Source organism: Pezoporus occidentalis, unplaced genomic scaffold (assembly GCF_034315485.1).
Source record: "Pezoporus occidentalis ecotype Australia unplaced genomic scaffold, CSIRO_AGI_Poc_V1 ctg4, whole genome shotgun sequence".
Classification (NCBI taxonomy): domain Eukaryota; kingdom Metazoa; phylum Chordata; class Aves; order Psittaciformes; family Psittacidae; genus Pezoporus; species Pezoporus occidentalis.
This window is the reverse complement of record NW_026915724.1, coordinates 7284839-7429017: the sequence shown is the minus strand read 5'-3', so window position 1 is coordinate 7429017 and position 144179 is coordinate 7284839. Positions and strand designations below refer to the sequence as shown.

The window sequence follows — 144179 nt, the reverse complement described above, 5'->3', positions numbered from 1 at the left end:
GCTTATTTAAAATCAAAGAGTTTGATGTGTTTATTTATAGGAAGTCTGTGGATTTGGTTTGCTTTATAGTTTTTCTCCCTCTCAATCAATTTACCTGCAAGTTCTGATCAATGGGTTTTGGATCAGTGTCATTTATTGAAATGATAAATAATGTTGGGAAGTAAGGAAAATGGAATACAACATGGTGCCTAAGTGAACAATATAGAAATCAAAGGTTTTCTTGATGTCTGAATCAGTACAGTTCACTTAAATAATAATAATAACAATAATAATTAAAATACTATAATAGTGTTATGGAACAAATCCATGTTACACAAAGCCATTATAAATCACTACCCAATACAGACCATTATTAAGATGATTGGATAAGATGCCCATGTATTGGCTTTCATTATCTTTAACAACAAAGGCCTGGATCAGAATTACCCCTATTACTGTAAGACCTACAACAATGACAGGATGTGTCAGAAGCTGTAAACACATTTCAGAAGACATGACAGTTCCTGAATACAAGAGCCAAAGGCTAAAATAATTATGGGTTTACTCACAACTCACCATCGAATGCAAATGCTACTTTGTACCTGGGGCCAGCCTCCAGCACTGCACTGCCCTGGGCAAACTGCAGGAGATGGCCCTGTCCTCTAAGCCCACTAGTCTTTCTCCTCATATTTCTCTTTCTTTTCTTTTTTTTTACCTTAAAATTTCTTATTTAGCTTAGCATACTGAGATCGTGTCTTCTAAGAAATATTTATATAAAGCTTGCTACTGTACATGACCTTTCTGCTGTATCGTCTTTTTTTTTCCTACAGTACTTTTCCTTCCTGCTAATAGCATATCTGATCATATATTTTTTACCCTGCTTCTCAATATTTCCCTTCAGATTTATTCTGATAAGATGCATAAGAATAAAATGCATCCTCTTTCGGAACTTCATCAGATTTCTCCACCTTCTGACTTTGTCTCCGTTCAGTGCTCTCCACACAGTCCTGCCCCTCCTGCTGTCAGATATCCTTCCGTATTCTCCTTTGCAGATCTGCATGTGAGCACAGACCTGGTGTTTTCCAGCTCTGCCATCTCCATAGCACACAGTCATAATTTTCTGAGCAATTCCAAACTTAGCTACTGCTCCTTTCATCCCATTGCTCATCATGTCTCTTCATTCTCCCTCCTAAGAAAGTCCTAGAGAAATTAATAAAGGGTTGCATCTGAGTCTTGGAAATCTGCAAACTGTTTTTAATATACATATATGTTAAAAGATCTCATTCTTTACTGTAGGATTTTACTGGTGCATTTCTGCAGATTTACACATAGCTCTGTTGATTGGGTACCTCTTAAATACGAAACAATTTATCATACGCCCATACCTAATGGGGTGCTTATTTTATATAGATAAATTCCAGTACCCTACTACACTATAACTTCATTCACAAGCACCCTACATGACATAGTTGTTCCCCACAGATGTCCACCCCCTTGCTCACAGTTTATCTGCACTACCACAGACTGCATTCTCAAGGCTTTCTTGTGTGCCATGAGGTTGCTTGGAGGAAATACTACCCTTCATTCTCCACCAAGTGAACAGTGTTAATCTGACCATCCTAAATGTCGTGGCTTGAATGAGTCCAAATTGATTTGCTGGATAATGCGAATGAGCAAAGAGATACGTATTCTAGACCCCAGGTCCTTTGCCTTAGCACATTAAGCCACTGAGGGCTGGGCTTAATAAATTTCTGAAGGCAAAAGAATGGGAACAAGAGGACAGTGGGATGGAAGAAGGTCTTATTCTAATACAGGGCTATACCATGGAGAAAGTATGTTTTAGGTATAATAGACTTAACAGTGTAACTCTGAAGATCCCTTTAGGACGGACACAAGCTCATAGTCTTTCAGCTGGCTTATAAATTAGATAAATAATGTGTGTTTATTTGAAATCAGATATGAATATTGCAACATTTGTAATAAGATGTTGAAGAGAGTTTTCTTTTAAATGTTCAACTAGCTCTGGTTTATTTTACTTGGCCATATGGTTTATTTTCCCTCTTGCCTTCTTTATTCTGCAGCCACATGGTCTGTCTACAGGGTGGAGTCAGCTCTCTTCATTCCAGATGTTTAGAAAAAGACACAGACTAAGACATTACACATAAAGGAAGGTTAAGATGACTGGTGGTGCATGAGGTTCATGTTTCCTATTTCAAAGCTTCTATCATTCCCTACAGCTGTACATATTTCCAGCAGTTCTTTGGAAACCACGAGTTCTCATACAAGGAAAGACTCCTTTCTATTCCTACCAGCAGTATCCTACCAGCTATCCAGATTAGCTATTTGGACATTCAGTTATGACTTTTAAACTCTCACCATGTTGCAGCATTTATGACTCAGGGATTTAGAGTACATCTTTGATAATAAGCATTGTTAAATTCACAGCCACAGCAATGACTCAAAGTGAAGCTGGAAAAAGAACATTGCAGTAGCTACATATACAGAATGCAATTGAATGGGAAAGATGAGATGTTACTTAGATAATGTCAAACACTGAAACTTTATTTGTTTTGGTTTTGTACACAACAAACTTCAGCATCTTCCAGAATCATGCATCATTTTTATATATATTTTTGAAGTCATAATAATTTTTATAGTATTTTAATTCACAGACACATGCTGTCTTTCTCTAATGTTTCTTGGATTTTACTAAGTGTTGATATTTTTTCCAAACTTAATTGCAGGTATCTAATAAATGTACAGAAATCATTTATGCGTGCATTTAATGGTCATTTATACTCCTTAAGTTAATAAACCCTTCTCATGTTCCACTATGCTGTCTAGCACATTAAAGGCATAGAAACAAACGTCTTTCATGCTGTGTCTTTGCTTAGTCAATGTTGACTTATTTCAACAGAAGGAACTATATACTCACAGGAGCCATTCTGCTCCCTAAAACCCATACAGAGAGTGCAAGAAAATTTCCATACCATCATATTCTTAGCCATACAGAAAAATCACAGCTGCACTTTTTATAAAGCAAATAAACAATATTCAGCTGAATTGGTGCCAGCCACAGTGAAGAAAGAGCACAAATGAATTTGTCCCACTGAATTTTAAAATCAGTGTGTTAAGATAATTCTAAGTAATATAGCATTTTATGATTCCAAGAATTACATTCGCACTTGGATTTGGCTTAAAACATTATGCCAGACATCAGAGCCAAAGGTTTATAAAAGAGATGAAACTGAAGTAAAACTAAACATCATTTTATTATTCTATCTGCTTAGCTTGACCTACAGCAACCATGCAAAGGTTTCTATTAGACAGTTCTTCACTTGCTAAATAAGTTGGACCAAAGACGATTTTCTTGACTGAGAAAATTCTCTAATGTTGACTGAAGAATTTCAGCTCTGCCTATAAATATTAATGTACTTAGTAATAAATTACACACATGAATGGCACTTTATTACTTGAAAATAAACTATTAAAAGCCTTATTTAGATTGCACAGAAAAAAAAAATAATGTAATTAAGGTCAGCTAAGCAAGGCCAACCCTACCCATACTAAGTGTCCTGAGCAAAATCTGGACTTGACCCACGTCTCTCTACTCATAACAAAGTGGTTTTCTAACATCAAACTGCCTCAGTTGTCAACCCAGTATTCCAACTGTGTCTTTTCCTCTTGTAAAGCATTTATTTCTGCTCACTCACCTGGACCTTTCATTCCTGATTCTGATTTACAGTTTGTGAAAGGACTGTAAGAAGGAGTGCTGAAATAAGTGTGCTGAAAAGGATTTTGGGATCCATGTGAAATTCAGAGATATCCACGCTCCTTTGCAGAAAACAATCCCCGAGAACCTCTGTTCAGAAGAACGGAAGAGCTGGAGGACTGATGGAGAGAAATCTTTCAAAATCCTGACAATATAAGTTCAGTGCTGACTTTATTGTAAATAAGGAAAGCATTTCCAGCATCATTTCAGTGCCTGTGTGGAAATGTGGCACCCTAAAATCTACTAGCACAGACAGCTCTTTAAGATCTCTCTCAAAGTAATTATCTGAGAGGAAATGTGTCTTACAGAAAAGAATTACATTGCTTTAAGCAGACATCCCTACTTTTCTCTGTTAAAGTATGTTTCAGAGTAACAGTTACTAAGTAAGCATGTCACCATAGGAATAGATTTGTTCTATTTACTTTTTTAGTTTCATCTGGGCGAACAACACCGAGACCAAACACTACTGGGATCCTCTTATTTCTTGAGCAGCATTGTAAAAGTTTCTCACTCTGTTCCAAAACTAGGCCTAAGGGCATTTCTGAACTTGCAAACCCTGTGTTATTAGTGATGGACGGAAAGGAAGAATCCAAACTCATTCTCAGACATGCAGCTGAATTTGGAAAGGTAAAACAGAAGAAGAAAATGTGCTTTCACTGATCAGAATTTACTTGGAAGTAGCGAAGAGCTAGAGACACAGTGCAGACAGATGCCAAGCTGAGTTTTAAAAAAGAACAAACACTTAAGCATCTCAGCTAGCAGGATCCCAGTCATTTTTTTAAAATGCTATTAAGCGCCGATCTGCATCTCTGAGCATCAAAGCACTTTAAGATGATGGCCCTGAGACTATCTCTATGCAGCACATTCCTTTAGGTCATCTTCATTTCCAATCCTTCAGGCCACAAACCCCTTAGTGTGAACTGGACTTTCAAGTTATGGCTGAAATGAGAGTCTTAAAAAAATATGTTATCTGATGCTATATCTCACAACTGCTACTAATGGCCAAATACTCTGTAAATACTTATTGTTATTTGTGACGGATTATGAAAATCAGCTGTTATAGGTCCCTAAAATAATAAATCCACTCCAGAAAATAGTAAGTTGTGCACAGGTTTAAGAATTTAGTATGAGAATAACCTGTTTGTCTGTATAATGGCATCTAAATTCATTTTAATAAGAACATAACATTTTTTGTCTGTCAAGAAATGTGTATATACCAGGTGATAACTATTTGCATTAAGTTTTTGAATATAGACAAGTCATATAACATTATTGGAAACTGAATATCAGTGGGGCTTACTTGAAATTCAGTGGAAATACCGCGTTTTCATTTGTTACTAAATTTTCACTTTCAAAGTTTCTAGAATTGCTTGAAAATGCAATTAGACTGTAAAAATGTAGCCATTGAAGTATGATAAATAGTTATACTTAAGATGATGGTGTATCTGCCAATATTCAGAAACTGGAATACTTACAGGGCCTGATAGGCAGATCACTGACTCAGCTTCCTTGTAGTACATAAACTGAAACAGAAAAAACAAATAGCATATTTTCTTCCTTGTTTCTGGCAGTCACTTCTGTTGAATAGGTAACTTCATCTTTCCCTAACTCTTGTAATTCTAGGACAATTGCCAATGACACATTTTCACAACTGCTCAAAGGCATCATTCAAGATTTGCTTACATAAAAATTGCCAGAGAAAATATTCACCTGAAATCCAGTTCCCCTTTCTCTGTCATCATCACTACCCATCAGAAGTGTTAGGATTATTTTTCAATTTTTTTTTTTTTTTTGGGTAGCAATTAATAGGAAATTGCCACCATCCATCATTTTTTACACAACTGATATTCATATCCACTAGGGAAATATATGAAAGACAAATACCAGAATTGCTTAAGGTTGATCTCAAGGTCAGTCAAAATGATCCGCAGGAAACATTTACAGGCAGCTGAAATTGCTTATAATTTGTCAGTAATCTTTTGGAGCAGTCTATTGTAGATAAGTTGTGTCTTGATAATTTGGAGTGGCCAACATGAGTTTTGATTCAAAGAGACAGGCTTTGAGTAGGTTAAATGAAAGAGAATGCATTTATGTAATCTTAAGCCTTCCAAGGCAGGGAGATCAGTGGTAGACATCTCCCAGTGGTGCTCTCTTACGCTGTGTGGGTTGATGCACTAGTTTGATTTAATACCAGATTATAGAGCCATAACCTTGTACTTCTCTTTTGTTTACTGAAAAAAAGCAGTGATTTGAAAAGATGTCATTTGTGTGTGTTTATAGAAGACTTGTCAATAGAGCATATTTGAAACAAATGTCTCAGAACCATAGCAAATCTGTAAATTGGATGTTCAACTCTTTTTAATATATATATTGAAAATGTCACTGTTTTCCCCATATGAGAGGATGACCCGCCACTGCAGAAGTTTTGCCTGCAAGAAATAAGATACTGAGTAAAATAGAACCATTGTATCACTATAGCATTGAAAATTCAGGAACATAAACTACTGGCAGAAAAATAAATATGTATTTTTTGTTGGGCTCCAGAAAGAACCGATTTATGGATCACATCACCAAGGGAGTCAAAAGAACAGTCAGAGCAAGTATTAATGTAGTGGAGCAGTCATCCAGTGTTAAGATTAAGGGAAGATAACTAGAGGGCATTTTCATTCTTTTAATGTTAACATTTGTCAGCTATAAAGAAGGGTAATAGCAGATACAGTCAAAAAAGATTCTATGATTTTGGACACTAAACACTCAGCATTTGGAATTAACCTTTCAAAATTCAGTCCTTGGGGATTTTTTTTTCTCCCATGTGCTTTTTTTCACCTTTACCTTTAAGTGAAAACATGGTGCCCAAATATTAGCCTACTGGGCACTTTCAAACAACTGAATATAACTACATAGGGGCAGTTGTAAACTAACAGCTTTTTTATAAAAGTCAGGAGAAATCTCTGAAAAAAACGCTAGAATTCATCCAGATTCTTCTGAGTAAGAGTCGCTGCATGTGTTGAAGGAAATTCATCCCTGTGCAGTTTTCCTATAGACCTTTTGCAGTCTGCGTTTAAGTGAATTTAATCTGAAAAAGAATAAAAGAAAGCACTAAATTGCTCCATTTACTCAATACTTTAATTTTGTTGTCGTTGTTGTTCATCTTGCTTAAAATTCCATATTCTTTCTTCATACAGTTTTTGAAGCATCACAGCCTCCTAGGAAATACCTATGTAGCTCACATCTGAGAAAAAACATCTGTTCCTATCATTGGCCTGGTAGCTGTCCTCTGTACCTCTTCTAGCTCTTACCACCTTTTCTGGGAAATGGAAAATGAAATATATATACTAGATCAGGTGCCATTAGTGTCTTGTACTGCACCATTCACCAATATTTGGTTTTGCTGGAAATGCCTCCAGTACATGTTCCGATTGCATCTATTCTGTTTACTTGATTTGGTTTATGTTACACAATTTTGGTAACTGAGAAGCATTCTAAAGTAATTCATCCAGTCATTCTCTCAGCCATTTCCACATGCTGCCTCCCAGTTCTTAGTGCTTGAACTTTGCAAGTCCACAAACTTCCACTTCATATTAATGAGTTTTATCCCACTGCTGTTATTCAAATACTGAGGATCCACTGATTTCTTTTTAATACATCTTAGCTTTGCCAGCAAATTTCATCAGCCACTTCCTAGTCTTTGTGCCAAAGTTGTTAATGATATCTTATATAACATTGTTCCCAGCACTGACCTGGTGGGGCTGCCCTTGGTAATTTCCCTCCAGTCAATGTTTTCTTTTCACCAGCAGACTGTCATCCTTCCTGTAACTAGCTCCTTAGCTGTCTTATGATCTTTCCACTCTGCCTACTCCAACGTAACTAATAGTTTTCCATATTGTACCACATCAAATATTGTACTACAGTGATACCACTGAGATCTTTCTGCTGGAAAAATGTGCTGTCTAGAAAATGGAAAGATGCCAGTTTACTATGACATAATATATCTTTGGTAAATTTGTATTTCATTATAAACACATCTCTACTTACTGCCATGCCATTAGATGTGCCTGTTCTTCAAAACTTATTTTCATAGCTGGAACAAAGAAAATACTGAGTTAAGAAACATATGGTGAACCAGGTCATTTTCCTTTCACTTTTAAGTACAGAATGTGTGTTTTCTATTTTCCAATCATAGAAAGCATGATATACACGTAAGGATAAATAATGTAATAAAAACACGATGTTTTGTTTTTACTTTTGAAATTAAGTTTGTAAACACTGAGTTGATCATTGTCTCACAAGTATAAGTGAAATTTCACCTCAGTGGAAGGCAGCAACTTTCATAGCTACTCATACACTTCAATGAGAAAGTGCATAGTACTTAAATGCCGTCTCAGCCTTCCCTCAAATGGTATGATTATGTTTATTTATTTATTTTTTTTTTTTGCTGCTGAAGTATTTGAAATTTGCCATGAAGATTAACAGATCTCCCCTAAACCAGATTGCTGAAAGGATGGAGCCGCAGCAATACACAAAAGAAGCCAGAATACCTTAGTAAATCTCACCTTGTAATGTTTTACCATCTCCAAGAAATACCTTTAAGGCTTAGTTTCTGAATTTGAAACAGGAAAACAAAGAAAAGCAAAGTGGAGTTTTGGCCTAAAAATTTTTTGGATTAGACTTCCAAAGTGAGAGATAGTGTACTTCTGGCATCTACCTTTAGCAAGCATCTGAACTTCAACTGTGTGTGATCATCTCTTTCCACTGCCACTGTCACCAAATAACCAAAACCACACGGAAACTCCTGGGTAATTTTGAAGACAGAAAGTACTGTTTCAGTAGTAAAAGAAAAGAGGATAAGGGGCGTCTCTTGAAGATACCTCATGGTTTCACCTTCACTGCCACCTGTAATGTGAAGGCTATGCAGCTACAGACTCGTGAGAGAGCATTCACATGAGCTACAGAGCTCCAAACTCAAAATTAATATCCACAGTTACCTTTATCATTTATTTAAGAGTGATCATCTGTAACCCCAAATAATTCAATAATTTTGGTAGATCAGATAGCTCCTGAGAAATCCTTAAACACAATCATGCTTTCAAATAAAGTAAAAACCTTGCAAGCCATGACATAGGAAAACATCAGGACTGTGTAAAGCTTACATGGTAAAACTTAATTTCCACGGTAAAATTTAACTCCCACACTTTTTCTTTTTTTTTTCCATTTATAAAAAGGTCTTCAAATAAATGCAGCTACTGTGAAATTGTTCATGAGGTACAGAAAAATAATTAGTTTCCTAAAAGCCCACAACTGTTTTATGTCAGCAAAATAGAAGTTGCATGTGTAGAACATGACTACAGTCTTCATAGGATGCTGGTAGAGATAAGGAATTAAATTACTAAATTTAGTTCCCTATTTGCCCTTGGATGAAAAGCCTAAAATAGCAAATATCTGCAGGAAGACTGTCAGATTATACTGAGAAAAAGAGAATCTAAATCACTTTCACCTGCTGATGCTTATTATGCTTGAATAATCTGTTCTTTTTTAAATATCATCTTCTCTCCTGGCCTTCTTTGTATGACTTCTGGATTTTTGCTGTAGGTCTTATACATCTCTTTAGATACCCAAACCTCTTTTTTACCACTAAAAAATTAAGATCACTAGGTGAATAAACTAAACATAGGAGATTAATCCTTGCCTTTTTGACATAAATGCTAAATTGTGCCTTGTGATTCTGAAAGACCCTATAAAAGGGTTATTGAAGACATTTCTTCATGAATGAGAAAGTATACAGACAATTATTCAAGAAAGAAAGAACTACAGCTTGAATTTGGGTATTGGTACATAGTGCAATGAGGTCCAGACCCAAAGCTTCAAACTTTGCAAGCTTTAAACTATTGAATTTGAAACATACATGAAGATGTATTTAAGATGTTCTGAGGCCAGGGTTGGTTCTTGTGGACCTTCACAGTGCTGCCGTCCTGGACTGCTTTTCCCCTGTTAAACATTGTCCTGTCATAATATATCAGCAGCTCTGCATACCAGTTCAAAGACAGAATTACAAGAAAACATGTTCATAACCCGGTAAGTGAAATTATTAGGTGAGATATATTTGATTTCTGTCTGGACTACCAGTATACTTAAGGCTGCATTTCTAACTCATTTAGGTAGAGCTGTCTTGCTCAGGAATACCCTTATTTAAAAATTCAGTTTATGAATTTAGCATGGCAGCATGATAACCAGTCACAGCCATCCATTCCTGGAGCACTTGAAGGGAAATCATGTTTTCCTGGTGATCAGTCCTTAAAATGTGGATCTGACTGTGACTTCAGTGTTGGTATACTTTGTACATTTTTAGATGCTTTTGTAGATTTGGTCCTTTGTGTGGAACCTCAGGCAAGTATCTCAGCATCTCTACGAAGCAGGATTTTGACGTTAAATGAGATTAAGAATGGTTTTCCATATCTCAAGAGGCTTTCAAGGATAGTCACTCAACATATAAAAAGATAAGTAGTATTGGTAAAATGGTTAAAATGAAACACTGAAACAAGAGAAAATGAAGGCAAAGCTTCTCTTCTGTACTTATGTAATGCTATTTTGCTGAATATGGAATATATTAGTGGAATTAAAGTAAATAACGTTGGAAAATTGAGAAGGAGATTGCAGGCGGAATTAGGATTACAAAATTTGCCAATGATACTTTTAGCTTTTCGCCTGTGACTACGAAATGCTTATAATTCCCAGTTAAACCACACCTCACATCTAGCTGCTGCTGTCACTGTCACAAAAAAAAAAAAAATAAATAAAAAAAAATTCTAAGTTATTCTGTTTCAGTTCAGATGAGACTAAAAAGAACAGAATTAGTTTAAAAAATCTTTGTTTTAGGGAATGAAAAATAGAAGGCATACCGTGTCGATAAAAGTGTCCTGATACTCTAGGTATAAAATGACAATCCTCTCCTTTTAATCTTTTCTGAGTCATTGTTGTCAATTACTTTGTGTATATCTATTTTAACAAAACATGATACACCTTAATGTTTTATTCCTTAAATGCTCTCTGTATTTTGAGTTTTAATTGTTGCTGCACTAGCTAACACTTTTTCGTGTTACGAGTTAAAGCATTAATATTTCAAAACATGAAATGACAGGACTCTTTCTATCTTTTGTAACTGGTACAGGGTTATTTTCAAACAGTGACTTTTATATGAAGCATGGTTTCATCCAAACTGAAAATTTGAACACTGTGTTGCTGCATTAGCTTATATTTTGGCAGGATGACAGTGATTGTAACATCAATACATGGTATTTATTTTTATTTTATTCCTAACCCAAGAAAATTGCAGTGCTGTTTTCTTACTGGAAGAACAAATAAGGCATTTTATTGGAAGTATTCCAATACACTAAAATCGATCATTATCCCAAAGCATAAGCGTTGGGCTTAGGAAAATATTTTGCAAAATGGTTAGAATATACCTTTAAAAACTTTATTACAATAATTAGTATAATAGCATTATTTAAATGTAAACCAAGTCAAATCTACTTTTAACTAATTATAGACATTGGTTCCTTAGCTAAAAATCACTAGAGGTAAGGTGCTCATGCAGCTCAATATTTATGCTGTTTTCTTTGCTTTGGTTGAATAGGTTTCTTAGCTGGCACATGTACCAAACTCTCCTATGCTGTTAATTCTGACAATCATATCTGGAGATCTGATTGCCCTTGATTGTACATACATTAAAAACTCTACTATCACTGTCTACTTTGCCAGAATCAATGCAGATCTTCACCTTCAGTCCTTCTGTTGAGTACCTTCCAAGTATTAAGAGAGGCAAAACCCCATATATTTTAGCTTTCCAGAGAAATTGCCTTGCCTTGAAAGAAGAGTTTATAATAAAGATTTCACATGAACCTTACACATAGCTACATAAGATATTGATTTTATGTTGTCTTGAGGGTCTGAGTAGCAATCACAGAATTAGTTTGACCAAGATAAATGTGACTCCACAGTAATTTTGTAGGCTAACACTCTACAATCCTGACAGCACATGACTTCCAATAGTGCCATCAAAACCAGGACAATATTGGAAATCAGGCTACTTGATAGGATGAATAGATGGGACTATATAAGAAAGCAGCTTACAATTTGGGTGACAGCATTCACAATTAATCATGAAACTTTTTAACTACCTGGGCTGACTGAAAAAAATGGAGCTATACTTCCCAGCTCGTGCCATCAAAACTTTATCAACTATGGCTCAATAAATGGGAAAACTCTCCACTTTTCTCTGATGCATTGACCATTCACTGATAGAGAACAGGTTTGAATTTCAAAAATGACCCCTGAGACTTTTTCAATACTTACTATTCAGAGAATCATAGAATTGTGGAATGATCTGGGTTGGAAGCAACCTTAAAGATCGGCTGGTTCCAACCTCCCTGCCATGGTCAGAGACACCTTCCACTAAAACAGGTTTCTCAAAACCCCTCCAACATGGTCTTGGACACTTCCAAGGGATGGGGGCATCCGCAGCTTCTCTGGGCAGCTGTTCCAGTGCCTCGCCACCCTCACAGTAAAGATCTTCTTCCTAATATCTAAGTTAAATCTACCCTCTTTCACTTCACAGCCATTCCCCCTTGTCATATCGCTTCATGCCCTTGGAAAAAGTCCCTCTCCGCTTTTCTTGTTGACCCCCTTTAGGTGCCAGAAGGCTATTGTAAATCTTGCACAGTTCCATAATTATTTTCCCTTGTTTTTATGAGAGGAATAATATGCTGAGACAGCATCAAGCTTCAAAAATCTGTACAAAACACAGCCATTGTTTAGTTCCTCCAAAAGGTGCATGGCTTTTCTGCATATGCTGAGACAGAAAATGAGGTCCCCCTTGTGCTGTGGCTTGCTTTCAATCATCTAACACTCAAATTCTCTAAAAAGAGATGCAAACGCTCTAGTCCCACCGAGTGTTATGCTCTCTAATAGCAGGTGCTGACAAAAAAGGCTCCACTTAAACACTGCAGTGGATTACACCACCCATCTCTTCATGAAAAACTGTTGGAAAATATGCCTCAAACCCTAATAATTGTTCATTAAGCTGTCAGCTACTCCTCCTATGTAGCTATCAATTTTGTCTCTGCAGAAGAATTGAGAATAGAAAAAAGGAAACAATGTTAAAGGTAACAACAGCAGGAAAAAGTGAAACTGTATTATTGCTTTACAATAAATTATTCGCCTAACCCACTTAACCTCATCTTCTGCTTGAGCATTATCTGTAACCAAACAAAAAGGTTTTTCTCAATCAATCAACTACATTTGTTGCTCAAAATTAACCAACACTTTTGGCCGCATTTTACGTAACTGCAGATCAAACACGGGAAGTCTTTTGCAATTATTCTCTGTTTAATAATCTCCATTTGTTCAATGTTAGTCATCACTTCTTAAATGCAATTGTCTGTTTCCTTATTACACATCACTGTATCTGGTGCAAATATTTGCATGTAGAAATTTCAGATTTATTTTTTTTTTAATTACATTTGCAGCAGTGTTTTCTCATTAGTAAGAAAGCTAATGGAAAATCAACTCAGAAGAGATTCAAGCACGGGTGAAGCAAATCCCATTTAAATTGTTAAGGAAAACTTGTGAAGCAGAGGTAGCAGTTTAGTTCCACCTTCTATATTATCCTGGCTGAATTTCTGAAAAACATAATACCAAAACTGTAAGCACCTGTAATTTGGTGTACAATATATTTTAGACAAGCAGCAGCAAATACCAGTCCATTCTATGTTCATGAAGAAAGGGATAATTATGAACCTCATCTGTCCATGGAGGGTTATCAAGGAAGTTAAGAAATCTGAGCATGATGGGAAAAACTCTTGGGGGAGGACTCCCTGCCTAGACAATATGGTACAACCAGACTCCATTTATGCTATGGAAACTCAGCCTTAAGAAACTGTTTCTGGTTTGGAGCACAATATGTTGTATACAGCTCAAACCTGCAAAACTGATGTGTTAACAGAACTGGAATACAGGCTGGAAGCTGTGGCTGGATGAAGTAAGAGACGAAGTTCTTCCACCAGTGGCAAGCAGAAACGAGAAAGATCTTAAAAGGAATTAAAAAAGATGCAACATCAAAGCACAACACAGAAACAGTGGAAAACTTAGTAAGACAGACAGATGGCAGAATAACACAAGTCTCGTAAAGGTTGGCACTGACAGAGAGGTGATAGGTATCATATGCAGGAAAACAGAAAAAGATCTCTGATTTCACACAAAACATATATATATATACTCAAAATTATGGCCATCCTGTTAAGGACTTGTCTACTGCATAGTGTGCATTATTTATTAGGAACGATTTGTCTCTCTTTAGTAATTATTAAAAACCCAACATTTGCTACCAGAGGCTATACATTTGTCATATTTATACTTATTCATTCTTTACAAGCAAAATGCAATATCTTACACAATGTTTTAGTCTTTATTGCCAATGATTATCACACAATTATTGAGATTTCCAAAGAATCTGAAAAGAACAAGTCAAATCAAAGATTCTGTGTCATCCTTAAAAAAAAAAAGCAAACAAAAAAAAAAACCCACAAAGCACACAAAACACTATGGTTAAAATATATCATATTGAATTTCTGTGGAACAATAAAAGCAAAATGTGCATAAGTCTGACTGACATGGAGACAGAATTTTCCTAGATATGTTGGCATGAATATGCCTGTGTGAAAAGGAGCAACGTCTTAGTTTCTGCAGTATTACACACAGATTTGAGGCATCCTACTTAAAAGATTTGCAAAATATATTGCCTAAGGATACTCAAAGGGTTGGAGATGCTTAAGACGCCAAATCCCAAGAAAGGACTTTTATGGAAAAATCATTCTAGGTGATATGCAATGACCTCATCTCACACAGACACTGCATTTTCCATTCTGCTGAGAACTGACCATCAATCCACACTAACTGCAAATATTAACAGAGTTGAATATTATACCAGTCCTGCTGATGCCTTCCACAGATCAGCTCAAAACAAAGGCAAGCCATGCAACCACAAGCATTTATTCTAAAGGTTCAGCCAAGCCACAGATGATTTTCCATGGATGATCATATAAAGTATCCTATTTTATTTCCTTAGAACTTCATTACACTTGACACATTCTAGCTGATTGTCTTGCACAGAACATAAATTGAACTTTCTGCAACAGGAGAAGAAAACTCAAGGCAAGAAAAGCATGTGGAAATGTGGTACAATTCACCCAATAGAGCGTCTGGAGTAGCTGAAGTTGTATATTGTGCTGAAGAGCAGGTATAACGTAGACAAGGTGGATGCTGTCCTCAGTTCCTATCACTGAAGTGCTGCTGCCTCAGTTTGTTTCCCTCCTTCATCTCTCCCACACACAGTTTATGTAATGATTACTCAGCATTACAACTCAACCTGTCCAATGGCTAGTGGGAATATGCATACTGTGTGAGTGCTGTGAAGGTTAGATTTACAGAGCTTGGTGAGTCAGCTGGCCCTCAGCTAGAGTCGCTGTTGGTTTAACATTATTTAGATGTATGCTTAGCAGCTTCTCCTAATGTTTCTCATAATGTATGTTTTAGCAGTTTCTCATCTGTTTCTCATAATGTGAAATAATGTGTCTGACTAAACTAATAAGGGAATGTGGAGGATGTTGAACACAATCTGCCAGCCCTGACTCTCCTCCCACATGTCACCATCCTTTCATTCAGCTTCCTTTTAAGTGAGTAAGAAAAAAAATTTATGAGAATATTAAAAAAGCAATTAAGAAAATAGATTAAAACATTAGAATGAATGAGTGTGCTCCCCTGTTCTCCAGCAACCTTGCATATGTCCGATACCTGGTTACATATTTACTTGAATTCACCATCTTATGAAATTACTACATTTACTGACATCCGTCCGCTACATCTTTCATTTTCAGTTTGTATTCTCTGTCTCATATGTTGAAATCAAATGTCTGTGCTCTGTAGAGAGCACAGCTGGCACCACGACACTCTGCATGGCTACAGAGTTTTCCTCAGCTCTAATCACACAAGTGGTCTGCAGATTGTACATCCTTTGGTTCATGTAGTTTCTCCCGTCTACCTGTCAAACACCATGCACACCTACTTTCCCAGATTAGTAAACCACTACATTGAAAGAAAAGGCTAAACACTGGATTACGACACCTTCCTTTTAGTTTCCTATTTTCTACTCAAACATGTCAGTGGTGGAGACTTGGAAATAACACTCCATCTTTGTCTTAAAGAGATATGGTCTGAGAACAACAGCCTCTACACACTGTGCTTAAGTATTCTGGCTTCAGTTGCTCGTGTTCCCCGTTCTTTCAACTTGTAAGGTGGTTAAATTGTATGTGATTGGAGGTTGTTCAGGTGTGCAATTTTTCTGAGCCTTCAGAGAACTCCTCCACTGGTTGACCAGCAGCAGGATACCACCAAACCAACAGATGGGCTGAGCAAGATTGCTTAAGTCCAAATGTGATTGAACACAGTGAGTTTGAAACAACCTCATCCTTTATAGAGCTCACAATCTGCTGAAAAACAGATAGGAAAATCAAAATGAGAGAAAGGGAAAAATGTCAAAGAAATAATTGGAAATGGGATAAAACAAAATCTGAATGCTGTAGGAAGGAAAAGAGCAAAGAAAGGAAAGAAGAAAACTTTGAACAGGAATAAACATAATGAAACCTGCACTTAGATCATTTAAGCCTTTTGGTGGGTGACCCATGCTTAATAAATAATAAAAACATCCCTTTAGTTAAAAATAAAAAAAAAAAATAAAAATATGTTTAATGTTTTCCTTTTACAAATTCAATCCCCTGTGTTATAATTAAAAGAGAAAAAGAAAAATAGTAAGCGCGAACCACACAGAAACCTGTCTCAAGCAGCAGAACGAGATGCTGACAAAACTGGCTGTTTACACAGATCTCTACCCAGCAGCGATACCATGTGTCTCTAGAAATGTTTCCACTAACTTCAGAGGACTTTGGATCACCACCTTCCAATATTCCCAAAAAGACCAAGCGCCACTCTTACACAAACTCTATCAAATGGTCAGGTGTTCACATGCTTAACCATACTTGCCATATGACAGCTAACAGCTTATTTATGTAGATTAAGAATCATTTAATGTCATGAGGTAGTGTGGGAAAAGTTTGTCTAGAGGTTGCTGCTGTAGGCACAGGACTATTAGCATCAGCTTAGTGGGTGCTTGCCCAAACCCCCACAGTCTGGGCCAGCAATGATGTGAATGTATCGCCAGGGACAGGATGTCTATACCCAGGTGTCCTGGGTTCAGCAGTAGCAGTCATTTTTCTCCTTCTTGGTAGCTGGTGCAGTGCAGTGTTTTGACTTTCCGCCTGGGAACAGAACTGATAGCAATGTTTTGGTTTGGCCAAGGACTTTGTGAGCCTCATGCTCTGCCAGGGAGGACGGGAAGCCAGGAGGAAGCAGAGACAGGACACCTGACCCAAACTGACCAAAGAGGTATTTCATACCACAGCACGTCATGCCCAGGATGTAACTGGGAGTTAGCCGGAAGGGCTGGGAGACTGCAGGGTTGGAGGAGGTATCGGTCAGAGCTTGGTCGGGCTGAAGGGGGTGAGTTATCGGTCGGCTGGTGGTGAGATGTTGTATTCTCTTCCCTTGTTATTTCCTTTATCATTGTTATTATTGGTGGTAGCAGTAGTGATTTGTGTTATACCTTAGTTACTAAAACTGTTTTTATCTGAACCCGTGGGAGTTGCATTCTTTTCGATTCTCCTCTCCGTCCCTCTGGGAGTAGGGGGAGGGAAAGAAGGGGGGAAGTGAGTGAACGAGTTACCTGACTGGGTTTAAACCACAACACCAGGCTAGTTTAGAGTTATGTCAGCTGTGGTCAAAAGCTGCAGTCATCTCTCTGGTCAAGGCAAAACCTCAGAGAACCTGGAAACCAGGGGTATGACCAGGTGGATAGGTGACTGGGGATGCAGTTTCCCGACTTTCATACTTTAAACACCAAAACAGTCTTTCCTGAGTGGGTGAGGGGTTTAGAACTTTCTATAGTCACATTTGCTGTTCACAGTTGGGTAGATAAAAGACTATGAAGTTTTCTCACGTTTATCAGTGAACATAAGATGGCTATCAAAGTTGTTTTTATGAGTATTTCTTGGTATCTACATTGGTTTACATCAGCTGTGAGCTTCATTACTCTGGATCTGCTGGTTAATCTTGATCAGATTCAAAGGACATACAGTTTGTTTCCTGATGGGTTCATAGTAGATGTTTGTATAGCTAAAATTACTCATTCATGCAGCATTCTGAAATATTTCCTTTTTTCTGAACAGAATAAAAGCGTAGAAATTCAGGGAAAGAAGCTGGTTTGCAGTACTTACAGCTGGAAAAAGAAGTACCTCAAATCTCAACAGAAAGCATGCTCTTGTATTACTTCCAGCTCAGTTTTGCAGAATCAAGAATTGGATAAGGTTATCTGAATCAAAACAGAACTCTGAACCTTTTGAAGACTGCCCATCACTAATTCAGGACAGACTTGTTTTTCAATGACCACAACTTCAAGCAATCCCAACAGCTGTTTGACCAGGTAAAGGTAGTGATATAAACAAGCATTGGCTTAAATTTTTTCACCTGTCAGAGGAGGTGCCAGAAGATATGGTCGTAAGCATTAATATTAAAGATACATCTTCCTTGTAGTAGTGTGATTATATGCTGTAGAGTTTTACAGTGTTACCTCTATTCCTCTGGCCTTTTGTAAGTCTCAAATAGATGCACAAAATCTCCAGAGGTTTTAAGGACCATTAGGTAGGAAACAACCCTAACTCTGGAATCAACCTAAACTTGTGTAAAAATGCCTGAACTGCTGTGTAATATGTGATTTGCCAAGTTTGAAACCCAGCAGGAGCCAATGTTCTCTCTCTAAAGAACAGTGTTAACATTCAAGGTGGTACATAAGCCAAAGCACCCACCGTCAGTCACAGCCGCCACTGCCATCATCATTATCAAATGCACTTGAGGTTTCTGAAGTCAGAAAGGTGACACATAAAACTAAATTCTGTTCTATTTCTATGTCATTAGTATTATCATTTAAAAGAGTTTTTCAAATGACCTGCTGGGGAAGTGGCATGCATTTCCTGTAAGGTTAAAAATTATTTATAAATTGATAAAATATGATGCAGGGTTAGAATCTTGCAATTCAAATACAACGATGAGTCTCATTCATTGAAGTATGTCCTAAATATCTATAAAGAGTGACACACTATCATTGTGAACACAAACTAAAAAAAACTTAAATAAAAATAATAGAAATGGTAGGAAAAAGTAAGCTTTCTCTTCCTGCATTAATTCACCCCTACCACCAGCAGCAAATTTGCCTTAATTTCTGGAGCACAAGAGATACACAGTCACTGATGTATGCTGGCAAAGGTGAGTACATCTTTGAATCAGAATGCTATAGCCTTCATAGTTAGTACCATACAAGAATTTGTACCCCTATTCCTGCAGAGGTGTCCTTACCTCAGTGCTTGTGGAGCAAAGCTGGAGCCCAGGAAGATTACTGTGCCTGTAAGACAGGAAAAGAGACAAGGGAGAAAGTCAACGTCAATCATTCTTTGAAATACGTGTGCTGAAAAGATGTTTCCCTGGGTTACATACAGCCAACAAACAAATTCTTGTTGGGTAAGATACGAAAAGGCACTAGGGTTTTTGTTGGGGTTTTTTTACTTCTAAAGGGTTTGGGGTTTTTGTTACAATAGGACTGAAAATTTTCCCTTGCGAAAGGTAAGAATGACTTCCTCACTTTATATAACAAAAATTTTACAGCTGAACAATAGAATGACGTTAGTCTACAGTGGAAGTAATATGCTATGGGCCCACAAAGTATTATAATGCTGTGGCAACATCAAAACAGATTTCTACCTTGTTAAAGGAAATATTTTGACTTTTCAAAACGTAATTTCTGTTTTCAGAATGACTTTCAACTGAGACATTTTAAATTTCCACAGTCCATCACAATTTGAATTTAAATAAAGTTCTGAAATGATGATCTTCTGGTGGGAGGAAAGTCTTTTTGTCATTTCTGTGAATCCACCAAGCAGCAGCTGCTTAGCTTCACTTAACAGCTCAAAAAAAACATCTTCAGTCCCACTTCTTTCTTACACCAAAGAGTGAGCTGTGAAAGATCTTCATAATGATGAATTTCCTGATCTGATACTTATCCTACCTCTGTCACTGACCCTCCCCCATGTCAGCTAACCCCAGCACTTCACCGTGCACTTAAAAGAGCTGTACTCCTACAGCAAGAAGTCTGTCAAGGACTAGTAAGTGACAATTTGGTGCATATTTTGTATTAGCTACCCTTGTAGTCAAATAGACCTTGTGTGTGCAATTATGTTTGCAGTCTTGCATAATATAGTTTTCTTTGTAATTGTCAGGTTATTAGCACAGTGTTTTAATTTTGCTTTCTCACAATTATTTGCATGTTTCTTAATTGCAAGTCATTAGCATATGTAAATACTCTATTTCCATGGCGTTTTGCAGCATGAGCTCATTGTGTTGAATTAATTTGTTAGATAAATAACCCTAAATGTTAAAGGAAAATCAGTGTGTATGTACAGTGCATTAATATATATTTAAACATACAGGAAAATTTTATACAATGTCTTTTGTGCATTGTTTAAAATGAGTTAAGTGAAGCCTGTCTATCTTCAATAGTTTCTCAATATATTTACTTTGTTACATAATTGAATATTGGAATCCTGTTCACACATACAGAGAATAATATCTGAATTGCTTGCTTTTCAACAGAATTAAATTACTTTCATATTGTAACATCAATTATTGTTTGGCAGCTGAAGAAGATACTTAACAAGTCAACATTTGCCAGAGGTTAACACAGTTATTACAGATGCCTCCTATTCAGAACTAAGTGGAAAGCTACTGTAAATATATTAATATTTAATGGAAATTTAACTTTCTAAAGGAAACCACAGCAGAAGGGTGTAGCCAATGCCTCTTGAAGCTGACAGGTTTATATCCTTTTAAAAGAACGTGTGACTCACACTGGCAATTCAGAGTAAAGAAAAACCAGATACAATAGCCTGGTGGTTTTAGTTAGACTTTTTGCTTATCCTTACCATTGCATGCAGGAGACTTTCTGTTTACAGGCACTTTACATTGACAGGCTGTTGTTTCACAGTCCAGAGAAGTTAGGACTCGGAGTGCTCTGCTGCTGCATGAGCTTAGCTTGTGATACCAGAATGCAGCACTGAACTGATCTGCAGTATGGGCATGAAAATATTAACTGAGATGCTTAAGAAAGCTTTAAGAGCTGTATTTGAAAAGTGTTCTGTAAATGCAAAAGATTAAGCTCTTACCAGCTTCCAGACATCTGTATATACAATACTCTGGTAGATCAAAGGTCTTTGATATAAAGCAGTTTTCCATCAGATTCAATAAAAAAAATAATGTTACAATTTAACAATTTGCCTTTATGAAAAATTCTGCTTTCTGAGTGTCCTTTCCTCCAATCCTACCTTCAGGGATTGCTTAGCTGTTAACAGTACCAGTGATCTCGAGGTAGTCTTTCTGTAATTTCTATACTCTGATGAAAGCTAACTGTTCTTGGTTAAGGTTTTTATCCATCTAAATTTGCTTAGCTAGAATAGAAACTGACCACATCATTTTTCTCTTGTAAAACAGTGGTGGTATGGTTGCATTTACAGCTCATCCAGCTCACCACATACTTCTTGAGGAGAGCAAGAGAAAATATTGGGTCCTGCAACATGGTTTTATACATGATTCTTTTTTTTATTATATGCTTGCTGTAGGAGATATTCCTATGCCATAACTGTTTAAAGAGCAATGGTATTTAAAAGGTCTAGCTCATAAAATTTCTGCACATATTTTGCATTAACCTTGAAGATTTCCTTCTACCCACCTCAGTTTTTTATCCTTGCTTGATTTGCCATGCAGCCCAGCTGTTTGTCAGATCTAGTCAGACAAAACTATCGCGCAACCTTACTAATAGAGTCTAAGAAAAATAATACAATTGATATGGAAAAGAAAAGTATCTTTTTGGATTATTTCCTAGCAAAACTATCCAGCATCAGGATGGTGCTGGCATGTGCCAGAAAATTCACAATAATTTTTTTGTTGTTGCTTTTGTAATAAAAAACACAAGAAATTTACCATAATAGTTAAAGGTACAAGAACCTATTTGACAACTTTCTAGCTCTAAGTCATGGGAGAAAATATTTATTCATTTATTTATTCATTTATTCATTTAATTTTAGACAGGTAAATAGCACATTGTTCTATTTATTCTCGGGAAAGGGAATGAATCATTTCTACAGTATTTTTTTTTCTTTTGCTTCTTAACCAGGCTACTTTTTAGGTTTTATGCTGATTAACTTGCACATTTCCCTCTCTTACATTTGAATGTCTAAATTTAGAGAAGATCAGGTTTTCCAAGCTTCTTCAATGCTTTTTACTCTTGGCCTTCTCTCTCTCCTCTCTCTCTCGTAATGCCCCTTTCTAACCCAACCAGTAATAAGACTTGACTACCAGTTCTGTAGTCCTCTGCTGACGAATTACTGCTTTATTTCTCTGTGCCAGTTCACGTCTCTGAGTCAAGTCTTCCACCTGAGCCTCTTTGGCTGTTTCCCCAGGTTTTCAACCTGAATATCCCTACGTCAAATAGACCATATTCAAATGAAATTCCTTGCCTTACTTCACCAAAATACAGCTTATCCTTTCCCTTTTCTCTTATTTCAAATACATTTATGATCTTGCTGCTCATCCTGCTTCATAAATACTTTTACGCTTGATATTTCTTCTTTCATGCTTAGTTTCAAATCTCACTTCTTCTATCCAGTATCTCAAAAATCTTTCTTTTCTCTTTGCCTGGATGTAGAGATGGAGTCCTTGTCCAGAATTTGCATTAATCAAGATAAGAAACCACTGATCTCTTCTTCTATGACTTGTACTCTACATTCTGCATTAAAAAAAGGTGAGGAAAGGCTTCTAAAGGCATCCTTACCACAGGACAGCTTCTCCCACTTGCCTCTGGATGTCTGAGCCCTGCAATGACCCCTCTATCTCATAAATCTTTCTCCTTTTCACTTGCCCAGTGAAACGCACTCCACTCATTCACATTAACTTTTCACCTTTTCATTTTTGACATGTCCTTAAAATATCTATTTGTGCACAGGTTGAGTAGCTTCACTTCTCTCTTTTCACTCCTGTTTCAAGTTTTCCAAAGCAGAGACAAAGACATTCTTATTTCAGCTTTCAGGATGGGCCTGATTTGCACTCTTCAACTTATATTGAAAGTTTTTTGAAAGACTCTTTAAAAGCACTTAAGACATTGTTTGACAATCAATTAATTGTATTTATCTTTTCTTCCAGGAGCATATAAATAGCATGATATAGTTTAAACTGATAACATAGTTTAAACTGGTGGATATAGTACTGCACACATACTAATAATATCTTTGAAATTAGAAGACAAATAAGGCTTTTTATTATCATCTAGGTAAGCCTCAAAACAGTAATGACACTTTAACATAGCTGGTCTATAGGAAAGAAAAAGATTAATTTTTAATTGTTATCAATACCAGCTTTCATTTCATCAATGCATTTCAGAACCACCTTCACTTTTAAGGGGAGTTTTCTTTTTATCCCTGGATATAGTTTCATTTTGTAGATGATTTTTCTTGCATCTGCTAGCCATCTTTCTTTTGATCATTGCAAAAGTGTGACCTTGTTCAAACTGTGGAGATTGGGCAATTGTTCTAGGAATGTGTAGCTTGAACAGTTAATATTATATTCATCTCTGTAAAAGATCCCAAATCTTTCACACAAATGAGGTTGCATAAGCCAAGAAATACATATCCCACTACTTTCACTTTTATGATTTTGGAAACCATTAAATAGCATATAAAAAAAAAAAAAAAAAGAAAAGAACATTTGAAATGCAGCCAACTAGTCAAGAAAAAAGGACTCTGTGTCTTTAGGCTGGGGAGAAAAATAAAACCCAATCATTCCAAATGTATTGCTTTAGTCATCTGGTTTCATTCTATTAATGACCTTTAACATCTGCAAAAATATTGTGAGAAGCTAATTTTGTTTGTACTGAGGTGGTGCAGAACAGTTTCTGGCTGTCAGTCTAGGATGTGCTATAAAATAAAATTGTCTTTCTGGGAGTCTGACAAAAACATACTGTACAGATTCAGTTTATTTACAACAGCATGAAATGAAAAGAAAACAGAATTTTACAACATGCCAACATTCAAAAATGAATAGTACTTACACATTTATATATATTTTAGTAATAAGTTTTCAAGATAGCCACTGAGATTAAGGGATATATTTTGTGTTTTGTGGTATTCCACAAAAATTTTAACCAGGTCAAAATATTTCTCTGCAAAACTCCTTCCCTAGAATTGTAAGAACCCATTACCATGATATTAACCAGAGCCCTCCTTAAAAAACAGAGAGTTAACTTTAATTAAACAGAAAGCCTTGCAGAGAAAAAATGTCTGTCTCCTGTCTTTGGATCGTGGTCATAAAAAAAAAGTGCAGACTAGTAGAAGAGGAGTGACACAAAGCTGTTGCAGCAGACAGAAAGCGTTTACCTCTTCTACCTCCTCCCAGTTCAGATAAAACTCAGAGAGAAGGTAGAGAAAGAGTTGAGAAAAAATCAAAAATATCTTTGCCCAAAGCGGGCAAATTGCAATGGGTACCAATGCAGATGGAGAGATGTAGATTTGTTGTTGCCTATGCTTGCTATAAAAGCGAGATACACTACCCATTCCATGGTGCTGCCTTGTTCCTCCACTCATTAAGGGCTCCCAGGTAGGGCCCAAAAAGCCTGCTGAAAGACAAGTGTAAACAATTTGCTAAGAGCAAAAAACTACATTTCAGCTGGCCTGGAAGTTAAACACACAGACACCCAGAGGGGAACTCCTTCTATTAACTGTAAAAACGTTAAAACTTGGGCTGGTGACTTCAAGGTGAAAAGCATTGTCTCCCATTAGAAGTCTCCAGATCTACCCCACTGCAAGCATTTTATCTGAGGTAAAATGATAAAACCACTATTTCTGTTTGTTAAGTGAAGGAAGATCATTAAGAAAGACACTTGGATGACTATAGAAACCTTTTTTCTTACTGTTCAATGACCATAGAAGGACATTTGAGCCATTATTTTCTGTAGGTTTGACTATCATCTGAGGATGTCTATGTACAATTATATCCCCTTTGTCTCTGGGTCAACCCAGTCCTATTTGTATTCCTTAAGTTATCCAGAAGTAAACAATAAATTTTCTTCTGTGTTCAGAGATTGACCACAATATTAAAAACTAATAGAGGCAAACAGGCATAATAAATTGCATTGCTTGATAAACTGCAATGACTAAGACTGCAGTACAGCCAGAAACTGTGCAAGGTCTCTTTATCAGCTAAATTATTTTAATCATCTGAATCTCACGTGAAATATGAAGGCAAGAACAAGTCATGCGTTTCTCAGTGCATAATCTGGGGACTCAAGCCTAGGCTGGTGGAGACACTTCCTCTCTACACAACTTTAGTGAAACATACTGAAATCCTGAGTAGAGCTGTGTTGTCTGTAAGTTTAAAAGAACACTGAAAAACTTGGAGAAGAAGCAGAAAATAACTATAAAAAAAAATTTGATACCTAGAGAAACTGTTTTCAATATTTTTAAAAGCCTGATTTAAAAAGAAAAATAGGAAAAATGTTTCAGTGGCCTAATTATGGTATGGTATGATTTTTCTGGGGAAGGAAGCAGTGAGAATTAACTTCTTGATACAGAGATAAAGGATTAGCGAAAACTAGTGGCTAAAATTTCCTGACAAAGATGTTCATATTGGAAGTTTTGTCAAAATGTACTGCATATAGGTGCCTGGAACAAGAGAAATGGTAGCTTCTCCATTTTTATGTCATCTACTCATTATCACAGACCTGTAAGAATGATATTTTTTAACTATTCTTGTAAATAAGCTCACAAAAAAACCTCTCCTATATGAATTATTTCTTTATGACTTATATTCTGCAGCTTTACATGATCTGTGCATGACATTATTGAGAAATAACTATGTTGTATTGTTTACTTTGTAAAGCATAAAGGGAAGCTTCAATGCAATACTGCTTGAGGCATCTTAATTTTGAACTTCCTAGATCAAAATGTCACTACTCTTTGGTGAATCAAAATATTTGGACACAACACTTTGAATAAAAATGGAAGATAAGCCCCTTGTCTACTAATTAGAGAAGCAGATGCTTTCAGTATCCTTGTGCTAGCCTGGCATCATTTTTCTAGGATATTGAAAATAGCAGCTCCTATAATTAGTGCACAGAGCTGATTATGTAAATAAAATGCACCCCATCTTGTTGAAAATAAGTTGTATGGACACATATAATCAACAGCATCAGGGAAGATCATGCTGATTCAAAAGAAGAGATGCCTAGCACGTAGAATCTAACACATACTTTTGCTATCCAAAGCAACAAAAGCACAAAACACTGTTGCATAAAAATGTTTATAAAAATCATCAGAAGTTAAAGATGGAAACATAGAGTTAGAGTAAACAGATTTGTTCCTGATGCAGTCTAAGGACTGTACTAAAATGATATATGGTAAACAAAAGAGCCTACGAGTGAAAATTTATGGACCAAAATTGTTATATCAGAAATTAAGCATAATTAGTGGGGAAAATAAAGAGAGAATAGCATATTCTATTCATTGCCTTTTGGGGATTCCTTGATTTGACAAAAATGCTTAGAGAACAGGTAAAGAAACGAAGTATACCATCCTTCTTTCTCACAGATGTTAAACTCCTCTATGACATCTTCAGGCCCCCATCATACTATTTTACACAGGAGGCCTGTCCATACTGATCTACAGAGAGCAATTCAGACAGCATCAGCACCTCTCTCACTATGTTCAGTCCTGAAGAACCTCTAAAACTTGGAACTGGGTTCTCAGGTTTTTTCCTTTTGATTACTGTTTAGTGTGATTCTGACTTAGCCAGCTATTACCTGTTGGCAGCATGCATAGATCTATGAATAAAAACACACAATAATAATAATGTTTTTTAATAGCCCAATATTGGTATGGATTTTGAAAGGTATAAGACCAGTTAGCAAGAACCTATGCTATTCTGAATACATTTTCAGGGGGTACTGAAAAGTTAAACTGTAAACCAGAAGCAGATGTTTTCTTTATATTATTGGTTATTATTTTCTACCCGTTCTGCATTTGTTGTTCTCACTTTGCCTTCAGGACTCTTAACATCAATAAAGCAGACAAACCTTAAATGCATTTCTTTTTTCCATAAACCATCTGAAATACTGTCAATCAAAGGATTTTCCTTCAAAAGTTCTCTGCTGTTGAAGAGAATGGGAATACGGAATGTTATTAAAGTAAAAGATGAAATTACTATGCTATATTACAATTCTTTGTGTCTTGTTCTTTTAAATATTGTATAATATTATACAATATTGCACAATATCTATTAAATATTGTATTTAAATATTGTATAATATTTAACTTTGTCTAAAATACTTGTATGTCATGGAACTAAACAGATCAAGTCCTCTGTAATTAAAATTTTAACTTTACTTGTTTATTTAGTGTTGGTCCTGTTAGTATCTTTGAAGTTTATTTATTCCATCAAAATCAGAGCAACAAAACATGGTAAGTATGATACAGAAATCGCATTTGCTTTCTGTATGTTTCAAAGCTTGGTCTTTGCTCTTCCCATCTTGCTTTAGCATGGCAGATGTTCTTACGTTTATGAAACGTTTCATGGCTGCCATTTTTTTTTCTTCCCAGAAATTATTTTCCAGTTGAAAAGTATGCTTTTAAAATAAAAAGCATATATATAGCATTCTAGTCCAGTGTAGTTTCTTGAATTGTATTATGTTATCTGAGCAATTAGTAGGAAACCCTTCTATAGTTTCTGCCAGCCTGAAAATATATACTTGCTTTGCACATTTTCTCAGGGGTTATCTCCAGTAGTTTTCTTTTTGAAGATTCCTTCACAAACTTCTTGACAGAGCTCCCATGACTTCAAAAAACCTGTTAATGACTCAGTGTGTAGCCTGAGGAAGACAGTACAACTATCCATTCTTCATGTACTCTTACTGGTGGTTTGGCAGCTCAGATCCATCTAGTTTCAGACAATCATACTGAAACACTATATGCAGGGAGAGAGCTGGCTGCAAAAGGTAACCCAGAGGCAAAGATCAGTGGGGTTGTCTTTTTAGTCATTTCCTTTGCTTTGGAAGCAACGCACCTAATGTAGACTGCTTAATGCACAGATGCTGGTTGTGTGCCTATCAGAAACCAAAGCTTGTGATTGCATTGAAATTTCTCACTTCTCTAAGTGCTAAATGAAGATCGTTCTTTACATAAATCATTCATCATCTGCTTCAGTAATATTAGATATTAGTTAAAAAAATAAACATCTAAAAAAGAATGAGGGAAGGCATTCTAAATAAAAAGAAAAAACAAATGGGATCAGATATCACATCATCTGAATGCTCATGTCCTTTGCAAACACAATTTTTTGTCCTCAAAGTAGTGGTCTCAATCCATGCTCATAGCTATTAATTTAACTTCATTGGCTTGGCTAATTATTCATTTCATCCCCAGTATTTTGTATAACTACTAGTGAATGTGAACACATTTTTTAATAAAGAGGTAGGCTGAATAATGAGGCAGAAATTCAAACTGTCCTTTGGGACCTGTCAGCTCCATCTTTCTAGACATGTCTCCAGAGAAGCAGCACAAAACACATAAATACCTATTATCAATCAAAAATGCTTGCCATATGGCCTGTAATGTTATGTCCTTAGCACTGTCACTTAGTATGAAACCAAGCTTTGTGGCTGTTCAACCAGGCTACTCTGTAGGCAGAGATATTTTGCCCCTTGTGCCAGTCATCTCCACCAATTGCCTCTGGGAAGATTCCACAGTGGTAGAAGTCATGGAGCTGCTGGCTGCCAGCCTGGCTAAGACAGGGCTTCCCTCCCTTTTGAGTCTTGGTTTTGTAGAATATCGTTCTTTCTGAGAAGCCATTGCCACCATGAACCATTCCAAAGTGTACCCATTGTGGAGACAAACACAACATAAAAAGGAAAACCTTCAGAATATCCATATCATCTTCTGCCCCAGCTTTCATTTCACTTGCTTTGGGCACAAAGAGAAATTCTCCGTTGCTCTCAAAAAAAAAAAAAAAAAGAGGATAGTTCAAGGGACTGACTGAGAAAAGTAGATGATTTTTTTAATAAATAAGAAAGCTTACTAGCTTCTTTGGTGAAAAGGGGAGCATGAGGTTTTACAGAGGGTTAGGACAAAGATAAACATGCATTAGGGTTAAATAAACTCACTTGTGATGTGCACTGACACTTAGGCTCCCATGTTTAGAGACATACTTTTGTTAAAACTATAGTCTGCAGCATGGCTAAAGCCATAGCACCTGGTGTTTATGGAGGGGGGGGGGGAATGGACGATGGTAGGTCCTTACCCATCATTAATGGGGATTAAAAGGAGACCTAGTCATCATTTGTACATATACTTTTTTATTAGTCCAGGAATTACAGTTTTATGCATGGCTCTAATTAAAAAGTATTTTTTTCTCCTTTTATTCTATAATCCGCTGCATTGTTGGGGTTTATAACCTTGTCCTGGGTTCAGCAGTAGCAGTCCTTGATTTTTATGCCCTTTAACAGCTGTCAAAGGGGAGGGGTGAGAAAGGGATGAATATTTTCCTCAAGAGTCTGAGGACAGCTAAGGTTGACTACAGGACCTCTACAGCCCTCTGTAACCTTTCACAGATGAGCTATTTCTTCCAGTCCCACCTCCAGCCTGTAGAGAATATCACTACAAATCCACTTAGCTCAGTACAAGCCTCATACACTTTCAGCTACAATTCACTTAAAACTCCAAATAAGCAAATGGAGAGATTTCATTTGTAGCTATGTGATCTTACGTGACTTTCTGTGATCTTTCAAAGTGATATGATGCTAGAACCATGATGCAAGACGATAATCCTACCCATCTAGGCCAAGAAATTGTGGCCACTGTTACAACACTCCAATAACCCACTGTACTCATTTATTTACTATTGGAAAAGAACTTGAAACTTAGAAGGGCAAATGTATAACGAATGTTGAGACTCATCAGAGAATTTCTTGTTCCTCTTCATTTTCAAATTATCCAAAAGTTATGAAAAAAAAAAAAAGCTGGGGTCTATAATTAGTCAAAGCACCTGTCATGGAAGACAAAATGGATGAGTGAAAGCATCTTACTGCTGAATGGCATTGAAAAAGTCAAAACTAATAGTTTTTAGGTAAAGGGATATGTGAGGAGCAGGAGAGGGTGTTGAGACTGTTCATGTCTGTTGATAATGTATGCCATAGGAAGGATTTCAACATAGATTCATTTAAATCTGTATCTACTTTGCCTATCATTATGGTTCCTGATGGTCCAATACAAAATGTTTATAAATCAATGGAAAAGCCGCTCCAGGCTTTAAGATAAGATGTCCGACTCTGAGGGCCATAAAGCAACCCATAGTAACTTTCATATGATTAAAAAGAGGAGAAGCTTGTGTACATTGGTAATTGCTAGTACTTAGCTCAAAAAAAAAAAGAAGTAGAGGCTGACTTAAGCAATACTTTGATCATGGATCCTAAGGATGAAACTCTTGTGAGGTTAGTCACTGCTGTTTCCCAGGAACTGAGCTCTCTTTTGTTTGAATAAAGTGTAACATCATAATTTTTTCATAAAGCCTCTTCCCACTCTTCCTGCCTACCTTTTTTAAAGAAAGTTTCTTCTTCAATTTTTCACACACCAAAAGGAAAAAAAAAAGTCACTTATTGTGATTTTCACCTTTTCACTTGTGCATTGTTTTCAACATGCAAGGAAGTGTTCAACATTGCGACGTTTAGCGTTTCTGAATTCTTAATTGCCTATAATGTTAATTTTAATTGCAGTGTTTTGATGATGATTATTTATTATATAAGAAATCGTGCTGTTTCTTGAGGGAAAGAGTCATCTTATAAAAATCTAGCTGTTAACACACTTTTATAGAAACTTTGTTCAATTCTCAGCAGCAAATCAGTGAAAGGAGGGATTTGAGGGATGTATATTGGACATTTCTTTCTTCTGTGTGTTCTTCAAAGGTAAAGACACCTTTCCTGTCATCAGCATGATGATCATAGCTCTGAGTGACAGAAATGTAGTGGATTTTATGGTCAGGAATATTGGTGCCTATGGAATTGAGGCAGCTCCTGAAGGCTTCTGGGGATCTAAGTTTAGACTTATTGGTAGTTAGATATCTAAGCACCTTGATGGATTTAGCCCTTAGTCATGGAGATAATGTTTGCCTGGCACAATGCAGTGTCACGCAAGGTTACCAAAATGAACTCTAAGGTAGATAAGGAGCCAGAAGCAGAACAGTATCACTAACACGGCACTCCTGTATCTCCTCCAGGTATGAGTCTACACATAGTAGTGTTAGTCTAGTGACCCTAGTTAAGCTGTACAAAGACATCCTAAATCTACAGCTCATTCAGCCTTGAAACTGAATTTAGGGTATGCAGAAAAGGTACAACTGGTTCAGAATCAGTTCTCTGTGAATCAGAATAAATTCTGTGCCACTGTAAGCAGACATACCCCCAGGGAAAGGATGTGGGAAATGCTTTTTTTTTGGTATGAAAAAACATTTTTGTGTCCATGTAGTTTCATCATTTTAAATGGTGACTGCTTATTTGGTGGGTTGCAATGTTAGAAAAAAGCTGGACACACAAGTCACTGCGTACGGAGCAACCAAGGTACTGATATAACCATAGGCATGTTTAAGTTCTTCAAAATCCAACTCCCCGCTAACTGTGGAATACAGTACTTGGAAATATGTGGCCCTAATTTATTAAAATGTTATGCTTATAAAGTGGAAGCTGCTTCCAAGTCCACTAAAATTCCTGGGACTGTACCCTGGGTGGACTCCAACAAGACATGGGCTCAGACTCTGAGACAGATACAAGTTCTTCCTAGCACTGCCTCTTTTGCACCACCTTGCTTTTCTCAAAGGTTGATACATCCTGGTTTGGTTGATGTCAGAGTAAGGCCAAAGGTTCTGTAAATGATGAAATTAGTGGATTTCTTGCTTTTATTTCACAAATATCTGTTTCTCCAGCTCTGGTTCCATTGTCCAGTATAGAATTTAAATGATCTTTCAGGATTTTTCCAGAGAAGTACTAGATGAAGGTGGGCATATTGTAAATTTTAGTTATTATGCAGTTCTTTTCCACCTTCTCTAATTTTTAATATTCAAAAAGTAGTCTGATAGTCTAGAGCTAAAGAAATTAATATCTTGCACTTCTGTAATGCTGCCTCTGAGGCTATACCAGAATCATTATTAAATCAACACGTACAACTTAATATTAGAAACAAAATGCTGCTTTTCTATGAGTTTGGAAGTCAACAGTAAAAAAAAAGAGTAGGCAAGTTTGATCCTAATTTAGATGTTACAAATATGAAAAACATATTGACTAACTAATTAATCTAGCTTATTCACCTTAAACTGATGATGAAACTCTTACGTAGAAAAGAATTAATCAAGTATCTTGTTGTTGAAGACCTACATCAGGGCATGGAATAAATCCCAGCCTACCCAACCGTTAGTTATGTAGTTCAGATTAGAAGACATTGCATGTGCAATGCGCACAAACATACTTCAGTGTTTTGACGTTCATGCCTATAGTTTAACCCAAACATGAGTTTCCAGTAAATGTAACAGGCCAAGAAATTTCACATCCAGCACTCCGTTTGACCTATCTTTGATGGAAGGCAAAACTGATAGTTGTAAAAGGACCTGCATGATAGAAATTCACGGTGCTATTCAAATTTCCCATAGATAAATATCTTCTTCAGTTATGACAGGTGGTGTTGGTAGTCTTGACAGATGCATCAAAGATTTAATGATACAGAAGTTGCACCATTGTGTTGCTCTGATGCGCTGGCTAATGAGAAATCTCTGTTGGAGCTTAAAACTAAGTGAGATTTTAGCAGGCAAAGCGATAGATAGAGACCTTGAAAGGTGGAGTGAAAGAAAAGGTTTGTTCTTCTTTTTCACTAATAAAAGCTCTTACTGGGAAAATGGTTCTAACAATGCACTGCACAGGACTGTCACATCTACACAGAAACCCCTGAAATCTCCTTAGAGTTAATTTCTTCTCTAGAGTAGTGGCATGATGAATTTTAGGTAGTCCTTCGTTATTTTGTGCTGTGAACAAGCTCACTCTAGACATTTTCAAATGCTGGTTTGGTTCATCCTAATAGAATTGCTTTGTTAGAAATTCCCTATTGATGTAGCCATGAAAATGAAGACATTTTACATATATGAAAGTGGAAAACCACTATTTGAGGATTCCCAGAATATTCTTTCTTAAATAATTTATATTTGCCTTTATAAACAATTTAAAAACAAATATTTAAGTTAGCACTTTTCAAAAATGCTTAATTTTCTTGAAAAAATAACTGCAGCATAGTATTACACAAATAAATTTTATCAATTAATGACCAAGCTGGTACCACCCTAAGAGTACAATCTTGAATTCCTTTTTTGTTTTGTGTGTTTGGTTTGGAGCAAAAAGAGAAAAAGTGATTCCCAGAAAAGAAGCTGAAACATTCTATGCTATAAACACAGGAAGATGAACTAATGACTTAAAATCTTTGGTCTCTGTTCATTTCATGAGTGAAATCTAAAACTTAATAGGCACAAAGTTAGGTCTGACCACATTTACTCAAATGATTTCTCTGGAATGTACATGTATCGTGGGGGAAAGGTGTAAGGACAAAACACAAGTAGCCTAGGCTTTGTATATATAGTGGCAAAGAGTATTGTTTCAGATTTTTTCCTTATTTTTTTATGTCTTCTTCTTTTTACCTATAAAATACTGTTACTTACAGTCCTCTGGCTAATCCAGTGAAGCTTAATAGCAAGTGATAACCTTTTTATGGTCCTTAATTTATTTTATATATATATATATCTCACAATTTATATATATATATAATTCTTTAGAAATCTCACATGTTATAAGTCCTAAAGGAGTCTAAAGAATTAGCTGAGTAACCTCTGAAATTTTTATAGAAGATTACTGATACAGGTCCATATACAGTAAAGGATGCCTCAGCTCAAAATTATGATCTGAAAAACCTCATTAATCTACCACCTGACACTGGAGGTGCTTAATCTTTCTCTTTCATTTAAATTCCCCCAGGAACTGTGCCATCAGACCTGTCTTACGTTGAATAGCTCTGTATCTAGCACAATCTTGGTTTAGAAACTGGGGATTTCTGTAAGCCTCCTGAAAGTCTTCACCCAAGGTGGTATTTTTAGAAAAGGACAGAGAAGCCCAGCACATGATTTTCTGATCAGTTACACTTTCAGTACTTTCCAGAGCACACAACCCACATAACTTCCAGCCTGTCTTCAAGCAGCATGATTTCCATTTGAGTTGTCTCCTTAGAGCACACTCTCAGTACACAAATACCTACCCCAGCAGACTGCCCAAGGAGAAACTGTGCCCTTGTGCCGTGGCCCGGTACCCCAACAGATGTCCCAGTTGTGGAAAGATGCTTTTTTAGGTGTGTAGGTGCATGCTGCAGGATTTGGAAGAGAGCATTTCCTCTGAGGCAGACCCTTACAGGAAAAGCCCTGTGATGTAACACAGGGCTACAGATACATCTTCCTCAAGAATAGGGTTCCCCTGCAATTAGAAGTCCAGAACATTCAGACACCATGGATAATACTCCAGCTAAAAACACTGCCATAATGTGCCCAAAGCCATGATGCTGTTTAAGCTAAAATGGGCCTACATGTAAAAAATGTTGGATTATTGAGAATAGGCTTCTTTGTCACTTATTCTTGCACAGCATAAACTCTTAAATACTCAATTTGCCTGATAAATGCAACTGTGAAGAATCTTTCTGCTGATACGTTGCAATTTTTAGGTACTATTATTAGCTTAGTGAAATTAAACTGCTGTTAATATGAAAAGCTTACATATGAAACCAGAATGGGGTGGCCTAAAATGAGGGTAACTTCATTGTCTTGCCAGAAATCATTTTGCATTATGGCCTGTCATGTGTTGGCTATGGGCATGAAGAAGATAGAAAGGATTTAATATAGACGAATTGTAGTGCTAGTGTTATAAAAGACAGTAGCACTGCTTTAAGGAAAGAGAAAAGATTATTAAATTAATAAGATCCCACCTCTTTCACTGAAGAGAACAGCACCCATGAAGAACCCAAAAGCTGACAAGCCCAAATATAAAATTACAGATCTCTTATATGACTCCCTTGCCTTTAGCATCAACAAGACCAAGTCATATATCCAGGTCACCTTATGTATCGGCCTTAAAAAGATATAGGTAGAAAGATACATAGATGATAGATAGATAGATAGATAGATAGATAGATAGATAGATAGATAGATAGATAGATAGATAGATAGATGATAGATAGATAGATGATAGATAGATAAGTCAAAGAGAGATCCAAAACCAAAAGCTGATCCTGAAATAAAAAGCAACAAGGAAAAGCAAAGAAGAAAACCAGAGGAAAAAGCTGACAGACCTTTGGAGAAGTTTACTTCATAAAGTTAGAATATTTTAAAAATAATGATTTTAAATCTTTTATATTTTGAGGAAAGACAGTACAAAATCTAGTCCCTGGCAAGAGCAGAAGCTGCAAAGAACATTTCATCTCTGCTAAGAATTAAGAATCAGATCACGATAATGGTTCTGCACTGGAGATATATTTGCTGAGCACTAAACTCCGTATCTGCAGGTGTACTGGGACTTCTTTGAAACTTTGTATCTGAGGCTTGGGTGAGAGTTATTCCTAGCAGATTAATGTAAAACTAACTTGTTTTCTGCATTAAGATTATTTTTTCTGATCATTTTACTTGAATTTGACTTTGCCATTAATTTCAATAATATTAAAAATGCAAGATTTACCCTCTCTCCCACAGTCATTGTCTTACCGCTTTTTACCCACAAGCCCACCTGTATCCTGACCCAAAGTTCTACCTTTGTTCAGAAATCATTGCAAATCTTTATGCTGGCTGGAGTTAACAGAATGTTTTCAACACTATGACTCAACAGAAACTGTCTTATTCATACATATTTTATGCTCTGGAAAGGAGGATAACACAACAAAGCAGCTCAGCTTCTACAAAAAGAGTTTGAGGACCTAATTTGCCTAGTTTTTAGCCCAGTTTTATGCCAATAGAATTTCAATAGTGTACAACATGAATAACACCATGGTGAATCAGTCTCTGAAATTATACCCCCTGTGTGCAGATACATTCATTAGCTAGGACCTATTCTGTTTTCAAATCTTTTTATTATCAGGTTGCCTAAGACTGCAACACACAAGATTTGTAGTATTTCTAATAGCCTACAAACACACAGAAATAGAGAGAACAAAATCTATAAAGCACTGAGAGCACTGATGCACTGCCTTAACCTTCTGAATACATGTTGTTTTGTTTAATGGTTATGTTTTCCATAGGGTCTTAAACTATATAAAAGAAGTAAGCATCCAGTAAAATCAGAGAACTAGATTTTCAATTAATGGGAATTACGTGTAAAAGGCAAAGCAGATATTACTCATCCTTTTTCAGCTGAAGCATAGCTTAAGTATTTAGTAAAAAAAAAAGTTAATAGATTGTCTTTCAACCCAATCCTGATGGTAATGGGGCAGAATAGTGTAGATAACATGCTTAGCTTTGTAACCAGAAATAACAGTCCACTTTCTTTCATCAATTCCATTCTTCCATTTATTAATTATTGTTATTATATCTATTATTACAATTACAAATATTCTATAGTGAAAATACTTACCGTTATGCAAGCATTAGGAGGATTAAATGTATATACTATGATCAAAAATTAATTTGTAAGAAAGACATCTCTGCCTGCAAGCAGGCACTGATAGAATCAATGGCTTACTCTTACGTACAACTTTCAGCTGACACCAGCACAGTAAGAGCTAGCCTAAATATTAAATGCTTGTCTCTTGCTTCTGTTTTCCTTCATTCAACTTGCTTATTTGCCTTATTGCATGGAAGTCAATGTGTATAGAAGTGGGATTTTTTTTTGTTTATTTGGTTTAATTTGCAGTATTTTCACTTTTTGAATGTCTGTCAGGCATAAGTGCCTTACAGACCAAAGACTGAAAAACGGAGAACTAGAGAAGATGAAGAAGCTAAAGGGAATCAAGTTCAGTTCTTTTTTGAAATGCATAAGGAGTGCTGAAATTCTGATATCTCATTCTTGTGAAAGATTGCAATAGTCACCAGAAATGGTATATATATGGTAGAGCAATCAAGTGGAGCCAGAAAGTGACAACCTTCTTCCCTGGAGTGAATCAAGGATAACAACTAGAAATTATAACAGGTTTCTGATGCCAGTTGTAAAATTTCTAGACATCACCTGAAAAGAAAGCTTGACACAAAAAAGGAGACAGGAGGACAGAAGGAAGGCAGGCATAGCCTAAGCTCTTGTTAAGCTCTTTGTAGAGGCTTGCAGTCTATCCATCAGCCAAACACTCAGTCATGCATCTGAATAAGGCAAAATTCTGTAGCCAAACATTTCACTGAAATGCCAAAACCAGCACTTAGCTGAAATGTATATACAGTTTTTTTGTTTTTCTGGTTGCATTCCATAGTTGCAGTCCAGCTGTTCCTGAGTATACTGGATGTAATGCCACATAGAAGTGGTTATAAGGTAATATTTTTTGAGGCAATCAGAATGGTACCTCTATGAAATTTCAAATGTGAAATTTAAGATACAACAATCTTTAGCTGGCCTGAAAATGACAAGAAATGGAAATTCTTTCATTAATCAGGCTTAAATGCATGTAAAAATTATTTATGATATGCTTACCAACAGATAAATTATCCTGTGGTGAAACGTAGAATTAGTTTAATAGGTAAACCTTGCTTTGGCATCAGAGTGGAAATATATTTTGGGCTACATCTGGTCCTTGAATTGATTCAGTCATGGAAAAAAGAAATAACTGGTTTGGAAAAGCAATCAATTATCTGTTCTGTGGGAGAAAAAAAATATTGCCACTGTATTTAACATGATCTTGCATTAAGAAGCCTTTAATTGTAACACAGTGAAATAATTGCCATTAAATACAGGAGTTTATGTCACTGTCTAAACCATTCTGCCGTAACTTGTAAAAACACATGCATTTGGGAAACACAGGGTCAAAAAACCTTCTCTGCCTGAATTCTCATTACAGCCCATTGCTCCCCCTTACTGCTATTAGCCTTTCATAATGTAAAACATTTCTTCATTTCCAACAGATAATACTTTCAGTCGAAAGGTAATTTTTGAAGTCTATTACTTGCATTCTTAGTGCAGAGCACAATGTAGCATTTTGTTCTAATATGCCATTGAAATTGTTTGAGTAGACACACCATGGAATCAAATACAAAATGTCAAAATGGTTTCCATTAACTATGCACATTTGCACTGCTTCACTTAATGGGTATGTTTTTGTTCTTCTCCTTCATCTTTGCATCTATAAGACAAAATGATTCAGTTAATGTAACCGAAAAGTACATTGAAAAGGTAGAGCAAATTACAAAAGCATCAAACCACAATTCCACCCACGTACTTTATTTTCTAATGAAGTTTAATAATGACTAAAATTGTCTTCAGATTTAAACATCAGTCATTTCTGCAATTGTGGTTAATGTGAAAAATCTCACCCACAGTAATGTTTTAGGAAAACATGGTAGAATTTATACATTATATTTTATACTGAGATGTCATAATGAAATCTTAACTAGATATCATTGAAATATATAGTATGTTGAAAGTAATTTGCCACTACAGGCAGGACTGAAACAGGGACTATGTCCCCATCAGCATGATAACAGGTAGGGAAAGTTTTTCTATATTGTAAAACCTCTTTTGTGCTTCACCACCATTAATATGAGAGAGTCTTTGAAACTAGGTATCATCTAAAATACTGCTATAATATCTAAATTACTTGGTTTGTACTGATGCTATCATAAAATGGAGAGTGTTTCATGAGAATGAACATCAATGAGAATATTATTTTCTCAGAAGGACTCAGAATGGATCCATCTTAATTTTGAACACAGGAGTGTCTTACAGCAATAAGGTTTTCTGGGAGGTATCTTTCCTACCCTTCTTTTGTAAGGCTGTGATGTGCCATCGAAACCTTAGCCCTTGAATGGGCCATATTTAGGAACAGGATCCCTGGTAAAGTCACCAGGCTGCTTCTTGCACTCACGCAAGCATTCTAGCATCATCAGCTAGCTTCATTATTATATAGTTTCCTGCTGCAAAGAGCAATATGGGAGAGAAAATGTTCTCACACAGCTCTGTGCCTGCTTCAGAGGGGGCTAAACATTGTCCTTCTCTGGCTGAATGGATTTTTAGATGTTGAAATTTAATTTGGGTCAAAGTTGGATTAACTGCCATGGAAACTGTATTTAAGCCACTCTTAAAAGAAGAAAAAAAAAAGAAAAATTAGAAAGAAACTCAATGTTCTGCGTACTCAGGTTCTCTTAGTGCCTGAATGAATGAACTCTCCCAACAATTAAATTTACAGCCAGCCCTGCTCAGCACCTCTCTCTAAGGACCTGTGTGGTGAGGAAAGGAGGAAAGCACAGGCGTAGAGCTGGGCAGGAGACGTGGCTGCTGGTGGTGCTCCTGCCCTGGCAGCCGCTTGCGCCTTCCCCACGTACTAATTAAATACTACATTGGCTAGTCTTGGGGGAGATTAGATTTTCTTTCAGTGGTCACCAGATGGCAGTATTATATCATCGACCCATTTCCATCAAGGACCCCTTAAATCACAGAGCAAAAAATTGGGTTCAAATGGCCCATGGCTAGTGCCACTCAGCAGTGGTTCAGCCTGCTGCCAAATCACAGTGCATGTGGCTTGCTAGGACCAGGCTTGGAAAAAGGATCCCGCGTCCTTCTGTCCTCATAAGGATGAAAAAAAAAAAAAAATGTCTTAAAAGAGATGCTACATGGCCTAGCCTGCAATTCCTAAACTCAGGACTTTCCACTGAAGATGCTTTTGACATATAGTGAAGGCTATTTCTCTGGGGGGTGTGGGGAAGCTGTATGTTTGTGGTGTTATATATATACATTCAGATATAGTTAGTCTCACAGCTGAGCTAGTGAAGAGTCAGGTTTTTTCCAAGGCTGAGCAATTGCCACTTCCACTAAATCTGATGGGCAGTGTGCCACTAAATATCAGAAGGAGACTAAATAATTTATTCTAGCTTGATTTATTTACAGTATATATTACTTCTGCAGAACATAACTTTCTATAGGCCCCTGCACACCTGAATTGTGGATGACCTAAGGAGCCAAACACTTGATTATCTTGCCAGCTCTCTGCTCAGACTCAGTCCCAATGCTCTTCAAATCCAGGTTCTTATAATGGACTTTTTCTTTTTCCAGTAGGCTGTATGGTTAACTTCCTCAATAAATTTAAATGTGCGGAGTTTAGATGTCCATAAACACTGGGTGAGTCACACACAGTCTCTGGGATGCTGCTGCACTATCCTCTGGGGCCATGTTGCAACACAAAATACGTGCTCTCCACTGTTAGACATGTGGCCACAACCTGCAGATAGTAAATCCTCCCTTTCTTCCTCTGCTCCAGTGCAGTTGCAAAAGTCTATAAGCAGAAATAACACCAAAGTTCTTTCTGTATGTGACAAATACACATCAGACTTACAGTCCTCTGTTCTTTCACTTGAATGTCAGTTTCAATGGGAGTGTCTAAGGCTGCAAAAGCAAAGTGAAAAGACAAGCATTCTGTGATTCCTGCAACACCATTGTGATGCAGATATAAGAAGATCTTTTGCTGCCAACAATACTGGACCATAGCATGGTATCATCAGTACTGACATTGATGTTTCCTTTTTGTGCCATCTTCAGACAATGATCAAAAAAATGACAGGGCCATCATTCCCAACACGTCATGTATCATATGCTTCCCAAACCTGGTGGACATAAGTGGCAAAGATGGCCAGGCATTACCTAAATTATCTGCAATACTTTGGCATGTGAATCCTGCTCTCACAGGTAATCCCCTAAAATATCATGGAAAATCACCATGGTCTGTAATATCGTGGAAATCACCATGGTCTGTAATCATTTGGATTAATTCTCAAAGCTATGTGTTAAATCACACCCACAAGGTCTTATGTGGGCCCATAGGCACAGCATATAAGACACTGCTAGTTACCCAGTTTTCTCTGAAACCTGGAAAAATTCTTTTCAACTGCAGTATATGGGTCACAGGTATTGTACTCGGGTCATTGATTTTGTACACTGCTATAATAACTGAAGATACTCTATTCAAGGCTCAGCACCACATGATAAAAACTATCACGGGTTCCTATTAGCTCCTCCTGTTTCTTCCAAGGGAGTTTGTGTCAGTTAGAAAGGTGTTATTCCATAAAATAAGTGGAAGCAATTTGTTTTTCTAAGAACTTCAAAGATCAGGAGGAAAAATCAAATGCAAAACCTCTTATCATCATCTCCTCACTAGATGCAAACTACTGCTTGGTACAGGTGAGAGAAAAATAATAATGAATGCAAGTAGCCCCCTTTGGGAGGATAGTTACTGAGCTACAGAGCAGACCAAGACTCAGATATGCCATACCCCCTACACAAAAATATCCCTAGGTGGTCTTTCTTTGGGGGCAAAGTCTAAACTATCAGATTCCAACATTTGCCCGCATCTAACCTGGTATCACAGCATAGCTGATATCATTGCATTAAAAGTAGGGTAGCATTGATTGCCATTAATGACCCTAGGTCAAACCATTTATTGTTTACTTATTAAGCAGATCTATACAGAACAAGAAACTTGTCTTTGCCCCAAGGAGCTTACTATACATTCCACTGGAAAAGCAAGTAGTAGATCTAGATATTATTAAGACCTATTTGCTGCTACAACGTGAAACAATTTAAAAAGTTGGATTTAAGCTGAAGGTACTGCTGGGTTACTAATGCAGTGATGTTTAGAAACATTTGTGGGGTTTTTTTCTGGCATACTTATTGGAGCTTCACCTTTTTGTCTTCAAAGTAGAATAAGAAAGACACAGAAAAACAATGATGAGTGTAGTGGGATTTCTGTCCTTCATGATGACCAAGAGCAGAAGCTGAAAGCTGTGCCATTGCACCTTTCTATTGGAACTACCCATTTTGTTTTAATGGGTGGATGTCAGCTCTGCTAGATAGTGCATAAGTGCATAGATTTAAGAGAGATATGAGCAAAGAAGAGGTAATATTTCATGCATAAGGATGAGAAGGGATGTCTTTATTAGTGATATGGATAAAAGAGACAGGGGTAAAAATGTGTAGACAGCTAAATGTGAAGATGAAGACTGGGAGAAGCAGAGAAATTGGTGGCATAGGGACACAGCATTGCAACAATGGAAAACAGATCAACACTTTCTGCAATGAACAGGAGCCAGTGGGAAGACTTGAAGAAGAGAGTGGCTTCATGGTGGAGGATGAGAAATTGGAATAAAAAAAAACAAACCCTCTTTGGCTTTTATTAAATCTATTTGTCTCAGTAAAATTTTTGTGTCTTTTGCTGTGCTATTGGATAGTCTATGGAACTTCTCCACCCTTCCTAAGGCTTATTGAAGATCCAGAGAGCTTATATTTACATTTTCAGAAGCTACCTGCCAACATAAGTTTTTGCAGTGGTTTGTAAATACAGTTCAGTATAGGGAACAAGGATCCTTCTGTGTCTAAGGGTAGTCTATTGCAAAGGTGTGTAGGAAATTCTCATCTAACACATCATACATGCAGGCACAATCCTCCTTTTGGAGCCCAGGCAGACATTACACTCATGGCTGCTTCTTAGACTTCAAAGCTTAGGCATGGAAATCAGTTGCAGTGCAGAGAGGGATCTATTTTAAACAAATGTCAATCAATCCCATTTGCTGTTTGGTGTCTGTACATGGATTCTCATGTTATTTCTTGGCTGTTAAAGCTGGAGCCAGAGTGAAGGCATTTGTTTTTCAAACACAATGTTCTATATGCAGCAAAGAGGACTTCAAAAGTGGAACAAAGTTCCTGTTGTCAAAACAAAATCATAACTTTGCTGAGGACATAGCTGAGGATGACAGACATCAGTTGCAAAAGGAGTGTTACTCATCTATATCAAATGCAAATCAAATATGGAGAGTTGAAAGGCTTTAAAAATCACATTAAGGTATTTTTAAATGGGAAATAGGTGGCATCCACAAAGGTAAGTGGCTTTTGTCTGGGTTTTTCCCTGACCCTTTCACTGAAAGTGAAGCACATGCAGACACACACACACAGACAAACAATAATAACTCTACAGTGTGGAAAGTGATTCTCCATTTTTGCTTAGATGGTTCGAATTAGGACATACCCAACACCTGATGACATGCAATATGCTAAGCAAATATTTTTCTTCTGGGTTGTGGTGGTGGTGACTGTCAAAATAATATTTGAACAGTGAAAAATGTGGCAGGATGTGTAATGTGCCAAATGAACGTTAAAGAAAGATTAATAAGCCAGGAAACAGGGTTGCAGTCTTTTTTAATGCAACCTAATTACATTGCTATAATATCCTATATGACATTTAGCAGAACTGTAAATCCAAAGGATGCTGATACTTTATTTTTCTTTCTCCTTTTTTGCTTTTCCTGATCTCTTTCAAACTTGTATATTATTCTCCACAATTTGACTTTGCTTCTAATGTCTCTGGAGCAATCTTCTTATCAGACTAGCTTTCCTCATGATCGTAAGGAGAAGTTTTTTCTCAAGTTACTTTAAAGTGCCACTGATGACATAGTAGAGAAAGATTCCTCCCAGGTAAGAAATAAAACTGAAGGTCATAAGAGATCTCATTGTCAATGATTACAGCTGCATTCATATCCAGTCCTGGGCAGGCTTGGTAGGTGTTTAATGGAGAGTATCCATCTCTTAAGAGTACCCCTATAGCACCTTCATAAGACCATGAAAAATATATACAGAGCATTTCAAATGACTCAGGCTTTTAGGGGGGTGGAGGAGGGTGTGTCTATAAGTGACTATTGAAATAACTGTTATGTTTCTTGCTGTACTGCTGTTAACCATCCAATGCATGCACCTGGGTGGATATAAACATGAACTAGAGAGAAAGCCTTGAAGTAATGGAGGAGGTGGGAGGGACAAAAAACAAATTATACCAGTGTAGTGTAGTGCAGTCAAAAAGAAACACAAATGGGCATCCTTCTTACACTACAGATTTGTATTGTGAAATGGTGGAAATACTCCAATCATTTATGATTTCCTGAAGAGTGGACACCTATTTATAAATGAATGGCTCTGTAATAACTCAGTGACACCTTCATAAATCTCACCAATGTAAAGCAGTGTGTGACAGATCTGATGAGAAATGTGTTTACTCCTTTTGGAGTAAAAATAGAAAAACACAATAGAACAAGTTCATTGGCAGGTTCAGGTGGCCACTTAATGTATAATAGAATCAGGAAATGAAAGTGCCCTGTGGCATGCAGAGAAACACCACTAGCACCACTTTTTAGAAAGCATGAGCAAGTGCGTTACCTTGGGTTGTGTGGCTTTTATTTTCAGCATGTAAATACCAGCAACCGTACCTCATTACAATCAACTAAATATTTATTCATTTCTTCATTAACAAGGTTTTTCCTGCTGTGCGATGGAATATGTGAGTAACTTTGCAAATGTCGGAAGCACTCAATTTGGATCAACTGGAGGAAGTGATAACAAGACTTATAATCAAGTGGAAGTATAATAGTGGCACATTTCAAGCTGCAAAATTATAGATTGATTCAGAAGACTCTTTCTCATGGGATAATACCTCCACTTGTTTTTGTTTTGAGATTTGTTTTCATTCACGATCTCAGTGGAATTATGTATTTTATTTCAATGTCCTATTTGGAGGCAGCAATTTAAATTATATCATACCACTAATTGTTGTTTTATAAAAGAAATGTTATATTTTTAATAAGGATAAAATCAAGCTAATATAAAGTGGTTTTAAAAAGCTTTGGAATAATTTCTAAGGGTCTCAGACTTCTTACATGTCTGTGTTCTAATGGCACGAAGTTTTAACAGTATAGTGAAAAGTATTGAGTGTCCTGTTTGATAAGAGCAATGCTGAATTGGTCCAAAGGACCAATCCTGGCAGCAAAGAAGGACAACAAGCTAAACAGGGCTTTTAAGAAAATTGGGGTTTAAAATTTGAAATGACACAGTTTTTACCTTACACTATAATCTATAAAAGTGTTGCAACTGTATAATTTAGTAAGGAAAAGAATATTTTCCTTTTGTCTGCTGAATCTCTGGATTTCTGGTCTGTGATAACAATAATATGTCATTAGATTAATTTCATTGATACCGCTTACTGTTCTCTCTAGATCCTTTTGCAGTGCAATGACTGGTTAATATTAAAGTCTAGTTCCATTATTTTCAAAGAGATTAACTGTAGAATATTGTCTCAAAATTACAACTCAGAGGTCTTTCTCCATTTCCTGTTTGCTAATCAGTCTGTGGCTTCTGAGTCATCCTTTCATTTCAAAACTGAAATGAATTAAATGTGTCCTATTGTTCTTTCTCAATGGAAAAAAAAGTATGTATCAAATTTATTAAACATGATGGTCTTTATTCAGGAGGCCATTCTGCAGGACCCTGTAGGGTTCAGCATGATTATTCATGTGATTAGAGACCGTAAAATGGATGATTTTTTAGATTATTTTGTATTTTTATCCTCCTTGACCAAAAAGATGCTCAAACATAATTTCCAGTCAAAAACCTTCTTTATGGGGTAAATCAACCCACTCAGCTTTAGGTACCTACTGTATCCACACAGGTGACAGGTGTCACAGGATTCCCTGACACCCGACAAAGAGATGAGGACATTCTCCTTAGGCAGCAGTTTGGCAGAGAAAGGCCAAGTTCAGACTTACAGTGACCCTGTAAGAGGAAGAGTTTCCCTTGTTGAGTTTTGTAGCTGATTTAGACACCTGAGTGGTGGAATAAAAAAGTAAGAACTCACTTCATTTCAGTATATCACTAGATACTGAATCCTCATCCAATGTAAATTGACATAGTTTTTTTTAAGGCATTGATGCCATGCTGATTTAAACCAGTGAAGATCTGACTTTACAAAGTTTTAGCTTTCACCTACACCACTGTATGGTTGAGCTTTCCAAACTGACCTTCCTTTTTAGAGTAAAGGCTATTCAGGATGTCCTTTCATGTGATGGTACTGAGTTGCAGGGAAGTTGGTTTACTTGTCTGAAATTGATCCATGTAGGGCAAAATATCTGTCTATTGATAAGTCTTAGACATCTAGCTGTATCAAAATCTCTTTCCATGTGCCACCCTAGCACAGGCGCATTCCCAAACAAGACAAGGAGAGGAGCTGGACCTTTTAACGCCTTCCTGTCTCAGTTGCCTGGTCCCTGAGGTCATTCTCTCACCATCAGGGATTCACATCCTAATCTGCAATAAGCTTCCCTTGGCTCTTTCCGTGCTAGGGAAATCACTGAGACCAGTGATTTAGTAGGATTTGAAGAGGATCATACATTTATACTGGCAGTAAGTGTGCTTTAAATTCAGTTAAACAGTATTTGTTGTAAGTTAGAAAGGGATATAAACCTTACTTCTTCCGAGATCAGCAAATCTGTAACTGCTGGAGCTAGAAAGTGTTGTTTTCCTCTGGACAGGGACACTGCGCTGCTACCATATGGGGAGCCGTATGCCTTCCTACTGGTGCTTCTATGTTCTGAAGACAATACTAGAGACTTGATTCTGATTTGGCCTCAAAGAAGGACAGCTGTATGGCAAAGAGTACATCACATCAGATTTGGGCAGTAATCCCTATGATTCAGAAGAGCCAAGAATCCTGTGACCAAGTCTCTGTGCCCATCCTGCACAGCTGAAGCACTTCACCACACAAAAATTTCAAGGAAAATTGCACATATCAGTTCCTGACCTGTAAGTAGTTCCTTCTGATTGCTTCCCTGATCCTATCTACAGATTATTTTGCTAACATTAACCTGGATGTATGATCTGCGGCATGGGTAGGGGATGAAGGTAATATTTTCTGCTCTGAACATTTATCTTCCAGGTGCTTGTGATACAAAATAGCTAGCAACCACATAAAAGGTAGCTAGAGAAAGAAAGGATAAATTGCACTTATTAATTTAAGGAAAAAAAAACCTACACAATACATAAAAATTTGTGTTCACTGCCTCTCCATCAAGTTCATGAACAATCTCCTACAGGCATAAGCCAGTTTCCTCCAGTACTGCTGTCTGAAGGACAGAAGAATATGGATATTTATTTTTCTCTATACTACCTGAGAAACTTTAGAAGTGTTAAGAACCCAAGTTCCATCAGATCAGCATGACATGAAAACAGTAAATCTGTCAAATCAGATGAACACTTTTCTCATTGCATTTTGGAGGTGAAAATTTTTTTTCAATCTTCCTGTCCTAATCTGTTCTTGAAACTTTGTGCCAGATTTCTTGTGGGAAATGGTGAATTATAAGTAAATTTTGTGGTTTCTGCTCTGGGCTGTTGTGATTGTTTAAGTACCTGTTGTTTGCTTTTTTTAAATTGCAAATAATATTATTCAGACTTTAACTGTTGAGTATGTGCCCTTGTTGCCCAATAGTCTAGAAATATTAAAAATCCCTAGACAACATTATTCTTACCACTTTGGCATAATAGAAAGTAAACTATTTTTAAGATAAGTAGCCTGGTTGTAAAGCCTTGTTTTTATCATTTTTTCGTATAGTGTGATGGCATGTTCACACTCTGATAAATATCGACCTTATATCAACAGGAAAACCAATCTTTCTGTTTTCACTGATCTGCAATATCCCATCCACCAACAAACTCTATATTTCCTTTGAATGTGATGACATTATTATGCAGAAATCTAGCACTACTCTGGACTGCCTAAAAGGTGAAATGTGAATATTTCTAAAATTGCCTTAGAATATGTTTATTTTCAAATTATATAAAAAGGTTACAGTAGAAATGTGGGATTGAGACATATATATATAAAATTTCTAGCAATCAATGTTGATATAAACCTCATGGTTTATATTGCACACACATCATGTTCAAAAAGCAAGCTTTCAAAGCAAGTCGTTAGGAAGTGTTAGAATTAAGGTTGCCATTGTAGGGTTGTGTGCACATTCTTCTATTGTCTGTAATTATAAAATTACGAAATAATTCCTCACACACCACCTAACTCATTCAGCATGCAAAATGGTTTTAAGAATAATCTAATCGATATTTTGGTTTTTCCTTCTCAGCCTGCAACCTCGGGCCATATTTTTTGCTAAAATGTAAAGAACGAAAAATATCTTTTTCTTCTCAGTGACACTCATCACTTGTTTAACTGACACATAAATAGTAATTAATTTTCACAACATCTTTGTAAGCCGAAGAGTAGCATGAATATTTTTTATAGCTAGAGTGCCTGAACACATAGGTTGAAACAAGTATTTCTACTGATTAGCAGGCAGAATTTGCGACACAGGAAAATTAGACTCCTCAAAGCACTTAATGTCATATAGGGGCTTACATAATCTTATTGATTTGAGTTGAAGTTACAAGTTCTAGTATTTATCTAAATCAGTTTCTCTGGCACTGCAGTAAAAATTAGTGATGAGCTGTGAAAACTCCAATTTGATGTAACATCTTGCCATTTTATGACTATATGTCATCTTGGTTGGGGCTCTAAATTTGTCCAAAGGGTCTGGAGTTTGGTACCTCTAAGAAAAGGAGTTAAGCCCACTAACAAGGAGCAGAAAAGGAGACACTAAAGGTGAGCCTAGCCCTATGTCTCCATTGGACAGTGTGCACAGGGTGATCCAACGTCCAGGAATAGCTGACCTTATTCTAGACAATACAGCTCGTCATGTGTATTAGCCAGCAGTGGAGCTAGCCTATATGAATTTTTCTGATCCCTCTTCTAAACTTGTTTAGAAAAGTATACCTTTTGTGCATGAAAAGTATAGCTTTTGTGTCTTTCGAAGCCTACAGTGACAATTTCATTTGGTGGCATTACTTGCACTGTGAGAAGAGCTGTTTGCTATTCAGCTACAAATCTCTCTTCTTGTCACCTTTTTTTTTCAAATTCTGATTTTATTTTATTTTAAAATTTGTTCTATAGATGTATGAAAGACAATCCACAACTCTGTTTCTTTTTGTTGTCTTTGCCTTGATCCTTGGTCTTTCTATTAGACCTTTTTCTTTTGCTACTACATACCCAGGACCACAAACTTCATTTCTTAGATTTAGAATAATGAAGTCTTGAAATATTAATAGATGATTAATATACACTGGGACGTAATTCTGCATTCTTTTTAGGCTGCTCATTATTTTCCTACTTATTCTTCAAATTCTAGTTACATTTATAGACGTTGCTGAGCTCTAAACTGTTGTTCTGAAGAACAGTTTTCAGTAGCTTCAAGATCTCTTTCCTGGATGGTGGTAACTAAACTGTTGGCCATCATATATTAATACTTGTGGGTTACTTCTTTACCTAGGCTTTATATTTGAATTATTAACATTTAATTTCTTCTACCCTTTTGTCACCTACTTATAAATTTGAGTTCCTTGACAATTTCTCACAATCAGCTTTAGATTATCCCAAATAATTCTGTATAATTTTCAGATTTTGTCTCCTTATCATTCAAGCAATATCCATTAATGAACGTGTTGGATGGTACATTTTACATATGTTTGAGCTCCCTTCTTTCTGAAAATCAGCTACCCACTCTTACCATCTGTTTCTTATGCTTTCACCTGAACCATATGCTCAGTGAGTGTCTCCTCTCAGGATGGCTGACTGATACATGAGTCGTGACTTCTCTGTGCAAAGGCTACATTGGCTTTTCCTTAATATACCATATTTTTCTTTTATTACTCAGTCTGTTCTTACAGAATGGAATCTTCCTATGAATTTGTTCTTATATAAATATAATTTATCAGTTTGTAATCATCTGAGTTACTTTAGAAAATCTTATAAAATGGTGTCATGTTTGTTCTGGGTTTTGACTCATTTAGAGTTAATTTTCTCCCACAGCAGCTAGTATGAGGCTATGTTATGAATTTGTGCTGAAAACTGTGTTGATAACACATGGATATTTTTGTTATTGCTGAGCAGTGCTTGCACAGAGTCAAGATGTTTTCTGCTCCTCACGCCACCCTATCAGTGAGTAGGCACAAGAATTTGGGAGGGGACAGACCTGGGACTGCTGACACCAACTGTCCCAAGGGATATCCCACACCATATGGCATCATGCTCAGCATATAAAACTGGGTAGGAAGGAGGAAGAGGGGACATCCAGAGTGATGGTGTTTGTCTTTCCAAGTAACCGTTACATGTGATGGAGCCCTAGAAATTTTCCTAGAAATAGCTGAACACCTGCCTGCCAATGGGAAGCAGTGAAAGAATTCCTTGTTTTGCTTTGCTTGTATGCACGGCTTTTGCTTTACCTGTTAAACTGTCTTTATTTCTCACTTTCACTCTTCCAATTCTCTCCCTCATACAGCTGGGGTAGAGTGAGAGAGGGTAGAGTGAGAGAGTGGCTGTGTGGGGCTTAGTTGCCAGCTGGAGTTAAAGCACACCACCACTTACCATTCTTCAGGTAGCACAACTCATTTAAATTACAGATTATTATTCACAGTTAATATTCAAGCAGTTGCTTATTTCAGTTGCTTAAGAATTCCTAAGGAAAACAATACTGTGGGATTATTCTCTGGAAAAAAATAGCTCTGAAGCAGGAATCTCTCTGTCCTCATATGCAATAAATGTTGACACAAAGAATTAATTTTGAGATTTTATTTTCTCCAATAGGAACACCTTAGTGAATGTGCCTTTTACAGCTCAGTCAACTATGAGACCCACATATTTTCTTGAAAGCTTTTTGTTCCCATTGCAGGAGAACAACTAGGGACTTCATTAGGGACTATAGCAATAGGACAAGGAGTAATGGGTTTAAACTTAAACAGGAGAAGTTCAGGTTAGATATAAGGAAGAAGTTCTTTCCTGTTAGGGTGGTCAGGCACTGGAACAGGTTGCCCAGAAAAATTATTAATGCTCCATCCCTGGCAGTGTTCAAGGCCAAGCTGGACAGAGCCTTGGGCAACATGGTCTAGTGTAAGGCAAGGCATCCCTGCCCATGGCAGGGGAGTGGAACTAGATGGTCTTAAGGTCCTTTCCAACACAAACTATTCTATGATTCTATGAATTCTATGATTCACTAAAAAAATTGTTTTACTTTTGTTACCTTATTAGCTTTCCTGCTGTTTTTTTTTTCAAAAAACCTCTTGGGTTTGTTAAAAAAAAAAAAAAAGGAAAAGAATTGGAAGCAATCCTGTCTTGTAGCAATGAATGATAGATCTGGAGAAGAACTTTGGAGATTTTAGCAGAGAACAGATAGCAGCAATGTAGTTCTTGCAGGTTAGCTATGGAGCCCTGAGATAACAGTTCACCATTGCATTGTCACCAGCAGCAGAACAATAGTGAGACTTAGGATGCTTGTGTTCACCCTGCACTGCGCATATTGGGCAAAGATTCTTTCTCCCATTCCTCCCTTTTTTGACCCCTTCTTTGACTTTTGCCTTTGATCCTTATATCAGCTTATTTAAACTATTAGGTTAGCTTTTTCCAAGAACTGCAACCTGAAGTCAACATTCAATATGCAAAGTGTCAGCCCAGATAAGATGGCAAATTTAGAAGTCAGTGAAAACAGATTTTTATAATGGAAAGTGTGAAACTGGCATATTAAGAGACAACACTATCAGTTCTGCCTAAAATTGCTACTGTTCAAGAAACCCATTTCTAGCTATGTGTTTTCAGGAGCATTAATAAGGGAGAACCACAGGATGTCAATGGTGTTACGGGATTACAGCTTCCAAGCTGTAACTGAATCTAAATATAAATTATTTCAGTCAAGCATAAAACACGTCAAAATTCAACATCTTTGTACCATCGCTCCACAAGCACTTTCTAAAAAAAAAATTGTTGTTACAAAAGGCTCATAAAACTTCCTTTTTGCCACACTCTCTTTCACCCCCTCACTGAGCTTTACAGGAGCTTCACACTGGAAATCAATCCTCAACTGCTTCTTCCTATGAGTCCTATGCTGTGTGCTAAGGACCCTTGCCAGGGAACTCTGAGAAAGGATTGGTGCTTTCACAGTCCTAACTTTCAGGGAGGTCCTCTGCAAAACTGAAACTAATCTGAACCTTACACTTGGTTCAGGTTTCATTCTCTGACCTTGCACTGCAGATCCTATGAATAAAACATTGTCCTCTCTATGCAGTCTCAGTAACTGGACATTTTCTGGGTCTGTGGATTTGTACAATAAGTTATCTACTCCAATCTGTGTACATAATGCTCCAATGCCTGCCAGGAATGGCTGCAGTATTGATGCCTTTCAATGTAGATCACATCATTCACAGAGCAGGATTCAATAAAATGATACTGTAGTTAACAAGTTTTATACCACAAAGTTACTTTAAAACATGGAACTAATCAGGAGGAAACCTGTTTATGTATGTCACAGTTGCATTGAATTGTCAGTAAATAAACAAAGATTTGCTTCACCTATTGTCATGTATATCAAGTAAATCATTAACCTAAACTAATGAACCTTAAGATATATGACAGCCAGTTTTTATGGAACTCTTTCCTAATGATATGTTTGCTTTTCATTATAATGCCAAGAGAGCCCATTATCTAGAAAGCAGCATGTTATAGCCAAAAAGCCTTGAATCCACTGATTCCCTCTTTGTTCCTGGTTCACAATAAGTAGTACTTACATTTTCATAGAGCTCTCCTGGATAAATAGCATTACTAAGAAATGAATAAAAAGCCAGATAAAAATTGCACAGGAAAATAGAGTGTACATTGCTTGATCATTAGTCAGTTATTCGTTAGATACCTAGTTAGTTAAGGATTTTTGATCTGGCCTGGAAGAGGAAAATGAAGGCTGGATCCAAGCAGTTTCATATGCATGTCGATTTTACATTTATGAGAGTATTGATTCTGCCCAGCTTTAAGTGACTGCTGGCTGTTGACATGAGCCTACCTTTCTTATGAGGCAGCACAGAATAAACCCATTAGAAATGTTTCTGAGAAAGTGAACAAACTCACATGCTTCCCTGCAAATTTTGAGACCAAGATTACCGGCCATTTTGATATTACAGAACAGAAAAAAGAAATAGCAATGTCTTTTTCATTTCTTCTGAAAATGGTCAGAATCAATACAGGAAGACCAGCTATTAACAGATCAGTTTCATTTCCTATTGTGCAAGGTGATCAGACATAAGCACCTAGTGCCAGTTTGGACCCCCGAGGTGTAAGACATATACCCAGAACAAGTAGCTGTGACACCACTGTCAAGAGAGACCTGTATTTGCACACCTGTAGACCAGATCACATCTTTTATAGCACCGCAGATGGTGCTAGGCACTTCTGGTTTGGCTTCTGAATCAAGCAGTGGATTCTTTCCACATCCCTATATTTGACTTCAGTATCTAGAGGCAGGTACTAAGTATTGCTTGGAAGAAAACAAAATCTTTCAAAATCTTCATATTTCTTTTGGTAAGGTGTATCAGAAATTAATTATCTCACTGTTAAAAATTATTGCCCTGCTTCTAATTTCACTTTAACACTCTTAATTCCTAGCCACTATATTTTGCAGTACTTTGCCAGAGTAAAGACACTGATTGTCTTTATGTTCCCCTAAAGGTATTGAAATGTTTGTGTGTTTAGTCCTCTGGTACCACTGAATGTCATTTCATACAAAAGAAAATCTTGACATGTGTTAGAGACGTTCTTTTCATGTAAAACATAGGTTTGCATTGACATTAGAACTTCCAGTAATCCAGGTTGCATGAAGGTGGTGTGACTATTTGGGGAATACTTATGTGTCAGTGTACATACCCCATTTTTATGTTGTGAGTTCTTTTCTAAGTTGCAACCTTTCATTTGTCTTTGAATCTTCATTTTATACCAAATATGCAAAACTCTCAAATACAAACTTTCCAAGTCATTGGAAACCAATAAAATGTCACATCAGGCTAAAAAGACCAAGAACTGAAATGACTGATATTAACTCAGATCAAAACCAAGATTTTGTGGGTGACAACATTCTGCATTAATGAATTAATGTGCTCAGGATTTTCTATGCGTATAACTTTCCTATTCTTGTTCTGCTGCATACTTCATGTCTGTGCACATCCATATAAGAAGTTACTTAGCTGAGCTTAGCTCCTTGCTTTGTTAACACAATCAAGGTTGGTTGATTGAAAAAATTGGCTCCTACAGCTAAATGAATGGGAGTGGTAAAGGCAGGAGAGAGGCTATGCAGCTGGTCTAACAGCTGGGGCAATTCTTTCAATATCTAGACACCTGGATTATGGTCTTCAAAAAAATGCCTCCGAATAGTAACAGGCATTGGATTAACATCTGAGAGATACAGAATTTAAAAGACCCATTAAACAGAACAAAGTTACCTAGATGATCATGAACTTGTTCGGCAATTATATAGGAGACTTGAAACCAGGGAGGCCAGGATGGAACAGGCTAAAGGAAACAAGGAAAGAAAAAATAAGTGAAAAAATAAAGTAAGTTGTTTGAATCCTAGCTCTCAAAAGAACAGCTAATGATGTCATGTGGTTATGGAACTTCAAGGAGAGCACATCCAACCAGAAATTAATTGCCCTGAGCCTGCTTCTTTTATGGCTATAAAATCATATCTCTGAACAGCTGCTGATATATAAAAATATTCCACTGAACTCAGTGGTTTTACGATTTAAGGTGTCAATACATGTGTTCTTGGGAGCTCAGAACCTGAAAGGAAATATCTTGCATATTACCTGAAATAAGGTTTTAAACAGACCTGCACTTTGTTTTTTTTAAATGATGGAACATGCAAGTTTTGTAAATTACTATGTTCCATGGGGATATTTCAATTAGATTTTATGTTTTTGAACCCCATTGAGAATTGTTTCAGGACTGGTATCTGTAGAGCAATTTCTTCCAAAAGTCAGTATGACAGTGCTTACAAAGATGGGCAATATTTCAGTGACATAATGCTGAGTGCATCATCCAAAATGTAGTACCTCTACAAAACTTGAGATTTTCTAGTCACCTTGAAATTTTGGCCATCTAGGATTTTTGTGGACTAAAGCCACTGAGAAAGAGTGAAGTATGCAGTTAACATCAAGTATGGATACATCCCATTACATTCAGTTGCATATGCAGTACACAAATGCAACAGACCTGATATGCATGTTTGGATGTTTAGGCTTTAGTGCCTTGAGTAACAGCACTCTTCCAGCCCGCATAATGCAGATATGATGGCAATCAAACACTGAGAATATCATAGATTATCAGGCCTGAAGCAAGAATTCAAAAGAAGCTATCCTATACACTGAAAATATGTTATTATAGGAATTAGATGATATCAAAGGATCATTGTTCAGTACTTATTTTTCAAGAAATACCACTTTCCAGATGCTAAGCCTGCACAGGCTTCTACCATTTTAAGAAACTATCCATTATGAAACCTACCTTCAAACTATCCTTTAAAATACTCCTTTTTTTTCCCTGCTTTGGACCACAGAGTATTCTTTGCAATGGGTCCTTAGCTTCCATGAATAGAAATAAAATGCTATTTCTCAGATCTTTTTCACTAAGTACAGCATCTAGTCTTCAGAACTGTTGTAGGACTAATTCAAAGTAACTGAGATTTTCATTTAGTATAAGCCATCTGAACACACCATCCTCGTATAAAATGGTCCTGTGTATCACTATAGCAAATCCGTCTGAGATTTGTTCTCATCTGCAGATACTTTGCCACTGATGTAATGCAAGCTATTGTCAAATTCCTTTATGTACAAAGTATAAATATCGGTAGTTGTTCAGTATGAATGTGTATCTAATAGGTATTAAAGAAAGCGAGCTCTGGAGACAAAGTGGTTTTTTTAAAGCTTTGCTATAACTTTGCAATAAGAGGAAGGTTTTAGTTTTTTCTTTATTTGGGGGGTTTAGAGAAGAATCTGCTCTGTTTACTACATAGCCATTTACATTCTGGCTTTGGATTTTCAAGAAGACAAAAAGTCTGTTTCCATTAGCACTAAAACCAAAAAGAGGCTTTCACCCTAGAAATGTCAGGCACCATTACTTTCTGTAGAGTCTGAAAGCACTGCATCTGTTGATGTCAGAAATGGGCAATATGTCTATCTATAGAAGAGCAATGAGGCCCGTGAAAAGAATTTGTAAAAAGCCAGGCAAAATTGTATTCATAGATGGCAAATATGAGCACTGGTAAGACAAACATCAAATTTCCCTTCCTTAAGGAAGAAACACATGACTAAAAGAAGCTACTTGAGCCAAGTTTTTATTTTGGGGAAGGAAAAGTAAATGCTTTGTACGGTTGAGGAGATGCGATTTCGAAGTTTGTAATACACTTCAGATGGAATAGACGAACAAGATTTTGGCATGTGATATTCCAATTCAAGCAGCACTTCAAACAACTAGTGTTCACTTGAGCTAATTTATTTTTGTTGTATACTCCAAAATGCATTTTTTTTAGAAAGATATGCTTGAGATAGATGTTAAACTTAAATGTTTATGAGAAAGTACCAAATGAATAAAATGCCAGAATTGCTAGCATGTGAATTTAATCATGCAAATTTTTTACTGTTTAAACAATTCTCATTCACATAACAGACTCACCTGAAGTTGGATAGCAGTATTAATGTATATAAGGCTTTGTAAAAGCATTCTTGGTGCATTTTCAACCTGTATTCAACCAGAAATCTATGCATGCATCCTTGTGTTCTCTTTCACCTGGCTTGGATACTCAGGAATAGCTGTTACAGAGTTCACTTCTTCATTAAGACCATATTCTTTTCAACACTCACATGCCTTATATGCATGAGTTTTTACAGATTTCATGTCTGAAAATAGGCCAATCTGAACTGCTCAGGTCAAAAATTAGGTGGTACAGCAATATACACTCTCAGATTTGATCTGGTATCTAAACATGTTTTAAAATGTGGTCTATATCAACATAATAACATTTTCATGTATTTGGGTTAAAAACATTAAAAACCCACAGAAGCACATGGGAAGGCTGGTATTTTTCACAACTATTAGTTATTATTATAAATGTCTTCAATTCAGCAAATTAAACTGACAGTAATTTTAGGTTTATACCCATATCTGTTGCAAGTACATCTAATGACTGTAACTGCCAAAAAGGGACTGTTTTTCAAAACTGTAAAATTCATTCTTTTCAACTGAATTACAGATACTTCATTTCAAATATAGGTTTTGCTTGGAAAATTCTTGTAACACAGCTCTGACCTCCCACTCAATAGTTTTTATTAGTTTTTAGTTTTCAGCTTAAAATAAACATAGCAAAATAAAATTCAGAAATTGTAAAATGAAAGGGTGATGCTGAAAGACAAGATGCCCCTGAGAGCTTGAATAAAGTTCTAACTTAATCTGTCTTGCAGTGATTAAAGATAGTATGATATGGGACACAAGACCACAGCCTTGGTAATCAGATTTTTGAGACGAAGAACTAAAATACCATTAAGTGCATGAAAGACTTTCCAGATAGTTCCTCCCCAGTTAGCCAGGATTGCTGATAAGTGATGGAAAGTGGCTTGTCAAGCGCTTCTGCCAGCTTCCTCATTACACTTAGGTGGACCCCATCTGGCTCCAGAGACTTGTGTGTCTAAGTGGTGTAGCAGATTACTGACCATTTCTCCTTGGATTATGGGGGGTTCATTCTGCTTCTCATCCCTTCTTCCAGTTTAGGGGTATGGGCACCCAGAGAACACCTGGTCTTACTATTAAAGACTGAGGCAAAGAAGGCATTAAGTACCTCAGCCTTTTCCTCGTACTCTGTCACTATGTTTCCCCCACATCCGGTAAAGAATGGAAATTCTCCTTAACCCTCCTTTTGTAGCTTACGTATTCATAGAAACACTTTTTTTTTTTTGTTTTTACGGCAGTAGCCAGATTAAGTTCTAATTGGGCTTTGGCCCTTCTAATGCTCTCCCTGCATAACCTCATGACATCCTTGTAGTCCTCCTGAGTTGCCTGCCCCTTCCTCCAAAGGTCATAAACTGTCCTCTTTTTCCTGAGTTCCAATCAAAATTCCATTCAGCCACGCTGGCCTTCTTTCCCACCAGCTCATCTTTTGGCACACGGGGATGGCCTGCTCCTGGGCCTGTAAGATTTCTTTCTTGAAGAATGTCCAACCTTCCTGGACTCATTGGCCCTTCAGGCTGCCTCCCAAGGGCCTCTGTCAAACAGGCCAAAGTCAGCCTTCCAGAAGTACAAGGCAGCAGTTCGGCTAACCCCACCTTACTTCTCTTAGAATCAAAAACTCTTATCACTTCATGATTGCTGTACCCAAGACAGCCTCCAACCACCACATCACACACAAGTCCTTCTCTTTTCAGAAACAACAGGTCCAGTGGTGCGCCTTCCTTAGTTGGCTTCCTCATCACCTGTGTCCGGAAGTTAACTTCCACATGCTTCAAGAACATCCGGGACTATTTCCTCTCCTGTGTATTTCATTTCCAGCAGATCCTGGTAACTTGAATATGCAGCTATTGGGTCCACTACCTATACAGTAAGAGATGCAGTTACTTCACAAGACCCGATTTTACTCCTTGTGTCTAAAACCACTAGCAAAAGCTATGCAGGAACTTAGTGAACATTGCTTAAAATTATGGAACCTCTCAGTAGGGTCATTTAAAAAAAAAAACAACAACATGTCACAAATTCACAAGTGCACTCTGTGTTGAATGTATTATGGTAATTGAACTGTCATCATAGTGTTGTCAGTGTGCATCTGTGTCTAATTGAAAATACATTTCATTGCAGTTTTAGCCATAAACAGCATGTGAAAAGCCGTTCTTGGAAGACTGGGGGATGGGTTCTACAGCTTTTGGTACCTTTTTTGGTTTTGCTGTGAGCTGAAACCAGGAACACTAGAAATGAAAAAACAGAAGAATGAAATGAATAAAATTATCCATATACTTATGAATTTCAAGAAACTTTGAGTTTAGCTGAATCTTAAATTGATTTTCTTGTCACTAACAGTAGCATTGACCTGAGCAGGAAAAATTTATTAACAATTTTCCATTGTAGATCATTTTAAAAGAGTTACGTACTTTAAGCCTGAAAAACACATGCAATAATTCATTGCAGAGCATCCATATGCTACACATCTCTGTTAATCTGTCAAGTGAAAATGCTAAACCAGGAGCAGATGAGGAGAATAGATTTATTCTGACAACATATTTTGGATTCCTTCTTTGCTTTTCTCACCTAAAAACTTCTACATGCTAGATATTATTCTTAGGTAAATACTTATTCATTACTTTATGCTCTTTCCTGGTGAGAATTTCTCTTCTCTCACCAAGAATCTCAGCAGAGACTGCTCAAATCACTACTTCAGTATTCATTACATGTCATCCTGTAAGTAATGCAATACTTAGTGCTAGCTCTAAAGAAACAGAAACCAATTGAGTAGAGGGTAGCTATAAACACAAGTCTGGAGGGGAATAGATTGAAAAGTATTGTGGGTATTGCTTTAAACTCTTGTTACAAATTAAAGTTACAGAAAGCTCACATACTACCATAAGGAATTTCTGGTTTATTCATACGGCCAAAATTACTTAATTTTTAAATCTGAATAAAATCATGATTATTGATGGATTCCCTTCAGTGGCTGTATCTGGCACAAGTCAGAAGGGCACACATGCAGGTGCGTTTCAGCCTTCTAGCTTGGGGACCTAACCAGAGTATGGGTTGTTGGCAATCCATGTGCCTTTGTCTCCATCTTTGCTGACTTAGCTGAATTTAGGACACAGCCTAGGTTCACACACTTGTCTGTGAGCCTGAAAACAGCCCTGGTTTCCCCAGATTAGACACAGACCATAGGAATGTCACACCCTCAGTCATCATTACAAGACATAGCCAGTGAGGTCAAAGTTCCTATTTTATGGAGCACATTTCTGGTTATAATGTGAAAACCAGCAGCAGTCAGCCAAGAACTCTTGCCTATCAGAAACCTGTAGAATCCTGTGTTTCTTTCTCTCATGCTACAAATGTTTGGCTAATAATTCCAGTAAAATTAAATTTATTAACTGATTAATTAATTAATTAATAGAACTGGTTTTCATGTTATTTTTCAGCTTAGTTTCTGATTAAGGAGATAGCAATATCCTAACTGAAGAGATGGACAGGCTCTTCGATGCCAGTCTTTCTCACTTGTGTGTAGCCAAGTAATGAAATGCACTTGTTGACCATTTTGATTCATCACTCATCATGTACTGATATGCCTGATTAAGGCAAACTGCAGTTGCTGTAATGATTTTTAGACATACCTCCACTCTTCTATTCATCCAGAGATTGAAACTACTTCTGCGATCACCACTTAGTTCCTTATCAGTCAGTCATGACAGGTTTATTAATGCAAAATAATTCTCTCATCCTCTTGTCTCCTGACATCACTTTCCCCTCTGGTTTAACAGTGGAAAGCAATGAAGAAGTAGTATAGATACAGCATGTGTCAGGTAATCATGGTAGCTACCAGCCAGCCAGATCATCAGACCTTCAACAGAAGGAAATAGAATTACTGCTATGAGAAGGCTGATATCAGATGAAGATGCTTTGTTTAGGAGAATCAAAATGAGCTTTTTACAGATTAAGGAGAAAGATAGCTGATAAAACTATACACTAGAGAACATCCATAAGCCTGCTGAGGAGTATAAATAAACAGCAAACAAATAATGAAACCAAATGTCAAGATGTATACGTAAATTGTTAGCACCTCTATAAAGCCTACATATGTGGTGATATTAGAATATTGCTGTATTTCCTTCCCACCACCTCTTTCCTTGACATTTTTTTCAGATACATACATCCTTTTTCCTAACACTTAGCACCAAAACCATATTTAAATATTGGCTGTTACTAGAGAGAGAGAGATTTCTGGATAAAAATAAGACAACAGAATACTAAATCCAATATTTAAACACTCAGAAATTAGAAAATCCCGAAATGAAAATTACTACTTAGGTAGTGGTCCCAAGTCCACTAATTACAACTGACGACTTAACTACACAATATTCAATTTAAAAACATTGGTTTTAATGTGCATGTTGCACACACACATTATAAGAAAAAATATCTGTTCTGCTATCTAAGAAAATTTTAAGATTCCAAATTAGTTTGTTACAGAGAACAACCATATTTTCATAAATATTGCAACTGATATTTTCAGGGATATTTCAGAATCAAGGTCCTTTAGTAAGCATGTTATATCTTGCACTATTTTATTCATCCCCCTCTTACATGCAGCTTTAAGTACTACAATGGTATAAAGAACATGGTGCAAAATGGTGCAAAATTATTTTAGTGGAGTCAAAATTTTTACTTAGCATGAAAAATGCAATTGGATCTATCAAGGTTTTTCTCCATAAGTTCTTTGAAACATATCTTTGAAGAGGCTAAAAAATGATCTAATACTTGCTAAAGTTTCTTAGGGAAAAGTTAGTGTCTCCATACCTGCACAGAAAAGAGCACAAACAACTGTAGAGTTAATACAGGTAAACAACATGCACACTTAAGCTTAGCTTATGGTAAGGCTCAAGATTTACTAGTATACTATACCCCACAAAGTCAAAGGTATCCTTGTTTCAACTCTATCCAGCATTTGTTATAAAAAAGTAGTTGTTCTAGAAGGGGGGCTATAGAAATGCTGGGGAGGGACTCTTCATTAGGGACTGTAGTGATAAGACAAGGCATAACGGGTTAAAACTTATTCAGGGGATGTTTAAATTGGATATAAGGAAGAAGTTCTTTACTGTAAGGGTGGTGAGGCACTGGAATAGGTTGCCCAAGGAAGTTGTGAATGCTCCATCCCCGGAGGTGTTTGAGGCCAGGTTGGACAGAGCCTCGGGTGATATGGTTTAGTGTGAGGTGTCCCTGCCCATGGCAGGGGGCGTTGGAACTAGATGATCTTAAGGTCCTTTCCAACCCTAACTATTCTATGATTCTATGAGAGGTCCACAGAGGAACTGCTGCTATGGTAGCTCAGCTATGGCGCACATACTCCAAACATGGCTACAAAACAGTAGCAGAATGACACTGAATAGCTCAGGACGAAGAGGTAGGCGTTTCCAATAGCTAAACAAGGACAGCACCACTGACTGGTGATTACTTCTCATGCAAAAAGCTAAACCAATGCCTGTGTTAAACTGCACAAAGAATGGAAAGTGAAAGATTCTGGGCTAATTCAATGCAGAAAGGATGCTGAAAACATGACTGGGTGAGACAAAAAAAAAATAAAGATGAAAATAATAAAGAAAAACATAATGTTAACATATTTAACTTCTTGATTCAATGTGCAGCAGCTGTAAAAAAGGTGACAAGTTGCCACTTCGTAGTGAAATGGTGAGGTATTTTATGTGGCAAGGCTTTGGCAGTGGAGGGGCTGCAGTAGTGGCTTACATGAGAAGACACCAGGGGCTAACCCCATGATAGAGAGCATCAGATCCAACCAGTTCCAAGGTGGACCCACCATTGCTCAAAGGTGAGAGCTTCAGATACTGTGGTAACTCTCTGATAATGTGATAACTCTGCAAGAAACCTGAGCAAGGGGAAGTTATTGAGCAGCTTGGTTGGCACCTGGCAGCCAGCCAAGCTCAACCCATAGGTATATGCAAAACATTAATTAGCTCTCACTCTGACCAGCCATTTTTGTTATACCCTAGAGAAATATGGATATGAATTGCGAGTAAGGGGATTCTAAAAATGCTAGCTCAGCTTCTATGCATGAACAGAATGATAGGAGTCTTCAGAGGAAAATGTGATGTGGTATTAGTGAAGTATCTATCCCACTAAATATGAAAAAAAATTGATGAGCTGCTTGCGATTGCTCAATAAGCCCTCAGCAAGTTTGCCGATGACACCAGGCTGTGTCATTTGGTTGATACACTGGAGGGAAGGAATGCCATCCAGAGGGACCTTGACACGCTTGTGAGGTGGGCTGATGCCAACCTTATGAAGTTTAACCATGACAAGTGCAAGGTCCTACACCTGGGTCAGAGCAACCCCAGGCACAGCTACAGGCTGGGCAAAGAAGAGATTCAGAGCAGCCCCGCAGAGAAGGACTTGGGGGTGTTGGTTGATGAGAAATTGAACATGAGCCGGCTTCAGTGTGCGCTCGCAACCCAGAAAGCCAACCGTATCCTGGGCTGCATCAAAAGGAGCGTGACCATCAGGTCGAAGGAGGTGATCCTGCCCCTCTACTCTGCTCTCGTGAGACCTCACTTGCAGTGCACTTGGGCGCAGTTCTGGTGTCCTCAACATAAAAAGGACATGGAACTGTTGGAACAAGTCCAGAGAAGGGCCACAAGGATGATCAGGGGACTGGAGCACCTCCCGTATGAAGATAGGCTGAGAAATTTGGGGCTGTTCAGTCTAGAGATGAGAAGGCTCCATGGAGACCTCGTAGGTGCCTTCCAGTATCTGAAGGGGCCTACAGGGATGCTGGGGATGGACTGTTCACTAGGGACTATAGTGGTAGAACAATGGGTAATAGGTTAAAACTTAAACAGGGGATGTTTAGATTGGATATAAGGAAGAAATTCTTTCCTGTTAGGGTGGTGAGGCACTGGAATGGGTTGCCCAAGGAAGTTATGAATGCTCCATCCCTGGTAGTGTTCAAATCCAGGTTGGACAGAGCCTTGGGTGACATGGTTTAGTGTGAGGTGTCCCTGCCCATGGCAGGGGGGTTGGAATTACACGATCTTAAGGTCCTTTCCAACCCTAACTATTCTGTGATTCTAAGCCAAACCAGGAGACTACTATTAAAATGAAAAGGGAACACGTAAGAAGAACGTAAAAGCTTACTGTATAAACTTAAAGGTCTTATGAATAAGCAAATTATCTCTTGTGACACCAGTTAGGTACTATTAAGGTAATTAAGACAAAATTGGAAATATATTTTGAAATCTCTTCACTTGAAGGGAATTATTAATTAGTTTGTAGAGAGGAATGGTTTGCTTTAATCTGTTGGGAAGAATTTTTAATCAAATTTTTCTATTTACTTTTTGCAAGAAACTTTTCTGACAACAAAGATAAAGCAAGAAAACCCACAAGTCTCTCTTTATTTTCCTATTTACACTAACTGTCACATGTGTGGGAGGATGGGATGGGATGCATCCATGGGTCCTGAGGGAACTGGTGGAAAAGTGGCTAAGCCACTGTCCATCATATTTGAGAAGTTGTGGCAGTCTGGTGAAGTTCTCCCTGACTGGAAAAGGGGAAACGTAACCCTCATCTTTAAAAAGGGGGAAATGGAACACCCAGGGAACTACAGACCAGTCAGTCTTACCTCTGTGCCTGGCAAGACCATGGAGCAGCTCCTCCTGAAAACTATGCTAAGGCACATGGATGAAAAGGGGGTGATCTTTGACAGCCAACTTGGCTTAAGGTCAAATCACGCCTGACAAATTTGGTGGCCTTCTACGACAGGGGTATAGCATTGGTGGATAAGGAAGAGTCACTGATGTCGTCTACCTGGAATTGGGCATAGGATTTGACACTGTCCCGCACGACATCCTTGTCATTGGAGAGACAACTCATTGGATAAGGAACTGGCTGGATGGTCACACCCAAAATTTTGCAGTCAGCAGCTCCATGTCTAAGTGGAGATCAGTGGCAAGTGGTGCTCCCCAGGGGTTGGTATTGGGACCAGCACTGTTCAACATCTTTGTTAGTGACAAAGGCGTTTCCTTCCTAAGAAGGAAATTCTTTCCTGTTAGGGTGGTGAGGCACTGGAATGGGTTTCCCAGGGAGGTTGTGAATGCTCCATCCCTGGCAGTGTTCAAGGCCAGGGTGGACGAGGCCTTGGGTGATATGATTTAGCGTAAGGTGTCCCTGCCCACGGCAGGCGCGTTGGAACTAGATGATCTTAAAGTCCTTTCCAACCCTAACGATTCTATGATTCTATGATTCTATGACATGGACAGTGGGATTGAATGCACAATCAGCAAGTTTGCCAGTGATACCAAGCTGCATGGTGTGGAGGGAAGGGATGCCATCCAGAAGGTCCTTGATAGTCTTGAGAGGTGGGACTGTGCAAACCTCACGAAGTTCAACAAGGCCAAGTGCACATGGGTTGGGGCAATCCCAAGCACAAGTACAGGTTGGGAAGAGAATGGATTGAGAGCAGCCTTGAGGAGAAAGACTTGGGGTTATGGTTGACAAGAAGCTCAACATGATCCAGCAGTGTCATCTTAGGAAAAGTTTACGTACAGCTGATCCTGTTGAGGAGGTGAGCAAATGGTCTCTGGAGGTTATTTTTTGCTGTGTTTTCTGAGATTTTGGGGAATTGAGTGATAACATCCATTTCTCTGTAACAATGGATATGTGGGCTTCAGAAGGGCAGTGAAGAGTCTGAAGTGAAGCTATTATCACTAGTGAATGATACACCTACTGAAAATTCAATCTTCAGCCAGCCTGTAACTCCCTAACTCTTCTTAGCAAGCATTTTTTATTTCATTTTAGCTACATTTTATTTTTAAAACTCAATTCACTCACAGTTAAGTAGCTTACATTCTAGTTTGTAAATAGCTTGTCTGGTAAACGAGGGAGAGATGCTGGCAGCAAGAAACCACCTTCAATGTTTTGATTAGTTCTGCTCGGGCTGTATCATCAGTTGACTGAATGTACAATTGTGCACATCAGATAGAGTAATGTCTTTATGGTGACTTGGCAATTATTTAACCACTACACTGTACCCCAAACTCCATCTTTCCCAGATGAATAGAACAAATCCGTCATTATGCATCCAAAGCAAGACAGAATTATTATCACATACTTATAATTCATCGAAAGACATAACACATTTTTAATATGCTTCAAATTGAACTTGCACATGCACATCCTGCTGTGGAAAGAGCTCCAAACAGATATTTCATGTTGGTTTTCAGGAAGTATTGCTGTTCAAAAGCATTCAGAGCCTGTTGGATCTGTAGATATTCTGAGTCTAAATCAGGCCCCACTTCCTGTGATATCAGGAAAGGAAAGAAGAGGATGAGTTCTGTAAGTTTACTCACAACAGGTGCAGTTATTCGATTACATGTAAAATACTGGAGATGCTTCAAGTGGTGGGTAGGCTATTTCCTAGACATAATGTACCAAAAAAAATAAAACATGGGTAAAATATAATATCTTTATTACATGTACCAATCCATGGAGGGGGGGGTAGGGCAGGGGAGTGTGAGCTAGATGATCTTTAAAGGCCCATCCCAACCGAAACCGTTCTGTGATTCCTCAATTTCTGAAGTATCTTCACAATTTTTCTGAACCCTCAGCCTGAGACTTGTATGTGTGTTGTTTTTAGGAAACCAGGCATGCACCAACAGTAACACTGCATCACTGGGGCGCCTGACTTGTACCTGAGCTGCAGTACTTTTCTCTAAGTTCCCTGTTCACTAAATGAAGAAAGGGAGGAAGCTTCTCCAAATTTGGATTAATTTGGTGACTGAGGAGACTGACATCTTATGTTTGATTAATAAATAAGGTAGTGGGTTTGGTCTATCACTTTCTTGCTTTCCTTCACGTTTACATGCATTCTCAGGCAACGATTAAAGCATGCGTTGAAATAGCTTGGGGTTTCATAGAGCACTGGTCCAAATGCAGGAATCATTTTCCATGAGCTTTGTTGACCATTCATTCAAAAGAACTGACTGCTGAAAGGACTATTCATTCTTTACATCAGGTTACATTTATCTGGTCCATCTTTCATCTTACTACTGAGTTTATTAGGATTTCATATTAACTGAAAAAGAGTTTATTAACTAATTTTATTAGAATTAGCAAAAAAAAAAGTGTTTAAAACATTCTTACTCGTTCTTTTGAACCATTCTGTCAAAATATAAAAGATCAGTAATGCAAAAATATGCCTGTAATATTTTAATAATCTGTTAAAAGATAATGTTCTTTAAAAAACTCTTTGAAGCAGCTATAGCAGCTACTGCTACACAATTACTCTGTGTAGGCGAGCTCAGAGGCTGTGCACAGACAGTATCTGTGCTTTGCAATTCTCCTTGTGTGTATTTACTTGCAGGATTGGCACCACTTCTCATGCCTTTGAGAAATGCAACTGTTCCAGGAAAAGAAATAAAAGGTATATATCCAGTTTATCACTGCTGCTTTAAAACTTCAGAATCTGGCAGCAATGTGAAAAAAATATTTCACTCTTTTTGTCAGTTCTCGTTTTAATGCTTTTTTGGAAGACATGGCAGCAACTTGCAATCAGATAGTTCAGTGCAGTTGGAAATATTTAATTCCCAGAAAGTGGAAGTTCTGTGCTCCTGTGGAGACCTAAAGCTTGAAGCTAATATATAGGCCTCAACCTTGCTCTCATTTAAGTCATTGGCAAAAGTCCCATTGACTTCAAGTGAAGCAGGATTGGCCCAGTTTCAAAAAAGGAGTATTATTAGGTTTAACATTTTAAACTTGCAAACATAAGGAGCAGACTTAACATTATCATGATTGAGCATTTTATTTTTGAATGCATTTGAAAGTATATTCAAACAAAGAAATGTAGCTTACCTTTTAAACTTTCAAGTTGGTAGGTTGAGCAACATGGGACCTGCTTTCAATTAAATAATGAAATGAAAAGTATCAGGATTGCATTTGGCAGAAGAAAATATTGTATTTATCTCATTGTAATCCATTCATTGGTTTACGGCTCAAGTCCTCAAACAAATATCATAAATCCACATGATGTTCTTACATGTTCTAGCAGATTTTTGCATTTGGGTCTCAGACTTAGAAGAAAGATGTGTTAAAACTCATGTAACCAGGCAGCTTCTTGTCAGCCACTCATCTGAGAAGCCTCAGAAGGTCTAGTGATTACAGTGAGGTTTTGGATGAAGCTACACAGCAGAAATTGGCTCCTGACATCACAATGGAGAAGACCACATGAAGTACAATTAAAATCTCCCACAACAAGCTAACCAAAAACACTTTGGAGAAAATCAGTTTTAGGGGCATGTATGTAAACCCTAGAGCTAGAAGTGATGCCAGAACGAAAGGCTGCTCTAACCAGCTCTGTCTGGCACAGTTTACCTGAGCTATGGATTTTCTTATGCATTGTCTTACCTTTTGTATCCTGTGCAGGATTTCCTACTCTTCAGTTGCACAAGTGGCAATACCTTGTTGCAGACACTGTGCTAATCATGAAAGGGCAAAAGAGATGTTCACCAGGTGGATCCTGGTTTTAGTATAGGTATGGTTCAGCAGGAGGGAAAAGAGGGTTGCAGGCTTTCCAAGCCCTGCTTGAAGTCTCCTCTGGAGGTTGTGTTGCTTTAAGGAAGAGACTTGAGAGGTGTGGGACTCTATCAATGGTAGCAACAAACAGCAATGACTTTTATCACAGGGAACAGCTGGACTAGACTAGATGTGTCTGGGTCTCCAGTCTCAACATCAACAGGGATCTCAGAACCAGTCTCTTCATCAAGCTGCTCTGTTTAGCCTCTTGTGTCTGCTTACCTAGTGTTTCTGGCTGTAATGGAGTTGTTTGGCATACAGCTGGGCACAGAAGGTCCTGTATCCAGAGGATACTTCCCCCTTACACCAGCATGCTGGGATCTGTGCATGAATGGGCTTCTGAGAGGACAGATACAGTCAGGTTCTAACAACAGAAAAATACTAATATCTGAACTATGCTCTTCCACTATGCCTTAGATGTTGATTGGGTTTTGTTTGCACAGTTGTGTATACGTATACATGAGACTTCCATGATGTGTTTGATTTCCTTTTGTACCATTCAAATAAAGGAAACAGAGAAGATTGAAAGGCAGTCAAGAATAGGGATGTTATATTCTAGCTTCTTAGACCTAATTTCCAAGATTTCTTGGATTGCCAAGAAAGTACCAGACATATATTTAACACTGGCCATGAGAAGAGAGGAGCGTGAAAAAGTATGCAGGATTTCTTCATTTACGATGAGGAAGAAATGCAGAAATACTTGTTTTATAACCAGCTGCTTGATAAACAAATCTACTGCAATATTTAAGCTTCTTACCATTTGCATAGTGAGTTCAAACTGACAGGTTTAAGTAGCTAGTGATAGTACCAATAACTGAAAAAGTGTATGATTGGTTAAAAAATGAACCTTAGTACACTGCCAGCTGAAAGAACCTGATTTTATTTACAATATGGAAGATGAATCTGTTCATCCACTTCTTTCTACTACAGCAATTGCAGATGCTGTGAGCACTGTAACTGAAAGAAAATTATCCTGCTAATTTTTATACTGACAAACCCATTCAAATAAACAACAACTGCAATTTTCCACATATCCAGAATAACTCTTCTTAGCTGACTTCAGCATAGACCAGTGAATCTTTCCTTAATCCATCTGATTTCATGTTTGTTTATCATAACACAGAGAGGTCGTGTACTGAATAAAGAACTTGTTTTAGAAAGTTAATAACTGCTGAGTTATTGAATGAGACTTTTTGCCTAAACAAACACAGAGACATAAATAAGTTAACTAGTTACAGTCAGATCTAGGAAGGGATCACAATCACATAACTCAGTTTATCCACAGAAATAAACCTCCTGTAAAAAGTTATTTTAATTTCAGGGTGCAAAAAGGATTAGTTTTAAAACACAGTTTCAAAGGTTTAATCCTGTTCCACTGAATGGGGTGGTTTGCCACTGAACTAGATATTGAATCGTCAGGGTCAGACTATTAATGAAGTTTGGAAACAATTAATGCAGAATGCATATTCTTGGACATTTTTGCTGCGTTATACATTTTCAGAATGTACATTTTGAAGTATACCTGTGGCTTCCTTGAAATATTCAGTGCCTGCAATGAGCGAAAAAAATGCTGGGAGGTGATGAATTAGTTCTTTCAGTTAAAAGTATAAACTTTTTCGTTGACAAAGGATATAACCAATAAGAAATCTTTGACATTTCTCTTTGAGAAGATTACAGATCTTTCTCTAAACCACCAGTTTTAAATGCTGTCTTGTTATCTACACTTGATAAACTTAACATTCCATTTTATAGCAGCCTTTTTTCCAAATGGCTTTTGAGTCTGTGCCTCAGTCCAGTGGCCACTGCCCCTTTGAACACTCTTTATTCTGCCCAGTGCCTAAATTGCTGACTGCACCGGATGAAGATGAATTACTTCAATGAAAAATATTCAATCATCAAAATGGCTGCTGTCTTTGCTGAAACTGCATTAAAAACTAGAAGTGGCATAGCGTAGATATTCTCAGTATTAGTGATGTATTAAAGAAATCAGAAAGACATATGCCATTTAATATGTTTATGATTCAGGAGCTGGAGGGATAAATGCATCCAAAAATACAGTGAGTAACTTCCTTGACTCTCTTTATGTATTCACTTCTTCATGAACTGTTGTTTACACTAAAATTTCCTGTGTCTATACAGAAGTTATGCTACCTCTGCTGGTAAATATAGCTATTTTAATCTGTTTGTGTTGATCCAGCAAAAATGTGCTTGGTACATCCTCTGGTGGTAGCACTTGGAAACATCAGTTGTGTGTGCAAAGAACAAACCAACCAGGTTTTGTCTTCATGTTTCTTTTCGCTGCTTAGGCAAAGGAGACCTGGTGGGCAAGTGTCCACAATGAGCCATTGGGGAGCAGAAGATCACCTTCCAGGATTAGCTGTGCTGGGATGACCTGCCAGCCACAGAGCTGTCCACCACTTAATCTCAGAAGGCTGATGGTAATACCATAGCTCTCCGTTTGCACCCCTCCATGCCATCCTGCCACCTCAAACTGTTAGGTTTTTACGGAACACCAGAGGAGTTGTGTAATTCTTGGTTGTGGTTCGTTTCCCCAGAGTGCTTTAAGGTTGAAGGAAGTTGCAGCAGATTTATTGAAGCACTGGTACTCAGGCACAGGTGGTAAAACCCTGTACCAGGGAGGGAGATGAGAACATACTCCTGGCTCTCTGTATTTAGGACAAACTAAATATTATTGCAGTAGTTTTCCACTAGGATGGACGAGCCTGAGCAGAAGGGTGGCAGCCTGGCTGTTGAGAACCAGCATCATGAAGTCCCCTCACCTCTCCTTGCTTCTTCCCAGGCAGCCCAGGCACTGCTCCTCCTTCAGGGAGCAGGACAGTGCCACTTATAGATTAATAACATTAATAACATGCACAAAAAGCAAAGAAAGATGTATGAAATAGATATGAAATTATATTAATTTATAATTGGCTAGCATGCCAAGTGCAAGGTCCTACACCTGGGTCGGAGCAATCCCAGGCACAGCTACAGGCTGGGCAGAGAACAGATTCAGAGCAGCCCTGCAGAGAACGACTTGGGGGTGTTGGTTGATGAGAAAATGAACATGAGCTGGCTTCAGTGTGCGCTTGCAACCCAGAAAGCCAACCGTATCCTGGGCTGCATCAAAAGCAGCGTGACCAGCAGGTCAAAGGAGGTGATCCTGCCCCTCTACTCTGCTCTCGTGAGACCTCACTTGGAGCATTGTGTGCAGTTCTGGTGTCCTCAACATAAAAAGGACATGGAACTGTTGGAACAAGTCCAGAGAAGGGCCATGAGGATGATCAGGGGACTGGAGCACCTCCTGTATGAAGACAGGCTGAGGAAGTTGGGGCTGTTCAGCCTGGAGAAGAAAAGGCTGCGTGGAGACCTCATAGCAGCCTTCCAGTATCTGAAGGGGGCCTATAGGGATGCTGGGGAGGCACTCTTCATTAGGGACTGTAGTGACAGGACAAGGGGTAACGGGTTAAAACTTAAACAGGGGAAGTTTAGATTGGATATAAGGAGGAAATTCTTTCCTGTTAGGGTGGTGAGGAACTGGAATGGGTTGCCCAGGGAGGTTGTGAATGCTCCATTCCTGGCAGTTCAAGACCAGGTTGGACGAGGCCTTGGGTGATATTATTTAGCGTAAGGTGTCCCTGCCCATGGCAGGGGGGTTGGAACTAGATGATCTTCAGGTCCTTTCCAAGCCTAACTATTCTATGATTCTATGTGATTCCCTGAAGAGCATGTGTAAATAGCTCCTTTTCTGATCAGAAGGTCTTGTTTTACCCAAAACAGAGTTGTTTGCTTTTCTTCTTTTTTATCCTTTTATCTTCAGGAGATGGGCAACATACAAAGGTTTTACTCTACTACTTTTCAGTTCAACAATGAAGAAGGATTAGTCACTGATTAATCAGCTTCTTTATTCCCAAGACACTCTGATGAGGCTCATGAAATTAAGACAAGCAGATTTCTCAGTCCTGGAGAGTGGGCTGTGCCGAGGGTGAATTTCTGTCCTCCAGGGTGAGCCCTATGAAGGAGAAAGAAAGGACAGGAAAGAGGGGCATCAGGAACCATCGGGAGGTGGTGTCAGGTGGGATCAGCACCATCTGGTCATCACTTGCACCACAGTCTTCAGGTGGTATGGTGGGTTCTCTGTGCCACAGAGATGAGACGCTGAGGACCATCAGGGAGTGTGAAAGGGAGATCAACTGGTGGAGTAACTCCCTGGCGTGCCAGTCGGAACGGTTCCAGGGAGATACCCCCCCAAAAGGGGAAGGACCCCCTGCCTTCTCACACAGAGGGGGATGGCCCGAGACAGCCCCTGCCCTGTAGCTGTTGCGCAGAGGTAGGGGACCAAAAAGACGATGAGGGCTGGAAGCGAGTTCCAGTTCGGCGTCGTGGGAAACCCTCCCCCCTTCCTGCCCTGCTTCCCCAGGTGTCCGTCCGTAATAGGTTTGAGGCCCTGGATCTTGAAGGAGAGGTAGGTGAGAATGTGGGGCAAGGCCAGCCCACAAGGCCACATAGGAAAAGGGGGTCGACTTTGCACCTCAAGACTGCCTCTGTTAAGAAAGAAAGAAGGGTCATTGTAGTAGGGGATTCCCTTCTGAGAGGAACAGAGGGCCCGATATGCAGAGTTGACCCTCATCATAAGGAAGTGTGTAGTCAGCCTGGAGCCCGGATCAGGGATATCACCAGGGCGCTCCCCAACCTGGTGCACCCGACAGACTACTACCCGCTGCTGGTCTTCCAGACAGGTGGGGAGGAAGCTGCTTCCCGCAGTCTGAGGGGGATGAAGAAAGACTACAGGGCCTTGGGGCGGATGGTGAAAGAGTCTGGGGCTCAAGTGATCTTCTCCTCACTCCTTCCATCTTCCACTGATGATGTGGGATGGAATGGGAAAATTCAGTCCCTAAACGATTGGCTTCGAGATTGGTGCTACAGGCAGGGCTTTGGATTCTTTGATAACGGCTGGTTTTATAGGGCACCAGTCTGGACAATGACAAGTGAGAAAGGTTTGTCTCACAGAGGCAAAAGGATGCTGGGGCACGAATTAGCAGGGCTCATTTGGAGAGCTTTAAACTAGATTCGAAGGGGGATGGGGTTGTAGCTGGGCTTGCCCCAGTGGGGCAGCACTCCAGAATTGATGAAGACTGGGAGGCCTCCTATAATCCTAGGGTGAAATCGGTGTGCTCAGCTCGCTCCATGGAATGTCTGTACACCAATGCGCGCAGCATGGGAAATAAGCAGGAGGAGTTGGAAACCTGTGTTAAGTCAGGAGACTATGATCTGGTGGCAATTACAGAGACGTGGTGGGACAGCTCACATGACTGGAATATAGTCATGGAGGGCTATGTCCTTTTCAGGAAAGACAGGCCAGCCAGGAGGGGTGGTGGGGTTGCTCTTTATGTGCGGGAGGAACTACAATGCACTGAGGTCTGTGAAGGGACAGATGACGAGCGAGTTGAGAGTCTGTGGGTGAGAATTAAGGGGCAGGCTGGCAGGGGCGATACTGTTGTAGGTGTCTGTTACAGACCACCAGATCAGGGTGAGGAAGTTGACGAGGCCTTCTACAGGCAGCTGAGAGCGGCCTCACAGTCACAGGCCGTGGTCATCGTGGGGGATTTTAACTTCCCTGATGTTTGCTGGAAGGACCACTCGGCAACCCAGCCACAGTCCAGGAGGTTCCTCCAGTGTATGGGTGATAACTTCCTCCTGCAAATGGTGGATGAGCCAACCAGGAGAGGAGCGCTGCTGGATCTCATCCTCACTAACAAGGAGGATCTGGTTGAAGCAGTAAGGGTTGAGGGCTGCTGTGGTTGCAGTGACCACGAGATGGTGGATTTCAGGATCTTGTGTGGTAGGACCAGTAGAATAGCAAGTAGAATTGCAACCCTGGACTTTAGCAGGGCAAACTTTGGCCTTTTCAAGCAATTGCTAGGGGAAATCCCATGGGCAAGGCTGCTTGAAGGTAAAGGGGCCCAAGATAGTTGGTTGGCATTCAAGGATTGCTTTTTCCGAGCTCAAGATAGGAGCATCCCGACACGTAGGAAGTCAAGGAAGAGGGCCAAGAGACCTGTGTGGCTAAATAGGGAATTGCTGGGTATGCTCAAGTGGAAGAGGAGAGTTTACAGGTCATGGAAGGAGGGGCTGGCCACTTGGGAGGAATATAAGGCTGCTGCTAGAGGATGTAGGAAGGCAGCTAGGATGACTAAGGCCTCCTTAGAATTAAACCTGGCGGGAAGGGTCAAGGACAGCAAAAAGAGCTTTTTTAAATACATGGCAGATAAAACTAACACCAGAGGCAATGTAGGCCCACTGATGAACGGGATGGGTGCCCTGGTGACAGAAGATACAGAGATGGCAGAGTTACTGAATGCCTTCTTTGTCTCTGTCTACTCTGCTGCAGGCAGTCCTGAAGAGCCCTGTACCCCTGAGACCTCAGATGAAGTCAGGTCAACGGAACGATTTGCCTTAGTCGATGAGGAATGGGTTAGAGATCAGTTGAGCAATCTGGACATCCATAAATCCATGGGTCCAGATGGGATGCACCCGCGGGTGCTGAGGGAACTGGCGGAAGTCATTGCTAGACCGCTCTCCATCATCTTTACCAAGTCTTGGGAAACGGGAGAGGTGCCTGAGGACTGGAGGAAAGCAAATGTCACTCCAGTCTTCAAAAAGGGCAAGAAGGAGGACCCAGGTAACTATAGACCGATCAGCCTCACCTCCATCCCTGGGAAAGTGATGGAACACCTTATCCTTGGTGCCATTTTAAGGCATATCAAGGATAAGAGGGTTATGAGGGGCAGTCAACATGGCTTCACCAAGGGGAAATCATGCTTGACCAATCTCTTAGCCTTTTATGAGGAAATAACATCATGGATGGATGATGGCAGAGCGGTGGATGTGGTCTACCTTGACTTCAGCAAAGCATTTGACACAGTCTCCCACAGCATAAATTGAGGAAGTGTGGTCTGGATGATCAGGTACTGAGGTGGACTGTGAACTGGCTGAAGGAGAGAAGCCAGAGAGTTGTAGTCTATGGGGCTGAGTCTAGTTGGAGGCCTGTAACTAGTGGAGTGCCTCAAGGGTCAGTACTGGGACCAGTATTATTTAATATATTCATCAATGATTTAGATGAGGGAATTGAGTGTACTATCAGCAAGTTTGCTGATGACACTAAGCTGGGAGGAGTGGCTGACATGCCAGAAGGCTGTGCTGCCATCCAGCGAGACCTGGACAGGCTGGAGAGTTGGGCAGGGAATAACTTGATGAAATATAACAAGGGAAAGTGTAGAGTCCTGCATCTGGGCAGGAACAACCCCAGGTTCCAGTATAGGTTGGGAAACGACCTGTTAGAGAGCAGTGTAGGGGAGAGGGACCTGGGGGTCCTAGTGGATGACAGGATGACCATGAGCCAACACTGTGCCCTTGTGGCCAAGAAGGCCAATGGCATCCTGGGGTGTATTAGAAGGGGGGTGGTTAGTAGGTCGAGAGAGGTCCTCCTTCCCCTCTACTCCGCCCTGGTGAGACCCCATCTGGAATATTGTGTCCAGTTCTGGGCCCCTCAGTTCAAGAAGGACAGGGACCTGCTGGAGAGAGTCCAGCGAAGGGCAACTAAGATGATTAAGGGAGTGGAGCATCTCCCTTATGAGGAAAGACTGAGGGAGCTGGGTCTCTATAGTTTAGAGAAGAGGAGACTGAAGGGTGACCTTATAAGTGTCTATAAATATATAAAGGGGGAGTGTCACGAGGATGGAGCCAGGCTCTACTCAGTGGCAAACAATGATAGGACAAGGGGTAATGGGTACAAACTGGAACACAGAGGTTCCACTTAAACTTGAGAAGAAACTTCTTCTCAGTGAGGGTGCCGGAACACTGGAACAGGCTGCCCAGGGAGGTTGTGGAGTCTACTTCCCTGGAGACATTCAAAACTCGCCTGGACACATTCCTGTGTAACATTATCTAGGTGTTCCTGCTCCAGCAGGGGGATTGGACTAGATGATCTTTTGAGGTCCCTTCCAATCTCTAGCATACTGTGTGTGAGACTGTGTACTGTGTATGAGATCACAGCCTTGAGGTGGTAACGGGCTGTTAGGATCAGGACCAATCTCTGTGTCTCTGCCTGAGGGCACTGCTAGGCCTGTCCCTGTCCCCAGGGAGGTGCCACAGGACAGGGGCTGCTTCACTGTCCCTGGCTGCTCCTAGATGAGGTGGTGGGACAGGACAGGTTGCTATGTGCTGCCCTGCAGGGAGCCCCCAGTTCTCATGGTGCCCTGCTGCACTATCACATCCATACCCTGAAGGACCCAAGAGGGATGGAGGCAAGATGAGAGGATGTGGTCACTGAAGTGGAGTGTAGTTAGCACAGAGGAAAAGCTTTCTGAAACAGAGAAGGTTCACATGAGAAACTTTCTAAAGCAAGTTACACAAATACACACAAGCCACCGTTGCCTCAATGCTGGATAGACAGTGCAGCTCAAAATTCCTGTGCTTTTACAGCAGCAACAATCTCATACAAGGCAAGAGGAGATCTTCTCATGGAGCAAATGCTCCTGTCAAGCCTGCTTGAAGGTGCCACATTGGACTTCACCCGCAGAAGGCCCATAGGAGGGAGGATGAAGCATTATTTTGGCTACCACTTTGAAACCCTCCTTCAGTGACCTAGGAATTATCAAGCACTTTCATTAAGTCCTTCCAGCTCAAGACCTGAGTACCTGGAAATTTCAAACCTCCAAAAGGCCCACCAGGGCCATTGGGGTGGCTCTGCCTTTGTCTCCCAAAGCAGAGGTGATCTGACTGCAGGTACCATCGAGCCCATCCATTTCCAGCCGTACCAGCAATCCGCTTCTCAAGAGACTGACTATATGGCTAGCCAGAACCAATGACCTTTTTTTAGTGATTTGTTGTGAACAATCGATAATTACTGCCTGAAACCCTAATATTCAATTATTTATTTGAGCATTTAAGTATTTAACTGCATTATTAGAAGGGCAAACTATTAGATTCTCTGGGTATTAGAATGTCTTACCACAGATCTGACAAGAGCAAAATGTGTTCAAGTACATAACATGATAAGCAAACAAATAGCTTTTAGGCCATGTCTTACTGCTCAGAGATGATTTGCCTGAGGTACTACAAAGAGACAGATCCTGAAAAGAGCTTTGAATAAGTGAAGTTTTTGGACTATCCCTACTGATTCTCCAGTACTTGAAAAACAGGAAATAAAGAGATATTTCTTGTTTAAAAACACAGGTCCTGGAGATCTGTGAGTCAGAAAAAGAGAACTGACTGCAACCCATGCTGAAAGACTAATGAGAGTGAGAAAGAGTGAAACATTTCTGTCACTCTGGCTGGATACACAAAGACATTCATATGTCTCTGTTGGAAGTGGTCAGCAGCCTTTTTCAGCTCTTCCCTCAAGACTCATCACATGGCTGCAGTGACAGGAAAGATTCTGGATTTGTTTTGTTTTGTGTCCTATCTGGTTTCCTTCTCATCTTCCCACTCAACTGCACCTCTAATTGTATACTTAGTCTTAGCAGATAGATACATGAATGAGGGGGACAACTTTTATCTCATAAAGTTCACAGTTCTGACTCAGATCTGGCTTTTCCCCTCAGGGCTGGAGGAGCTTTTCCTTAGGTTGCTGTCTTTTGCAGTCTCTTGGGTAGGTGCTGCTCTCTTAGACTGCATCTCAATCTTATGTCTGGCTGAGGCATAGGACCCGTATGTGCCAAGCCTGCTAACCCCTTGCAAGAGTGGTCTGCTTCCAATGGCCAAATGCAGAACTCAGCTGGCAAGCCACAGACAATGGAGTTACCCAGGGTGGAAACCATCAGCCACAGCTATTTTTTATCCGCAGCTGGTACCTTACCCTGAGCTACATACACTGGCCAGATGTGGGAGGCAACACTGACAGCCCCCATCTCCCAGACAGGCTGATGACAGCCACATTGCTCAGCTTGTAGCACAGCAATGGCAAAGCAGCTCTCAGGTTAGGTGCTGGCAATGGCTGATGTCTGCATCTCCCTGATAAGACCAGTGCTTGCCTAAGCAGCTCTTTCCAGTCTGCTAGCAGCCTAATAGCTGCCAGCATCAGGGCAGCAGAGGGCTTCTAAGCCATGCCAAGCAGCACACTCACTCTGTGCCCCATCTCCACTGGCAGAAGAGAATAAGCAGTACTGTCTCCTGATGAGATCAATATGAATGACTTCTCCTCAGTCCACAGGAGAGTGCCCACATCCTTGTCTCGTAGAAAGCAGTTTCTCAGAAGAAAAAGATCAGCAAAGCCCTCTCATACCATGCTCCAAGGGCGAGTTGCAAGTAGCTACTGAAAGGCATCTGGAAGCAACATCCTATGGCAAGTGTGTCTCCAGTTTCTCCTTACAGCACACCATGGTTCAGTGTGATGGGCTGAGTAGCACCTGAAAGGAGGGGGCTCAGGAAGTGCCAAGACTCAGGTTAAAGATGGCTGTTTCTAAGCTAATTGATTTGCCAAGTTTCAGAGTGAAAGAGTGGCTTGAGGTACAAATTCCAGACACGTACTGCCTAAATGATGTGTTGACTGTATTGGCCAAACAACATTGTATTGCTGGATGCTTCATGTATTTTCTATCATGGGGCCTTGATATTAAAGAACAAGAGGAGGTTATTGAACACAATGTGGATTAATGACGGAAATTCTACAGTCTGGGCCATTCAGGGATCGGGTGAAATTACCCTAACGATTCTTTCTGGTCTTCACATCTGGAAGTTTATGACTTTGCTGACATTGGTGTTACTGAGGCTGTAGTTAGACAAGATGGTAAACCTGTTTCAAGATGCTTATTACAAGATCAAAATCCCCGTGGCCATATGACACAAAACACTAAAACAACTTCAGTCTGTCAGTTCAAATTTATTCCAAATATTTTGAATTCTTAGTACAACTTCAATCTGTCTTGACAGATCAGCTTTTAGCTCATCCTGCCCACTCTGATTTTATGCCGAATACACATCATCTGTTTACCCGTAGCTGGGATAAAGCCTGGCATATATCCATACCCTGTACTCTGGCTAATTCTTCAGAAATATGCCCATGCCTCATTCAGATCAGATTTGTCCCACAGGCGGATCCAGGAGCACACAGATCTTACTGCTGTGGAAGCACAGACCATGTGCACCCTGTTGACAGAAACGGTGTGTGATGGAAAGAATCTAGGAAGAAAGTAAAAGTATAGAAGCTGGAGGAAAGCTGATGAGCAAAAGAGAGTGATATCTGACTTAAAAAGAGAAAGAAAGAAAGAAAAAAAAAGAGAAAGAAAAGCATGTGAAACAAAAGATGGGAAAGCCACACAAAAAACTGCATGTAATACAAATATGGTTACACATAGTACCAAAGCTAAAGCATTGAGAATATGGATTAAAGGTAACTCAAAACTAGGCAAAAGGTTAATGCACACTTCAGAACCTGATGAAGGAATTACTGGGTGAAAATCTGTGGTCTATTTTATGAAGACCAGGCCAAATAGAGTCAACCTTTCTGCTTTAATGTTGGTTGATCATAAGTAATTGCAAGTCACTTTGGTGAAGCAGTCTGGATTGCACATATGGACTTCAATGTATTTTTACTACAGCTCTGAAAGTAAGGCTGTACAGCTGGAAACAAAGAGGAAGAATGCACAGATAAAATGGGAGGACTCTATCTGGAGGAGATGAAGAAAATCTCATTAAAAGCTAATGAAAGACAATTTAAGAGACTAAGGAGATAAAAAATACCACATGATCTCATTAAATTAGTAATTGAAAAACTCTTGAGAGCAAATTTAGACTTGACAGATTTCTAACTCTTTTCCTTCCTCTAGCCAAATGTATGCTTCTTATGGGTGCAACTGCTTTGTTTTGGGTGACAACAGTTTCACCCCTGCATGTAGACATCCATTGCAGCTAAAATGTCAGATGTAATTCATTCCTGGGAAGGAGACCATGTTTTGATTTTTTCTCTCCTTCTGGCTGTTAGGGAAAGGGGCAGGCACAAGGAAAGTGAGGTGGACACAGGTACCTCATTACCTGGTTTCCTGTTGTCTAATGAGCTTGCCAAAATTGAAGATATTTAAGTAATTCCTTCTTAGAAATAAGTGCAAAAGCAGCATTATTAAAAAAGCGCAAAAGCACCCTCATCTATGCATAGTTAAATGTCTTTCTATAAGAAAAGATCACCAAAGTAATATCCGATCACTGTTTTCTGACTGCCTAAGTAGCAAGAATCATAGAACGATTTGTGTTGGAAAGGACCTTAAGATCATCCAGTTCCAACCCCCTTGCCATGGGCAGGGATGCCTCACTCTAGATCATGTCACCCAAGCTCTGTCCAACCCGGCCTTGAACACTGCCAGGGATGGAGCATTTACCACTTCTTTGGGCAACCTGTTTCAGTGCCTCACCACCCTCACAATATAGAACTTCTTCCTTATATCTAACCTGAACTTCCCCTCTTTAAGTTTGAGCCCATTACATCTTGCCCTATTGCTACAGTCCCTGATAAAGGGTCCCTCTCCAGCATCCCTATAGGCCCCCTTCAGATACTGGAAGGCTGCTATGAGGTCTCCACGCAGCCTTCTCTTCTCCAGGCTGAACAGCCCCAACTTTCTCACCCTATCTTCATACAAGAAGTGCTCCATTCCCCCGATCATCCTCATGGCCCTCCTCTGGACTTGCTCCAACAGTTCCATGTCCTTACGTTGAGGACACCAGAACTATACATAGTACTGCAAGAGGAGATGTGCTTTCAAGACCACAAAATCTCTCTTATTTAGAGATAGCAACATAACCACACATTATTACTCTCTTCATTTACAGGACAACTGCCAGATACTTTCTCAAAAAGCATGCTTTTTTAATTTTTCTTTCTGCTTGAGAAATAAAAACAATTAATTAGCAAATGTAGCATGCAGGTTGGTCTAGAAAGGAGCTGGAGGCTAAATGAAAAGAGAAATAGGTAATATAAAAAAAGGCATATAAGCATGAATAAAACTGGTTGAAATCTGGAACCTCCATAATTTAGTGGATCCTGACATAATTAAAATTTAATTCTGGTTCAGAAAGTACTAGAAATGTTCAAAAGGGTACTTTCTTTCCTTGCAGCTGAAACAAAGATCCATCTTCCAAGGGCTTCACCGGCTCCTTACTTTTGAGAGCCCAAGATTATGCACCCTGTGCTGTCCTCTCAAGACAAATCATCTACTTACAATAATTTCAGGGGTTTTGTGAATTAAAAAATAAAGGCGATATTGTGCAGAAATGCAATGAATGACAGTCTCTCTACCGTGCATGCAAACAGCAACAGGATTCTGCTCTAATTCAAAAAGAAGTGGCAAGGGCAGCCTATCGGTTGCATCTCCACTTCTTAAAAACAAAAGTCATAGAATCATAGAATAGTTAGGGTTGGAAAGGACCTTAAGATCATCTAGTTCATCCTTGTCACTCTGCCCCTCAGATTTATGAGTTTGACACTTGATGTTATGGACAGTAAAAGAAAGTTTCTGCAGGTCATAACTGCAAGACACCAGTCGGATGTTCCTTTTCTGCATTTACTAAATGAAGAGGGTGTGAAATGAGCTTGTTAGCCTTTTAGTGATTAAAAACAAAGTTAATTGTGATGGCACACTAACCACAATTATGGCAATCAACTCTAAAATGAGAATGAATCCTTAATATTAGATTCAATTTTGTTAATGAGAAACTGGATTTAAGAACTGTTACTTGATTAACTAACCAAGAGATGCAAAGAAGCAGGGAAAGCCTGAACATAATACACCACCTAAATCCTTTTGGGAAAAGGTAAATATTATGATATTAAGCAGTACACAAAAAGCAGCTGTGCTCTGCAGCCACTCGATACTAAACGCATTTGTGTAAGAAGGCACGCCAGGAAGAGAAGGTATCCGATCAGGAGAAGCAAGGGGAGGTTGTATCTTAGAGCAAGCAAACAAAAGCAACAGGATACAGGTGTCAAAAGCCCCTGGAGGGAGGAGGCAGAGTTCCAATTTAAGTGTTATAGGACACCATTAATCTGTCTCTATAGTGGTGCTCATTCATGGCACTGCAGGTACTGCCTTGCATAAAACAGTAATCTTCACAAACCTTTACAAATTTCACTTATCCCCAGACTGTGGCCAGAGATAACAGGGACCTCTGAAACTGGGTGTCCAAACTCAAGCAATACTTGCTTTCCAGATAATGGCAAAGACCCTGAAAGCAAAGAATTTTTTTCCCCGATCCCATTCTTGCAATTTCAGCACAGTGAGCACATACAAAGGTGTCCCGATCACTGTGCCTTGGGGAAATCCTGTGGGAAAACTGTTTATGCTGTTATGTAAATATCTGCCCATGCAACACACACTTAGGCTGGGCTATCCTATTGTTCAGGGAAGTTGTGTGTGTTGCTTTAATGTAATAAGTTATTATGAAGGAAGCTCTTGGAGACTATATCTGGCCTCACTGTGCTCACAGTTCACACAGTATCACAGTATCACAGTATGCTAGACATTGGAAGGGACCTCAAAAGATCATCTAGTCCAATCCCCCTGCCGGAGCAGGAACACCTAGATAATGTTACACAGGAATGTGTCCAGGCGGGTTTTGAATGTCTCCAGGGAAGGAGACTCCACAACCTCCCTGGGCAGCTTGTTCCAGTGTTCCGTCACCCTCACTGAGAAGAAGTTCTCAGGTTTGCATTTCCTAACAGCACCAATTGCATTAAAAACAAACAGAGGAGCTCCATTTTGCAAATAAGAAGCAGCAAAAAACAGTGGAACTCTCTCAGGAGTTGGAGACAAACCAGCACCAGGACTCATGGTGCTCTTCAAAGCCACTGGTGGCTCTACTGCCACTGACCCCAACACCGTGGAGATTTCTGATACAACTGCAGCAACGCTGGGAGAGCAGTGCCCTGGGTGTGCCAAGGACCTGCTGGGGCCACAGGACTGATGTTTTAGCCACCCTTACTCCTGGGGACATTGCTACCACAGCCGGACTTGCCACTGTCTTTGTTGCAGGTTACTGCTGCTCCGTGGCGCCACATGACCTGCTTAATTGGAATTCATGATGGCTTAGGTAGTGGCAATTTGGATTTAACCTACAGTGTTTATTCGTGAATTTTATCTGAGTTGGTGTGATCTCAATAAATGGCTTAATCTACACTTTTCTTTCCAGGTTTAATAAAAACCAGCCTTAATTGTCATATATGTAATTTTTCTTGCAAAGCGTCTCTTCCCACAGACCCCTCCGTGAACTAGGCCATAGCTCAGAAAAGATAGATGCCAAATTATGATACAGAGAGAGACATCTGCAGATATGGATTTTCTTTGTTTTCGTTTTATGCTGGGGAGCAAACCCTCTCTGAAGCTCTATAGCATGCAGACATCTAGTGGTTAGATAATATAGTGCAATTAAATATTTTTACAGGACACCTGTACAAATTTCACACTGTCACGTCATCACCTGAAGGTCAGATACCTCAGGTTCTGTTGGAAACACATTGTTTGCCTCTCTGCAAGTCCTTTTTTCATTCATTCAGCCCTCTTCACGGGTATTTGGAGGTGCTCTGGCCTCATGCATTTCTAGGATTTCATTTTAAATTGTGTGGAACTAGGGTGGTCAAAACATAAAATGCCAAGAAATCAGGAAGGTTTAAAATGCTGAAGCACATCTGCTAAATCACAGCCTATAATTTCACACTGAGACTCACACACTTGGTAGTCATTACTGGCTTCCCTGCCAAGAGCACACAGCTCTCAGGATTTTTTGTGTTTGTTTTTTATTTGTCTCTTGAGTAAACATCTCCTTATCTATGTGAATTACTACACATTTCTAAGCCATGAATAAATCTTTCCACTACCTTTGGTTTGCATCCTTTTTCTTTTTGCTCAGCCACACATATATTTACCCAAATAAAGAGACCAAACCTTTTTCTAATTATGATTCAAAATAATGAAATTCACTTCAACTGAACTATAGTTCATCAGGAGAAAAAAATCTGGTATCTTCACAACGTGAGGTTAAGCACACATTGTCTAGTACTGCTTTATACCTGCTATTTAAAATACTGCTGACAAGGTGTGTCATATGCCATTGTATGTACTTCACTGACTTATCATAGCTTTCATCTCTTTCATGCTCACCACTGTTAGATGTTTACATGGGAGGCTCTTCAGAAAACACTGTTTATAGTGTATATTTATATTAAAGCTCAAGGGAGGCAAAGAGTTTATGGCTATGTAAGATCAAGATGTTTTTGTCTCCATCACAGGCACAAACATTACCTTAAAGAATAAGCACAAGAGTTGCCTGTGCACTTGAAGCTCCAGCCTTCTGAAGTGCTTTACTATTTAAAAGAATGGAGTTTGTGTTATGACCTTATTTCTTTGTTGTCTTCCAGTGGGTGAGTAGGGAAGGTTACCCAAAACAAGGAATGTGGTGAACAGTCAGGATCAGGGATAAGGATTGGTACCCAAGGACAAACTACCAATTCCCTCTAATTCCCTGGCACTTGTGGGAGAAGGGCAGGAGAGCAGCAGGCTTGGGGAATAAGTCGTTAGACATGGTTTCTAATTGCTGATTTAGGAACTGGCTTGAGTCAGTCAGCTGGATTTTTCACAACCCAGAATGGACCATTTCCAATACAAGCAAGTTGAGATGGAAATACAGAAGGAATATTTCTAACCACATCCCTGCTAGAGAAAAGAACACTTAAGGAAGCTTCTTTATGTTGTTTTTGCTTCATGCTCTCTTTATGCTTTCTTTTTTCTTTGTTATTCAAGGCTTAAATAGCTCACTGTGTACTTTACAGAGCAAGTTATTTTCAAGTTTATCTACTATTTCCCCTTACTATACTCCATGTTCATTGTTTGCCTGATATTCTGGGCTAACAGCTTCTGGATCAAGATGGGGTTAGGCTCTGGAGAAGGCCAAGCAGAAATAAAGAGCTGCCACAGCCTCTGTGCATAGCATGGTAAGAACACTGGTGAGAAGGACTTGAAGATACTGGACAGAAGGGCCTCAAAATGCTCTGAAAAACTAACTAATGCTCAAAAGCTCTGAAAAACTAACCTTTGCAATAAAAGTAATCTATTGCAAATTCATCAGGGAAAAGACTGATGAGGTAACCTGACAACTACCTTCAATGAAGGCTGGATGTGGTTCTGGGCAACCTGATCTAGTTGAAGATGTTCCTCCTTACTGCAAGGGGATTTGAGTAGATAACCTTTGAAGGTCCCTTCCAACCCAACCTGTTCTATGATTCCACACTGAGTCAGTGCTGGGTTTCTAATTTTCCAAATAAGGTCATAACAAGTTCTGGGCAAAGACCACGTGTGTTGCAGGTCAACATGAAGAGTCTCTAACTGGCTGACTGCTGAGTCTTTTTCTTATAGCCTGCATCAAATAGATAGCCAGTCTGTGATGACAGAGGAATCCTCACATGATACAGGGGAGAAGGCATTTGCAAAGTGAGTGTAAAGATAAGTTTATTAATACATTTGAAGCATTCAAAAGAATACTGTAACAGAGAAAGTCCCACGAGAAAAATTATTATGTCTTGAGCACAAGTCTCAAACAGTATCCAGGTCCTTTATTCAGTATAAAGGACCTGGAACTGAATAATGGATAATGGGAGGGAGAGAACGGAAAAGGACTTTTAACACATGTTCACTAAGCAAATGGAAAAATATCCCATCATACAAATACCAACAGTATATGTACAGTACTGGTGGATGATGTTAGTCAGTCTTCATACTGAAATTTATTAACTATAATTAGAAGTTCTAAAACTCATTTTAAATTGCCCTTGGTTTAAAAATAGCTTTTCTATATATAGTATTCTAAAGACAGGAATGCACACAGAGATGTATGCTTACAATGACAGTTAGGGTTTCATAATTAAATGTGCACATAAACACTTAAAAACACATCCTCCATGATCCAGCCTCAGATGTATTCTCCAGCTGCACAGCACTGATGTTTAAAGGAAAAACCCACCTCAAAGCTAACTCCATGGTTGATGATGCCACCATGAAACTCAGCCAAGGAGGAAAAGACAGGACAAAATTTGTCCTGTTTCCACTATCCTCAACCCTAAGAGAGGGTTTTCCTCTTTTCCTCTGCAGCCACCATTCATCATGAGGATCCCCCACTTCTACAAGGAAGGAAGCTTCTCCTCATTCTCATTGGAGTTGATGTGACAACCATGAGAGGATTAATTTACATAAAGCTATTACTACACCAATGCTGTGCCCACCACTCAAACAATGAATGTAAGTCTGAGCTCATGGCAGTTGCCCCCTGGCAGGTTCTGGAGAATGATGTGTATGACTCCTTGTGAAGCTGCCTGTGCATGGAGGGATCTCCCCCTCCTCATTGCTTCTGCAGTCTCAGCAAAATTCAACTGAAATTTCTTACTAAAAATATTTTTTTCCCTTATGTTGCTCTGTTGTTAAGCACTTTTAATTCTTCAGCAACAGTAGGCTTCGATTACCCTCTAGGATTCAAGAACACCAATGAACCAACCTTTAGGAGACAGACAGTAGCCAGGGACCACTCTTACTTCCTCTCAGACTCAGTGTCCTAGTTCACACCTGTTTCTATACACAGCTACCATAACATGCTTGCCACTTTAATGTCTGGGATCAAGCCTAGCCTTTAACACACACTGATTTATGCCTGGTCACTTCCTAGGTGTATTTGGGGTACAGGCCTAGTATTCATTATTGCTCCAGCTATGCCTTGATTTTCACACAAATGTGAGAGCCAGGGCAGAAGGCAGCCATAGGGAGCCATGGTGCTTTCTAAGAGGCTCCTCTGATCTGAACAAGATCTGCCCATCATCACAACCCTGAGTGCAAAGCACACCACACCATAGTCTGAAGTCAATTTAAGAGCTTAAAGCATCTTAAGATTTCTGGGGACCTCCAGAAAACTACAGAGGAACACAAAGAATACATCACCTGCAGGAGGAAGTTCAACAGCAGGCATCCTGCCCTGACTCACCTGCCTTCTCCCAAGAGCTGGATTTCTTCCTACAGTTTACCAGAATGCTGCAGGTCCAGCTTTTACCTCATGAAGCACATAGCTGCTTTGAAGTATTATTGCCACTAATTTCTGGATCCACAAGTGTATAACCCACTCAACACCTCTTGGAAATTTGTAATTCGCATTTCTAATAAATCTATACAATTATGTGGAACATTACAGACACAAATACTTACCATTAAAAATACTTCCATAGAAGTATTTCTTCATATATCTATATATATATATATTCATATATACGAAGAAGTATTTCTTCGTATACCTTCACAGAAGATAGCAATCTGATTCAGAATTTTAGCGGCTGTAGGCTTGAAAAGGAAATTATTACACTATCCTCAGAATGCCTTTATCAGTGTTTATGATTTCTTAAGAATACTAATACAATGGCAGGCATGTGGAACTCTAATTGGGGAGTAGCAGAGCCTTGCCACACTCAATAAAACCTCTCATGGGTGCAGTGTAACTGAAGTAATATAGAGAGCCCTTCCTGGAAACTCCTCCCTGCAGACTTCTACCAAATCCAGAAAGACTAATTTAACTTTTAACAACATACCACAAACGTGGTTTGACCAATCTGTAATTATAATGGGTGTGCTTTATGAATGAATCTGTTGTTATAATTAGATCTAGTTCTAAAGACAAAATACAGTTATAAGTATTTTTACCGCTGGGGTTTTTTTCCTCTTTCAAAGCCCAGCATAGAAAAAGAAAGTCTGACAAGTGTTGAGACAAATTTATTAACCTCAGTTCCTCAGTAGTAATATTTATATGACCAGAAGTTCACTGTACAAGGCAATGCAGGAAAGAACAGCAAACACAGGAAGGGAGCACAGGAAAGGGAAACCATCGACTTTTTGGTGGAGACATTACATCACTCGCTTTGCAATGTATCTGTATCGCAGCCCAAATAATGTCAGCCAGTTCCAAGATAAGGAACATGTTTATTTAGAGAATAAATCTAGTTAGATAACATCATAATGTCAATATTTGCCATATTAATGTTCCTCTCAGTTAATACTCAGTAGTTAATAATATATTGTGTGCAAAAGGAAAAGATCTTTCCAATGAGATGTGCATATAACCAGGGAATTGCCAGGTTTGGAACATGGTTCACTCTGCTTTTTGGAGGGCTCCTTCTTTACTGGTTGCAAAGAGATAGCAATAGGTCTTCAACTAGCAGAAACCAATTGACTCCCATCTCACAGCACTTTGTTTGGGGGTTGGTTTTTCTCAAGATTTTAGTACCAAGCCTGACAACTAGAACTAATAATCAGGCTCCTGTCAAAAACTACGGACTCTCCAGCCAGGCTATTGCAGGCCACTGCAGCCAACTTTATCCCCTGTGGCAGGATGTGGACCGGTGGGAGGCCGGGCTCTGGTGACCAGCATGTTGGGGTTGGGCTCTAGCTGCAGCTGCCTGGGCTGTCATTGATGAAGGAAAAGGGACAGAAGCCAGCAAAGCTGCTACATGGACATCATAGAAGTGGTGGGGACATTGAAGATGGAAAGTGTGCTTTTGGCCAGCACTGAAATCTTGAACCTCTTCACTGGATAATGAGGCTACACTTCATTAAATTTGGGCAGAAGGGAGAGACTTTCTTAAACATAACCCTAAGACATAAAGTTTCTGTAGGCCCAAGGAAGAACCTGTCAACTGCTATTCTGCTAAGCCCAGTGAACACAGATGACTTCATGGTGGGCTGCATGCTGTCCATTTTCTATGCATTTATTGCAATGCATGCTGTCAAGGGCAGCTGTGTGCCTCTTCAAAGCAAGTACGTGTTTCTGCAGTACACAGTTATGAACACATGAATAGTGAGTAGTATCCACTCCCCCTCACCCAGCTCATGTGTTGTGGGTGGGTTTGTCCTATTGTTTCTGCTGTCCCTAATACAGCTCAGAGAATTCGTAACTCATTACTCAGCAGCAGCTCTTTCCATAGCTGTTGATCAGATGGATTAAGCATGCCTTCTGACACTGCATTTACCATGGCCTGGTGATGACTTTGTGATTGATGACTCCCTAATCTGCTCCAAGGGAGTAATCTCTCCTTTGTGAACCCTTGGTTTGCACCTCCATTGGGGCCCCGCCTGCAGCTTGCCATCTGTGCCTCTGCTGTTCTTCTACTTGCACAGGTCCCTACATAAGCCTGCCCTCCTCATGCTAGTAAAGTGGACCTCACTGAGAGCTACGTTGATCAAAGCTACTGCCCACCACATTATTACTGACTCTCCTTCAGATCATTCAGCTCTTGGTGTTTTGCAGGAATCAGAAGCTATGAGCTTGACTAGCTGGCTTTGACTACAGTTCCCTTATCATCTGCTGTGTCAGAATGTGTCATGTGTGGCCCAGCATGACAATCCCCATGCTGTGTAGTGAGCTCAGGACATGCAGAGCAGGTCCCCTGACCACCATCCTCAGTAATGTACGGAACAAATGGAACTGACATAATTCACAAGAGAACAAAGGCTGATCATTTTCTGCCTGAATTGAACATTTCTTTGCAAAGTTCCATGAATCACCAAGTAGAAAACAATCCAGATGATTCTGTTTATTGTTATATTGGTTAAATGTCCTTATTTCAAAATCAGCCATTATTTCAGTAAGGTTTCTAGTAATGCAAATGTCATTCAGATTTATTTAGATAAGCCATGTTAAGTGCATATGTTTGGCAGAAAAATGCTCCTTTCTGCCCAGAAATTAATTCTGAATTTGTATAATGCTATCTGTGAACAAACAATGCTTTTATTAGCTTTATAGAATGCATCTCCCCTCTACAGACAAGCTGGTTACTAACAGCACAAGAGATGATATGGAAAAAAATTAAATCTAACATTTAAAACAATAATGAGTATGTCTACATATTAACATTCATACCAAGCTTAAAATTAGTACTATTTGGATCACAGACTGCTGCTGAATGCTGTGGTAAAGAAACTATATAAGCAATGATAATTACCATTTAAAAATAGCTAACAGTGTGAATTGGAAGATTTAATGTGTTTTCTTCTTTTAATGTACAGCCCCATTCCCAGAATTTCACTGGACCATGTGGACAGACCAACTGTCACAGCTGTCTATCATGGCTGAATTAGATGAAGAGAAACAATACAGGCTTTGTGGTTCAACTGAAGCAGCAGCCTCAAAAGTTTCCATTTCTCATCTGAGGGCACTGTGGGAGCATTGTCTTCCCCCTCTCTGAAAAGAGAATGGAACAATTATGTTACTGAAATTCCTCCACAGTGGGTCTGAAAGACTGTTTATGTCCAGCCAGGGAGAGAGGGAAAACTAAAAGCTGGAATTTCATGACAGCAGGTGGGGGCAATTTCAGGGTATATACATCAGTGACATAATGGTCCTGATTCTTCTGTTTTAGGGTAAAGCCAGTGCTGGAAGATTTACTAGCAATGGAGGAAATGGCAATAAAAATGAAAAGTTAAATGCAGTGGTAAAATTACTAACTTGAAACAAAGCTTTACAATTGGCTTTCTGAATCAATCAGGTAATTGATTCCCATGTGGAGGGCATGGCAGTAAACTAGAAAGGAAAATATATTAGTCACAGATAGATTTTTAACAGTTACTATTTTAGGGACCCTACCAAGTGAAGTGCTGAGTATGCAGTTTTCATCTAAGTCAGGTGGGCTCAGGAGATAGATAGAAAGCAATCACTCAATTTGTCCCTCCTAATAGCAGCGATATTCATATTCATTTGCAGCAGAGATAAATCAATACTTGGTTTCATGCAAACACATATTCATGTGCTTTGGCTTAACCTTAGGAAACCAGCTGCTCAGGTTCCCAGTTCTTCATGTTTTTTTTTATAAAGGTGTACCATAAAAAAACATGTAATAATCATAAGTTATTCTCCATCTCTGGAAAAACTCAACATGTTTTTCAGTGGGCTACTGATACACGGGTTCAGGGACCCATTCCCTCCCTGAAATGAATAGAAAGTTTCATCTTGCATGGACAGAAGATACTGGATCAGGAAATTAGACTGCAAAATCTGAGTCAGGAAGCTCAAAAGAAGCCAAAACCTGTGTTCTTAAGGTTCTATGTAGGCAAACTAATGCTGTGACACAGTGACACTTTCTCAATCTCAATTAGTACTAAACTAATTAAGAAAACTGTTTTATACACTGCAGTGAGTACTATCTCTTTTTGTTCTTGGATAATCCCTAGTGTGATGTAAGGGTGATTGAGTATCTAATTACTCCTTAATTGAATGCACATTTTGTACATTTTTCACTAGTTCAAGCTTAATGCTTTTAGTCCAAAAATCAAAGTCAGTGAAATTAAGTTGAACCAGGATTTGGGCAGCTATTGTATTAATGGATTACTTTTGGAAAGGGGCCTAATTACAAGCCAGCCTGAAGATTTCAGTTGTTTGCTACAGAAATACTTAAGATATCGTCTGACAGAAGACTGATCGCATACATTGATAGTGTTGTTATTCATGTCTACATTTTGTTCTTGTTTAAGAGTAATTTTTCTCCCATGCTAAATTAATAACACTGTTCCATAATATATGTGGTCAAGTAACACACTATTCAGGCTAAAGGTTTACGTAGATATGAAGATACCTGCTTCCCTTACTCTTCTGAAAAGTTTTTGGAAATGTAGTATTTGAGCTACAATTGTACAAATGGGCGAATGTATTATAATCAATCAGAAAACTGCCTAGATGCCTTGCTTGTTTATAGATCATATTTCTGCCTCTGAAATTTCTTTTGTTTGGGTTGAGTCCTAAATATATTAAATGGAGTCCCACTGCTTCTGGTGGAGTCCTCTACAGATCAGAAAACCATCCCCAAAGAAAAGCTTCCAGGATCAGTGCCATAAAGTTATGTTCCTGGGAAATCTGAGAGCTATTATTACACTACCCATGGTTTTTAAATAAATAAATAATAACAAGGACAATCAAAATTCAGAACTCATCCTCAGAATGTAAAAATATCACTATGTTTCCAAGAATACTTATTTCTAATTCTTTCATATAAAAATTTTATGTACTTATATTCCTCACCTAGATTTTTTTGTATAAAACCAGGATAAATGCAAGACTCTCAGAAACTCTCAGAAACGAGCAGCAGCAGGAGCAAAGACAGGACCAAGCTGGTATATTTTAAAGAACCAAAGATTCCAATGTTTGCCTAGTAATAGACAGAACACATTTAAAAAAGAAGATATATGAAAGCTTCAGTGAAAAGGATTATTTTTCAAAGTCTTCCAGAACTGTTGAGAAAGTACAAATAAACGGACTACAGAGAAATGAAATAGGATGGCCAAAATCATATACCTTTCCATCTGATAGGGAGAAAATAAGATGCCTCACTGTAGCAGCCTTAGGTCAAGATCACTATATAAGATCAAAAACTTTCCTCTGCTAGTTAAAAGTAGTCAATCTGCTTTCTGGAGAGCTTTTCCACCTCTTTTGAATACCATAATCCTTACCACTATTGTCTCACACAATATTTCTATTTTTTTTCTTCTAGTTTCTTGCCTTCTCCTCCTTAAGTTTAAACAAAAAGCTTAACATGTTAAGAAAATCAAAGGACATGGGTGGCAAAACCAGTTTAACACTGGCTATGCATTACTATTATCTTATTCTGTCCTAAAAAGAGCACCTGAAAATACAGCCAGACACAGTGTCACAGAAAAGAGAACTGACCACCTTACCTATCCTGAAACACTGCATTCCTTCCATGACCAGGTCACAACCTACTGAGTCTACATCTAGTTCTGCGGCATTTAACAACATATAGCTACCTAAAGTGTACCTTTGATTCTCTTGACCTCTGGGGATGTCTAAAAATCTTTTAAAAGTTACAGTAAGTTTTGCTGTGCAGCACTGCTCTGGTGTTTGTCTTAAAATGTTGGTAACAACAGTCACTGCTGGTATTCCCTTGAGTGACAATTATCAGTTGCAAAAACATTTTCAATAACCAAAATAACTCATCTGGTTTTGTTTGCTATTTATTTTCAAAACATTGCTATCTGCTTAGCAAGAGTCTTTTTGCATCCCTTCATTGCACTGTTTTCGTCCACATAAAATAATTAGAATTACAAATTCCTATAAGAGTAAGGACCTGGGACTACCTGGATCTTCATTTTCAATGGAGTAAAAATGCTCTGCTTTAAACTCCCTGTGTTATTTCATGTAGGTAAACCAGAGTGCACTCTCACTGCCTAAAACGTACATTGCTGAAGGAAGAATGCATATTGCAGGCTTTCCCCTCTGCTATGGTTAGACACATGCATCTGCATGTCCTTCTAATATCCTTGACATTTGAGAGCTGTTACATTACTATATTTCACATGTATTAATCTGGAGTCTCTATATCTTAACAAACAGGTGTATTTTTATCAAAGATGATTTAAGCTTCCTACCATTTTGCCTTACCACTAATTTGCAGCATTTTCCTCATAACTGAAAATAACATGGCAGAGCTTCAGTGTGTGTTCAGACCCTAACTTTCATGTTGAAATTGCCAATAAATATACTGTGAGGATGTCTTTATGACAGGCACTCCTGGCTACATCATCACTTCCCAAGCAGCAGTGTACAAACTATACATGGTTTATGGCAAGCAGCTGGAAATTTTACTCTCAAAACCCTTTACATAAAAATGTTGATGATAACAGTGCATTCTGGATAGCAAAGAATGTGTGATGCTGACAGAGACTCACAGGTCACGAAATTTGGAAGCCCTTGTCAGAATGAAGTATCTCACTTAAAGCATAAGCAGGGGTCTAATTCCTAGGCTACCTTGTGATATTTTTAGCTTTGAAAAAGAAGCACAGTTATTTTGTTTCTTCTTTGCTTCTTCTTCAGCATGCTAAGGGATTTCAGCTGTTTCCCACTCCTTCATCAATATTTGTGTATTTCTAATAAGAACTCAGAAGAGGATTGAACAAGGACAATTGCAATATGGTACCAGTTCTGGAAACAGATAAAACTCAAAATGGTTTTCTTCCTCATTTAGGGCTTGATCACTCCCTATACTAATGCTCTGGCCTGGACACAGCATAAATTCCTACTACAGCAGTGAACAAGTCTGTGGCTTTTGGGCCACTTGTGGCTATCAAATCAGTAAATTATGGCTCCTGCGACAGAGGTACGTCACAAAAACAAGCATGTTTTGCTATTCACTAATTTGAATCCTCAGCAGTGGGAAAACAACTTAGGCTAAGAAGATAGGGTTCACAATCTCAGAGCACACTCCATTCCCTGCTATTACAACAAAGTAGTGGGAAGCAACCTGAAAAGGCACCATCTTTAGCCATTCCTGAAGCTCCTGGTCCCCAAATGGTCCAAAAGTTTTGGTATGTTTCAAGCAGCTCTCCAATTATGGTGTGTGGCCCACAGCCCTCTGTACTATAGTCACACACTCACGTGTAAGAACATTCTCAAGTACTCTGAAGTAAAGCAGAGTGTTAGACACTATACAGAAGATCTTAAAAACAGGAGAACAATAGTCAGTTTTATTGATAACACGAAGTTCGGTTTCAAAGACAAACTCAACAATTAAACCAGCTACCTTTTAAGTACAAACCCTAAACTCATGGAGACAAAGAATGACCGATGAAAAATCCCTTGCTGCAAAGCAATATAAATAGTCCTATTTCATCAAATCTAGGAAACTGCTGTTTGTATTTCTAAAGAACAAGTGTTGATAATATCTGTGGTGGCATTGTTGTTTTTTTTTTTAAACAGGAAAAAGAGAAGAACGGTCATAGTAGCCTAATGATGCATAGCTGCTGAAAGCTCCCTCCATCTCTGGATCTACACAACAGGAAAGAATAAAATCCCTAAGTGTTGGAAATTCCGCAGAGCAATGTGTTTGTGAACTTCAGGAACTAGAAAGGCTACCAGTAAACTAGACTGACACATATTGATTGGTATTGCAAACTTCCATTCAAATGTGAAGCTCACTGAGATCTGCTTAGGCAAAAAAATACAGGTCACAGCATTGTGCCACTCGTCTCCATTTCTCAAAGGCAAGGCACAGCTCCATAGCTCATGCTGTACCTGAAAGTCCGCTCATATTCTATAATCGTTACTAAACAATGTAAAGTGCTGCAAAGGGGAATGCACCACTACCTGTTTAGTACTAGTTCGTTCCCATTGGCAGCACTGATGCCCTCTTCAATGTCCTATGAAAAGGGCAACATAGTTTTGCTGCCGCAAGAGCAGCTCAGAAGCTTCAAAAGCGAGTAACTTGCACTCTCCACTCACTGAACGCAGCAGTCACCGTCACCACATTGCCCTCTCTCCTTATTCTGAAACTAATGCTGCACCAATTTCTGCTTAGACCTCTTAGTATCATGCAGACAGTCTCTGAAGTATCAGGCATGAACTCTGTGTTCCTCCCACCCTAAATTATTCCTTCCTGTTCCTCAGGCCTAGCACAACCTTGGTATTTTAATGATGTCGTTTATTTTCTTTTCTCTAATCTTGAACGTACAACTAGGAAAATAGTAATTATATTAACAATGGCTTTTAATCCAAACTCATTTCTGCTATCATAATTTAAAGGAATATTAATTTATAAGGATGAATTTGCAGCTACTTACAAACTGAAGTCTACCAAATATGGATATGTATATGTATATGTATGTATGAATGTGTACATGCATTTGTGAATATAAAAGGAGTTTCTGAATCAATCACAAAAAAAAATTGTTCAGGAGAAATGGAGTAACGTATATAGAAAAATGGTGTAGGTATAAGCCATCACCACACTTGAAGGACAATTCTTTATTTATGGATACAAAATAAATTGTGTCTGAGATGTGCACTTTTGAGACAACACATTGGAGATCAAATTTTTTAGTAATTATGCTCAGTGGAAATTTTATTTCATCACTTTCCAAAGAAAATATTCTTTCAATATTATTTTAGCAAGCTATTTTTTAGAACTAGCTCTTACTGCCTTCTATTTAAAGAATCTCATTGATTTCAATGACTTCTGTACCAGGCACTTATTTTATCTTCTCTTAATAAAGGGGAGCAATGACATTTAACTACCCTATGCACTGAATCATGCTTATAAAACCTGATTTATACAGGGATGAAGACACATAGGCATGCCAAAATGAATTTAGTATCATTATCAGTTCAAGTTGATATTCAAGTGCTTGAAATCAGACAACTTGCTCATTCACAGACAAAGCTGTTTCAGTGATGTAATAGAAGAGAAAGGCATGCCTATCAAATCAGCTACATGTAAAGCAACAAGGATTAAAGAGAGGGCAATAAATCCATTGGAAAACACAAATGATGCTGGCTTCAGTGGAGAATGTGCTACTGAAAAAGAACCTATCCATTAGGTATGGTGGCAAGCCCCAAAATAAAATAGCCTGTTGGAATAGTCTCAGTTCACATGTTTAAAAACAGTGAGCCAGGACTCAAACTGCCAAAAAAATAGCCTTTAACAAAGGGAATATTTAAGTTTTTTCTCACTTGATTTCCAAGAGTGGTAGCATTTGTTGTCCCCATTGTTAAGCTTTGCTGTAAAACAGTAAGAATTACAAATCTGATTCCAAGATCCCCTGAGGTTATCAAGAAATAACCTTATGGCTCTGAGTCAAGCATGAAGTACCAAAAAAGCTACTGGCAGCACTGAGGAAGTCACAATTTTATCCTTTCTCTCTTTTCTTTCAGAAAAGGATCTAGGAGTCCACGTAAACAGCCAGGTAAACATGAGTCAGTAATGCACCCACACAACAAAGGATAACAGCCTCCTGTGATGCCCTAGGAAGAGCACTGTCAGCAGGTGAAGGGAGATGATCTTTCACTTCTGCTCAGGACTGACGAAACATCCAGAGTACTGGGTCCAGTTCTGGGCTGCCCAGTTCACAGGAAACATGGACATACTGGAGCGATACAATCAACAGGCCACAAACATGATCAAGGGATTGAAGCACCTGTCATAGAAAAATAGGCTGAGAGGCTAGCCTCAAGAAGAGGTGTGTCAAGAGGGATCTTATCAATGCATGCAGACAAGTATAGAAGATGGCACCGGACTCTCAGTGGTATCCAGTGAAAGGAGAAGAGGCAGTGGGTACAAACAGAAATACAGGAGATTTCATTTAAAATTAAGAAAAATCTTTTTCCCTGCAAGGGGGGTCAAACACAGCAACAGCATGCTCCAAGAGGTTGTTCAGTCTTCATCCTTACAATATTCAAAGCCCAGCTGGACATGACCTGGCAACTGCTTAGAGCAGAGGATTGGACTAGTAGATCTCCAAAGGCCAACTACGACTATCTCAACTACAGGTATTCTGTGCTTTTATTGTTCTTTGTCGCTAAAACTGAACTCAATTTTTTCACCTTCCATGTAACTTCAGGAGAGAAAGTGATGCAAAAGCTGTTGTATAAGGAATGTATTCCAAAAACACCCAGACAACAGCGTCCAAAGGCACATTAACCCCAAGCTATAGGAGGGAGATCCATTTTTGGCAGAAATGCAGAGCCAAAAGAGGCCAACTTGACAGCCACAAACTTATTTTAAGGCCCACTGGGTTAAAGTGAGCAGTGAAGCTACAACATTCTACCCAGTTTATGTTCCTGAAGGCTTCCTTTAGAGCCTGGCCAAAATTTATTCTAGAACTAGAGAGGGGTATTTTTAGATCTGGGCTTTTCCATATCGAAGGGGGCAGGGGGAGAAAGCAGTTCTTTACCTGAGATAACACACCATGATATATCATGTTTGTGTCAACTCTGCCTTCATGTCGACAAAATAACACAAACTGCATCAAAGATCAACATAAGCCATTTCATCGGAAGCCACAAAGGGATCAGTTCTGTCAAGGTTTAAATTAAGGCTGAAGAGCAGATGTTCTGAAGATTTGTCAGCATGGCATGCATAAAGCCTGCATTCTGATTCAGTCAAAACTAATTAGACCTTTCAAGCAACCTCTTTCTACTCCTGTGTATATAACACTTATGGACACATTTGTATCCATCTTTCCTTGACAGAGTGACAAGGTCATGGAAAACTAATGTTCTTCAAGTGGCTGTACCACACCGATTTGGAATAATAGAAAATACTGAAACCTTTACTGACAGGAGTTCCAGCAGCCTTGGCAGAGGAGCATCATGTCAGAAAAGAAGTCCACCAGTGTGTCTGTAATTGTATATATTCAAGACATACCAGAGCTTCAAAATAAAAGGTAATCTCTTTGAAAGAAAGAAATGATTCCTCTTGGATCACTATATAGATGCTACCCTGCAAACCGTTACTTCCCCATTTGCTACTGAGTCTTCATCACAATATTCAGTCAATGTCAGCAGTCCTAGCTTAAGGACCATTACCCATTCCTATGCATGAGGGAAGGTGTCTTCTGAGGATGTCTGAGATCTCTGTGGGAAGCTACAGTTCTCAACACCTTCCTTCTGGACAGAACTGTGTGAGGAAATCACTACAAAGGAAGTAGAATTGTTTTCTTTCTCTCTGTTTGGATAGAAAAAAGGTGATCAAAGCCACACAATTTCTTTTTAGACTTCATTCTTCTGGCTCCCCAAAGACAAATTCAATAGCAAGGATATATTGTAAACCTTTGATTGGTTCAGTGCTATTTGGACCGATGCATCCAAAACTAAAAAGAAGACCTGGCCAAATGAATTTCTGATAAGTAATTCAATCAGATATAGAGAGCCAAATGCCATTTCTTCTGTGGGCTACACAATGCCAGAAGTCACAGTTCTTTCTCTGTGCTTAGCATAGTCCTACAGTAAGGACTATTACTTTACATTAAAAATTCCATCATTTGGGAATTAAAACTGCAGATTATGTGAACCATGGCCAAGATAAATCTTATTATTTTAAACAAATCTTTATAAGTATTGGCAAATGTAACAAAATTTCAAACATGAAAGCAAAAGGGAAATTTTTACATTTCAATTCTAGCATTGTAAAGGAAACTCTTTCATGCTGAAAATTCAAACTCAGCGTGTCAAGTAATTTCACTGTTACAGACTTGAATTACCTGCACTGGCCTGAGGGCATTATTCACTCTCTGAGAAAAATTGTACTTTAATATTGCTATGATTTTCCTGAGTAATTTTTATGCAGAAGCCGGGATGAATTTGAAACATCCATTTCGAGATTAAAGTGATGACATTTGGTGACTGCAGAGAACCATGTAATTGAGAATTGGGCTTAGGGATGTGCCCAAAATTAAATAGCAGAATGAGAAAACAGTAGTAATAAAAGTACCGATGTTTTGCTTTCTTTGCTTAACTTCAGGGGTGTGGATATTAAATAGGGTTATAAAATACAAACAAACCCTCATTTCAAAAATGTTTAGAAGGATACACTATATTGAATGCTTATGCTACATGGAAAGACCATGAAATTGTTGGCCACTGTCCCAGCCTATTTAATATTTCCTGTCACGTGCAGGAATAATCTTCCCACTCGCTTTTAATGGATCCATTTTTGGAAGCACGAAATTATCAATCTCTTTTAGGTGTTATCAGCTGCCCAATCATTTGTTAACTTCATATCAATATGGGTGCTGGGCCCAGCGCATGCTCTGAAAAGGATTAACTCCATAACAGAGTTTCATGCGCACTAAGGAGTTCCATCATTGACTCAGATACGGCAAAAAATTAATGTACAAATAGATGTCCTTACCCAAAAGTGTTTATCAAAAACCTTCCAGAAGCATGATTCCTTTCCAAATTCTGCATTAATTAATTCTCTTGTGAGCATATAGCTTTGAAGAAATGTGCAGATAGAAAAACTGATACTTTTATATGAAAATATATCAGTAAAATAGGGTAGAGTACCCAGTGTCTTTATTATCTAAATAAAGTTTATGGTAGGATAGTAGATGAAAAATTATACTATGTTAAAAAAGTAGTAGAACTTTAATTTAAAGAAAGCAAGTTAATAGATCCATTCTTTTCTTGAAGACTTCCTAGATCAGCTGTCTTACTATTTATATCAAGTTGAAGCCACTTCATTACAAAATGAGCCATAATTGTTAGTGTCTTGGCTCATTAATTTCAAGGTAATGAATTGTCTTAGAATCATGGAAATGGTCAGGTTGGAAAAACTTTTTAGATTGATTCCAACCATTAACCTAACACTGCCAAGTCCACCACCAAACCATGTTCCTAAGTGCCACGTCTACACATCTTTTAAATACCTCCAGGGATGGGGACTCAACCACTTCCCTGGACTTTAAAAATCTCATTACAAGGTTCTTCATTATAGTACAACATTGGTTAACTAAACATAATGAGGTTTAGGCATAAATGTTGAGCACTGAGGGAATGTATCTTGCAACTGATAGAGGCTAGGGGAACATGACATGGGAGGTTTTTAATAACTGAACTGCGGATGATGTGGGTTCACATATGTATTAGCTCTTACGCCTTGAATTCAATGTAATCCTTAAATTCTTGCTCTGTGAGCCAGTGACGGCTGAAAACATCACTAATGACAAGAAGCAGCAACTACTTCCATGAATGAAATATATTAGTCATGACAGAAGTTAATTAGTTTCTTCTTGCATCTGCACTGGTTTTGCCCAAGATTCAGTCTTGTTGGGAAAGAATAGCATTATAAAGCAGGGAGAAAGGATCCAAAAAAAAAGCCTCCTTTGAGAAGTAAAGGCTTCCTTCCAGAACTACTACCCTGTTTTTTAACAGGCAACACTAGAAATATTCACCAATGACTGCTCTTCTAAAAAAAAAAAAAAAAGTAAGAAATCAACTACTGAACTAACCTCAGTATATACTGTGCGGTTGCTTACTGCAGTAGGAGAAATTTAAAGCTACAGGAAGTAACTGTGATCTGTGAATGATCCACTGCCTACTGAAGACACTACAAATATTTCAATTCACCAAATTGTATATTAGATTCCAGCCACTAAAGAACCTAACAGTAATCAAACTACTCCAAGAACCAAACTGTTATATCACAGGACAGAACAAAACAGTAGTGTCAAAATTTATGACTGTGACAATATATCATAACATCAGCTGAAATAAACTCAGTGTGTTTTCTGCTTTAGCTAAAGATCCCCTATGAAAATTACTTCAATTTTTTTATTTTTCTGCTAAGCTTTTACTTACCTTCATAAGATTAATTTTTGTTATTCTTCCTCTTCTGCTACTGAAATGCAGCCCTGATGATTCTATCACTAAGTGGCTGAGTTGGTCTGAAGTTATCTCCTAGGATTCCATCACAGCCCTCTAAAAGCTCAGCACCTTTAACATGTGTCCTCAGTCTACGAAATTCCTCTATCTGAAAGGCAGAAAAACAGGCATGAAAAAGCTGAGATACATTCTTCACTAATGACCAATGATCAAAATCAGCCACTTCTGCAGCTTTGATAATTTGAGTGTTCGGGTACCACATGCTGAGGTCAACATACATCATTAGTAACATTTAAAAATAGTTGTCAGCACTGTCAAAGCATTTAACAGAGAAAAGTAATAACTTTTATGCACACAGTTTTGCCATGTGCATAAACTTATCTTTTGCTTTTTCACAGCTTCTTTTGGGATCTATAACTTTCCTAGCCATTGTGTATTACACTCTATGAATCAACCTCACAGTTGTGACATGAAAGTAATCATTCTGGTCTTCCTCAAAGAAGTGCATTTCATTAATAACTTGGCTGACTATAAATGGTTCTGAATTTCTTCCAGTAATTTATTTATTGCCTGAAACTGTTGCTTCATTTAAATAAAAATTATTTTCTAAACCAGAATTCTGAACAGACTCTCAGCTTTAGAGTAAGCCTGCTGAAATTTTATATGGAAAAATATGTTTTTCCCATCAAAATGAAATACTCCTTCTGGTGGTTCTGTAGATGCAGGTGTTAAGTGTACTTAGAAATCAAATACAAACAAAAAGTCAATATAAAACATTTCTATTGGTCCAAAACAAATATGTTTCTGCTTTAGATTTTTCTAAATGTGTAGGGAAGAATGTGAGCAGCTCTCTTCTCCATCCCTGATATCAGCATCAAGCTCTGTATGATAAAAAAAAACTAAGAAAATCAATGCATATCTCAGCAATATTACACCTTATTGTTCAACACTGCTGTTTGATTTAAGAGAATTATATTTTAAATAAGCAGTTACAACTAGTAAGAAATTCTGGTTGGTTTTGCTTTGGCATATTGACAAGCTACGCTAGCTGGATACAGCAAACCTATATGAAGGCTGACTCCCCTAGCCTGAGCCTTTGAGCCTGTACTGACCCTGTGATGCCTCACTATTCAGCTCAGCTGTGAAACAAGCTACACAAAAAGCAAAATGAAGCCTGAAGTATTTAATCATTTTATCATCTAAGAGATTATAGAGAGTTAATTTCTCCATGAAAAACACCCAATGAAGGATTACAGAGAGGATGCAAGTGTGATTCCAGGATTAAAAGAAATGAGGTACTAAATAGCAGTTAATGGCATTTTTATTCTTTTACTGCCTGCAGAGAACTCTTTCTCACTGCAACCTGGAAGACAACTGCCTTCATTGCTGTTTTCCACTCTACAGCAGAATTGATACAGACTTATTTACTTGATTTAGAGGCTAGCTCTGTTCTGCTTTATTTTCCTCAGAAAGCAGTGTGCTTGAAAATCAACACTCAGCTTCCCACAGCTGAGATATAAGACAACAGCTTAGACGCAAAAGATGAAAAGCAGAATGAACTGTAAAGCTCTTTGAAGGTTCTTTGAGAACAGAATCCTGTTTTGGATGATTTCTGTTTGCTTGTTTAAAGCAAACTGAAAACAAACTTACTACAGGCTTGGAACTGAAAAAGTCTTCAGGAGTCAAGACACTAGTAAATCACTGAAAGGATTTTGTAAAGGTAGCCTCTTTCATCGTCTGAATCAACTCTCAAAAATCTGAAATACTTTCAGTTTAGGAAGGAACATTTTACAAGAATGTGGCTTTTGTTTGATCTATTGAGAATGAGACTTCAAACAAACACAGATGAAGGAGAAGGAAGAGCAGACTCTGCAAAGCTGGTATTTATGAGCTGTCTCCCAATATAACTACAAATGCTCTGTCTCAGTCCCCACAGTAAAATCTTTCTCCCGGAGTTACTCCTCACAAAGCAGCTTCCAGTTTCTTCAGTCAGGAAAGTAGGACTGACCTGATCCCCATGCCTGCTCTTTGGTCTTCAGGGAAGTAAAGAATTGTAGCCCTCCTCCAAAGGGGAATCGCCTCTGAGATCATCAGCCTCCTTGTTTAGTCCTTCATATCATGATTCAGACAGAGACCTTCTATACACAATGGTTGTCTACTTCACTCTTGAGAAGTAGTTCTGTCAGAAAAGGACACCAGCTGTGCTGACAATACTTCCCCTGTTAAATTTCCACATGAGAAGGCAATACGTGTGCCGCACACATCCTGCTCAATGTCATATGGAACTGCTTACTTTCTCCTCCCAACCCCTCACAAGTCAATGCTGTGAAGTACACCTGCCAAGTACTACTGCCAAGGAAATAGATATTTTAGAGGCACATGGTGAAGCATCCTTGGATATTCACATACTTTCAACAGGAATAGCCATTTAGAAAAACTTTTCTCATTCCCAGAAGACACTGAGGATGACTTAGGCTTGTTCAGACTGAAATTCAGGAACAAATTCTAATCAGTGAAGAAGTAAAGCCACAATGTGAACAGTCACTATTAGCTTATATTTTGAAAAAAATTGCAAGAATGTTTTTACCACTTCCCTTTATTCAGATCTTGAAGACTGCTTTTTTTTTTTTTGCTTCCTTAAATATTTGCTGTAGAATAGAACATACAAAACAAAGAATTTGCATGTTTTCCACAGACATTCCTTCTATATGAGGAATAGAAGCACTATCCTTTTGCCTGAATACCATGAACCTGTCAAAGCACTTTATTTCATAGACTACAAAAATTTTACACAATTCCCACTCCAGCACCATATGCTAGTTACTATTTCTGTGCTTCAGGAGGTCTTGGTTTTGAATGAGGTACACAAAAGGACTAGAGACCTTGCCATTCAATACAAAGCCGGTTAAGTCTGACAATGAGTACAGCAGAATGACAGCTCCATGCTGCATCATTGTTTAAAATCCCTATTCTGAGTGGCTTAGACAATGTACTTGTTCTGGGCTCCAGTGAACCACAAAGCACATTATTCACAAATGTCCAGTTTTTTTAAAAATATAGTGAAGAGAAGCACGAGCAAGTCTTTTTCAATTATTTTCTGCTCTTTACTGGCCTAACAGGTTCTATTTTCTCCCATTGCATTTCAGAAATGTACAGGCATGGGTGAGGTGTCTCACAAAAGCAGTCAGCACAGTTCTTCCTGGGCTGTATATTTCAACATAAGACATGTGAGGATGATAAAAAAGCCACAAAAGGTGAGCAGGAATATGCTAAAAGAGCACTGCAGGGTGCTGCTTCCCAGACAAGCTCCTTTCCACTGAGATCAGTAATAAAACTCCTAGAACCAGATTTGCAAAGCCCTTATTTTCCAAGGGAGAAGAGTTGCCTGCACGCTTTATTCAGACCTCACAGAAAGACCCGTGAAGGAAACAGCTCTCTGATGGAAGTGAAGCCAGTGACTTCCAATGAGGAGACAGCACTGGACTCCAGCAAAATACATCCCAACTGTAGTCCTGGCTTGCTCTTTTGCTGTTCATATAACAAACACACTCAGATGCCGGCTGCTGAAGTGAGGTGCATGCAGAGATGAATCTCCTTTCACTTAACATTGACTTGGATCAATAGCAAATCAGCTCATCAGTTGAACTTTACTATCTATAAATGCCTTCAGAAGAAACAAGAAAAGGTTCTCCACTTTGCAATGATCAGCCTGTTATGTCTATGTTAAAATAGTTACTTCTTCATTGTTTCAAAAAATAAGCAAATGTGAAAATACACAGATGTGACCATGAACTAGAATTGTAATTTTCTTCTTTTTTTTCACTTATGACCTACAATTTGCTAAGCTAACCAATATTACTGTGTTAATTACAGGAAAAGAGAATATGAATGAGTATCTTGTCTCCAATATATTAACAAGCTTCATCGGAGGAAGGCAATAAAACCTATTGCATATCGGACTGTGTTGCTCTTTACTGTTTCTTGTTATTGACACTCAGAAGTTGATTATTTATGGCCTGAAAAATGAAAGTAGAAAGCCTCAAATTTGTCTCTTATCGGCTATAACCACAGATGCTACTAGTATTTATATAAATGGCTTGAAGTTTCATAAGCTGTATTCATTAATATCTCACAGAAGAAAGTTCTACAAGTTAATGACACATGTAAAATAGTATATTTAAATCCATCAGAAATGCATTTGTGCTGAAATCTATGCTTTAACACTACAAGCAGGATTAATAAAATTAAATGCCTTTACCAGCCTGCCATGGATGTTTCAGAATGTTATATGCCATACTACGTCTCTCATTTTCCATAGAGAAAAGCCCTTACATTTCCCATATCTCCTTAAACTGAATCTCTCACAGGCACTCTTGCTCACATGCACAAAAGAGGCCCAATACTTAACCGCAGCCAAAATGCTAATTACAAGTTAAAATCTTGGATGTCTAGGCTATAGCAAACTATCCTGGCACCCTAAAAATCATATTTTGGGCACCATGGAGAACTCTCAGTCCCTTTTCCGAATCCCAGAATCACCATCTCTCACTTATTTGTTCACATATTTATTTTCAATTGACATCTGAAAGCAGTATCTGATACAAGTAAAATTTTTATCCCATCTTGGCAAAAGTCCTTCATGTGCTTACTAAGTTGTCTCTGCACAACCTTAATTTTAATGCTGCTGCATTTGTAATTATCAGTGAGGATTTTTTTTCCTAAGGGATGCTGATCTACAAGTTCAAAGCACTGTGGATCACATTGGCATAAGCCCATTCCAGTCTCTCGCTCTGGTCCAGTGCCACATCTCACCTGCATACATACCTGTTTGTGGCAGGGAAAAAGCCCCCCATGACATGTGCACTCTTTGTCACTGCAATGCTTTCACTGGATTTGGTATATAACAATTTAAGGCAGTAAAACACAAAACAGCTACCCCTCACTTAAAGAACTCCATGGTTATGAGTCACAATCTTTTCCCCAGGCATAATATTATCTTCTGGAGACTCAGCCCCTTCACACTATGCTCCAACACCTTGTTTCCTTGTGGTAAATGAGTACATAATAATGTTAACTAAACTCACATTTCTCTGCTTAATTGCTCTTTTATTCACTCTCTCACCATAGAATCACAGAATCATAGAATCATAGAATCATAGAATGGTTTGGTTTGGAAAGTACCTTAAGACCATCTAGTTCCAACCCCCCTGCCATGGGCAGGAACACCTCACCCTACACCATGTCGCCCAAGGCTCTGTTCAACCTGGCCTTCCATCTCCCACCATATGTGGATGGCTTGAACTGTGCCCTCTGTGCATCGACTGGATTAAAAGGGAATAGAGACTACAAAATCTGCAAGTAGCATGAAATCAAATATCATATAATGTCTCAGTGTCATAGCTATGGTCTTTATAATTCTGATTAAATACTCTTAGTTATCCATATAATACCTGGACAATTAGCTGCCAAGTTACAAAATGCAGTGTCTTTTAAAGTTATTCTGAATCTAATAATGCCAACAGAGTTCTGTTTCCTCTTTACTCAGCAGTAAGCAGCCATAAGACTTACCCTTTCACAAGCAAATAAATACCAGATTCATGATGGGATACATTTAAGTTGCAGCTACCATGCAAATAAGCTTACTGGGAGCTATTGCTTTTACCATATGATTAGAACTAGGATTCAGTTTTCATTGAAAAGAAACACTGACAAATTGTGAAAATATTGTGCTGGGATTGCTAGAAAAAAATTAGAGTATTAAAGATGAAATAATGTAAATCTGAATTTATCACCTTTAATATTTTTTTCCCTTCTGTTTGCACATGCTTTGGAGCAAGCAATGAAGATTAAGACATTCACCTTCAGGGATTCTCAACAGTTTCACTTAAATTAAACCCACATTTCTCCAACGAGGATTCACAGAATGTGGGAGAATCATGAATTTTCATTGTTTTTACCGGGATTATTTACAGACAGCTTTGAAATGTTTTCTATAGAAAGCCTTACATGACTGCTAGATAAAATTTATAAAAAAACCCAACTTTAACATACATACATGTAAAATCAAACCTAAATAAGCAGTTTCCATTTGACATACATTACAAAACAGAATTGGAAAAGCAAGACAAGTTAAATATAGTTCAGTGCAATATAGCTAGCCTGTACTACGTTACATTTTTCATTCTCCAGGACATAGTGTCTCCCTGTGACTTTTTGTTCTTCTAACATCAAAAAGCAGTAATATTTGAAAGCTTACAATTACAAAGAATTGAATTTCTCTTGCACATTGACTTTTTTCTTTTTCTTTCACTTAAATAAAGAATTATTTTAAATGCAGATGATAAATGATAAGGTTTTTCATCTCTGACCTTTGCATTGCTTTCAGTGACTCAAAAGGCTTAACCTTTATTTGAAAAGCCATGTACTGATCTAATAGGATCTTCAAGGAGAACAGATATAATGTCCTGATATATATATTTGCACGCTATAACCTTTAGCTCATAACCATATTCCAAGGTCACTTTAAGCACAGCTGTTACCTGCACTTGGGACACAGTCAAAGGATAGCGGAATAATATCCAGGTGACACCTTCACTGCAGGGTGGAATGGTTAGGGAGCCCTCATACACCCAGTAGTCACGCAGAAGAGGATCTGAAATTGAAAGAAATGTGGAATTTTAACGACATTAAGAAACATCACTCTGTTTTTCAATTATGACACCTTATGACAGCCACGAGCTTGCTCATATGATGAAGTTAGTACATAGTAAGCTACAGTGTGAATTTATAACCTGCCAAGCACTGTCCACCACTTAGCTCATGTCTTCTGGTCATTATATTGCAGTAACTTCTCCCTGCAGATGACCATTTTAAAGATGAAAATGCCACTTCATAGATGTGAAAAATAATGTGCATGATTCATTAAACTAACACAGCAAATAAATAATGTGGTGATAAAGAACTCCTCTTAGTGACAAAGCTACAAGACACATCTTATTTTGAAGGCAGAGGGTCTGTGGTGATCAAATTTTCACTGACTTCCACATTTAGGACATGTCTCAAGGATGAGTTTATTTTGTTTTTTATAAAAAGTCAGTGAAAACAGCTCAAGCCAAACTTTTCAGTTCACAATTCTGGTGACATTTTTCGAGATGCACTGGAGCCTCCTAGCTTTGGAAAGTGAGTTGAATTTCATAGGGGAAAAAAATCAAGGTTTCTTTAAGAATAAATTTATTTTAATAAGTTTATAAGCTTATTAATAGGTTTATAAAGAACTGTTGTCTCTCAAGAAAATGTGCAATGGTTTGTCCAAGCAGAGCTTTAACTCTAAAGACAACACAACATACAACAGTTTGATGTTAATTATTTTAACCTTAATTCTTCAAAGATTTGAGTCACACTGCACTTTGCAAGACTACACAGTGCTTTCCTTTGCTGCTGTAGGCCATACTCACAAATCACTCTCTGACAGAGCTTAAGATGTATGGAGAGGAAAATGCCTGACTGTAAAAGAAGGGACAAGAAACGAACCTAGAGAGGAACTGGAAACAAAGGGTGGCTAATCATGCCATGGAGAGCTAGGGGGAAGATTGTCACTGGCTTAACAAGTACAGAATGTGAGACTGAAAACAAAGAAACTTGCTTGGATGACCTAACCTGTTACTGCCGTTTCACTACTAGCTTAGAGGAGTATCAGTAGAACTAAATCTTGCTATTGAAGCCTGCGATTGTCAGTGAATGGATTTTGGTTTGTTGGAGTAATTTTCTTTCTCAGTTAGGGAATTATATGGCAAATCCATTGAAAGCAAGTTGCATTATCAATCAGTCAGGAGTTAAGAACTGCAAGAATTAATCCAGCCCATCCTGTGCATGCTCTGTGACACCATCTTGATACATGATCGTACGTCTTTTCAAGAGAACCTTTCATCATTTACTTGAAAAGATGGATTATTTTGTTTTGAAAACCTTCTAATAACATTTGGATTTCTCAGCACAATATGCGGTCTTAGTCTTCTTTTTTCCATGCTAGTCAAACCCTGCTTGTTACAAGGATCACATTTTGTCATTTTTCGTATTTCTAATGCACTCATTTCTTCAGTGTCTGAGTGCTTCCCAAACGTGACTTCATTTATCCTTCCAACACCCCATGGTGTGAGGAAAGACAATTACTGCCACACTTTAAAGATGGGGAACTGAGTACAGAGAAGTTAATGTCAAATGCATCTATTCATTTGAGGTGTTCAGTATGAGATGCTTAGAACCTGATTTCTCAAGAGTAATTAACTTTCTATAGCACTTAATACAGTCAGAGCACTGCTCCCATTGACTTCAGTTGGAGGCGTAAGCACTCAGCACTTCTGCAAATCAGACCCCATGATCTCAAGTCGGGCACCTAGAAAATGAGGAACACATAGTTAGAGATGACATATGAAAATTTTGGTTTATGTGACTCAATCAGCATCAAACAGGAACTGTGAGGCAGGGGTCCTGTAAAAAATAATTTATGGTCATGCAATTAAAAGATGTCTTCTAACATATATGCACAAAGGGGCACAGGCAGCCTAAATTCCTGCAATTCCTAATTGCTGAGCACTTGACTTTGCAACCTAAATAGCATTCTTTTGATATATATAATTGATACAGTTTCAGGTAGACCTGGAGTACTTTGAAAATTTAAGATCCTGCTACTACAGTGCAGAATTTAGCTCACAAAGATTCCTTGCAGAAACATTCATCTTGTAGAAATGTGGGGTTTTTTTTAAAGTCATGTTCTTTTTAAGACAAGGTAATATAGTAGTAATAGACAAGTAGTAAAGGTAGTCGTTGTTTCTTATTATTACTCTTTCAGCCATATGAATTTGAATTTGCTTCCCATTGTCACTACTCCTTGTATACTACAGAACTGTCACTGCGTTATGCACTGCCTTTTGATGCTGCCAAAAGGCTACCTCGGTAAGTGGGTAACCTTAGCTTCCTATTCTGTGCCAAACTAGAGAAAGCAATACACACAGCTCCCCCTCTAGATAGGATGAGAAATCATCAAGAAAATTAGCAGCAGTATTGCCAGCAGTGCACGGACTACAGTATCACATCCCACTCACAGGTGCAGTTGTATCATAAATTCCAAAGGGACTTCATCCCTATTCCTGTTAGCAGCACTAGGTGCAATATGTATTACCACCTTATGGGACATACTCCCAGGCTTGCAGTTAGACTGTGCTTTAGCTCAAGATTGTCTCAGCCTCTGCAACTAGGTACTAATCCACATACACAAAAATAAGCAAAGACACCTACCTGGCAATAAAGAGTTGGGATTAAAACAGGGTATTGTTTTGGACTTTCCCTGAAAAAGTGAATACAAATAAATCTCATATCTAGTTTCTATTAAAATGATGATGAATGGAGAGGTAAAACACACTGTGTGCTCTTATAACATTAAGACTTGAATTCCTGTGCAAAGTAACCTCATTACTAGCCCCCATTTAATCATCATCGCATTTGTCCTTGCAGCTACACAAACACATTTTTTATTGTATTTTATTTTTTATTTCTAAGGTTATCCCAACAATTTGCTAACTTTCTGCCTTTAGTACCTGAGCTCCTTCCAGGTCCCAGCCTTGAAATTCTCTACATGAAACTCAGGGTTTCTGAGTTTAAAATCCAAGGGCCAAAGTGAGCTTTGCTTTGACTGATGTGGATGACACTTAATAAGGTAAAGCTGGTTTCACATATTTAATGCAAGAAATTTTTTTCTATGCCAAAAGTACATTTGATGCTGATCCTCTGAAAATTGTTATTATAACACACTCACGATGACAAGTCCTTTCATGACCTTCCTCTACTTGGCTGGCATTTCAGTAATGAAACTATGGAGTTCTAAACACTAACTATTTTCCCTGACACCTTCATAAACAATGAGTTTGTAATCTTAAGCATCATGACTAAAGTTTACCATATATTATTTGACTGACATATTTTCAATTCCATTCTAATAACAGCTTCTAATTTTTCTACACTTCAGCATCCACTGAGGTGAATGGCTAATGTCTCCAGACCAATACAGAACATCTCATTAATACATCTCAAAGTCCTTTAAAATCAAAGGTAAGAATGATTATTTCTATGTCACAGACAGAGACATGAAGCAGAGAGATGGAAGTAACTTGCCCAAGGTCATTTAAGATAGCATTAACTTTCTGGAAAGCACTCATATCTCCTCAGTCCTGCTAGGTTTATTATCTGTCCTTCAGGAGCCCCACACATACTCCACCTGACAAGACAGCATTGTGTCCATTGATTTCCCACTGCAAGTTAATATGGGTGCTTAGTTCATCTATTCTTTTCCTCTACAAATGAAAACCAGATAGTTTGGAGATAGTGCTGCTGGTGTTCACTAAGCATGGTGCAGTGTTTACATTCACACTGACTCCACGAAAATCACTGAAAAGGGACTATTTGCAATCAGTTACTGGTATAGGAGATCAAATTTTCTGGCCACCAGAAAAGGAAGCAACTACAAAGACTGCATATTATCTGAATACTGTAAAATGCTGAGGTTCTGATGCAGGCCACCAAATTACATTTTTCACACATGGCTTTACCCCAAAAACATTTGAAACCCATCTCTTAGCTTCACACACGCTTTCTCTCTACCTGGTCAATGAAGGAAGCATTTCTTCAGACAATGCCTTACCTTGTACTGGATGTCCTGGAGAATTTCAGTCACAGCCTTTAGGCCTGCGTGCTCTTTTCCTATCTGAAATGCAGCAAGCAGAGATGAGTTGCAGTATTTTGCTGTTTCAGAAACTCTAAGGCAAGACAGAGGTCAGCTAGAACAGTAAATTCTGTAGTTTGTTTCAGTCAAACTACACAGCATTGTGTTAACCAAACACACTGATACACGGCACCTCCAAACAATTAAACCACTGTAAAGCCACCAGTTAGAAGGAAATGAGGTAAATAACTTTAAAGCAGAAAGAGAAACTCACAGAACAAGAGACAGAGTCACAGTTAAGACTGGCAAGTTTTGACTAACCCTGTTTTGCAGCATATACTGCATGTGGAGTCAAAATCATGCAGCATTATGGCATATAAATGCCAAGGATACAGTTTGTCCTTACCAGTTTTTGTCAGAGAAGTACACAGAAAGGAACAGAGTGAACATGACAGACACTTTTCAAATTTGTCCCCACAGTGTTGCAAATCTGGCCCAAGGTGAAGCTTGGGGGAGTTTTTTCCTGCCTGCAGAGTGCAGAATGGCAGATCATCTCCCTCATGGCATCTCTGGGATCCTGCCAGTGACCCCGGCAGCCTACAGCACTGCCTTTACTAAATGCACAGAAGATGGGGTTTTCAAAAGAAACCCATTGTCAAAATAAAAGATTCTCATTTTCCACGTATGCTGCTCACTCTGCACAGCGATTTCAGATGCTTCTAAATTGCCCATTCTAGGATCCTGGCTTTTACATTCAGAACAACATTTCTGAAATAGGAAGACAAAGAACAGCCTTCCACTTGATTTCTTTGCCAGCACATACACATTTGAGGTGAGGAATAAAGCAGGCAAGAGTGAGAGTAGGAAAGCTAGACCCTGAAAATTTTGTTTGTTTTTTGTTTCTTTTGGAATAGAACGGCACAGTAGTCACTGGAGGGAAACAACTGAATGTCAAACAAAATGTACTTTGTTATTTCTTGGAATTTAAGAAGATTTTCTTTTGTTTCAGAATGGAATTTCAATTTTAAACCTTCAACATGCATAAAAGATACAGAAATCACTTCAAAGACACTGTTTTAAGAATCACCAAGGGTTACACTTAAATGACACTTAAATCAGTGAAAATATTTTCATTGAACTTAAAATGATGTCTTTGAGAACTGTGATGCAAAACTACAACATTTCCATGCCTCTGAAACAGAAGAAATGTTCACCAAATTTCCTCTCCCTACTCCTTTAATAAACAGCATAAATACTGTTATTTCTTGGTCAGTTGTAATTATATGATGCCTTTCTTGGCTAATGAAAAAGCCCTTTAGAATACTTACAAACTCTGATGAAGGTGAGAGACCAGAAATGGAAAATGTATCATTGAAGTTTCAGATTTATTTAAGAACTTATACATAACTTTCTAACTAATTCAAAGGTTACCTCTGCTGGAATTAGAAAGTGACTTACATAAGCAATTATTACACAGCCCTCCAGATACAAAACTGAAGACTAACTTCCATTTTTAGCAGTTCTGAGTGTTGGAGCTGTAACCAACATACCTTTAAATTCAAACAGAAGTAAAGCTCAAAGGCACTCATAAACTCGCTATGAAATACAACAAATTAATAATATGACTGTGAAAGAAAATCCATTTGATCTAAGCATGAACTCTAAACCTCTTCCTCCAAACCCATTTAAATAAAAGTTTGCCATTTCTCATGAGGAGGATGGTGTCTGAGACTAACACTGAAAATCTTCTTTATAGTGTACATCCCTTGAAGCACCTTCAATAGCAAATAGACAATGGGGCTAACTTCCCAGCTGGCATTACACCTTCTCCCCAGGAAGCTCTAAGCCTCCTTTGTCACAGGCTTTTTCTTGGGGTCTGCGGCAAGTCTTGCTACACTATCAGCCTGGCATCTCTGAAGAAGTGATGTCATCCCACCTCACATGCATTCTGTGTGAAGAAACACACTTGTCCCTGTGTTCAGAAAAGCACAAGCCTACTATTGGTTTTCAGGTGTGCCAATGGGTTAGGCTTTTTCTTCCCCTTTCCTCACCTCCTCTGTATAGCTCCTCAATCCCCAAACAGCAGGCCTGGCCAGGAATGGAGAACAACACATCACGGATATAGTGAAGCATTTGTGCCTCTTGACAACCTCATTCTGTCCTCAGAGGAATGGAGAGTGGATATCTGCTTATAGCCAGAGTCACAGAGAGATGGCCAATTATGTATCATCTCTTCTTTAACTAACATACTCCCAACATCCCATTTAAACAAAGATTACTTGTTTAATTCACAATGGAATTTCAATACACACACCCAGAAAACATGACTGAGAAGTATATTTCAAATAGAATACCAGCAGTCATACATTGTTTTATGAAATCATTAAAAATGAAAGAAAATGGAAAGGAACTCATTCTCTTCAGACAAATGATAGTGCAACACAGGAAACCTACCTGCACAAACAAAGCAATAATAGCTATGCCATGCTTCTTCCCTACTGCCTCATCAATGCTGCTGTACAGTGTGGAGTTCCAGTGCATTAGGTGAAGCTAAAACAAAGCAGTGAAAACAGATTGATAGAGAAATACGTTTTGTAATAAAAAACCACCAGCAGTTAACAACAATTAACAAAGACTCAGCGTGTGTGTGCATGCTAGAGTATACATACGTGTATGCCTATGGCTGTGCATGTATATATAAGTGGATTCCTATTATAAACATAAGTAATCCCAAGGAAAAAAAGGGTCAGCTGCAGAAAAAGTGATGTTACCAAATGTCTACCAACAAAAGTGTAACTATGCTAATGAAGTTAATGGCGATTTACCAAGTTCCTCACTTTGAGTACTGAAATAATGTCGCTGATAAAACCCACCAATTTTACCTCTCAGCCATCCAGCACTCTTCCAAGGCAGGAGTATGATTATGGACATAGGCTGTCCAAACACACATTTGACTGTGTACTATTTTAATGTCACTTGTCTCACATTATCAACTCCCAAGATGAGTCACCCAAATGTCAGTAGTAAGAGTAGGAGAAGTGATTTCAGGAAAGGTTAAACATACAGAAAGTCAAGCAGAGAAAAATGGCTGGAGGACCACCTTAGGGACAGCAGTGAAAGGGATGCCAAAGAGTAAAATATGAGCCCTCAACCGCCTTCTCCTACATGGTAGCAGGGCCTGTAGGAGGTAATGCATGAATGCAAGTCAGGCAACAGACACAGGATAGTAAACACAAAGTCTCTTCTGGTGAGGTGTCACAGCATGATTTGGGAAGTGGTGTTTGAGAATAGTTCTGGAAGACAGAACAATTGGAAAGAGACATTGAAAAGAAGAAGAGAGGCAGAAACGAAGGCGGGGGGGCAGAAGGGAGGGAGGGAAGGAGGGAGAAAGGGAGAGAAGGAGAGGGAGGGAGGGAGGGCAGTATCTACTGTACTGAGAGGTAATATGCATTTCAAATATGAGTTTTTCCAGCGCTAATGCTAAAATGCAATCTCTGTGGCTGGGTCTGATAACATTGCAAAGCTTCAACATCCTGAGCACAGCTGCTTTGAAGTTTATCTGCCAACAACTTTTGCACATTTCAGATAGATAGAACAGCTAAAAAATACAAACTCTTAGATTTAATTCCTGTTGTAAAATCATGATCAACGCTTTGCTCAGTCATGTGTCTAAGAAGTTAAAATGTCACGCTGTTATCTAACATTTTTTCCACCTTCAGCAAAATTAGTTTTTAAAACAGATAAGTGCGCCTTCCTAGTTTGTTTTTCATTTCTGCACAGTTACAGCCTCTCTGAAATGCTTATTGACCCTCAGACAACAGTAGTTTAGTCAGGCATCTCAGCATTTCAGAAGACCAGTTCCTCAAGCAATCACTCTCCCTTTATTTAATCTCTGATGAGAATTTTGGGCACTCCTCTTGATGACTGTCATTTCAAAAGTCAATACAAAATTTTAAATTAACATACTGTAAATCAAATTTAATTCCAAATTATCACACAAATAATTCCATTCCTGCTGATCAAAGGTGCCTGCTGTGCTAAAAATATGAAACATTTTTCTTTAAAAATATCATAATCCTTTTGTACATGAGAACACTAATACAAATGTACTTGCCCACAGCTACAAAACTTCTAGACATACAAATGCTCTGTTAGAACTAAGTTATCTATTGCCCATGGATTTACTTGGTGCCGTGTACTTTATCAGCTATAAAGAGCTTTGCTACACATTTGATTTTCCTTTGGCTTTTAAAGGAACAAAACCGCAGGATCAAATAATGAGGCTTTAGTCTCCAGGCTCACGTTAGCAGACACAGAACTACCACCACCCGAGGAGACAGAGCCGGAGCTCTGCATTTTCGCAAAGACTAGCCTGGCGTTTCCATGAGCTATCCACTAGAGGGGGCTCAGAGAGCCCCACAGTTCTCACCTAAACCTTGCCGTTAAGAAGCAAACACGAAAGACGAGGACGACTCGCAGTCGGGATGGCAATGCCCTTGGTGCAGCGAGAACAGCGCAGCATGGCACCGGGACGCGGTTGGTTGGACATGTCAAAGCAAGCTTGTCCTTTGGTAGCTGGAACAATAGCGCTGAGGGCTATCGCCAAATATAATGAGACCATGACTTTGACTGTGTCAACAGGCGGGTCTCGGCTAAAGCAGCCGTGGCTTTCAGCATGTTACACTCCTTTGCAGCTGAAGTCTAATCTGATGTTTGTCAGCATTCTGACAACACTGGGGTGGGGTGTTTTTTTGAAGCTTTTAAGCAAAATGCTGAGCCCCAGCAAAGAGGAAAATGAGCAAGAGCTTCTGACCATACCAGCAATGACTACAGTTCATCCAGAAACAGATTCCTGTTCTGTCCTAGGCAGCAGGCTCATGAGGACACACTTTCCTATGACAAGGCCATACAGCAGTTAGAAAAATGATGCCAAAACTTCTTTGTAATACTATAAAACATGAATAGGTCTAGAATTAGTCTGTGCAGCAGCATAAGTAGCCTAACAGGAAGACATGCTGCAAAATATACTGAGCTGCTGCTTAAAGGGGGGGGGTGGGGGCACAGTGCAAAAAGCCCTGTGGCTGAAACTGCTTTCCAAGGAACATACCTACCGGCCAGCACCTCCTCCCACATCTCCAGCAGATATGGGGAGAGTAAGTTAAGTATTAGCTATGCATTTTAAGAGTATATTTAGGGCTCTGAATCCCCTCCAGGCCTCCTTTCCTTCTACCAGCTCAATAGAGGTCAGGATGGTCTACTAAAAAAACCCCAGCATCACACAAAGACAGAAAAGGGATGTACTTAAGGCTTCTGTAGACACCCCTAAATTAATTTCAGGTTTAGTAACCAATATTACTAAATGTATCAACATGAAAAAATGGCCTGCTGACCTGATCCAGCAGCAAATTTATTACATTCCCATGTTCTGCAGCAAGGTGATATTTGGAATAGCTATTCAAAGAAAAGGTTCTGTCATTAGGGATTTACAAACTGAAATCAGACAGGCAACCTAATGGAAAATAATAATTAATACCATAATATTTCCTAACAACATGCCAACAGGCTCCACATCTTTTGCTCTCTGATAAGACCATGCATGCACACTGAAATAAATAAATGGTTTTCAACATGCACTTAAATAAATGGAAGTCAAATCAAATTAATTCTTCTACAGAGCAGGAAAAATATAGCTCAGATGGGGGCTGGGTAAGTACAAAACAAATGATTCAGAAAGGGAAATATTAGCAAGGAAGTGGTAAGGCCTGAGTGTAGCAAAGTGCTGCTTTCAAGTTGTGGTTTATCCTGTGTATTTGTGTGGTTCTCTGGAGCTGTTCTGCCTTTTGTTGGCTCTGGTTTTGTTTGTAACATGACATCAGATGAAAACATCAGACAACAGTTTAAAAAAAAGATAGCAAAAAGTCCACAAACATTACAAAATTTGAACTCTAGAGAGTACAGTCCACAAACAACATGGCCTGTAACTCTTGTTAATATTTTATGGGAATCAGATGTGCAGAGAGGAAAGACTCAAGCGCTTTTACAAATCTTGAAACTGTCAATGTAATATAATGGCCATGCACATTGACAGCTTCATACCCATACATCTATATCTTACAAGTAGGAATAGCAAGAGAGGCTTATTAGATTAGTGCTCCGTATTTCTGGTAACCTTCAGTTTCACGTTGATTTGAGACAGCTACATAAAAAGTGCATACTCACAAGGGGTGCCAGTCTCTCATATGAACATAAGCATGTGGGTTTTTTTAAATAATCAGCTGCAGTGTGTTGGCAGCTTACCATTGTGTGGTTTTCATTCAGAGCACAAACAAGCTGCACATGCCAGTAGAGCAGGAGAGGCTCTGCTCAACTTGCTAGCTAATGTTTTGATACTCAGTAGATATGATGGTTCTATACAACCAAAATGAGTCATCCATGCTGTCACTGATTATTGGTATCTGGCTCAGCATGACAGGCAGTGTATTTTTACAATAAATAATCAGAAAACTGTGAGAAATGCCTTTGAGCATTCAAAAAAGGCATTTTTCTCTTAGGCAAATTAATAATTTGGAGCCTTTTAATATTCCAGCTGTAAATCAAAGAATTGTAGCAGTGACTTCCTTTAAATCAGGTAAGCTGTAAACTCATGAAGACAAATAATAATAAAGTGCTGATAAAGTATATTTGTTCTGTGAAGGGACTGGAGGGATTCTCCTTCACAGGAAAGATTAAGAAATTATTCCAGGTAGCAGATGAAACCCCACAGAAGAATTATTCTGCATTGGACATATTCTGAGAATCTTCCCAATTTTCATCTAGTCCCCACTCAACCAAAAGACACTGATCCCAGTCCTAATGTCCTTGCTTAGGAAAAGCTGACACTGACATGAACAAGGGGCCCATCTCAACGCAACATTCTCAAAACTAAGGAAGGACTTAAAAATTCTGGCTTTAAAATCAACAAATGAAAACTCTGCACTTGAATCCATTCCTTTCTCTACTACACATATCTCTTTTATGTCAATATGAAAAAGGAAAGGACTGGGATGGTAAATTTTTACACGGAATCGGTCCCTGGAATGACAGATTCTGGCAGGAATCAGAGTTACTGTATATGACCTAGCACATTTAGCTGTTCTGAAAGCCAGTTTCTCTCTAATAAAAAACAAAGTTGCAAAAAACATGTACATTTTTCAGGTCCGGGGCACTGCCTACTCTGCGAAATCTGCAGGGTCCTAAGCTCACCAAGGGCAAAAAAAATGATCCTTTAAGCTCTATTGCTGATCTTACTTTATTCCCAGCTCACACATAAAAACATACAATGACAGGATAATTTATTTGGAAGTGGCCTCTGAAGTTCAACTGCCTCCCTCCCCCATTCACAGCAGCACCAACTTCAAAGTTAGCTGCTAATTGAAAGTCATCATGAGATCATGCTTTGATCAAAGCAACATGAGATCAGGTTGCTCAGGGCCTTGTCTAAGTTTGCTCATCTCCAGCAATGGAGATTCTACAACTTTTCTGGGTAACCTGTTCTGTGTCTAACCTCCCCCATCATAAAGGGCTTTTTCCTCCTTGTACCTAATCGGAATCTCTCTTGTTGCAACCTATGTCCCTCACCTTTTGCCCTTTCATACTCCCAGGAGTCTCTGTTCAGGAGCCCAGGCATGAACTGCCCATGACTACCAAAGTGATGCTTCTTGATTGACTGCTGAATGACCCCTCTTTCTCAGACCCTCTCAGTCATCCACCTATGTGAATGGCCATGTTTCACCTCTAAGCTGACTTTAACCTAAGTTTACCCGATTCTTGCAATGTCAGGACAGTTGCTGCTAGCTCTGTTCCTTACCACAACATGCTAGTGTGCACCTGTCACGCAAGTGCCAGAGCAAACATGAGACAGGCTCATCCCATATAGGAAAATACACTCTGAAATATATCACAGCTCCTCTTTTGTTATGACATATCTGATTAATGGTAAGAGGAGAAGAAGGACTGTAGTCCAACGTTTCTGCACTCTTATATAATCTTAATGTTACAAATCTACCATAAATCTGCACAATTTGGAATGACTTAGTACCATAAAAAGGAGCCCACATAGAATTATTGCTTTCTTTATGAACGTTTGCTGCTAAACTACTGAAACCCTAATTTGTTACTGGGATCCCTACAAAACACTGTTCAATGTATAGTGTTTCCACAGTTGGGAAGAAAGTTGGGAGTCAAGAGGAAATGAGCCAACAAAACCTCTCCTGACCTCCCTGGCACCAGACACAGGCCCTACAGGGGACTCATGTGGGATAAAACCACCCACAGCTGTGGCAGCAGGAGGCTACATGGAACACCTGCGCAGCCCGGGTGTAGGTCCTGGTCCTGCCTCAACCTCATTTGTAATTATAGCCCATATTGCAAGAGGTTGTGACACAGGGGATCCTTTTGTTCAGTTAGCTCCTGTTTATGCTCTACACACAATAGAAGATGGTAATTTTTAAATAATTCCTCGTCAGACCTGCACATTAACCTATTATACATCAGATTGTGATACTATCATCACCAGGCTTGCTTGACTCTATGCTGCTGTCGCAATCACCCATTGTACTTTTTCCACTGTCTATATTCTTAGTCTTTATTAAGGAGCTAATTACTACAAAAGCTTCTTTCTTCAATGCATTCTGCATCATATGTAAAATAATCTTTGGGAAAGCTTTGTTCCTTGGTCAGGACTAGGTTATGCAGCTATTTCTTGTTAGCTGTGCAACTAGCAATTACAAGCTCCAGAAAAGTCTGCCTAGTCTAGTAATATTACAGGATGAGATCTGATGAGACATGTCCCTGCTCTCAATTCACATAGGCTGTATTTCAGAAGACTAATAAGCCAATATTGCATTACCATATCTTAACAAGAGGTGCATCTAAAACATGTAAGTCTGGAAATTCTAAGCGTATTTTTTTTTTTTGCCATATTTCTGTCACTGATGAGAAAGACAGTGGAGCTGAAATTCTGTTTTGATTCCACATAAATATCATCTCAGGGATGAATCTATATCCCTAAGGTAAATTAAAGCAGCTTTAGAGCTGCTCTGCTGAAGATCGTAGATCTCAGAACTGTTGTCCTGAACTCACCCAAGTTTGTTAGAGATTAGTATATTCCAGTTTAATTCACAGTATGCCGTAAAAGCTGAGGAGGGAACAGTACAAGTGGGAAACTGGCTACCTAACTAGAGCCAGCATAAAGTCTTTTTCTTGGGTTGAGAGGATGAAATAAAGCTGAGATTTTCAGCTGGTAATAATGGAAGGCAACACAGCCTACTTGTACAATAACGATGTGTAATTTCAACATCAGAAATATTTCATAAAAGACATCACAGGAGGACAAAATGTGGAAAAATTGTGTCTTGCTATTATATATGCACACAAGAATTTATGACTTGATACTTGACTTGGCACTGAATTGTTTCAGGAAGCAATTGACTTAAGCTGTTGGCAGTGACCATAACGTACAGTAATTAAGTTCCAAATCCTCACAAGGGGACCAAACCAAGAATATGACCAGGGCACAAAGCTTTAAGAAAAGTGATTAAGAAAGCAGAAAGTTAGTTATTAACAGCCTGAAGGACAGGTTTAGGAAATTAAAGTTAATGGAATTGATACAGAGGCTGTTTGAAAACGTCTTAGGAGAAGCAGGAGTATGTGTACATACACCATGCCACAAAAAAAAACCAAACAAACAAAACCGCATAAAACCTTAACAAAGCCTTCATGGTTAAACATTACAGTTCAGTCAAGGTCAATATGCTTCCTTTGAAAATGCAAAAGCAAATAAAAGAAAGTTACTCGATCATGAACTCTGGGCAAAATCAAGAAAAGGATGAAGAAGCAGCCAAGGGAGTTAGGCTCTTAATCAGTAGACTTGGTTTATGCCTGCAGACTTGAATTTTTCAAGGCTTCTGTTGTGAATAGATGGCAAAATGTCACCAAATCTCAGCAGAAATTAAGCCTTCAAAATTTCATACATAGATCCTTGCCATTAAAAAAAAAATAAAAAAGGAGAACTCTAAATGCAGTGCTAAGTTCAGCACTGAGACAACTGAAAGCAGCACCAAGAAACACAGATGACAACACCATTAGCGTTAAGAACCTGCTTATCAATACAACATGGGAGAAGGGAAAGCCCAGCTTCTGCTGAACTTCTGCCTGTTACAGTTTACTGAAAGTGTTAAAGATATAGCAGGTCTAGTCTGTGGGTTGACCATCAGGCTCTAAGTTTGTACAGAACAAGATGACATTCCCTGAACAAAGAAGTCTGTAATCTAAAATCAGAGAAATTAGGAACAAACAAATCGAGTTAGAGCAGAGTCCAAGGTATCCTGGAGACACTATTTAAACAATTTTGTGGTCACAGTGTGAAATACTATACGTCTCAGCTCAAAAACTAAATTCACACCTGCAACATGCAGAACAGATACTTGACTGGGACATCATAGTCCAGAACGCTTGTTGACTGGTGTTCTCTCCACAAGTATCTTTGAAAGAGGGCAGAACTGTAACTTGACATTAAATAAATTCTTCTAATTGGATCATAAAAGGAAGGTATGCATATCTTCCAAAATCTGTTTTCTTTCCAAAAAGCCAGCCAAGCAACAGCAGAGGTAGCTGAGGCAATTGTGTGGCATACCTTCAGGTGTGCCACTGAAAAGGCAAGGAACAGTGCAACTACTGAATTATTTGCAGCACCTCAGGGAACATTCTTGCAGTTGCCGTGGCAAATTGCTTGTTCTAAAGAAGTACCTATGGTGGTAAGCTATACTGAAAAAGAATAATAAAAACATTGCAACATCTAATAGTAAGCAGGAATCTGCGTTCCCTTTGAACAGTCTAATCACATGCAGTAGCCTCATTTCATATAAGACAACCACAGGCCCACTGAAAAAAATGAAAGTAACAGCAGGAAGCACTGACATATATGGAAAGACTCAGAAGGCTGCAGCTACAAATAGTAAGCTAAAAAGAAGTTATGGGAACCATAAAAAATCCACTCGAGTGGTATTCTTTCTCTTTTGGCAAAAGACGCCAAAAGGTTCTTCAACAAAATAAAACAAAAAAATTAATTTAAACACAATTTAAAAAAGAAAAGCAGGTCAAATCCAGTGTCCCTTGTCTAACCAGAGATGGACTAACTCTTCAGGGAGAGGCTTCATTTCCACCATATACAAGGCTAGGAAACAGGAAGGGGACACATGAAGGATGACACAAAGCTGAACACCACAGCAGTTCTCAGCACTCACAGGGAGGCAAAAACTATCTTCATGGTAACACAACCATGCCAATGTCTTTACCTATCTTAAGTTTCTATGAAGGACACCAGTCTCCAGAAAGCTTTGCAACCCCCCTGTAGACCTTTTTTGTTCAGGCCTTGAATAGAAGATCAAAATATCTCCTTGATTGCCTATGAAAGCTGCTGACATGCAACATCAGCTTGCCTGTTTCTTACGAAAACCATTGGCAATACATCGAAGGGTGTAGGGGAATCTGAGGATGCTGTAATTCATCATTTGTGTCTATTTTTTCTTCCCATTTGAAAGCACAGGCACTGCTTATTTCTACTGGCAGGCACAGGAGATGAAAACAGGAATTAATCAAAAATTAACATTTTTCCAACTGTAATAAAAGTATGCAGGCTAAGAAAAGGAATGAAAAAGACAAAATACCCTTGTTTCCATCTCTTTTGATAATAACCTAATCTATAAGAAAACAAAAGCTACACAGTTGTTACTGTCAAATTCATAGGTCAGACTCTTCACTGTGCCAACTTTCTGCTCAGTGCATGAAGCAAGGAGCACACAGAGCAGGTTATTGTTCCCTGATACTACATCTGGCTCCAGCAAACATGTAGGCTGAGGTGCCCTGGGTTTGCCCTTACCTGTGCTGACAGGAACAAATACACATTTAAGCTTTTCTTTTTCCTTCCCTTGAACTATGAAGGCCAGGAAGGAAAATGCAAGTACTTTTAGTGCAGGACTCTCCAGCCTGCTTTTACTCTGGATTCTTGCAAGCCTGAGTGGGTGTGGGTGTGTCTCCATGTGCTTTTATATAAAGCTCCTTTATAGCTCCACAGTTAGAAAGCGCGAAGCTTGGATAAAAGACTGGCCTTTGATGAATAGCTGGAGATATTACATCAAGAAGACAGAAAACACAAAGTGCTATCGGTTAAGCATTTAATTCTGGAAGTGTTATTTATATGACTAAGCATTTAATATAAGCATGTCCAATTCCACAAAGTGTTGGCGGCAATCTGTTGTCTTGGATTTAAACCCAGACTGTATGTAGAAGGATTTAAATCACTGATTTAATTTTCAACAATAGGTTCTCTAATGAAGGCAGAATAAAAAGCACTCCTTCCCTGCTAATTTACTAAGTTTTATTAGCAACCATTTTGAATCCCTCTGTGTTTCAAAGCTAAGGGTCTCTAAAGAGATGAGAATCTGCAGCTGCATTTTATCTTCTTAAGCCATAATCTTGACTGCTCTCCAGTGAGCAGCTGCTCTTCCATACTACACTCCTCTAGGAAACTCTGTCAGGCTTTTTTCCTGTAATATTGGCTAAGCTTCCATTGAAATAATAAACTTCATTATACACCTCCAACAGTTTTCTCTCAAACTGCTAGTATGCACATTGCATAATGGTGTTAACACTTTTCTCCTTCCCCACAGTTCCATAAACTCCTTAAATTTTATCAAACTTAACTGTTCCCCAGTCCAGTTCATTATGTGGCTTGATGCTGGCACAGCAAAAAGGCAGGAATGAGCAGTGAGACTCTCTCATTGTCAACAGCATAGCCGGCAGACTGGGGCATCAGACAGCCCCATGGTTAAAATGCTGCACTGGGATTTACAGCCTAAGTTAGGTATTTCAGTATTACAGTGTCTGAAACTCTTAGAATTCAGCATCTAGGAATCATGAGTCAGTTCTCTGTCAGTTCTGAAGAAGGCATCCTGTGTGACCATGGCTAAACAACTTAATCCCTTTGAACTTGTTTTCTACCAGTTTGTTTGCAATAGCAGAACTTGTCTCCCTTGTACTGATGTTTTAGATTAAATTATTTGTGCTTATGAAGGATTCAGGCATGACAGCAAAAGCTTATGAAAACCTTCAAAGGTTTTCAGCTCTTAGATGATCTACAAGATTCATCCTTTACCTCTTAAGAGCCATGAGCGCACCATTAGAACAAATAACATAAAATTTTGGGTTTAGCATTAGAAAGCTATTATAACTCAGGGTATTCACTGATGCACCAGGGCCACCCTAGGAACTGGTCCTGACTCAAGCACAAAGTGTGGAAAATGGGAAAACAGGGAATCTCCTTTCTCAGCTTCTTCCCCAACTGACAGGTCTTAGACAGAAAAGCAGTCAGGCCTAGTGGTTAGGGCAAAGTGCTAAGGAAAACCAAACAGGAAAACCAAGGCACCAGGAAACTTAAGTAAGATAGGAGCAGAGTGCCAGCAGCAATCATGGCAGAAATTAGAAAATCATGTACAAATGAAGCAAATTGTGTCGAAGGCACACAGCAAGAAAAATGACAAGGAAGAGACAAGAGCAGCCATCTTCTTGTACTCAAACCTGGGTTTCAATCCTCTTCAGAAGCGCCGTCTCCTAAGTGATTACACAAGCTCTTCTCTTACAGCAGAGAGAAAATATATGCAGCCATATTAGAGTTTAGAATGGGGTTCACAATAAGGGATGCCATGATAGCAGCCTCTATATCCAAAAGTACAAGCATTGTCACCAAGACACTTGCATGAGAAAGGAGAAGGCAGTGCTGTAATTTTGCTCAAGGACTTAAAAAGATTCACATCTTTTTAAAAAGCATCAAGGGCTATATTGTTTCCACCTCAGACAGGGGTTGTTACAACCTATTTTATTCAGTCTCTTGCCTGCCTCACCGCCAGACCTGTTACTACAGGCTGCAACTGAACATTGCATCATAGCCAAGCACAACTGCAATATAATTTTGTGCAAAATGTCTATTACATGTGAAGCACAAAAACTGTCTGCAGCTTATGGCAGAACTAAACCAATGAGCTGAAGTAAGACAGAACAGGGAGCCCAGAGAAGGGCCTTCCTTGAGACAATCTTCATTTTCTTTTCATTTTCATTTCCTTCACCCAACTTCTCTCCACCTGTGAAATTTCTCCTTAGAAGAATTCTGTTCAGTCATCTGTAGTTTGGACCATTTATTTCTTAAAAGAATACTGAAATTCTCTATACTGGTAGAAGTTACGGACTGCTGCAACTGCCACCTCAGAAGAGTTTTAGGTGCACATGAGCCATGGAGCTTTTACACACACAGCTCACTGTTAATAAGATAACTCATAAAAGGGAGACAAAAGGATAAAGAAGCTTCAGTACAGACTGTTAATGCCACTCTTCTCTCACTTGGTGTCCCGCAGCTTGTACATCCTTTACAGTTCAACAAATAAATTGCAGATATTGCACAGAACTGAATTCTCATTTGGTATCTTTGAAGATGTGTACAGTTCTTCCACAGGGCTTAACGGAGCATTTCTCAGGTGACAGCCATGATACAAGCATGTTTGTGCTAGCACATCAGCCCATTTTTGCACCTGCTTTCACAAATCCATAATACAAAAAAATTCAAACTGTATGTGACTGAGCAAAACAAAGGCCAATCCAAGCTCATACTGACAAATTAACTAGAAACAAGGTAAACTTCAGAGACTGCACTGTGCCTCTTTAGGTCAAATTAACCCTCAACCACAATAAAAATATAATACTGAAAGAGATTAGCAACTAGCACTGCCAAGAGTCATAAGCTCCTCATGTGTGCTTTTAAAATGATGGTAATTTTGGTTTTCTTTTGTTGCTGGTTTTCTGTTTCTCTGTATACTGGGAGGGGATGGAGAACTCCTAGCTTTGGACCACTACAAAAAAAAAGCAAACAGAAGTCACATCAATTTGGGGACCAGAGTGTACAGTACATAGAAAAATGAAGAAAAATTCTTAAAGGCCTGCACATACGGGGCTAGTATACCACATAATACAATTCACTGACAGCCCTGGGATTGGTGCTTGGACCAGTTTTGTCCATACAGTGCTGCGTAAAGTTAAGTATTATTGTTATGTTCATAAATAGCATCTACATAATGTGTAAAAAATTCTTACATAAATCATTGCAGATTTGGAAAATAAAACTGAAAACATCTGCTTAGACTTTGGCCTGATTTTCCTGTGCATTTCCACAATTATGTCCTCAAAAATTAGATAATGTCCAATGGACGTATCTACTTTAAACTATTATTAATCTCTTATTCATAACCTGTCAAGGATATAGCTATTACACAAATGACATTTCCTTATAAGACACACTGTTTCAATCATAGCTCACAGTATTGATCTGCAGTGATCCCAAAATTTAGAAAATTGTCCAAGCCTTGGAGTAGCAAGTTAACTTTCCACTAGAAAACTTGGATAATTTCTGAGAATTCCAGACCTCAGCTACTTAAACCCTTCTGGAATCTGTTCTTTTTGCCTCCTGTTAAATTCATGACAGCCTAAGCAAGATTCTCCATTCACAGCTCTTGTGCTGCTAGAGTGGAATGAGTTTTTTCTTTTTTTTTTTCACAAGCAGGTAATCAGTGCAATCAGCTAAGGCAACAATATTTAAACCCCCTGGTTTAAAACCTTCTCTTTTAGGGTTTATAACTAGTATCATAGTCCCATTAAAGCTACTGGAAAAAATCCATAGGCATCAGAATTGAGCTCACATATTAGAAATTACTGTCGCTACAGGTCAAATCCCACTTGCCATTCACACCTACCCAGCCCCATTGCAGTTTTTAAGCCTCTTCATAAAGACAGAGACATATTTGCATGCACATGATCTCCCAGGCCTTCTATCACAATTACAAATACTCTGGGTTTTTTTTTTTAACCCAAATAATTTGCTAACAAACTAGAAATGAACTGATTAAAAAAAAGACTGCAAGATTAAGTAATGCTGGCAAAGAATATTAGAAGTTGGCAAAGAATAAATTTCCATGTTGAAGACATGACTGCTACTGCTGAACCCAGGACACACCTCCTCTCCAGAAAGACCAGAAAGGGGATGCAGTGTGCAGATATCTGACTTCAGAGTCAGGCTCAAAGAGAACTCCAAACCAAATACTGTAAAGACTTGGGTAGATAAGCGTAATGTTAACAGTCTAACCTGAAGCCCTAAAGCTATAACTCTGTTAGATGAGATCCTTAGGCAGGCACCGTTTCATGTGAACAAAGGAAAACTTAATGGTTTAAATCAGACTGAGGGTAGGATATATTTCTTGCATTCTATTTAATTGAAGCAGGTATTTCAGTAGCTCTGAAACAGTCTACAGAATGAATTAGTCTGCTGTTCATTACACAAATGAAAGGAACATCTTTTTCTACTGTACAGAACTGATTCTGGTCCCTCAGGCAACTAGATTTTCTTCTGTTCTACTCAAAAACTATAGGACAGACAATAATACAGTTTTTAATCTTCCTACACATCTTGGAAACTGGAATGATTTACTGCCAATCCTCTTCTACTGAGAGCTTTCACATGGTTCACAGCTAATATAATCCTACATTTTAAAGAGGATGGATTACAGAGAATTATCCTCCTGCTTATAGTGCAAGCAGTGAAAGGAACCTTTTTATTTTCTCAGATACAGTTTTATTTCATAGCAGTGGCCTGGAAATTCCCTTATGGTCAGATTGTTCCCTTATGGTCAGATTGTGCATTTGGTCACACCACCACTTGAGTAACTAAGAGGAAGAGATGCCTTTAAGGCATAATTTTCCCTGCTTCCCTTCACTTCAGAAGCAGTGAAAACCTGTTTGGTTTGGTTTGGTTTTTTTTCCATAAAACAGCATTGATGCCATCATATGGTTCACTTTCTCCTGCTGTCTTTCCTGTCTTTTTGACTGTAAATTCATTTGGCCTTGCACTATAGTATGCTGTGTTTATACAGAGATTGAGTACAGTGGGTCCCCATTTTTAGCTGCCCCTGCTTTAACTTCGTTAACAATAAAAATTAATAGCAGTAATTTGCTATTTTATTCCCTTCTATCTCCATTATACATCAAAGGTAAGGGAGAGAGTCAGCATTTCATTAGCTCTTTATTTGATCTCCCTTCTTCTCCAATTCATGCTCCTGGCATGAAGGAGAAGAATAAAGATCGTAGGATCAGAATAGTTAAGGTTGGAAAGGACCTTAAGATCATCAAGTTCCAAACCCCCCTGCCATGGGCAGGGACACCTCACACTAAACCATGTCACCCAAGGCTCTGTTCAGCCCAGCCTTGAACACTGCCAGGGATGGAGCATTCTTAACTCCCCTGGGCAACCCATTCCAGTGCCTCACCACCCTAACAGGAAAGAACTTCTTCCTCATATCCAATCTAAACATCCCCTGTTTAAGTTTTAACCCGTTACCCCCTGTCCTATCACTACAGTCTCTAATGAAGAGTCCCTCCCCAGCATCCCTATAGGCCCCCTTCAGATACTGGAAGGCTGCTATGAGGTCTCCACGCAGCCTTTTCTTCTCCAGGCTGAACAGCCCCAACTTTCTCAGCCTATCTTCATACAGGAGGTGCTCCAGTCCCCTGATCATCCTCGTGGCCTTCCTCTGGACTTGTTCCAACAGTTCCATGTCCTTTTTATGTTGAGGACACCAGAACTGCACACAATACTCCAAGTGAGGTCTCACGAGAGCAGAGTAGAGGGACAGGATCACCTCCTTCGACCCGCTGGTCATGCTCCTTCTGATGCAGCCCAGGATATGGTTGGCTTTCTGTGCTGTGAGCGCACACTGAAGCCGGCTCATGTTAAGTTTCTCATCGACCAACATCCCCAAGTCCTTGTCTGCAGGGCTGCTCTGAATCTCTTCTCTACCCAACCTGTAGCTGTGCCTGGGATTGCTCCAACCCAGGTGTAGGACCTTGCACTTGTCATGGTTAAACTTCATGAGGTTGACATCAGCCCACCTCACAAGCGTGTCAAGGCCCCTCTGGATGGCATTCCTTCCCTCCAGCGTATCAACCGAACCACACAGCTTGGTGTCATCCGCAAACTTGCTGAGGGCGCACTCAATCCCACTGTCCATGTCACTGATAAAGATGTTGAACAAGACCAGTCCCAACACCAATCCCTGAGGGACACCACTCGTTACGGGTCTCCAGCCGGACATTGAGCCATTGACCACAACTCTTTGCGTGCGGCCATCCAGCCAGTTCTTTATCCACCGAGTGGTCCACCTATCTAACTGATGTCTCTCCAATTTAGAGAGAAGGATGTTGTGTGGGACAATATCGAACGCTTTACACAAGTCCAGGTAGATGACATCAACTGCACTACCACTGCCCATCAATTCTGTAGCCCCATCATAGAAGGCCACCAAATTGGTCAGGCAGGATTTCCCCTTAGTGAAGCCATGCTGGCTGTCACCAAGCACCTTGTTTTTCATGTGCTTTAGCATGCCTTCCAGGAGAATCTGCTCCAAGATTTTGCTAGACACAGAGGTGAGACTGACTGCTCTGTAGTTCCCTGGTTCATCCATTTTCCCCTTCCTGTTATCAAACAATTTGTATCTTTCTTACACTTCCAGGCAAATCACATGTATAACTGTGGATTTTACTTCCCTGTGAAAATGTGTGCTGTAAAGAACAATCTAATCTTGGGTACCTGCATCCATGTGCTGGCAAGAAAGAGTCTCTCATTGTTAAGACCATTACTAAATCTTTAGCACAAGCAATGCCAAAAGGCAAAGTAAAACTGCTTATCTGCAGTAGAAGTACTTCATAAGGAAGGTTTTGGGAGAAATTTGCACAAATGTCTCCTTCCAAATTCTGGCCAAAAGGCAAGAACGGCCTTCATACTCTTGTTTTAATGGAACAGAGAGAGAGAGGAGTATTGTATCAATATGCACAGCCCTCTGCTTTCCTTTGTTTAAAAAGATATGTTACAGTATTTACCTTTGATAACTATTTATTGTTTTGTCCTGTCCTCCTGAATGACTGCAAACACAGATGTTTTGGTGGAAATTATAACACCAGCGTATTACTGTCAACACTCTGGTTTCTTCAGTGAAGGAAGGTGGAAACACATCTTTGTTGAACTTCTTATAATAATAAAAATTACAATAAACTCAACCTCCAAGCCACATGAACAACATCTATTGACAGTGTGACTTATTTCAAGGAGCTTTTCCAGAGGTTACATAAGTTTAGTAGTCTAACACATTTCACCATGAACCTACATATACTAACCACATGCAAAGGCCCCAGCTGCCTAGAAATAAATAATAGATTATTACATTAAAAGACACAGGATATTACCCAACTAATACAGGATATTGCCTAATTTCTCAAAAAGTAGTTATGGTATCAAAGATGAAGAGACTAAGGAAGTAATTGAAGAGTAAGCTTCCAAACTTTGAAAAATAACACTCTTTTTTAGTCATTCTTTACGAAGACCATTACACTGATAATCTGAAGCTGTTCCACAACTATTTGGTCTAAGGTAATAAAATAAAGCTTTACAGCCTGCAGTCCTAAAAAAACAGACTGCTGTTCCAGTCAATAAATAGTCTTAGATACTCACCTCACATAGATCTCTTCAGACTCAAAGTTGGATTACGTAGAACTGCTCAGGTTTTATAACAGCATAATGGAGTATATAATCTGGGCCTAGTTTGTTGTGTTGTTAATGTACCCACTTAAACCAAGCACTTACGTTTTCAAGATATTGCTTATCCCTTTGACCTGTGTTCCTCCCACAAAGAGAGGAGAATTGAAAATCCTTATAATTTTTGTAAATCATTTCTAGTTTTTTAGGAAAACAACCTACTAGATTTACTCCACTGGCAGAAGATCCAAACTTACGCACTTGGTGCTCAACGTATTTCTAGGCATACATCTGTGCACAAACAACTGCCAGTTTATTTTGTATTTAGTACTGGACAAAAGCATAGTCTACAACAGACTGCTTGTATATAGCCAAAATAGGCACTCATCGCTGTGTTCAGTAACTAACAAACCCAGTGAAACTCAAGCCCAATATGTGTTCAGAATATGGTGCTTTCCAACAAATATATATATCAGTGCTAATGTTAGAAGTTAAAAAAGTAAGATTTCCTGGTCCCCTGCTCAAAATGATTGCTCTTCACCAAAAAAACAACTAAAAACCTAGATGGGGAAATCTCTGGAATGGAAACAGAAAATCTCCCATCCTGGAGTCTCAGACTTCATAAACATGTACAGTGGTCACAAGCACGTGTTTTATTATTGCTCAAGTATAATATTTGATTTGGACAATTTAATATAGCAGCTCTTTGTGCATATAGCAGAAGGAACTGCAGCTCATCTGTCAAACAAACTGCCCTGCACTTCCTTGCAGCACAGGCCAGAAGGCGATGAACTGGCTCAGCCAGTACACCTGTGTGCAAGTGAGCTTGGATATGGCATGCTATGCTGTCATTTTCTGCCAGAAGAATTAATCTGCATAAGGATCTGTTTGCAAAATTAAACATTCACACTGTATTCAAAGGATATTATGAGTCAGGGTTTTTTTCTGCTACAGAATTTTTACCTCAGTAATTATTTCTGGGAGATCAATCTAGCTGAGAGCTGCTTTGATACAAGAGATGGGATAACACCAGCTTGCTCACTGCCAGGTGATGTTCTTCAACTCTGCCAGAATTCTGTTTGTGCAGCTGCCGTACAGCTTTTATGGTAGGTGAAAAATGAAATCTCTTCATGACTGATTAAGTTTGTTGTTTTACATCTCTGGGTCAAGTATACTTTTCTCTGGACTGATTTGGAGTAGAGTTCTAGGGTTTCCACAGATTATCAACAGACTCTTTCCACACACCACGAAAGCTGTTTGAGAAGTGATCCTTAATAAACAAGGATACAGGAGTCCCTGACAGACTCCCAAGTACAGATCTCAACATAGTTTATGACAATATTTCTTGATCACCACATGCTGGATCAGCCTTGAGGAAAAGCACTACGCAGAGCTGTTTCATAATGAGCAAACTACTCCTCCCTCAGAAGAACACTGCAGTATCCCGAAGGTCTTAACGCCCATAAAAATCATGTTGTATATAATATGCCAGGTAACCAAGATGAAGAGATGAATCTTCTGCTTTCTCTTTTGTTGATGAGTCTTCCCCATTCAAGTAATTCTCCTGCACTGCTATGATGTGCTGAAATCAACATGCAAAGTGGATCCACATGCAGATGTGGACATGGTTTTGTGGTGGACTTGGCAGTGCTAGGTTAACGGTTGGACTTGATAATCTTAACAGTGTTTTCCAACCTAAATGATCCTATGATTCTATGATCTGCCTCAATTCAACCTACAAAGCCCCTATGAGTGATTTTATATATGGGGGGTGTGATGGACCAGTGCAAAATAGTGAACAGCAGAGACCAGGCTCTGACCCACAACTCTTAAAGAAAGTACCTGAACAACCCTAAGAATTAAGTTGATGGTTTAAGTCCACAGACTTTTTACACTTAGGTCTGCAATACCTACTCTAATACTTTTTATATCCTTTTCCATATAGCGGTTTTATTCCAGTCTGGCACCTGTGAATATAATGCTACAGTAACAAATTTCTAGCACTGACCAACACAGAGAAAAAGTAAACAGAGTTTCAGGCTCCTGGGCAATTATGATAGATAAATAAAGCAAGGATAATTCATAGAACTCTGAAAAAATCTTGAATTTCTTTAAAACCAATAGTGCACAACAAATGAAATAAAAGATGCAAAGCTAAAGTCGCCAAACAACGCAGCGGGTATCAGATCTCACAGCCCAGAGTCTAAGGGATACTCCAAGCCACTCCATGACAAATGTAAGCAATAGGACAGTGGGATGTGAAGTAGTATGATAGATGGCTGCTGGAGGGCAGGAGAAATAGGTCCCTGGGTTGCCCAGGAGCCCAAAATGACATCTCATGACCAGATTAATTTTTTCAGACTGCATTATCACTTTGCTTGTGTTCCTAATTTTGTAATTCATTGAGTTATAATGGAACATAACCAAGAATATCCCATAATCTTCAAATTTCAGGTATGTAATGCTATTTCATGAACAAATTGCTCTACACTTACTCCAAATTTACCTAGGTTGTTATTATTCACCATGGAAGTATTTCCAGTGGCTAGTTCTCCCCATCAATAGCTATTAGTCAAGGTGACACAGGAAGTGTTGAAATGGCAGATCTTGTTAGAACACTAATATTATTGAGACAGAAGTTAATAATTCTGCAAGTTAACTTTATGACCAATTAATCATACAATCTGATGAGTGCTGGAGGCACTCTATTACAGATGCATGTCCTAATTTACCTGCACTAAAGCACACCTCAGCAAGATAACTTTGTTGTGGAAATACAAAGCAATAAAATGGGGAGCTGAAAGAAACTCTTTTCAACTACCAGGAATTCAGGTTATGAAAGAAAAATCTTTTGCATTTAGTTTTTGCATTGCAATTCAGTGTCTCTCTTACCTCCATGGGAAATGCCTTAAAATTAACTGTGTGTTCCGAACCACGCTGATTTTCTCTCCCCCAGTGAAATCGAACATCATGTAGTTCAAACTCATGTCCTCGAGGTAATGGTCCCCCTATTAACACTGGGAAAGAAGACAAATGGTAAGGAAGTTGGTTTTCAAAGCAGAGAAGCCACTGAATATATTCTCCAAATACAATGCGGAAATTGCTGCAAGCTTCTTTATTATAAACAGTACTAGAGAAGGGAAGAGTAAAGTTGACAGAGTTGGTATCTTCACTTTTGAAATACCATGCCAGTAGAGAACCTGAATTCAGGCAGTTGCAACCAACAGTGTAATTGCTATCATGCTGCACTCTTTGTTTTATGAGGTAGAACAGCTGGTCATAACACAAAATACAAAACATTGTACCTTTATCAGTCACAACAGTGAATATGTTTATTGCACTTATCAAGACAGTACCTGTGTGCTCTAAACAGATGGCAGGGGTTCTAAACTGAACTGGCAACTACCTTCAACTTTTCCAGATGCTTAATCTCCATCACCTGTATTTGCTATCAGTCACAGAAACTAGTAGAAAGCTTTTGACTGCCAATATTTTGGTAGGCAAAGGTTCTCAGGCATATACCACCTATCAAGCCTCTGAGATACAGAATGCTTCCATATCCAAATATAATCAACCTACACACAGTAGCAACAACATAGCTCATTTACTTAAAAACAACTTCTAGGCAGCCATGGTTTGGTTTGTTTAGGGTTTTTTTTACCTCGTTTTTTTAAATATCTGGTATTTCTTAAAAAACTTCTGCCCACAATTGCTACACATACACACAAAACAAAAATATTTAGTAGCTTGATACTTGCACACTAATAGAGACTTCCACCATAAGTAGTAAAAGCAAGCAACTGTACCTTGTGAGGCCAAATCTACTCTGGAATTAACCAATGGAACCTTTTGCCCTGGCATTTCTGAATCTGCTTCAGACCAAATATTATTCCACAAGCTGTAGGGAACTTCCCCCTGAAATCACTGAATATTGGCTTCTAGTTAAGGATGGATCTTACTTGAGCGCATTCACAGTCTTCCCCAGAATCCATTAAATTATAGCTTACATTTCATAGACTTTGAATGAATCTTTTACAATCTCAGATGATTGATACAGATTAGTTAATTGCATAACCTACAGCTTTAGGGAATTAAAGTTACATAACATAAAGTTCTTTTGACACGCAAAACTAAACAGCCTTAGTTTAGAGCACAAGGCACAGTACACGACTAAAACATAATTTAACAATGAAAACATATTGCAACTGTACAAACACAAAAGCAAATGTACAGAACTATAAAAAAAACTGAAAGAAAACTGATCAGTTACAGGTTTCATAAGCAATTACACTGGAGAAACAAGTAAAATATTCCAATTAATCCTCCTTTAATAACTTTAATAACTAATAACTAATAACATAACTAATCTAACCAGCTACAAATGTAGTTATAGATCCAGATTAAACTTGCTACATCTGTATTCTATTTGTACCTATATCCTACAGGGAAAACCTACAGATCTGGTGAACATTGCGGGAAACAACAAACTGAAGTATTTGGGGAAATCTGAACAAATAAAAAGAAACATGATATTCTTTAGTGTTATTTCTTAGGACAACAGAACATTTTCTCTGTTTTAAAATCCTGTTCCTAGAGACAGTGCAACCAGAATAAATGTTCTCTATATGATGCAGTTCTAGAACTCCAGGAGCTTCAAAGAGTTTATTTCTGAGTCTTAAATTATAACACTGATCCCGCGACAAATGTATTTCAATGCATGAAGCATGTTTATCTCTCCTTTGCCTCTCCTCCAATCTTGATCCTTGTCAATGCATGAAAAATGTTTAACTTCACTTTGCCTTTCAGCAGGTTTTGATCCTCAGTAGAAAATTATTCTGAAACCAACATCCACTGTGCAATCCACTGCTGGCTTAAGAGAAGGTTCTTTGTTAGTAGGATTTTCTCTAAAGTATTTTTCAGTACACAATTCCATTACACAGTTGGTCATGCTTCTTCCACCTAATGCATAACACATGTACGATGATCAAACTGGAGGCAGCCTGCAAAAATGTTTGCAATTAAATAATGAGAAGGATTTGGGAATTCCAGATGGACTGTGTGTCCTGAATTAAAGGATAAAATCAATCACCAGTAATGACAAATTGATTTCTAATATGTATCTTAATCAGTTTTTTTCCACGAAGAAGTTTTGCATTGACTGTTAGCATTACAATAGATGAGGATCTCTTGCACATTAATTGGACAGAGTTTCAAAAGTATTTAGTGCTCTACAGTTCCCATTAAAATAATCTGGCTAAATGGATTTGTCATCAGAGATCCCCTGTGAGGAAAAGAAGCTGCAGGATTTTCCGCAATCCCTGAAAATTGGCCAAAATACTAGGTCAAACACAGCTTATTAACTCTTCTCTTCTTGGCTGGGATAACATTGTCTTCCCCCTCAAAGAAATGGAAAAATTATCCCCAGTTTACAAATGGAGAATGAGACATTATGGAACATGGAATCTAAAGGAAAGCTGAAATTAAAACAAGATTTCCTAAATCATAATTCCATACCTCTGTTGTAAACTTTTATTCTATCTCACATTTTCTTATATTTGAGGATGCATCAGTCTGGCATCACACTGCATTCAAATTTAAAAAGAAGCACTTCCCTCTCCTAAGTCTCCAATGGTTTTGCACATGCATTTTGGTGTGTTGGTCCCACTAAGTTACAAACTGCCCTTGGGAAGGCAGGGCTCAAGGAGTTGCACTGTGGCATGCAAATTATCATGTTGTTTGCAGTCACTCTCACTTCCTCCACAGGAGAATTTAAGAACCTTCCAGATCCTGCAGAGAGAACCTTACTCCCTGGGAAAAGAGCTCTGCTTCTGATGAAGGCAGTAAAACTGACTGGAAGAACAAAATTTCTGTCCTGTTGGAAATCTGTGCAATTTTATGGAAAGAAATATTCTGTGTTAGAATAATACATGGAATTTGTCATAGAAAGGAAAATGTAAAATAAAGCATCACCGTCAATAAAATAAGAAACCCTTCCTTTTTAAAAAATTCATTGTAACACTGAACTGACTCCCTCACTCTCAGCACAGCTGTAGCTCCAAGGACTACTGGGATCTCCAAAGGAAACAAAAGTTCAAATGCCTCATGGTTTGACAATGTTCAGCTGTTTAAATGCCCCCAGAAGGCTGTTACTAGCTAATACTGGTTAGAATAAGTTGGATGCTCTTCCAAACGCATGGTAAGAACTACCACAGTGATGGAAAGCACAACAGACTTTTTTCTCCCTAATTTCTTGACAGCTGTCTCCTTCACACAGAAGAGTTTACCCAGATGAAAGATCTCAATGAGACACTGCAATTTCACTTAAGCAGGAATTGGTATTTTTATTATTTGCTTCTGATTCTCATTTGATGAATGACACCAAAAAAAAACCCTTTAAGGAATGAGGACTGCTTTGCTACCTGCTCTTCATCAATATTGTAAGCATGTATAACTGGAGTATCTAGCTTAAGCTTCCCAGTTCCGTAGTTAGTATTCAGAACCCACTCCCATCAATGGAAAAAGTTCTTTTAACTTGGACAGTCTTTGGACCAAGGCCAAATTTTTCCAGCTGTACAATAGTTGGGCATCACACTGTCTTAGCAGTAGTCTGGACTGCTTCTGACTGCAGACAGCTGTTAGTGCCAGTGAATTAGATGACACCACTATAAGAGGAAATTCTAGGTATGCTCTGAAGCAATCTGGCTGACCATCATCCGGAGTTTGGCACTGAAACTTGCATCTCCCATTGCAAAGCTTGCTCCTTCTCCTACTGAAGTCAACAGCAACACTCTTACCAGCACAGCCCATGTCGAACGAGCTGCTGGGAGCAGTTGCTGTTCCCATACTCCGGGACACAAGCACAGCCGGTCTCAAGGCAACCCAAGCTTTAGGGGGAAAGCAAAGGCCGTGTTTCACCGTACCTGATTTTGACTTCAGGGCAATCTGAATCGAATGCCCATCGTTGATCACTTCACAGTCACGACATACTACGTAGTTTGGTGACAGACGAACTTCCAGGAGCGAGGGGTCGTATTTAGCTTCTCTCGAGTTCAGGTTAATAGGCGATTGATACTCCCCGTTAGCATCGGGGAAAATCAGCCCCCACTCCACGCCTGAGGCACAAGGGAAAGATGTTAACGGGGACAACCGGCGGCTTCCGGGACAGCCGGACCCTGCCGCCCGCCCCGCTGCTACCCATCGGAGCTGGCGCTGCGCCTCCGCCGCCCCCCGCTGCCTTCCCGCAGGCGGCCACGGACCCGCCGCCCGCTGCGGGCCGGCGTTTCCCTGCTCGGGGCGGCCAGAGGCCGATTTTCCTCTGCTCCGCTACCCAAGTCCTGTCACGGCCACCTCCTCCTCCCCTTCATCGGCCACGGAGAAAGTTTGTCCCCAGCAGCGCCGCCGCCGCCCGCTCCTCACCTTCCTCGTAACCCCACTCCGGAGCCTCCTCCCTGCGCTGGACGGGCTCGTCGCCCTCGATAAGGCTCCTGTCGGCCATGGGCGGACGCCCTGCAAGGAGCCCCGTGTGCGTGCGTGAGTGTGTGTGAGGGGCGAGGCGGGCTGCCTGCGCTCCGCGCCGTGCCTCGGCCCTCCCCCCTCCCGCGGGTGTCGTCGTGTGGTGGAGCAGGAGCGCCGGGCGGGCCCCGGGAGCCTGTCGCTGTCCCAGCGGCGCGGCGAGGTGAGGCGAGGCGAGGAGAGGTGGGCGAGGGGTAAAGGTGATGGATGGTGGAGAGGGCACCGGGCGACCACGGGAGCTGATGTCCCCCGGGCCTCTGCTCCCCGGTCCTCCGCTCCCCGGTCCTCCCGGCGTCTTCCTCGCCTCCCCTGCGGGCTGCTCCCCTCGCCTGGGTGAGGGCTTCCGCATCTCCCGCTGCCCCTCGGGCTAGGCACAGGAGGTCTGTACCCGCGGGGACACCCGGTGGGGGCAGCTTCAAGCAAGGGGAAGGACAAAGCCCTGCCCTTAGAGAGGAACAGCCCAGGCATGGGTACAGGCTGGGAGCCACCAGCTGGGAAGCAGCTTGGCAGAGAAGGGCCTGTGGGACCTGGTGGGCACTAAACTGACCGTGAGTCAGCCATGTGCCCTTGCCGTAAAGAACATGAATGGTACCGGGCTGCATTAGGCAAAGCGATAACAGCAGGTGGAGACAGGTGATCCTGCTGCTCTGCTCAGCACTGGTGAGGCCACACCTGGGGTGCTGTGTCCAGTTCTGGGCTCCCCAGTACAAGAGAGCTGTAGAGGTACTGGAGAGAGTCCAGCACAAGGCCATGAAGATGGTTAAAGGACTGGAGCACCTCTCCTGCAAGGAAAGGCTAAGAGAGCTGGGGCTGTTCAGCCTGGAGAAGAGCAGGTTCAGTGGGATCATATCAATATGTACAAATACCTAAAGGGAAGATGTAAAGAGGATGGAGCCAAGTCTTTTTCTGTGGTGCCCAGTGACAGCACAAACTGAAACATGGCAAGTTCCCTCTGAACATCAGGAAACACTTTTTGCTGTAAGAGTGACCGAGCACTGGCACTGGTTGCCCCGGGATGTTGTAGAGTCTCCAGACCAGGAGACACTCACCTAAACACGGTCCTGGGGAACTTGCTCTGGTTGAGCAGGTCATTTGAACAAGGTGATCTCCAGACATACCTTCCAGTCTCAGCCATTCTGCAATTCTGAGGTTCCTCTTCACACCACAGAACTCTGCCCCTTCTAAAGAGGGACGGAGGCCCTCAATGAGGATAAGGGAGCCACTGAGTAAGTGTGGGAGTTCATCTCTGTCGCTTCTGTTCTGAAGAAGGGTTGTGGCCTCCACACTTTTTACAGTGACCCCTTCATTTAGGCCACGTCCAGGAGTGTGGCTTCAACTTCTCCTGCAGAATATACAAGATGTAGTGTTGGCCCGGGAGTAGAAATTACCACCACTGTGAGACAGAAGTAGAGGGAGGACTTAGCTGGAATGTCATTAACGGAACAAGAGAGTACTGGCTCATGAGCTGTGTGCAAGGTGAAAAGAAAATAGGACAAAAGAAGTAGAATGTGCTGGGTTGTTTTTTTTTAAGATCAGAACAGAAACAGATTTCCTTCTGCAGGACCATTACTTATGATCTTCACAACTGATGACTGAAAGGAATATATACTATGAAAACAAACTGTAACAGTGGTGCAGCTTACTGAGACAAAAAAGCAAATAGGCATATTTCCTCATATAATGATCACCTGACAGCAGTACAAACAGAAACATCATATTTTTGAACATGAATTTTAGTCAAATAAGAGATCATGTTGCATATACATACCCGTCTCCCGTACCAAACTGGGTTTATTGGTTAAGTTCTGTCCTCTAATTGCTTCTTAAATACACACTAGTTGTTTCTATTAATGTCAGTCTATTTGAATCATTGCTCAACCACATGGGGAAAAAACAAACATTCCCCTAAATCATAACTGATTCTGTTCCATCTGACTGGAAATTAATTTTCATCTTCAAACAGAGTCTCACATTTTGAAAAACAACAGTCCTAGGAGGCTGGGTTCATTCCTGTACTCCTTGAAGCACAGTACTTCATTCATGCCCTTTATTAAGTCCTTTCCTGCAGTAGCTTTCCTGTGGGACATCTGTTCTAGAATTTCATCCTTATGAGGGGCAACATTATCAGACCTGCAAGTTCCTGTTTTGCAATAAATACTTTTTGTGGCTTTCCATAATTTTCATGGCTTCCATTCATTACTGAACTTAAGAACTAAGCTACTTATACTTGTTGCCCTTCCTTTTAACCTTTCAATTCTTTCCATACCTCTCTGCAAAATTAGGCATAGCAGGTAAAGTCTTAATGAATGGCTGGCATTTCTTTATTCCCATATGTCTGCTGAGTTGTTTTCTATGCAAATATCCTATTTCTTCCATAGCTTCTGTCAGGCATAGCATGATCTAATCAGCAGATTATATTCCACTGAAGATTCCTACATCTTTAATGGTAAAGTATGTAAGTAACAAAGGAGTTCAAGGGTATGTCTCCACAATGAAATGGAGCACAGGACAGAGACTTCGCATTTGACTCCAACAGCAAACATGGATATTGACCTGACCAATCTCTATACAAACCAACTCATTCATTTATGGACCCAGCTTCAACTAAAAGGATTGAGACAGTCAGATGGAGACTGTGGCATAATTTGAGACTTGTTCAAGATCAGTGGGATTTTTTCTCCTTTAATGATGTAGATACTCTTGAAAGTGTTGTACTCTCTCAGGCTGGTGTTGTTCCTATGTATAGTAGGCTGAGAGCGCCCTATGCACTGCCCTTTGACACATACTGATGTACTGTGCAGTCATCAATAAACACTCACTGTTGCAATATTGTTACCTGGTACAGTTGTCCCAAGGCACCCATATCCACTTTACAGTCCTTTCTTCTTTAAGTGTGCTCTTCTTGGGGATCGCATGGTTTGTGCCAGCCATTCTCTGTTCCATCTCTCTCTTAAACTGACTTTATATCAATCTTTAGAAACTTTAATACCAGCCATCTAAAGTTTATGTTTGTGTAGAAGCTCCCAATAGTTGGCTTTATTATGAAAGGATATTAAATATGTAATACATGTAAATACACTCTTTATTCTGTAAAAATGCATTGCTTGTGGTGTTTGCTACCTTGGCTCAATATACTGAAAAATCTGAGAGGAGGCGTAGTGATGGCCCTCAAGCTAATATCAGATTGATGGGTAAAAAATAGGAGAAGCCCAGCCAGCATGACCTTTGTAAGTGGCATGGCACCTCACCAGTAAAAGCAGGAGCAGCTCACCTCTCTCCTGAATCACAGTTCAGCCTTTAATTCTGTGGAACATGCTGACTTCTTGTTTAATTGGGATTAGTATTCACATCCTTTCATGATACCAGGAAAAAAAAGTCCAGGCACAGATCCAAAGTTTAACAGTTCCTCTTTGAACTCAGAGGACAGTAGTTCAGAGGCAGCAAAGACTCTGACATCCCCTTTTGTGAAATGAGAAATGGCTTTTTGAAATATGTTTGGTATAATATTAATCCTGGTGAGGTTGCAAACAACTATTTTGTATTTCCTATGTCTAGATGTAATTATTAATATTTTTATACAGTTACTGATTTGTTTTCAAAAGACATTATACCTTCCCTAAATACCTTTAAATGTGTATACTGGCCTGAAACAAAATTCTGCATCCAAACACTGAAATTTGCATGTGTAAGTTGTCGTTAATGACTAGCAACTTCTTTTTAAGAGGTTACATTTCAACAACTGTATTTATTGCTTTTACCAATCTGAAAGGAAGATTCCAATGCAGGGAACTGTACAGGTTGCTAATGTCCGGCTGGAGACCAGTAACGAGTGGTGTCCCTCAGGGATCGGTGTTGGGACCGGTCTTGTTCAACATCTTCGTCGCTGACATGGACAGTGGCATTGAGTGCGGCCTCAGCAAGTTTGCTGATGACACCAAGCTGTATGGTTCAGTTGATACGCTGGAGGGAAGGAATGCCATCCAGAGGGACCTTGACACACTTGTGAGGTGGGCTGATGCCAACCTCATGAAGTTTAACCATGACAAGTGCAAGGTCCTACACCTGGGTCGGAGCAATCCCAGGCACAGCTACAGGCTGGGCAGAGAAGAGATTCAGAGCAGCCCAAGGAGAAGGACTTGGGGGTGTTGGTTGATGAGAAAATGAACATGGGCAGGCAGTGTGCGCTCGCAGCCCAGAAAGCCAACCGTATCCTGGGCTGCATCAAAAGGAGCGTGACCATCAGGTCGAAGGAGGTGATCCTGCCCCTCTACTCTGCTCTCGTGAGACCTCACTTGGAGCATTGTGTGCAGTTCTGGTGTCTTCAGCATAAAAAGGACATGGAACTGTTGGAACAAGTCCAGAGAAGGGCCGTGAGGATGATCAGGGGACTGGAGCATCTCCCATATGAAGACAGGCTGAGGAAGTTGGGGCTGTTCAGCCTGGAGAAGAGAAGGCTGCATGGAGACCTCATGGCAGCCTTCCAGTATTTGAAGGGGGCCTATAGGGATGCTGGAGAGGCACTCTTCATTAGGGACTGTAGTGATAGGACAAGGGGTAATAGGTTAAAACTTAAACAGGGGAACTTTAGATTGGATATAAGGAGGAAATTCTTTCCTGTTAGGGTGGTGAGGCAGTGGAATAGGTTGCCCAGGGAGGTTGTGAATGCTCCATCCCTGGCAGTGTTCAAGACCAGGTTGGACGAGGCCTTGGGTGATATGATTTAGCGTAAGGTGTCCCTGCCCATGGCAGGGGGGTTGGAACTAGATGATCTTCAGGTCTTTTCCAAGCCTAACTATTCTATGATTCTATGTCTGCAGGAAAAAGAAAAGAAGAATTACAAGAATTACAAAACTA

The 144179-nt window shown here is 39.2% G+C and overlaps 1 protein-coding gene and 1 long non-coding RNA gene across 4 annotated transcripts; both read right to left on the bottom strand.

The window, feature by feature from the left end:
• Positions 1 to 14323: 14323 nt before the first annotated feature.
• LOC134171137 (uncharacterized) lies at positions 14324 to 21018 on the bottom strand. The gene is made up of 3 exons (XR_009967502.1): positions 20884 to 21018; positions 19265 to 19310; positions 14324 to 16290 (listed from the first exon to the last, which is right to left on the bottom strand). It is a non-coding gene; the product is annotated as an uncharacterized LOC134171137 (long non-coding RNA).
• Positions 21019 to 72268: 51250 nt separating this feature from the next.
• CA8 (carbonic anhydrase 8) lies at positions 72269 to 139535 on the bottom strand. Of its 3 annotated transcripts, none has more exons than XM_062633325.1 (9): positions 139230 to 139457; positions 138734 to 138925; positions 134706 to 134830; positions 114608 to 114703; positions 112133 to 112195; positions 110734 to 110782; positions 107979 to 108091; positions 101416 to 101587; positions 72269 to 72283 (listed from the first exon to the last, which is right to left on the bottom strand). In XM_062633325.1, exons 1-8 carry the CDS (start codon positions 139306 to 139308, stop codon positions 101453 to 101455), a joined length of 852 nt encoding a protein of 283 aa, XP_062489309.1. In that variant the 5' UTR covers positions 139309 to 139457; the 3' UTR covers positions 72269 to 72283; positions 101416 to 101452. The 3 variants fall into 3 exon arrangements, with proteins under 3 accessions (XP_062489309.1, XP_062489308.1, XP_062489310.1); XM_062633324.1 differs by lacking the exon at positions 72269 to 72283 and adding an exon at positions 89858 to 90519 and having other exon boundaries at positions 139230 to 139454; XM_062633326.1 differs by lacking the exons at positions 72269 to 72283; positions 101416 to 101587 and adding an exon at positions 89858 to 90519 and having other exon boundaries at positions 139230 to 139535.
• Between the last annotated feature and the right edge of the window lie 4644 nt (positions 139536 to 144179).

Excerpts from the sequence above, each read along its gene's own strand:
- CA8 (XM_062633325.1), bottom strand. The coding sequence starts at position 139,308 with ATGGCCGACAGGAGCCTTATCGAGGGCGACGAGCCCGTCCAGCGCAGG. Across the intron at positions 112,196-114,607 it reads TTATTGCTTTGTTTGTGCAG|ATAGGAAAAGAGCACGCAGG; the intron begins GTAGGTTTCCTG and ends GCTGCATTTCAG. Across the intron at positions 101,588-107,978 it reads TGACTGTGTCCCAAGTGCAG|ATAGAGGAATTTCGTAGACT; the intron begins GTAACAGCTGTG and ends TCTGCCTTTCAG.